Source organism: Anser anser, assembly GCF_964211835.1.
Source record: "Anser anser genome assembly, chromosome: 3".
Classification (NCBI taxonomy): Eukaryota; Metazoa; Chordata; class Aves; order Anseriformes; family Anatidae; genus Anser; species Anser anser.
Window position 1 is genome coordinate 33102046 of NC_139722.1, and position 144179 is coordinate 33246224.

The 144179-nt window shown below is 37.5% G+C and overlaps 2 long non-coding RNA genes across 4 annotated transcripts; one reads left to right on the top strand and one right to left on the bottom strand.

Annotated features, from left to right (window-relative positions):
• Positions 1-13156: 13156 nt before the first annotated feature.
• LOC310897635 lies at positions 13157-111721 on the top strand. Of its 2 annotated transcripts, none has more exons than XR_014582423.1 (6): positions 13157-13403; positions 14333-14730; positions 49415-49523; positions 58775-58948; positions 68382-68441; positions 111014-111721. It is a non-coding gene; the product is annotated as an uncharacterized lncRNA (long non-coding RNA). The 2 variants fall into 2 exon arrangements; XR_014582424.1 differs by having other exon boundaries at positions 14467-14730.
• A 5638-nt stretch (positions 111722-117359) lies between these two features.
• On the bottom strand, positions 117360-125375 carry LOC310898146. Of its 2 annotated transcripts, XR_014582994.1 has the most exons (4): positions 125180-125375; positions 121869-122035; positions 120720-120882; positions 117360-120624 (listed from the first exon to the last, which is right to left on the bottom strand). It is a non-coding gene; the product is annotated as an uncharacterized lncRNA (long non-coding RNA). The 2 variants fall into 2 exon arrangements; XR_014582993.1 differs by lacking the exon at positions 121869-122035.
• Positions 125376-144179: the final 18804 nt, after the last annotated feature.

A 144179-nucleotide genomic window follows, 5' to 3' on the forward strand; every position in this document is an offset into this window, starting at 1 on the left:
GAGGTTGGACTCGATGATCTTGAGGTCTCTTCCAACCTAGAAATCTGTGATACTGTGATACTGTGAGATCTCAGAAGTGCATTCTCATTTGAATTCGTCAGAAAATGCCACAGTTACAGAATGAATGTAATGGCCATGGTGCTTATTTGTGCTCATATTCTGCAGCTGCTGTGAAGAGCTTTCTCAGGCTTTGCCTCTGGTTGACAGTTTGGACAGTCCTTCTGAGCTTCCTTTAGCCATGCCTGTCAGATAGCCCTTCTGAGCCTCTTTTGATATCTACTGTTCAAAATACAAATAATCTCCAGCCAAGTCACTGAAGCCACCCCAAACTACTGACATCTCTTCATAACTCTCATTGGAGTACTTTGTGACTTTCTGTCTCTCTCTCTTTTTTTTTTTTTTTAATACAAGGTTGATAATTTGTCTTTGTCTTGTTTGATTTGCCACCTGCAACAGTCCAGGCAGTCATTGCAATAAGTGACATTGCAAGCATGCCCACAGATTGAGGGTCACTGACTAGAGCCACCTGAAGGAAGAGAATTCAAGTATCCCTTCTCCAAAACAACCTCTGAAGGCAGACTGTATGTGGATAGCAACAGCAGGCAGACTTGGTAGTGTATGCAGTGTGTCCATGGAGTTTAGGGAGCTTACTAGTGCCTAAAACTTCTTCCTTTATTTCTTGGGAGGGAATGGCTGGTTGCTTCAAACATCAAGATCCCCCGAGCACTCTTCAGAGAAGGACTGTTTTCAGAGCTGTGCATTGACTAGAGGCACTTGCTTCTACTGAGACAATGAGTTTCTGCCAGACAGCAGGCAACTGTGAATAATACCAGGGAATATCACATCCTTGGGATGAGTTGGCACAGATGTAATGTCAACATGGTTGTCAAAAAAAGAATTTGGGACTAGGAGGAGACTGTTTGCAGGAATGATCTGGGAAGAAGGGTGGAATTGGATGGATAGAATCAGTGTCCCCAGGCAAACGGGGAGAACAGTGGACTTGAGATGTCTGGCAATTCAAATGGCTAGTGTCAGAGAGAGATGGGAACATGAAATGCAAAAAAATACAATTTCATTCTGTGACTTGCATTTGTAATTATTGATGTATACAGTGGTGAAAGGAACAAGTGGTGAAGTGTGATCTCTATAAAGGCAATGATGAAGAAAAATAATCTCTCTCCCAAACTATTGTATTTGTAGGTTAAAACTTAATTATTTGTAATATATACCTTATATTACTAACTTTCAGATAAATATACTTAGTTAATGGCCAAATTCATATCTCAGTGAAGTCAATGGCAAAATTGTAGGTCAAATCAGTCCAAAGACACTACAAATAGAGTATAAAACACTGCTAAAGGAAAAAAATTCTCATTTTGGCTTTATATAAATAGCCAAAAATAAGTAGATTAACTATAGGAAAAGTATTTTTCCCACCTTCATCCCTGCACTTTCCACCATTATTCAAATGCCCACATCCCTTAAAGACTTCAGAATTGGCTGCCCGTTTGTGAATGCCTCATTAGCTATTCATCACAGTCACAAGTGTTGGCCAAATGTTTTTCTTGGACTACCAATGTGCAACAGTCTTTTTTAATGCAGTTGTTGCTTCCATTATGTTATTTCCTCACTGTTGGCTGCTGTTCCCTGATTCAGACTTTTAACTTTTGATAATTTGTTTCGGGTCACAGTGTTCATTGGCTTTGCTTTTCCAGAAGACCAAGTATTAGGGAGGTAAATAGATATGATCACTGGCATGGAAAATGGAAGAGACATTTTCATATGTGGAAGAATGCAACTGCAGAGGAAAACATCCTACAGATTCATAGCACAGGAAGTCAGGAGATACCAGTATGAGCAGTTTGTTTCAGCTGACACAGCCTATATATAGGTTTCTGGTATGTTTTATAAAGAAGCATCAGAACTCAACATTGTCCATGAAAATGAAGACAGTACTTGATGTTTCAATACTTATTTTAATAACAGAAGTATCTTGGAAACTTCTGCCTAAGAGCACACCTATAATGCAGTGGTTGCGGTTCCTCTAGACAAACAAATTTACTAGAGAAATGAAAGAGTGGTTATTAGACCTAAGATCACTCACTAATTAGGTGAGTTTTGACAGGTTTTTGACTTGTTTAGAGGAGGAAGGGGATTGCTAAATTTGTGTATTTTCTATAGCCACTTTCTTGGTTTTTCACAATAATAAAGGAAGAACATCAGCTCCACCACCAAAAAGTTCAGTCATGGTTCACAGCTGATTGTTCCAATCAAAGCAATTGTTTTTACGTGTATATTATGTGTTACAGTGGTGGTAGGATCTCCACTTTTAAGGTAATGGTTGAAATATAAGCCTGTGCGCATATATTATCTGACTTTTGATGCCTTGGCAGACTTGCTATTTTCATCTTTCAGTCCAAGAAAAATCTTTTTCTTGTGTATAATTTCCTGCTAAGGCTGGGAGAAGCTTGTTTCTCTATGAAGCTATGGCAGAACCTGGGAAGTTGTTTTAGGTGGAAGCTGGTGGGCTGCAGAGCTGGAGACACTCACTCCAGCTGCACTCTCATATCTTGCCTCTTTTCTATGAGTTTGGCAGGGACCGTTTTGCTTTCAGGTTGAAGTATTTATCTTCTCTATGTCTGCACTTGCATAATGACAGTGACGGAAAGTCTCTGGAGTCTCCACAGGCTTAGTCTTGGATTTAAAGCTTCCACATCTTCCCTACCTCACTCCATATCCCAAGGATGAAAGTGACCATGCAGATCATTTCATTAGAGGAAAAGTTTGTGTTTTCTCTGTCTGCTGCACTTGGGGTATAGCTGGCAGTAGTGCCAACTGTAACACGGTAATTAAATTTTTAGTCTTTTATACTGTACTATGCCTAGCAGGAAAAGTGTGTTTTCTTACAGTTTCCTCCCAAGCAATTTTTTTTTCTCTCATCTGATAATTTTGCTTTAACTCCTGAGGAAGACAAATGTACGTTGAGTTAAGCGAAAGGTAACTTGCCAATATCCTATAGCCCATAGTGAGATCTTGAGTTGTGATGTATTAGACATTCCCCATGCACTGCAGCAATTTTCAACTGGGATTAGAGGATACTTGTGAAACCAGAAGATGGTACAGGCTAACCTGAGGAAAGCATGTTTAAAAAGAGGCTAAGTATAGTACGCGAATTAGATTTACATCTGATACCACAGGCAGTTAAATGATAAAAAGCCTTAAAGGTCAGATTCTTATATGAAATATATTACATATTCATGTAATATATGCATAACACAGTGCTAGGGGAAAGAGTCCTGTAACTCTAGAGTTCCAAGTATTGCCTGTCTTTTTTCACACATAATGGGCCTACCAGCTTCCAGACTTTCCATGTAGAACACATGATGCCCCTGTGACATAAAATGAATTTGAAACCTTGCCATGCATATGCACCTTGATTGTGTATTCTGTGTATCCTATGGCCAGAGAACTGTCATAAATCAGAGAAAAACCTGTAGCCCCTTAAGACAGCAGTTCTTCTGGCCAACCTGGCTAAACATTGCAACAAGTTGAAATAAAATACTTGGAATGTACTCAGTTAATTCTGGCAGATAAATGAAAATATTTTGGGATTTGACTTGAGATTTATGAGTAGATTTGCAATGATTGCAGCCTTAACAGGCTTCTTAATGTAATTAGCTCTACAACTATATACATTTGCATATCATCAGTCTTGACCTTGTGAATCTGAGGGCATGAAAAGACAAAGAGAGGTGGTGGTAATCAGCTGAGGGGCTTGCTTCCTAACTTGCAAATATAAAATCTTTTAGGTCAGAAAAATGAGGGGCAGAGGAAAGACTAAGCTGTTATCCAGAGAGGACATACAAGGCTCTCTGATATGAAGTAGCTTTTTTTGTAGTTGTTGTTGGATGAACATAATGTTATTCTGAGCTGTTACACCCTAGTAGCTGTGACAGCCATTGACTGGGCTCACTGAAGGCACAAACAACCCATCTGGATATCTTAGTTAAATATTCAATGCAGCTGATATTTCATTCAGATGAAATTAAACTGTCAACTAAACGACTCATTTGGACCAGCGGGTAAAGGTTATACTGGAATTTTACAATTTATGAGACAGCAAGTCAATAAGGTGAAACAGAAAATTCCCTGAGCTTTGATTGGTTATTGGACAAATATCATTGCTGTTAGATAGATGGGCAAATTTATTTGGAAAAAATATTTAAAGCTTCTCTGTTTCTGTGGCAGCCATCTGAAGGTTAACCCACTAAAGTGGAAATGCCTTAAGATGGGCAGACGCAGAGGTCTTGACAAGAAGTATATATGTTATGGCCTCTGATGGGCTTTTATGGAGGAAACTGATTAAATCTGTCTGAGCACAGAGGTCTTGACAAGAAGTATATATGTTGTGACCTCTGATAAGCTTTTATGGAGGAAACTGATTAAATTTGTCTGAGCTCTTTTGAGGAGGGATCCTTGTGAGAAGAACTCTGTCCTAATACAGAGGTTGCTTTCAGAGATGAGCCTTTGTGAGATCTCAGCTGTGGTGTGAATAAAGCTGAACTCACATACTAATTTCATGTTAAAGTACCATGATTTTTTTATATCTGCTTCCAGTAGTAAGAATGACTTCTTTTGCATTTAGCAAAATGCCAAAACCATTCATTTCATTTTATGCATTCTATTGTGCCCTAAACTGTTGCAAATACCATCACGTGAAGTAAAGGAGTAATTACATCAATTACAGCTGAGGAAGAGAAATACATTAGATGAATCTTGGTCTGTGGGATGTGAAAATAGCACTGCTTTTCTCAGTGTAATTTAGGATGCTGATTTAATTAAGGCTTCCTTTACTGGCAACAGACAGAGAGACAGACAACTTTTAAAGTGTGATGCATCCAATTCTAACACCCTAAGACAACTCTTTCCAACTTTTTTTTTTTTTTTTTGGGGGGGGAGGATTTCAAGACTGATAGGAGTTTACCTTCAACTTTTTTTTCTTTAAGCTAAATAACTTAATTTCTTTCAAGTTTTCCTCATAGCATATATTTTCTTAAGTCTGTCCAACTTGTCTATGGTCAGAGATGAAAAATAGACACAATATTTCAGTTGAGGACTTCTGAGTAGAACAGAAGATTTACTTCACATCTCTTACCATTGACTCCTGCTCAAGAATCTCATAACTTTGTTTTCCTTTTTTTTTTTTTGCAGCAGGATGACATTAGGTTATGTTTAGATTGTGCCTGTTTAGACTGCTGTTAAGCCAGTTGTTCCCCACCCAGTTGCTTATTGCCACAGAAATGTTGAAACTCGCACTTGTTTTTATTAAATTGCATCTAACTTTTTACAGAACTTTTTTGCAATGTGTCAGAATTTTGAGTTCTAACACTATCATTCAAAGCTCTTTTAGCTGCTGATGTTCTTATTTACATCTTGACCTGTCATTAAGATGAAGATATTGACCAGTATTGGAACCATACCATAATTCCACTGAATACATGCTCTCACTTTGATACTTCATGTTTCAGATCTTCAGTCTGAATACCATTTTCAAGTAAGTTTTGCAATAGCCTATAATGGTATAACCTAGGCCACACTCCCCTGTTTCGCTTCCAAGACTATTCCCCTATCTCACTTCAGGAAGGCAATGTCAAAAGTCTTATGAAAGCTGAGATATATGTATTGCGTTCTCCTATCCCCAGCGTCACTTAGAGAAATGTATTGGTTGATTGAAACATAACACCCCCATGTTATTCATATAAGTAATATATGAATATAATCTGCTAAAATGACAGACAGTGATTAATGCTACTTAAAATGGCCTCTGCGTGACTTTTTTTGATCATGCTAGCATAGTGCTCTTCATCCGATTCTGCGTAAATATGGCTGTGAATTTTGCTTCTGGAAAGAGCTTTCCTGTCCATACTGTTTTTGGCTACTCATTTCTCATGAATTCTTGTTACTAACAAGAAGTATAGAGAAGTATTCCCTGTATGGAGGAAATGGTTACCTCACAGTCACTCCTCTATTTTTTTTTTTTTGACATTCCCAAATCAATCGGACTTTGTGAGCTACTTAAAAAATTAATCTCTCTCTTTTTCTTTTCCTCCATTCAAAAGAACAATGCAAATCACTAAACAATTAGACCACCGGGTTAGCCCCTGCAGGCCCTTATTTTTAAAGGTCTTGTTTTTATATCAGTGAAATGCAAAGATGTATTGCACTTGGCACATGCAGAGACAATGGAAAAAACATTTCCTTAAGAATAACTTTCCTGTACTTCAGTACAATTGTCCTCTCAGCTGATTGAAGGGCAATGCAATGACAATTTAGGAAAATAAAGAAATAAATGCTCAACAATAATGATTGCAATAATTGCAATGATGATTGCAAAAAACCAAGAGTTCATGCAAATTAACTTGAAAAGGAAAATGCTGATATTCACACTGTTTTTGACATTTATGAATTATACACAATTTGTTGCAAAAACTTGGTTGCCACATGATTTTAGTTTTGTTTGGAAAGTGTTTTGGGATACCTTATATGAACATTTCTGAACAAAATTAAGCTGTTCTGAAGCACAATGGAATTGCACATTTATTTTGAGCTTTTAAAACAGATAACGATCAAACGAACCCTGGTAATAAAACAGAACTCTGAAAAACAATTCTTGTAACATCTGCAATATCTGATTAAAACATTGTGGATGCTTGTGGTACGTCTTCTAGAAGAAGCACAGAATATTTATCCATATATGAAAAACACAATGTTGACCAAATTTATCATGCGAAACTTTTTCATCTGTTTCCCGGGACTATTGTAATAGTGTAGCAAATGGTAGCTCTGTACAGGCTCTGTAGAAAAGGAGCTTTCCCTTAGTGCTGTAAGACATTGAAGGCATGTTGCCACAGTAAGGGGAAAGAGTATATATTTGCAAGTCTGCTGTGAGGTATTAAATGTGCTCTGAATTATTACAAATATATTAGGGATACTGAAATTCCATCAACAGAAAAGAGAATCTCTTTCTGAAACAATCTCTCCAGTGTTAGTTTTTTTTGTATATTATATATATGTACATATTTATCCATATGGAAGGATAAATATTAGAAAAATATATATGAAAAATAATGTGCTTGATGTTAGACAGAGAAAGAAACATTTTCTTTGGTTGTATCTTAGATTAAGGTTGCTTGTCCTCTTTTTTTTTTTTTTTTAAGCACAGTTCTTTAGTTCTTTCCTCTGTGATAATTTGTCTGTCTAAATTCCTTCTCCATCACATCATATATGGACACTTCTTTGTTAGGAAAGTCGCCTGCAAAGGCTAGTGTAGACTAATTGCAATTTCTTTGTTTCCTGACAAAAAGCCAGCACTTCTATTAAAATGGTCTTGCTGTATAGGTTAACTATTCCATGACATTCAAGAAGTATTGGCTAAACCTGTACTAGTAAGCTAGCACTAGCCAAGGACAGTTCTCTGCCACAGGGCTATTTGAAACTGTCTGGTCAAGTCCCTCCTCTTAAACTGTCTTACCCTACAGAACAGGTGGCTGTGCCCAGGTGTTTGCTGAGAAAGAACCCTGGTCCAAGCCAGCTCCCTGGCTGTGCCCAGCACTCATCTGAGCTGCCGGCTGTCTGGCCAAAACCTGCTGGGAGCCATGCAGGAGATTAAGTTCTTGTGTCTGGAAACATTCCCTGGCACTGCTCATTTCACTTGTATAAACGTAGCCACGATGTCTAACTTGAGCATATGCTAAGTAGGGCCACCAGGCCAGCAAAAGTTACATTTTAAAAATCAGATTCTTTTTTAAATTAATATTTAGAGGATAGTGATTTATAAACATGCAAAACTGGGATTCAAACAGTTTATTTGCATACAAAATTAAAAGGTATACGTTACTATAAGTGCTGTACACACGCAGCTGTTGTAACACGGTTGCTGCCTGTAGGATTAAAAATTTTGACTTGCAAAATGCCGTGAATTGTGATACCATAGTGCCTGTTCAAACTTGCACCCCTCCCTGGCCCCCGACAAAGCTCCTGACTGTAGTGGGGGGCAACTCACAGGGTTGGATTGGCTGGTGTGGTTGTAGTTTCTCTTCGTCTTCTCTGTTGCTGGCCCAGGATCCATGTTAGCCCCAGGGTCGTCAGCCACTGCCCCAGTGACGCCAGAGTAGGGCTGGTCCACAACTCCCCACAGCCTGGCCATGCCTGTCCACCCACCCCAGGGGCTTACGTCCTGGCCTGGCTTCAGCCAGTCCCCATCCCCAGAGAGGTGGCTGGTGCCAGGGCGGCCAGTGCTGTCCCTGTTCCTCCAGCTTCCCTGTTCCTTCCTGTTGGACTGTGTCATAGCAGTTCATCTCTATACTCCATATCCTGCTCAAAAACCATATATTCCAGCTAGAATCAGTAAAATATTTCTTTTCACATGGAAGTACCAAAGTAAAGCTATCTGAAACATTTTGTTGAGTATTTTAAATATCTGGAATTCTAGGTAAGGATGCTCCATCCGCATTGCTATAGGAATTAGGGAAAACAACCCCTAGATACAACTTGCTGAGTGCCCCTTCTTGACTTAATGTGAATTTTTCAGCCAGTAAGATTTATTTAAGGTCTTTCCAAAGGTTTCACCCTCTCATCAAAAACACGTACTCCATCTAAATTTTGTTCCACTTACGTCACATGGTGGGACATGTATATGCTTTTACACCGAAGGTGAGGAATGCCATTGTGATGACTTAAGAAATCCTATTTAACAAATACATATAACAAATCTTGGAAGAGAACACCTTGAACAGTTTAGTTTTCAGAAAGAATGGCAATGCCAATTTTATCTGATGTTCCAGCTATATGTAAAATTACAGTTCTTCTATTGTGATTAAGTACATAGGAAAAATGAACAAGCCCCAACTGGAATTTTAAAAACAGGAAGAATTTGCAGAGTTAATGCAGAATATGCATAAAGAGAAAGCATAATAACTCCCCAAATAGTATATGGAATTGTATTTCGAAATGATCATCAGCTGCTGTTTTATTTTTAATTGGCTCAAATACAGTCATAAGACAAGAAAATACAGCATGCAGTTATAAAATAGAGATGTTTTATGGTCATTGATAAGCTCATTAGCATGTTAAGTAGTGCAATACATGTGTAAAATCAAATATAGTTTCTCAATTCCTAGTTCTCATAAAATTTAAACCTATTTAGGTTACTCAAACTAATAACACAATAAACACTTTACATTTCCTAGGTAATTTGGAATTTGGTTTTATTGCACATTCCTGAGTTAATTAGCACAGGGCTCAATGTTATTTTCAACTTATTTTCAAGACATTAATTTACCGTCAACAAATAGTAATTGTTACAGAGAAGTAAGAATTATATTAAGAACATAACATTATTCTTGCTCCTTAAGGATTCTTAATTTTAATGTCCACAGATTAAAAATTGCTCATGGATTTCATACATTTTTATGAATAAGTCTTTATATACAAATATATAAATACTCCTCCATTTATATGGTATGAATTAAAGTGCAACAAACCACAGACAAAGGGAATAGATGATGTGTTTGAAGTCAGAATACTTTAGCCCTGCTTGTGGTGAGTGAAGACAGGAAATATCATGAAAAATATATTTTAGATGTAATAGATATCTATTCGTCTATATGTTACATTTTCAGTAACAGAGTTGGTAATCTTTCATAAATAAAACTAAAATTCAGTGATTTTCATAAGTTTGACTAGACATTCACAGCCATCTTTGGAAAGTTTGAGGATGGTAGAATTAGTTCAGGAGACATCAGACGATTGTATAGTCCAGGACTCTGCAATGAGGGATTCTGAACAGATATACAGCAAACCTGCTAAACTTCGCTGTTTTTTTTTTTTTTTTTTTCTAAAGCAGTCTAGCAGTCTACTTTATATTTTTACCAACTTGCTGGCTGAAGATTTTGTTTCATGCTCAACACCACATCTTTTTCTTTGGAAATTATACCAATTTATTCTGCATAGTTGTTGAATCTGAATAAGAACAGCTGAATTGCTGTGGAAAACAGCTGGTTACAGTCCTATTTATAGCAAGTTTAACGCACTGGAAAAAAGTGATCCTGTTTTCTTTCTGTCTTTTTAGAGTAATCAAACTTAATTTCTTCATTAATCTTGTTCTCTAAATCTCTAAGTGTTCTTGCTACTCTCATCTGGATTGTCCCAAATTGTCCACCTTTTTCTTCAAGGATTACTCTGGACTGGACCTAGCGGAGGCCTTCCTTCTTCTGCATACACTCAAATACTCACGTGTTGTGCCCTGAGTTGGATGCTCTGTTAATACAACCTAGGAAACACATGATTTTCTTTCTTTTATTTGAAAAGCTTCCGTGGGTTTACCTCAGCTCGCTGCCAGCTGCTCTCTCACTCCCCTTCCTCAGCAAGACAGAGGGAGTAAATATGATCATAGAACCATTTAGATTGGAAAAGACCTCTAAGATCATCTGGTCCAACCTTTAACCTAGTACTGACAAGTCCACCATTAAGCCATGTCACTAAGCTCTACATCTACGTGTGTTTTGAAGACCTCCAGGGATGGTGACTCAACCATTTCCATGGGCAGCCTGTTCCAATACTTCACAACCCTTTCAGTGAAGAAATCTTTCCTAATATCTAACCTAAACCTCCTCTGGCATGACTTGAGGCCATTTCCTCTTGTCTAATACCTTGGTGCTTGGGAGAAGAGCTTGATCCCCACATCGCTATAGCCTCCTTTAAGGTAATTGTAGAGTGCAATAAGGTCTACCCTGAGCCTCTTTTTCTCCAAGCTAAACAACCCCAGTCCCTCAGCTACTCCTCATAAGACAACATAAAGATGGGGAGAGCACTCACCAGTTACCATTACAGGCAAAACAGACTTGACTTGGGGAAGATTAATTTATTGCCAATTAATAACAGATTAGGGTAGTGTGAAATAAAGTAAAAAACTCCTTCCCCCCTCTGTTCCCAGGCAGGGTTGCTTCCTTCACATTTTATCATTCCTCTCTCACAGCTGTCTCACAGCATTTTTTACCCTTTCTGAAAAACACTTCCCAGAGGCACTGCCATCTTGGCTGCTAGGCCCAGCCATGCCCTGCAGTGGGGCTGTTGGAGCTCGCTGGAGCTGGCTGTGTCCTGCAAGGGGCAGCCCTGGCCTCTCCTCACAGAAACCGCATTGCAGCACCCTCCCACCAACACCTGGACACATAAACCCAATGCAACTTCATTATTACTTCTGCCTTGTTTCCTTTAGGAACCACTAAAACCTCTGGATCTTGCTCTACCAGTCTCTACCCCCTTTTTTCCCCCTCTTCTTGTGGCTTGCAGTTTATTTTTCCTTCCTGCTTGTCTTGTATTGATCTTTGCAGATCATTGCTCCGTTTCAGCATTATTTTGAATTCTAATGTGGTTGCAAATCTTCCCAGTCTACTGTCACACACTCATTTTATCATTATCATTATCACTCCAAATCTAAGTTAAAAATTAAAATAATCATCGGATTGGGTGCCAACAAATTTTTGTCAAATCTTACGGGAAATGTTCTCCAATTTGATTACTACTTTTGAGAAAAATTTTCCATCATTCTATACCCATTTCTAGGTTATTCTAGCTAGATCATATTTCCTTGGTCTTGTTATGAAAATTATATACTGGGCAGTGTCAAAAGTCTTATTAAAGTTGAAATGTACAGCTTTCCCCTATGCATCTAGTCATCTACGCTGCCAAAGAAGATTACACTAACTTAGGAAGACATCTTCTGGAGTAATTAATTTTGACTACTTTTTATTCCTCCTTTATTTCTGAGGAAGTTGCAATTTTATATTTATTTATATTTATTTATTTTTAATTCCAGATTCTTTCTGAAGGTAGGCTGTAATTACTCTGGCTATTGTTTTTTCATTTCTTCAAACAGTTGGATACTTTAACATTCTCTCACAGTTCTCAGGAATCTTCACTTTCCTTGGTGACTTCATAGCACAATAAAAATATTGATGGTAATATAGGGCAAATTGAAAAGATTGGATACTAAGAATAAATTAGCTTTATGAATCTCTAATGAAAAGTAGTGAAACATTAGCATCTCTACAAATTGGAACTACCAGGTGGATTATCACTTCAAAATAACATTTGCACATCCAGGAAACAACTTGAAAGAAATACTAAAAAATGACAAGAAGAATCCCAACAGAAGTGCAAAGAAATTGGCCCTTCTAGCCTAGGACATCTGTGCAACAAGGCTTGCTTATGCTGTCTCACATACTGAAGAAAAGGGAATAGGAGACAGCATTGTACTCTAATACTCTTTATGTATTAGTATGCGCATTTTCATTGTTTACTGATGGCATCCTATGCTAATATAGATTAAAATCTCTCAGATAAGGCAAAATTTGCTATGAATACCCTCAATGATGATGTCTTTTTGCACAGATTATAATTTCCCAATAATCTGCCCTTTCAGGCCTGCCAGATACAATGACAAATTCAAGACTGCAGTTTAAAGTAAAGACATGTAGTTGTTTTGTTTGCATTTGTAATCTCCAGCTTCATGGCCTTTTTGTGCCTTCTCTAACTGGATGATGGCACACTTGATTTCCCTTTAATGTTGTACAGCTGAAAATGAGGTGGTGGTGAAATATTTGCTTAATTTCTCTCATTTTTGATTAGTTCAGCATTTTTGACCTTTTTTTTTTTTTTTTGTGGACTCTAGTCAGCTGCACTATTAATTCTGTACTGTAATCCTGATTCATACTACATGTTGACTAGAATAGAAGTTCTGAGAAAGTATACAAGAAATCTAAGCAAGTTATATTTGCTCGAGACTTAGTCTATGCTGTTCAACTTTGGCTGAGAATCTGTCCCTGAGCCACTGTACAGCTGTTGAGTTGTATTACAATTCTACTTTAGACCCGTAGGAAATATACAGCATTTTAAGTGTATTATCCATTTGCAAGCTTACTATTTTCCTTGAACTGGCTGTTTGTGTCTGATGTGAAGATTTTTAATCTTACAACATCAGTGAAGATGTGAGAATTATGTTCCCACTTTTCTGTTGTGTACTTTAGAAGTTACCATCTGGAAGAGAAAGAAGCTGAAGTTCACGGACAAGTCCTTTACCAGACATGATGAGGGAGGTGTTGAGAAAAGTGGCTTGAAGTTAGTGTTCTGCTTCCAGAGCTGAAAGCCAAACCTACTCCTGGCATGTCTTAGAACAGCCTGGGGGATGCACTGAACAGTTCTGGCTTTGTGCCTGCTAATGACTCATGTAAGCATTCTTATCACAAAGGGACTTCAGCAGAAGCCAAAGATCAGACCTTATTTGTGTATCTATGTGAGTGATAGCAGAAGGAAACGAAGCAATTCTTCATCTTCTTTTTCTGTAGGTAAATGCTTATCTTGTTCTTCTTTAATGAAATATCTTGTATGGGAAGCAACTAGGCATCAGCTATTCTTAAAATATCTTTGGAGTTGTAAACAACTTACATATGCAAGTCTTCTGCAAATGAATTTGTGAGAGTTGAGCAGAGCATGTCATTTTGGAAAGAATGTGGACTTTTTCTAAATGGGAACTATTAAGCTTTAAGCCACAAACCCTTAAAACTCCTTCATTTTAGCATGTGTTGGATATTGCCATACCCAAAAGAACGAGAGTTGAAAAAAATAAGCAACGTTGCTAGACATATGCAATATTTTGTGTCATCATGTTGAGTATGAAAAACCTGACACATCATCTGGAGCTAAGGAAAACTAGCAGTATATACAGAACAATTTAGCCTGTTCTCAGAACTACATTTCTGAAGCAAGATAGGACAGTATTGCCTAGAACATGGGTTTTAAAGATAGGCTTAAGGTAATATTAGTTGTGTATGGCAAAAAATATAAACATAGCTTGAATGTGGTGACTTTTTGTGATTCTATTACTAATTTGAAGTTCAAAACTGGAGTCTAACAGCTTGTTTCTATATTATTTTGTTAAAGTAACTTGCTATAATCTAGACTATAAAAGAATACCTTTTTTTTTTTTTTGAAACACAGGCCCCATATTTACTTTATTTTTCTTTTCATGTTGTTTTAATCAGAATAAGCTGTAAAGTCAGCTTCTTCCTATTATAATCAAGATTTTAGTTTCCGAGAGAACAATTTTCATTAAATTCTTATTTTCCTTGAAGGAAAAGGGAATGTTGAGAGTAAATATAGGTTAATGCTTCTTAATTTTAGTGGTGAATGAGAACTAAATATGGGGCTGATTGCTGTATAGATTTTTTCCAATCACTTATTTTTATACTGATTTTTTTTCCACTTGGTCTTTCAGAAGGGATGTTATACATCTGGAATTATGTTGCATTTATTTGGAAGATGAACTTCAATTTCTATTTCATATAAAATATAGACTATTTCTTTAGTTGCTTAACAAAAGCAAAGCATTTCTATTTTATTGCTATCCAGCAATGACCTCTGACTGGGATAAGTTGAATGACTCCAAGGAAGACCATGGGTCGTCATTTTCCAAGACCTTGAAGGAAGTTTTTTTTTGAGGCAGAGTTAATGCAAGTCTCAAGCTACAGGAACAGAGGGAAGGCAATGGTGTCTCATCTTTTGAGTCAGATAGTTGCATGAGAAGAGGAGGATATTATGGAAGCCAAGACTTGGGGAGTGAAAGTCATTCCAGTCCTTGACAAGCTTCTGTGAATCTCTGGGAAGTTAACAAAGGTGAATCTGTGTGCCAGCAGACCATTATGTCCTGGCTTAGGGTTGCAGTTCTGTCTCTATTGTCTATCTCTATAGTCTGCCAGTGTGGGTTTTAAAACTTTTTTTTTTTTTTGTAAAAATCTTTATGTGTTTTGTTTTCTATTTTTCTGCTTGCTTTTTAAACAGTCTATGAAAAGGCATCATATGCAAGCCTTATCATTTTTTTGGGGTGTGAAAGTAAGTAAATGGCTGTGAGTATATACATTACGTCAACAGAGAGCTGCCCTCAGTTTTGCACAGTCCTGTAGATTGTACTATTAAGAGAACATGAATTGGTATTAATGCTTAAGAGACCTAGACAGATGAAGATTGCCAAATGTAATTTTCAATAAATAAAAAATTGTCAGTGTGTTGATCAAGAACACTATGTATTTTCTGGAGGTAAAAGATGACCCCAATTCCACATCACATAAGACATACTGAGAAGAAAACTTCAAACTTGGACCTAAGGTCACAGTATAGACATTTGCTTTTAGGCTTTTAACATTTAAACACCTTCAAATGACACTTAAAAAAGATTTAAATCAGTCTTCAGTGCTGATTTGCAGAAACTTCTTCATACACTATGGATTCTTTGAATTGATATATTAAACTTCTGTTCCACTTTTAACCAAATGTTCTTCATGTTGTGATCTAGTTTTAGCCAGATGCCTTACTACATTGGCAGTTTAGTTTTATGTTAGTGATGATAGGTTATAAGGAGTTTGCAATGTGAATGAGAGAAGGAATTGGCAAAACATAGTTTGGAGGTAAAAGAAGGAAAATTCTCCCCTACAGGAGTTATATTACTTTTATTAGGATAACAAAACCAAAAAACTTTACTTGTTTGTGCATGTACAAAAGACAGTAGACTTGTCAGTTGTTGCAATATCACCTGTGGTGGTTACAGTGTTTTATCTGTAACCAGAAATAAATAAGGAGAAAGAAATAAAGAGAATGAAAAGTAAAACTGACTGTGTAAATAGGCCTCATGTAGTGATGTATAGTTATTTGGAAGCTAGCTTTGTTAGTCTTCTAATTGTGCAAGTTAAAGGACACAACATGTATGATACTGATTAATAATAAGATAGACATTTGGAACTTAAATCTCTGATAATCCTAATTTTATTTCCTATGTCCATTATATGAAATCCAAAGGTTCTGTGTAATAAAAAGAGAGAAAAGGCTTTGGCTTATAAATTAGAACATAAATTTGCTGAAGGTACAAGAAGTTCACTGTAGTTCGAATGTCATTTTACTAGATGTTTCAAGTTGGTTTTATTGGTAGTTCTGTGGTAACTTAGCCTGCCTCATACCATTATCATTCATAAGATTTTATAAATATTCTGAAACTCTTGTTTCTGGTAGGACAAAAATTTTAAATGAGAGAGCACTCTCCTTGTCTTATGTATATTATGAATCCTTTTCCTGTTTCTGCTTTTCTGCCTTTATTGTGGTTAATGGTTAAGATTGCTGTCTGAACACAGCAAAGTGATTAATTATGAGGTTTTGCTATCAAGAACAACCCTCACACACACTCAAGAGCAACAATGTAGGACCTGAGAAGTGGTCAAGGTAAGTAATGCATGTTTGATGACTTGTGTTCCTCACGAATCTGAAAATGCGTTAGTTGAATGCTAGCAAATTATATCTCATTATATCAAGTGAGTTTATGGGATTAAATGAATTTTTTTTTTTTGGAAAAGGAAGCAACTCAGACATTGCCAATAATTTTCGGATACAATATAAGAAATGCTATTAGTAACTTGAAATCTGAATCAAGTAAATTTATGATATTCATTGAAAAACTTTTCTGAACCTTCATTTTTTTTTATTATTTTTTTAGCATTTTGTTCATCTTTGTTTTCTGCTGTGCACAGAAACACACTGACTGTAAAAGGGAAGGAATCTCTGAAATTGCCTGCTAAATGGCACAGTGACCAGTAAAGTAATGCACTCAACTGCAGACATAGGTGATCTGTGCTCAGTAAAAATCGTTTTTTAGTAAGAGTTAGTAAGAGGCAAGAGCTCTAAAGGATGGCATTCTCACTGTCTGCTGCAGAGTCACTCCAGTTGGCTGAGAGATGTTCTCAGCATAAGGTCTGTGAACATTCTGTGTATCTGTGTTAAATAGCAAGTTTGTGTCTTGGTAAGTGTTAAAAATGACAGTATATTGACCTGTTAGGATAAGATTACTGTGCATTATACCCAGACACCCAGACAACATATATATATATATTTATTTTAATAATTTTCCCTGAGGGACAAGGATATCTGCCAGTTTTCTGTTACTGGGATAGGGTGTTTGAAAGCAGAGCAGAAATACACTCTCAGCCAGGGGGCAGCTATTGGTGGCAATGTCTGTGATGTGGAGAGGGAGAAAGGGAGCACTGACACTTTCAGACAATTTCAGACAATGCCTTTCTCTGCTGTGGCTGTGCTGCTGCAGAGCTTGGAGGATTGCAAAAGCAGTCCTGGAACAAAGAGGTGGGGTGATGTCATCGCCAGCTGACCAGCATGGCTGCGCTACTGTCTCTCAGGGAGGGAACACTAGTGGGCTATGAACCAGGGACACTAGTACTTCTCTCATCTTTTGATGAGTGAAGCAATACAGAGAAAAGAGAAAAGGCAGCAGAGCCTCCTCTAGGAGAGTGGAATGGTAAAGGAGTCTGGGTGTGGCTAAGCTCAGTGTCTGCAGCCCTGGAGGTTCCTCTTCCAGTAGCTAGTGACTTCCAGATGGCTCTGGTCATAGTTTTCCTGCAACATTTTGACATCGCTGCAAGACTGGGCAAAAGGTGTTTGTAGTATGAATCCATACCAGGCTTCCATTTGAGTTGTTGAGTGAAGACTGAGATGTCAACAGGATAGGAGAAGGAAACAGATTAAAAAGTTATCATAAGAGATGGAGATAATCATCAACATATTCTATAAAAAAATATTTTCCAAATTAGAAAAAAAAATAATCAGAGGAAGTAATGTCTTCAGAAAATTAATTTATTGGGAAAAATGACATTTTAAAATCATTGTTGGCATTTTTTAAAAATTAAATTTAAATGCAAATAAACTTAAATACAAATATTAAAATACGAATATGTACAAAAATTTATTATTTTTGGTATAACAGAGGAAAAAATTTTTGAAGGACTTTGAAAGTGTCTTAAAAGTATATCTCTGAGCTATATTAAACCCAGGTAATGATTGTTCTAATAGGTTATTCATAATTTAAACAGAAAACTGATAAATATTTTATAAATATTTTGGGAGGAAACTTGATGACACCTTGCAAGCTTATATACAAGTTTATATACAATTTCAATAACAGTCAAGAAGCATATTACCATCAGCTGCAGCCATATAGCACTCTTAGAACCAAAACATTTGAGGTAGCATAGTGCTGATTTTTTAAAGTTAGAGCTGTTGAAGAAAAAAAAAGTAACGAAACATTCTTCTAGACATGTTACACTTAGTTACAGCTAAAAACTGCTAGATAAAAATCCTTGTTTGGAGCAAGATTGTTCTGCAAATGTTATGTAAGAAAGCTGTGCAACAATAAATAGAAGAAAACTAACAAAATAAAAGGAACCAAGTTCTCCAAACTGTGAGCAGAAATACAGTTGCTTACAATTGCTTGAAGGAAAATACCTTTAATACATTAGCACGTTCGTAAAGTTTGTTCAAAGCTGTTTGTCAGTAGTAGAATCAGAATCATCTACTTTGGAAAAGACCTTCAAAATGACCAAGCCCAACCATCAATGTAACCTACTGAGTACCATCACTAAACTGTGTCCTATAGTGCCACGTCCACATATCTCTTAAATACCTCTAGGGATGGGGACTCCATCACTTCCTTGGGCAGCCCGTTCCAATGCTTGACAACCCCCTCCATGAAGAAATTTTTCCTAATATCCAGTCTAAACTTCCCCAGTGCAACTTGATACCATTTCCTTGTGTCCTATCACTTGTCACCTGAGAAAAGTGACTGTCATCCTCCTCACTGCAACCTCCTTTCAGTAAGTAAGTAGTAGATACTGATTTTTAGTAAAGGAGGATTAAAATATTATAGTTCATTAACAAGCCTGCTTTGCTTTGATTTACTTCTTTGATTTGGGTTTGCTTCTGGAAGTGAAGTTTTCCATATGTATCTGTTAACTTGGTTCTCAATTTTAGCTATGGATTGTGTAAATGCTCCTTCTGGTATCCTTTGGAAAACAGTTATAAGAGCTAAAAAGCATATCTGTATAACACTCCTATAATTTTGGTGATTAAAGCTGGAAAAAATAATTATTATTCCGTGCTTTATACGTCCTCTTGAGTTATTAAATACAGTGGCTTCAACTGATTTTTATATAGATTATGTGTTTTGCTGTGCATATCACAAGCATGCCATTAATTTGAAGACTGTACTTCAAAACTTCTGCCAGTACTTGGGGAACTCTGCAAGTATCCTTTTTTTATTGCAATGGCTCCCTAAGTGCCAACAAAATCTGCCAGTGAGCATGCCTGGTTGGTCCTGTGGTAATTGCTTCAAGTTGCTTGATTAATGCTGAGATGATGCTCACCAGATAGAGTGAGCTGTCTGTGCCTCATATGATTGGGCATAGATGCACTAGTTGATAGCTCATAGATACTGCCACCTTTTGGGAAACAGTATGTATCTATCCTTGGTTTTAGAGAGGGCTTACATGCCCATGGTTAATGGTTCATTCCCTTACAAGTGGAGCTTCTCGGGATGTCCTTGTCTGGAAGTTTTTCAAGACCTTAGGAGTCAAACCATAAGGTCTGAATTCAGTGCTGACCTTGCTTTGAGCAGGGGTATGGACCCCTTCCCACATCAATGAGTGTGTGATATGTAGGAGGGGACACTGAGCTGTGGGTCCTTAGAGATTGTGACAGCTCAGTTCTGGGGAGACATAGGATGCAAGATACAAGCCATGGTATACAGTCATATTTGCTAGATCCCACTGCTTCCATCTCAGCATTGAGGCTTTTATGGGTCTCATTCTTGGATGCATAAGTCATCTCTTAACATAATGAACTGGAGTAATTTATGACCAAAAACTAACTAAGTCAACATAAAAATTTTCACTTGACTAGTGAGACCCAAGAACGGAGGACTCATTAATGCAGTTTGAAAAACTCCGTGGCTAGTCTGCAAGAATTTTTATGACTGTTTTATGGTAAAGATGATATCACTGAAACTTATTTTGGATGAGTCATTCAGGTGAGGTGGGCCAACATTTGCTTTCCTTTTTTTTTTTTTGTTCATAAATTTTATTTAATGGATATTTTATCTGTCTTATTTACCTCAGGATATTTATGTAGTATTTTGGTATCTCACCATTACTTAAAGATTTTATCTTTCTGTCAAGAGAGAAGAGAACAGACATCATAGTAAAGAAAAGGAACAGAAGAACATGGGTAGATTACATGACCATAGCCTCACGTGATGATCAAATGGGAAAAGTTACCTTAATCTCTGCAAAACCATTCAAACAAAGGAGTCATAATATGAGTGAGAACCTGCCTATCTAACATCCTGTTTCTGACGATCAGTCATATCAGTTGCTTTAAAAGAAAATATGGAAATCTGATTTATAACTGTGGAAGATTGACCCAGAGAAGTTTCACCTTAATCCATAGCAGTTACATCTTTGCTTAGCCTTCTAAAATATTTTTTGGACATTGGTAGTTACAGTAACTCTTAATCTATATAAATATCTGCTCACTGTTTCCTGTTAGAGAATAAGAATGTGAAATAATTATGAGGAAATCCTGAAGCCAAACAGAAGACCTTGACTCCCCCAAGTCTCATGGAAAATGACAGTGGCATTCCTTATAATATATAGATATGCACAACAACTTTCCCAGTACATACTTATTTTAAGATGCCACTAGTACCACTCTAAGCAATTTAAAGAAATACAGCTATTCACAACTTTACGTTTTTCAGTTTATGCATTCTTCTCTTGTGTAAATAGATTCAGGTGAGACCAGAGCATCTATACATACATACCTGTATACATGCACATGCACACCTTTTCCTTAAGACTAAATTTGCTGATTTTCCTGTTGGAACTGACAAGCATCTGCTAAATATTTTCTCCTCAAATAGAAAGGAATGGAGGGTGTTTTAACCTTTGCTTCTTCAGCCATTAAATAATGTTTATTCTGCATATCATTAGAACATCAAATCATGTTCTACTGCATGATTTTTATATTGCTTTAATATGAGATATAAGAAATACTCTACCAATTAATCACTATAGTCAAATTGCTTCCCTTATTGCATTGAGTTGTTGAGCGAAGGACTGAGACAGAATAACTGTAGAGCGAAGTATTTCAAAAACAATTCAAAGACAGACTCATGGGAAAATTTGGGATATTGTTCAGACTTGAGAAACCTGTCTCAAAATACCTCCAGTCTAATGATTTTTCCATTTGTGTCTCCCTTTTCTAAGGAGATTGTGACATCTCTAGCTCTGGGCAACAGCTTCTGAGAAAGGCAAGACTGACGCAGCTATACTTATGATGGGTGCCTGTTAATTCCTGACCTCAAGTTACCAGCATATATTGGTGCTAATAGGCAGAGTTTGGCATGCATGACGCACTATTTTTCTCCCCTCAGGGTTTTCTGTTCTTCCATCATGATGAACAGTTTTGACAAGTGCAGACTGAGATAGCAGGCATCTTGCAAATGATACTTATGAGGAATCTCCCTGAGATGGAAGAAGCAGTGTCAGAACTGGGCAGAATAATGCAAAATTTCACCTTTCCAGATTAGCCTTTCCAGTGCCTTACTGTTATACACAAAATAGTAAAACAAGTGGCAAAATGTTCTTAATACAGGCACAATTATGAAATAAATTACAGCTTTTCTACTGTAAGATTAAGAAACACACTGAAAGCAGAGTCTGTGTGAGCAGCATAACTCATCTATCTAACCTTTGCTCTGGATTTCCTGAGCTGCACTGGAATCTGGCCCTTGGTCCTGACTCATGTAAAGAGGGGGCAGACGAGATTGTGCAGCCACCCCGATCCCTGTCCCATTCTACATAAGGGCTGTATCCACTTACGTCTTCTGAACAATACACGGTTGCTTGTTTAAATACATAGCCAAAGCCTGCCCCTCTGGGATCTTTGAATTCCTTAGAAGTCCTCAATTTTTTGCTCTTTGCCTGAGGTAGAAAGAAACTAAAATGTCTTGCGAAGCTTTCTGTAGTGAGGGAAGCAACTTAACCTTCCCACTTATGACAACAAGTTGCACCAACTCTGCCATTTTGCTGTAGAAAAGACAGAGCTTCTTGTCAGGGGCTGAGCAGCTTTCAGGTCAGTAATGTCTGCTCAAAGGAGGATGAAATTACACAGGTCTCTGGTCAGCACTGATCTTATCATGAATGGCTTTAATGGTGCTCAACTTGAAATTAAAAAATGGAGTCTAAGAGTAAAGCAAGACCAATAATCAGTCTCCATCCTAGGCAAAGCATCCTTCCCTGACAGGGAAGTAAGTAAGTGGGAAGTAAAGAACATAGTGAAAGGATTGTGATTGGAATTTGGGGCAACAGAGGAAGGATGTATGATGTATGAGAAAAGAATGAAATACGTTTATAATGAAAATAAAGGGGGATTAGCATATTGTATAAAATTAACTATAAAATATAGTGTATAAAAGGCTGCTCAGAAAGGGTTCAGAAATCGCAAAAGTTAAATATTTAACAAAGGCCAGCTGTCAAGTTTCAAACTGTTAAAAATATGTTAAAAAAAAAAAGACCCAAAATGGTCTTTAGGCAATTTAATTAAAAAAATCAGGTCTAAGCGGTTCCTCTTGACAAATCTCCATTGTAGTGGTTTTATCCAGCTGGGCTCCACCACAACTGCTCTCTCACTCCCCATCCTCAAAGGGAAAGGGGGAGCAAATATGATGAAAAGAGCTCAAGGGTTGAGATGAGGACAGGGAGATCACTCAACAATTATTGTCATGGGTTAAACAGACTCAGAATAGCGAGAGTAATATAATTTATTACCTATTACTAACAAGCTAGAGCAGTGAGAAACTAAAAGCAAACTAAAACCACCTTCCTCCCATCCACCCTCTTCTACCTCCTGTCCCCCAGCAGCGCAGGGGAACAAGGAATGGGGGCTGCAGTCAGTCCCTAATGCTTCGTCTCTGCTGCTCCTTCACGGTCACTCTCTGCCCCTGCTTCACGTGGGGTCCCTCCCACAGGATGCCATCCTTCCCGAAGCAAGCCTGGGTGCGCTGCCCATAGGCAGCAGCTCTTCAAGAACAGCTCCCACACGGTTTCGTACCACGGGGTCCATCCCCCAGGAGCAAACTGCTCCAGCACGGGTCCCCCACGGGCGGCAGCTCCCCCCAGACCCCCTGCTCCTGCGTGGGCTCCTCTCCACGGGCTGCAGCTCCGGCCCGGGGCCTGCTCCTGCGGGGGCTCTCCATGGGCCGCAGCCTCCTGCAGGCCACATCCACCTGCTCCACCGGGGGCTCCTCCACGGGCTGCAGCGTGGAGATCTGCTCCGTGTGGGACCCATGGGCTGCAGGGGGACAGCCTGCTCCACCAGGGGCCTCTCCACAGGCCACAGGGGAACTGCTGCTGCGTGCCTGGAGCACCTCCTGCACTGGCCTTGGGGTCTGCAGGGCTGGTTCTCACTCCTCACTCTCCCAGCTGCTGTTGGGCAGCAGATTTTTTTTTTTTTCCCCTTTCTTCAATCTGCTTGCCCAGGGGCCCACCCAACATCGCTCCCTGGCTCAGCTCTGGCCAGCAGCAGGTCCCTTTTGGAGCCAGCTGCAGCTGGCTGTGATCTGACATGGGTCAGCTTATGGATTCTTCTCACAGAGGCCACCCCTGCAGCCTCCTGCAAACAAAACCTTGCCACACAAACCCAGTACAGTTGTGTTTCTGTTAAGCTCATCTTTTTTTCTGTCCAGCAATTCTGATCTTCTCTTCCAGGTTTAAAGTTCTCACAGGTTTAATGACCTGTGATATTACATATATATTAAGTTTTAAGCAGAATATGAATCTTTCTGTCAAAAAAAATCACGTATCGATAATATATATTTTTAAAGGGTAATTATTTGGTGCATTCATGAGTTACATAGGCTAGGAAAATGGAACTGCTGACTTTGTTTAAAAACTACAAGGTGAAGGTGAATACAATACTTCTGTATAAAAAGGTGCTCTATTAAACTACATTTGAGATACTAGAAAGAAATTAAAGGCATAATCCTTGAAGTCAACGCGATAATTTATGGCACATGATATGGCATTTTTCTGAACTGGGATGCAAAACTCAGCAGTCAGGACCTTGAACTATCTGCCTAGGAAACTACGCAGTAGACATAATTCAAAAAGTGCTTTTAGCTGCATTTTACCTTACTGAAAAAGTTAGGTTTTGGAGGTCTACTAACTTGTGTGCTGATACCTTCACTGTTTGTTCATCCTTCTTTGTTTCAACTCTTTACCTACAATTAATTGTAAGAAGAGAAGCGGAAGAAAAAAAATATGCTATACTGAGCAGTTTCTCTCAAAATACTGTACTCTACAGTACAGGAAGGTGGTGGTGAATCTGTTTAGTTTATGGACTAAATGCATTTTTTTTGGGTTACTCTGAATACATAGTAGGCAGGTCCTCCCTGCATGATGCCAGCAGCTGGGATGCCTGGTGCTGTGGAGGCATTTAAATACACAGCCAAAGCCTGATCCTCAGGGATCTTTGGATTCCTTAGAAATCCTGAATTTTTGCTCTTTGCCTGAACTCATCATGAGTCATCATAATCACATTAATGGGTCCCAAATGTCTTGCACACCAATGCCTGTGGCTTCCTGGACTCAGCATGCATATATTAAGAGACCCCCATCTACCTTCATTACTCCTTCAGTATTCAGTCAGATGGTGGCTCCAGACCCCACCTATCGAGTTTTTTCATATATTCATAGTGAATGCTTTAAGCATCATCCTCCCAGAGCCTTTTGTGATGTTCAGACCTTGCAAACTGTTTGGCTCAACCAAGTATTAGTGTCCTTGATTTTGTGTCTGCCTCTGCTCCCATTCCCCTGCCACTTCTAAAAGCACTTGTCTACTCCCAGCAAAACAGTACATCCCTCCTGCCAACTTCAGCTTCACCATAACTGAGTTTCCTGCCATATACCTGATAGACGTGACATATGGGCAAGTCACTGCTGAGCTAGCACTGACCACAGAGATTTCACCTTAAATGTGAAACCCAAAGAGCCTTTTGCAATTAAGACTATATTTTTTTTCAATTTCCCTCAGTCTGCTTTCATCTAGTGATAAAAAAGTGAAGTCTGCAAAATATGTCCCCAATACTTCAGCTGCCTCTGGTGCTGATCATGGTGAAGTGTTTCTTTCCTCTTAATTGATTTTTGATCAGGCCTTTAGAGCAAAGGAGTAGTTTCTTAACTTGTGGAATGTTCTAATTTTTAAGCACGATTGATTTTGGTAGGGCTCACATAGAATAGCCACTCTAATGATAAACTCTGTCAACTGTTGTGGTGCTGTGAATCAAATATTCTGCTGAGGAATTGAAACTCTGCCCTTTCAAAAGGTTATCATCTTGCATAGTCCACGGTTTCTCATTTTCAGGAAAATGACTTTGCTTGTATAACTGTCAAAGGTTTAAAATATGGGTTGTAAAAATGAGACATTTTCTACATTAATTAGCCTAAAGTAGAAATAAAATATTTTTGCCATTATAGCAGTTCCCCATCGTTAGCCATATTTCAACATAACTCAAAGCTTGAACAGTGTTCTTTTTTTTTTTTTTTTTTTTTTGGTGCTCAGCAACAGTACAACTATTTTAAAGACTCACGTAAACCACATAGCATTATTTCTCTGGCTCAGTGGTCTGATTTTTACTGTTTTATATTTAGGTGAACAGTACATATGCTCAGAGCTCTTTTGGCAGGAAGAGAGCTAATGTATGTGTGGTACAGTCTTGTATAATTTCAGTGGATTTATTGTTCTTTTTCTTTTCTCTAACATTGTAACTATGATTTCAATTATTATTCTAAATTTTTACTGAGTTTTATAAAGACAGAGAAGGACAAGGTTCTTGACACAAAAAGTCTTACTTTTTTTTTTTTTTAGAACTTGCAGTATATAAATACAGAAAAGACCTGAATCAATGTAAAGTCCTCTGAAATGCTTTTATTTCTGAAATTAAATAATGCATATCAACGCTCTTTATGTCATTCCTGTTCAGTTGTATGAACAACTAAGCTGCACAGCAAAGTTCCAGGTGTTTGTCTTTAGAAAAAAAAACAGCATGCAACATCACATTTTAAAAGAGATGACAATTTAATGTAGATTTTTAAAATGTCAAAATTAGAGATAAAATGCAATTCTTTTCCTTTTGCTTTTCCTTTGCTTTTCCTTTGCCTTTGCTCTTTTCTTTCTACCACACAGATATACGTACTGTAAGAGTAGTTTCAATATAGCATTACTGTTGAAATCAAAACTACAGATCTACCAAAGTTATATCTATATTGGTAACTGGGACAAGTTGTTAGTTTATTCTCTATGTTCTTCCACAGGTGAAAAGATAGCCCTGTTAAGCTGCAGTAATCAGTTCAATGGGGTATCCACAAGGCTACCTTACAGTTTGGAACAGTCTTTCTTGATGAATTTTGTATTTGTTGATTAAACTCTCATGTTTTGCAAAATATTGTATAGCTGAGATGCTCACAAGACAATTACAATGATTCAGGTTTTGGAAAAACTGGGCATACCTGACATAGAATCAGATATGCAGCTACCACAAATCATTCTGAGTGCACTAATATCAGTACTGACCTACACCCTATAAGGGCCTAATAATCACAGGTTGTAAGGAGAAAGTTCTCTAAAGATGTGATTCAAAAACCAATGAAGTAATTGAGGGGTTTTCCATTAATTTCAGTGACTTTTAGATCAGACTGCAAATATTTAATGTTAATCTATTTTTAAAAATAAAATACAGGTAACCTTGGAAGCAAGTACAAACAGACATATATTTAGAAAAGGACGTACCCAAAACATTAAACTTCAAATAAACCTTCAAATGAGAAACAGATTCAGAATCTTTAATAACTTTAAGCAATGGATTCCACAGATTATCACCACTCTAACAGGCTGTGTTTTAATCTCTTGCTATCTCTCTCTTCAGTTTTTATCTTCTCTATGTGCATGTAAACACATGCACTATGCATAGGATAATACAATACAATACAGGGCAATACAATATAAATTACAATTTATAGTATTTGTGTCTGCTTCTTTTGTACAAGGCAAGAATGTAAATACCTTTCATTGTTTAGGCTAGATATTTTGGTAAACATTTTGTCAGGTCTTGGCATTTGTCTAGATGTATGATTTCCTTGCAGCCAGTCATATGGTCAGTTTTGGTACCTACAACTGAGAGTGACAGAGCTGGGGGAGCTAAGACACTTTTTACTGCTCCAGTCCCCTAATCATCTTCATAGCCCTTCTCTGAACTCTCTCCAGGAGCTCCATGTCTCTCTTGTACCGGGGAGCCGAGAACCGGAGACACTATCCCAGATGCGGCCTCACCAGGGCTGAGTAGAGGGGGAGGATCACCTCACTTAACCTGCTGGCCTGATGTCATGTCCTTGTCAAGAAAACTGAGCTGGTGCCAAGAGAAGGAGCACTAAATCATTGTTATTTAACAGGTTAAATCTCCAGTTGAACCCGTTTGTGACACCAAAGATATCGCCATGCTGCAGCAGTGATGACTTACCTGCCTTCTCTTGAGGCTTTTGTGATAGCCATGCTATATAAATACGGCTTCACTCTCCATTTCAGTCTTTCTGAGCAAGGTAATAGAAAAGCTTCAACCTAATCTAACACTGCATGGGGATTATCTACCTCCAGTATGGAGAACCTGGCATAAAAGGCATACAACAGGAATCTTATCACCTAACCTTGGGTTTTAAGAAGCTCATTGCTCAAGTTCAATCTGGTTGTCCTTAGGTGTCTGTGCAGCCATTGGACAGAGATAAGAAGCACCAAAGAAAGGTGATTTTTGTTCTCTAAAGTAGATGTCTATGACAATGAAATAAATTGCTTTCTGACAATGCCAGTTTCTGTCTACTGAAGATAAAAAAGGGTTTACAGCAAGACTTGGACCTGGACAATTAACGAAAGCAATTTTGACCATTGTGACCAGTCCTCCTTCCCCCTCCCTCCTTCCTTCCCCCCCCCCCCCCCCCCCGCCCCCCCATAGTTTATGGCTGACCACTGGAGACCCAAAGTGATGTTTCAAAGGAATACATGTGTTTGTGAGTATTTTGCTTGACTTCATGTACAACTATATGCATTACAGCCTACATAACAGCGGACAAATGGTTATTGGAGGACAGGGGAATATATGAAGAGAAACATCATCCATTTTAGCAAAGAAAAAACACCTTTGCCAGAACAGACTGATGTTGGAACTTTAGCATAAAATAAAACAATGCTATAGACATTGACCTCATGAATAAAAATCCAGGTCACTAAGTCTTTGAGCAGATAACCCTGACAAAGGTATGAGAACTCTTGTCATTAGATTTCAGATATCCACTTTACTGTTTTTGGGGCCTATTAATTCTCCCTTTTTTCCCTCTTCTGAGAGGAGTTACTTGCAGTAACAAAGCTTGGCAGTTAGGGAAAAATAACTTTTTGTATTTGCAATAAAAATGGTCTTATGACCTTTTTGAAAAGTTAGTTTTATTAATTTTGCAAAACTTTTATAAAGAATGTACAAATTCATTAAAATCTTGACCCAGGCATGGACATTTTTCTGGGCAGGAAAAATCACTGCTTCCATTTATGACAAATAGAATCACAACACAGGAAAAAAAAACATTATTTACTTACACATCCAAACATATACGAAGAGAGAAAAAATACTACTAGCAACCAGTTTATAAAATCATTAAAATTATGACTTCATTATAAAAAAATAGTTAACTGAAAACACTTGACAATATTTTCTAGTCTTTGTGCAGCATAGGAGAAGAACCTATATGAGTGAAACTGTTATAATAAATGATTTAAAAACAAAAATGAGGTCTGAATTTTAAAGAGACTCTCTGGGTTTGAATTATTAGAAATCCAGGGTTAATTTCAGACATGAAGAAAGAAAATTCAGCTTTGTTGAGGTTAGCAATTGCAAAAGAGGCATGAACAGTCCACCCTTCCCTCAGATTATTATTTATATTATCACTAAATAATGTCTTCTGGTTTGGAGAAAGAGTTATTTGTTTGTTGTTGTTACTGTTGTTTTTTTAATTCATTTGCACATTTAATTATTTTGAATTAAAGATCTACAGAGTTAGCATAGGAAGATGATGCACTATAAGTTTCTTTAGAAATACTCTTCCTTTACCAAATAACATATCCAGCTCCGCTGAAGTCAGCGTGGACTTTTGGCAACAATTGTATGTTGCTGTGTAAACAAATTCACATTTTCAAAGGACCTTTACCCTCTAGCTGGAGAGCAGTACAGCTGCTGGCACTTTTCCTCCTTTACATTCTTGTTGGATGATATGGAGCAGAAAGGTTACGCTGCTGACTCAGAAAATTATGTGGGAAGCAGTTCCTAAGAAAAGACACATGACAAATGGTAGGAGAAGATACCACTGATACTGCTGTGGCAGGTCAGAGTAGTCTGTCATACCCAGAGGCTACTGCTAGCTCTTATATTGCCATTGGTTGCTGGAAGTTTGCTCATAAGCTTTTTTTCCCCTCTATTTCCCATGATCCATTCCTGGATTTGCCTCTTCCCTACCTGCCACTCCCCCAGCGGGTTTCTTGTTTTTTACTGAAAACAGAGAAACTTCCTACCCCAGTAAACTTACTGAAATGTGGGTCCAAAATCCAGCATGTTCCATGTGAATCTTTCCCTGGAAATCTGTGGCTTTGGAAGATCACAATCAGAAGAAGTAGTCCAGAAAAAACAAAAACAAAAGACTAGTCTTCTGAACTTTCTTTCTTGTTTTTCTGCTGTAACATGAAAATATGCTTTTTTTTTTCTGTTTTGTTTCCTTGAGCTCCCATGTCTATGTACTATGATGATGAATCCTCTGTTGTTAAATTAAGTGGAAGAATTCAATAAAATTTGGGTGTAGGATGTAACCATCATTTTGCAGTGTTTAATTGATGCATATCTCTGCATTTATTCTGAGGAAGTAGGTGGAATGGTATCAAGTGGCAATGGATCTTTGATGTCCTGTTTGGAAAATTAAGATCATCAGCTCGGCCATAATTTTGTTTTGCAATTTTCCAGGTTCCAGATGGCTCTGACTTACCGGTAAAATTATATATAGCTTTTGACAAAATAAGCTATATTCCCAACTGGCTTCTGCTATTGAGCTGTTTTCCTTGATTTAATACCCAGCAGTGTCATAGCAAATTGCTGGAATATTTTTTTTTCTTTGCCAGTGTATGAATGGCATTGATTTCAGTTCTTAACAATGCTTTTGATGTGGTTCTTACTGTATACCTAAGGAACTGTCACAAAAATATGACAGGATAGTGTTTCAACAGGATACTTACTGTAGGAAAGCCTATCATGATCAAACACTTTGATTGTACTATCGTGGAAACATATTCTGAAATATTTGATTTTTTACCTTGAAATTATTTAATATGTTCTCAAAAGTTTAGTGCTTTGTGAAAAGGAAATCTGCATATGGAAGTTTTGGTCTCAAAAACATTCTTCCAAAAGCTGTAAAAATGAAGCTGAATGAGAAATAAATTATTCAAACCCATCTGGGGGTTATACTGTCTGTTTCTTGGCATTAAGTGTCTATTCGTGCTGGAGTGTGTCATAGTTTCTGTAAGAAAGTGTAAAAAACCTGACTGGATGATGTCAGCACAGACAAGGTGGCTCCTGGCAGCAGATATTAAATAATAGCTGGGCCTAAATGCTGTAAAATGCATTTGGCTAACTGATGGAAGGCTGTACTATGTGACCTCTCCATCTAGGTGCATTAGCCTCAGCCAGCAGAGTCCCTGGCACAGGGATGTAAGCACGAGCATGGAAACATGTACTTATTTCAGGCAACGGCACAGAGGCAGCTTCTCGCCCACTGCTGGCTCCTCTTTGTTTTTCTCTGGCAGGAAACACCCCCATGAGTGCTGCTTCCTGAATCAGTGAACTTTTTCGTCTGGAAGGAGCAAAGTGAATTAAAATAGGGGTTCTCGAGGTTTTGTTTCTGGAGGGCTATTTGATAGCTGGGAAGATCGTAATAAAAGTTTACTGCTGTCCAACACCCAGAGGCTTCCCCATTCCCTCTCTCCTTTGCTCCAGACCTCATGAGGCTGTTTATGAAGGCAGATGCCTGGTCCTTTTGTTCTTCCAGCAGCTGAAATAAATGCTAAAGTTAATATTTTGGAATAGTGCCTAGGCCTGCCAATGCACTTGGTGCAGACCTTGCTGAAGCTTTTGGGGGTTAATGTAGAGGTGTAAACTGAGCTGGGGCCTGGAGCAGGCATTGAAGTCTCCCAGGTGGCTCAACACTAGCTTCTGACCACTCAGAGACTCACCAAGGCACTGTCATGAGGACTGCAGATCTCTTTTGGGAATCTTTGTGCTAGAGGCAACCTGCCTTGCATGCTCAGCCAGGACTACTGTGATGTTACACCTTTATTTGCAGAAAAAATACACCTCTGTGCTTATGCCACAAATAAAAGAATGTGTTGTAAAACAAGGAAACAAAAGCCCACCTGTAAACCAACAGACAAAACAAACAAAAAACAACCCAAAATCAAAAAGCAACCCCCAACCCCCCAAACAAAAACAAAACGATCAAAAAAATAAACCAGACCCGAGTGCTGTGCTACCAGGTAGCCAGATCTGCCTTATGAATTTGCAGTTCGTAAGTGCTTCCAGGTATAGTTTGAACTCATTTGACAGGCTTGCTAACTGGCTCAATTTCCCTTCAGCTCTGAGATGGGGATGCCAGTCTCATTTTCTTCTAAGGAGAAAACCAAATACTGATCCATGTTTTGGGTTCTTTGCATTACCAGTTACACTTGCTTCACCTGGAACCAGGCAGCATTTATACTGTAAGATATTTGACCTCTCTCTTTGGAATTGCTCAAAAGCAATGCCTTTCACATGTCTGAAAAAGAACTAGTTAAAATATCTTCTTTCCCTTGTTCTTTGGTATCATACACTACCTCTGACGGTCTGCATGCTTTTCTGAAGAGCTCCTGTTTGTATGGATGGTGTTAACTGACTACCCTGTAACACAAGTTATGTGACCAAATTGGCCACATTACAGAGGTGAACAAATCCTTATGGAACGGGAAATGTTTTTTACCTTTTCCTCTTAAATGAATTTTTATTGCAGAAGGCTACAACTCAAATGAGCTCAGAGACTGCTAATGACGTCTACTTCCTAATGCTCATCCAAACAGCTCCTGTTGCCCTTCCAAATTCATTCATTCCCTCAAATGTCTTCTCTATCCCCTTTCTCTGGTTAGCGTGGGCTATGAGACAGTATGTGTTGTGCAGCCCAGTAGGGATAAGACGGGAGAAGAAGCAGAGGGAAGAGGCCAACCAGGAGATACAAGTACCCTGGCAGGACCAGTATGTGGCAGAACTTTCTACTAGGCCAGCCAGCAGTCAGGAGACATAAATAGGCTGACTGGCACCAGCTGGGAAGTGCATAGTAAAAAGGTGCATGTTGCCTCATCCCTGGTAGGCAGTGGGAACTGTCTTGTGGGCCAGACCTGGCCCACAGGCTGGCTGTAGTGCCTGCTTTACAATCCAACCCAGAGAATATAATTTTCCTTCTTCTAGAATAGTGAAAAAAAAAATCACTGTCTTAATTTACTGAGCTATTTTGGAATATGAGATACTATTGCTAAGTAAGTTGTTTGGATTTGTGTTGCTCCCTTATTTGAATTTTCCAGAGAATGACGTGCATACCATCAGCAAGGCATGCCTTTCCAGCCCTCTATCCTTCTCTTCTTCTTCAGCTCCACAGTGCTTTTTAATCAATTAGCATTTACTATTCCTGCTACCTGGCCTGGAATAACAGCCTCCGTCCCCTTGGGTTTATTCTCCGCTATAATGATTTGACTTAAACCAAGGACTGCATTCTAGAAAAGGGTAGTGGTGAATTTTCCAATTCTAACATATACACTGTCTTCCTGCCTTAAACTTCCTGAGATCAGTTCAGTGCTCCTATGCTGCAACCTCCTGCCACCCCCAGCTCCGTTACTTATTCAAGGTTGTCAGTCATGTGGTAGTGAGCCATTTGCCATTAATATTCTTTAGTGACCTTCACAGGGCACCATTTTCTACAGTCCCCCTCTAGAGGTGAGGATTTTTCCCAGCTGCTCAGGCAATATAAAAATATGTTATTGAAAATTAACTCAGATTTCATCCTACAGCCCTGGTTCTTTCTTGACATACAGGTGCCCTCTGATTTTCTGCTCTTTATTTTGATTGGCTTCCATAGATTACTACTTACTGTTGTTATTTTTCTTATGGTCATATGCAAGCCTGTGGCACAGCTTCATCTACGCTAATGCCATAGACTTTTCCAGCCAGCAGACCAGTTCACCTTTGCTGTCTGGTCTGATTGTATTGCTGAAAGTTACAGGTTTGTTATTCAATATAGTATTACAATAACTCTTTGACCTGTGTTAACAATGAGGTAGTTTTTTGATTTTTTTTCTCTTTTTTTTATTGTTCTAGGCTAGCCTGGGCTGTCATGTCCCACACTCACGTATTTTTGTGGCTGGATGCCTGAGATGATTTTCTAAATCTGTGCAAGCTTTTCCAACTTATCATTCCTATATAGGTATTTTTGTACAAGAGAAAACACAGAGGGAGACTCTAGCTTCTCTCTATTCCCAAATTCTTCTGTCTAGCACTTAATGATCGTTCTTTCTAGGGTTACTTCCTAAACTAAGCATTTTTTCTGGATATTCTGATCAAGGAAATGCCTCCTGGCTAAAGCCACAGCCTTATGAGACTACCTATGGATGCACATAGAACCAAGAAGCACAGTCATTATGCTACAGGATTTACGACATACTGACCTCATTATTTTGGTAGAGCAGAGGAGAAAAGGTTAGAAGAACCAGTCTTCAGCTTCACCAACGTCAACCTCAGAACACAAAAAGAACTTCATGAATTGCTTGGGGAGTTGATAAACTAATAGTAATGGATATATTTGGACAGAAATACAGTTGTTAACACATTTCTGTTTTCTGGCAATAGGAGTGTGGGGCTGGAGTCAATTTCACTGTATCTGTTCAAGAAAAGAACAAAAGAATCTGATTTTTTTTTGTTGTTAATCTGGCAGTACACAGGCTCACAGTTTCTGAGTTCTGGAAATCCAGACATTCTTCTTAACTGAAGAATATTAAAGCAAGACAGCTTGAACTCTACTTTAGACCCAAGAGTGTAAATCTGGAATAAGTTCACTGATTTTGATGAGGATACTTTGGATTTACACCAGTGACTGAGAATAGAACTTGGCTCTGTATCATCCTTCTGGTGGTATTAAAAAATGAGATACTAATACAGATGTGCAAGTGATCACAGGAGTATTCTTATACTAGTTCTACACTTAATTTTTAGGTGCAGGTTTTAAGAATGTGGAATAACATCCAACTTACAGAAGAGTACCTTTGAGCAGCCTGCTAAGGAGAATCTATAAGCAGAGTAGTAATCTAATGCTTGCTTGGCTCAGGTAGATTTCCTGTATGGGTCTCACTTGCCTCATGAGAGAAGAGTCGGAAATTATTTATTTTATTTTATTTTATTTTATTTTATTTTATTTTATTTTATTTTATTTTATTTTATTTTATTTTATTTATTTTATTTTATTTTATTTTATTTTATTTTATTTATTTTATTTTATTTTATTTTGTTTTATTTTGTTTTATTTTGTTTTATTTTGTTTTATTTTATTTTATTTTATTTTTATTCTTGTTGTGGTTGTTCTTTATTGAAGTTTATGGGTATAACATAAAAAAGTAGTTTAGATGGCAATTAATCAGAAAAAGTAAATGTGTAGTTGGAGGAACTGAAGAAGTGTGAATATGCTTTGTTGTAATTCCTTTCCAGAGATGTTGGCTATTAGGTAGATTGTTACAGATACTGACACCATCAGCTTTTGGACTGCAGCATTTTTCTTTCTAGCCCAAACTTGTTTTATTGCAAGTAGCTAGTTTGAGATGAAAACATTGCAAACACATAAAGCTGCATAATCCTCCTGTGCTGTTTTGACAAGGTCTTCTCTTTTAATATGCATTGGAAATCTTACAGTCATAAAGCTAGAATCAGTTCTAGCCTTCAAAGTTTTTTTTTTTTTTTTTCCCCCCCCAGATAATCTACATCCTGCTATGACTTTCATACTATTTACTTGTTATAGGGTAAAGACTTCCTTGGCCACCCTTCTTGGCATGATACATCTACAGATACTGTGCTTTAAAGTGATACACAGATGGGAAGTTTCTAACAGGCATCAAAGCCACTAGATTTGTATTGCTTTTCCTATTGTTTGGTAATCACTGGGAGGGAGTGGATCCCTCTGTGACCTGGCTAATTTACATGAAAGCCACAGAGTATTAAAAACAAATGGGAAGATGGAAAAGAAAGTTGCAGTAGAATGTTCAAAGGAGTTTTCAATCCCATGGACATTCATTGTCACTTGAGTGCCCAATTGCCTCAGGCTGCATTGGAAGTCCCATCATGAGAGTTGGAAAAAACAAAAAACCCCAAATCTCCAAGCTAAAAAAAAAAAAAAAAAAGACTAGAGTCACAGATGAAATAGAGCATGATTTAGGGCCATGCTGTGCTTTTGCCTCTGACTTTGATTGGGGAAGCATGTTTATATGCTTTTATTTTTATTTTTATTTTTCTAGAGACAGAAAAGAATCAATGAAAGGGCATATTTTTGCAAAGAGCATATTTTACTCTTTATTCACTTTGATAATCCCTATCCTTAGCTGGAAACTGCTGCCAGTGTACTTAAAATGTCTTAATATCTTAATCACACAATCCCTTAAATGCTATGAGGTGATGTTCTTTAAAGTTTAAAGAGTTGATATGAGGAAACCCAAACAATTTTGGTGATGGATGTTCGTGAAACACAAAGCATCTCTGGCTTTTCTCCCATTCTGAATGCTTAACAGTTGAAACCAAGTAATTGTGTTCAGATCCATTAAAGCACTTAGTGTTTGCATAATAGTGCATGGACATGAATAGCTTTATGGAATTCATGAAACCACTTATGAAGTTAAAATAAGTAGGTAGTGCCTACAGATACATTCTAACCTAGTTTACTCTGAAACAAAAAATAGATCAAAAATTTTTTGTTTGGTGTTTCTTTCATCCTTCATTTTCCATTGTTCTCCGGATGCACAAGAAATTAGGTTAACCCAAAAGAAAGAGGCTGACTTCGCTAACATGGGCTTCTTTTGAGGCAGAGAACCATGTCAGGATAATGTAGAAGTTTCTCAGTACTACTCATTGGGCAGAATGAACAGGGCTTTTACTGATGTCATTAGAGATGGTATATTTAATGAAGTCTACTTTCTAACGAAGAGTATGTTCAGTCACACAGATGGCACATCTGTTTTATATGATATTTCTTGAAAGTTATTTACATGAAAGTCCATTACTATTCTGGATTGTGTTTATACTTGCGGTGGCTTTCCCACGTGTAGTTGTTGGACAGACTTAATGCCTACAGAGCCACCAGCAAAGCGCAGTTACATTACAATACATACGACTTCCTGCATGATCTAAGTGTGACATGGGTGAAACCATAAACACAAATGAGGTCAACATACCTGTCTGATTTCTTTGTTCTTCATTTGCTCTGTTCATAGCTGGAAAAGATCCACAGAGTAAATCCAAACATTGCCCAGACATTACTACTTTGTTTTTATGTTCTTAGCATTTCTGGGGGAGTATATTCAGAATTTTTGCCAGTGATCACTATTTTGTACTAGTGGTAGAGCAAAAATGTTGCTAAGGTTTGAGAAGGCTCTTATCAAACTTCCTTTACTCTTCTGTAATAACAAGATTGAAGGATTTATTGATCATGTGCTTTTGGTAAAGACATGATTTTATCACTGCTGTACTGATTGACAACTATATGGCTGCACGCTAAGAAATCTGAGATAATCTAGTAGTAAGAGAATCTTAGGTCTACAAGGGAAAACTGTAATTCATTTTTCCTTGGTAACCTTCAAAACGAAATATTGTTCCTTGTGTTCAGACTATAGCTCAAGTAATTCTACTGTTTTCTTGCTTATTGGATATGTTTAGTCAATGCTTTTCTATTGGTGTAGATAATAAACATGGAAAATGCATGGGATAGTAGTTAGTGGGGTAATTAGTAGTGCTGCTTGCAATACAAGTTGCAGTATGCCAATATTCAATTAAGATCTAATGGAATCAGAATATGATCACCAGTAAAAGTCGTCATGATTGTTAACTGATCATTCATCAGTTTGAGAGAGGAAAACATTAGGAAAAAAAGAGCATATATTCTATTTGCACTTAAAGTGCTGCTTCTTAACATATAAGAACTACTGGTCCTCCTCCAAAATTCTTCTTCAGTTAAATTCTTCAGTACCATTAGCCAGACAGAGTTCACGTGAAACTAGAATAGCAGCTTTTACTCCATATTCTGAAAGAATAAAATGGGATACAGTAAGGATAGGATAAATACCTTCTTTCCTTTTCAGAGGTTCCACAGGTACAAAATACTATTGGCAAGCTAATATTAAGGAGAAAAACACAAATCATACCAAATCCTTTTGTGTAGAAAATGACATCCAAGAAGAGAAGACTGAGTTTAGACATGTCAAACTTGCTTCCTTAGAAGACTGTCTTGCTAGCTACTTTTAATTTTAAAAGATTTATAACAATCTTCGTATAAAGCATTTTGGAAAATCAGTAATGAAAAAGCAGCAACATTAAAAAGACTGCAAAGAGCAAGTAATTAGGTATACTTAATTAATTTTGCTGTTGATTTCCCAAGCATTTTTAATTGTCTAGGGAGACAGACAATAAAAACAGAATCTACAGGATTATGCAGATAGTCTGTCAATTAATAAACCTTCAGGTGTGGATCTATTGCTATAGATAAGGTTATGTCAGTTCTGACATACAGTTTCTGTACAGTGTTTGTGGCATCTCAAACACACAACAAAAGTGCTTTTAATATCTTACTGCTGAAAAACATTATTAATGTGAAAATCCAAACTTGTTATCTTTTTAGACTGCACAGCTGACTTCAGTCAGGGTTTTGAAATCCCTGGGTTGTCATGTGATCCTTTGAATGTCCTGGGATTGTGGAAAAAGCAGTGTGACCAAATCTTTGTCCTCTTTCAAATAAGTCTTTCAGGCTCAGTTCTGCCATTACATCAGCAAAGCCTAGGCTGACAGTCATGACCAGGCTAGTAGGAGGCTTTTCTTCTTTCTTCTCGTCTTTACTGGTCCATTTGTAGGCCATTATTTCATCTCTCTCTTCCTCTCTTCTATCTCCCAAACAGTCATGACAAAACAAAGATGAGAAACAAACTTTGTAATGCATGTAACTACGAAGGCTAGTTGGACTTTTAACCTCTCCACCCTAATTTATTTGTGTTTTTACTTGGTAAGTCCTTCACAGCAGGAGCTGTCTCCTTCCCAAGTTTGTACAAGATGCAACCCTGGAGGGAGCCTTTGGGAATGGCTGCCATCAATCCTAAAATAACAAGTGCTGAGTTTGATCCAGAATGGCGTATTTGCAGATCATATGTGCAGTATATTCTAAGTTTCCAAACTTTCTGCAGTTAGCAGAGTGAAAGGGAAAATCTTTCCACCTGTTCCTTATACAACTAAACAAACATTTCTCAATGGCTTTTATTAGAACTAGTAGGCAAATTTCACCAGCTCTCAATACAATGCAACAAAACTAAACTATGTTACAACTTCCAGTCTTTACCTACATTTCTAAATTAATTTGGGAAGCCCCTTAAGCACTGGTGGTCTGAACAGTTTTCTGACATCTAGCTTATTCTTGAAGATTTTCAGATGAGTACACAAAAATCATAACAGTTTTGCAGTTTTATTTGAATATAGCCATATATAAAAACTATTATAAAATTTAGACCAATAAAGATAGTATAACTTTAATCATTGTAGTGGGTTTACATAGAAAGTTTTTGGTAGCAGGGGGCTGCAGGGTCGGCCTCTGTGAGAAGAATCCAGAAGCTGCCCCATGTTAGATAAGGGCCAGTTTCATCCAGCTCAAAAAGGGACCTGCCACTGGCCAGAGCCAAGCCAATAAGAGATGTTGTTTGCACCTCTGTGAGAGCAGGTTGAAGAAAGGGGAAAAAAAAACTGCTGTGTAACAGCAGCTGGGAGAGTGAGGAGTGAGAACCAGCCCTGCAGACCCCAAGGCCAGTGCAGGAGGAGGGCAGGAGGTGCTCCAGGCATGGAGCAGAAGTTCTCCTGCGGCCTGCGGAGAGGCCCCTGGTGGAGCAGGCTGTCCCCCTGCAGCCCATGGGTCCCACACGGAGCAGATCTCCACGCTGCAGCCCGTGGAGGAGCCCCCGGTGGAGCAGGTGGATGTGGCCTGGAGGAGGCTGCGGCCCATGGAGAGCCCCCGCAGGAGCAGGGCCCGGGCCGGAGCTGCAGCCCATGGAGAGGAGCCCACGCAGGAGCAGGGGGTCTGGGGGGAGCTGCCGCCCGTGGGGGACCCGTGCTGGAGCAGTTTGCTCCTGGGGGATGGATGGACCCCGTGGTACGGAGCCGTGTGGGAGCAGTTCTTGAAGAGCTGCTGCCAGTGAGAAGCCCACACAGGATCAGTTTGGGAAGGATGGCATCCTGTGGGAGGGACCCCACGTGGAGCAGGGGCAGAGAGTGACCATGAAGGAGCGGCGGAGACAAAGCGTTAGGGACTGACCGCAGCCCCCATTCCCGGTTCCCCTGTGCTGCTTGGGGGAGGAGGTGGAAGAGGGTGGATGGGAGGAAGGTGGTTTTTGTTTGTTTTCTTTTTTTCTTACTTCTCAAGCTTGTTAGTAATAGGTAATAAATTATATTACTCTTGCTATTCTGAGTCTGTTTAACCCATGACAATAATTGTTGAGTGATCTCCCTGTCCTCATCTCAACCCTTGAGTCCTTTTCATCATATTTTCCCCCCCTTTCCATTTGAGAAGGGGGAGTGAGAGAGTGGTTGTGGTGGAGCTCATGTGCCCACCAGAGTAAAAACACCACAATCATCATCTTTATTTTTTTTCTGTAGCTCACATATTCTTCCCTTTCAAGCTTTCTTATTGCCCCACTGATTTTGCTGTTACTGTACCCACTCATGACAAGCAATTGTAACCAGAAAGCAAAGCTACTTAACACATTACCCAAGATTTACCATGGTAAATGGTGTGGTGTTGTGAGCTACAACCTCTTCCTCACCAAGGAGAAGGTGAACTTTCTCCCATAACTTCCAGGCAGATGCAGGAGGTCTTGCAAAGGTAGCTGCTTACAGGGCATGAGACTCAGTCTGGAATGTCAAAGATAAGTGTTCAAGACTCAATTGCTGCCTATGGTGCAGCCTGGGACCTTCTGGTCTGTGTTCTGCAACTCTGCCTCCTGCTGTGCCTGGTTTTTCCAGCTTGATCTCTTGCCTGTTGTGCTCCCTGTTTCAGTTGCCATTCTGTTATTTGGCTGCAATCGACAGGGTTTATGACTGTCTTATACGAGCCCTGAGAGACAGCCTTGCTGGTGTGAATAATTCTCTCTCTAAGTCTCCTAATTACTGCTAATATTTGTTTTGTTTTCATAACAGCTCATAGCCAGATTTTCCGTGAGGAGACTGCTAATGATGCTACATACCCTGAGGAGTTCATGTGCATGCTCTCCTGCTGTGTCAACTTTTTGCTTCATTCTTGGTAAACAGATCTTGTCTGGGACAAGTGTGGCCTGAAAGACAACACGTAGTGTGCTGATGCTCATCTGGGTTTGAGGAAAATGCACGACCAGTTGAAATCATTCCATATCTGTGACTGCTGGTGGTATCAGATTCCTCTCACACACTGTCTCCACTGTGTGAGCAGCTAAAGCCAAGCTGCTTCAAGGTACAGGCCAGATCATGGCTGTGCTGCTTAATTTCCTATCCAGCATTTAGCTCCCCACATTTTCCTCATGGATTTCTCCAAACTGCCAGTCTGACCACGTGATCCATTTTGCAGCCAGCTGGCTGGAGTACAGTCAGAACCTGGTCAATATTTGGAATGAAGTATAGCACGCTGCCTGATTTCAGCTGAAATAATGGAATATCCTTAAATACATACGAGTTTTGAAGAGGTTGCTCAGCTAGTCATTTGCCAGACTGGTTAACAATACCCCTTGCCTATCTATCAAACAAATTAAAGTGCTTCTATGAAAGCAAATCAGAAAAAAAGGTAATGCTCCAACCCTGGTCCTTTTCTCTGCAAAACTGCCTCAGGCACCTTGCCTGAGGCCCAAATCCTAAGGTTACTGACTCTCTCAAATAATTTTCTCAATAGAAACAGCAAAAGAAGTAAAAAAAAAATAAAACGTTTCCATCTAAACATAAGGAAGCACTGTGTGGGTGATGGAGCACTGGCACAGGTTTCCCAGAGAGGTTGTGGTCTCCCTCCTTGGAAATGTTCAAAAGCCACCTGGACAAGATCCTGGGCAAGTAGCTCTAAATGGCCTTGCTTGAGGAGGGGTTGGACAAGATGACTTCCAGAAGGCCGTTCCAACATCAACCATTCTGTGATTCTGTGAGAACGTAGGGAGAGAGGATACTATTAGGAAGTGACTGCAGGATAGCATGTATTTCCACAAAGAGGTATCTCCAGTGATTTAGCAAGACCTAGGCCCTCAATTTCCCTCTGCATTTCTACTGCAGAGATACCAGAATAGGAAAATGTGCTGACACCTGCCCTCTGTGACTTGAACAGTTTGGGCAACAGCAGCCTTGTGCTACAGGGAAAAACAGAAGCAAGGAAAAAGAAAAAAAAATATATATAAAAACGATGTCTCATTTTTTTTCTGCCTGATTTCTTTTAATTTTTTAAGAATTAGCAGAAGTACACTTTCATTTCCATTCTACTTTTCTGCTCTTGCTAAGCTTTCACTTAGTAGATCTGAGCTTTGTGAGTATGACGTTTTCAGTGTTTGTTTCCCATTCATTTGTACAGGAAGTTATAAAGGAAGCTGCAACCAACAAGATGGTATTACAAAAACACAACAGTATATTAATAAACTTGGAAGAATGCTGAAATAGCATTTCTAACACTAGGTTGGAAAGTTCTACTTAAATCAATACTAATTGCTGTAGAAAAAAATAATATTCTATCTACCTCAACCAATAAATCTAGCAAAAAAGTACTGATTGTGCATGATAGACATGTAATGATCCTAGGGCATAAATAATAACGGAACAGCTCTGAGGACTTTAAGTATCCTGGACAACATGCAATAAAGCACTGCATAATCTGCCAATGAACAGCTATATTTGGCATGAATATACATCTCACCTGCTGTTCCACTCTGGTATTTATGAACATGTGCCTGTGCTTCACTGGGTCCTGGAGAGCAAGGGTTTAGCCCCTTTGTATGTAACAAACCACACTACCTTAACAGTGAGTAGGAGTGGATTTGCAATGTGAAAACACGGGCGATGAGGTCCTGATGTCTATACTATGTGCATTTCATAGGGATTTTACTTTGTAATTTTAGTCTGTGGTTTTGGACTGATGGACCATAGAGATTGGAACATATTAGGAGGTTTTTTTTTTTTTTTTCCCTTCTCATTTTAGTTTTAGTTTAATCTAAAAGGAATCCAGCTTTTGCCCTGATACTACCATACCACCTCACAATGTGAGCCCAAGCATATAACGGGACATGACCAAAGACCAATGCAGCAGTAGGGTGCTGTAAATTCATTCGAAATTTATGAGATCATACAAAAGGTTACACTGCACCACGGGATATGACAGGCTGATTCCAAGGAAGGCTTCACTGCTTGGACATTAGAGAAACCCTGAACACCAGATCCAGATCCAGTAACAAACAAATAAAAGCAGATAGTTTGCATGACTTTACTTTGCAGGGTAGACAACAGGATATGACAAATCTTTTTTATTGCACGTATCCTGGCACAAAAGATACACCTAGGGTAGATTATAGCAGCATTCATTCTATATAATAATTTACTTTTGTAGTTAATAAAATTAATTGCATATTTTTAAGTTCTTCTACTCATGCAAATGCAAAAATCCTAACTCCCTTATCTTTATAGACAGGAGCTTGAAGAAAGATTGGAATAATAATAATTTTATCTTTCAAATCATGAAAAAGTCAGTGACTTAGGTATTACGTGTTTCCTTAATTACAACCAGATTATGCTATTAAATTACCTCATCACTTTTATATTCATAAGTGTGGGATTTATTTGCTTATAAGGATGAATACAAGCAATAATGCTATCACACATCTGAGAAACATAGTGAAAAATAAAAGTGGGATGAATGTCTTTCAGTAAATACACTTTAATTCATGACTCAGGCCTAATTCATGCCAGGATGTTGTTATAATTAATACTAAAGAAAATAAGATTACAGTGATAAAACAACATCTCTTACCAATGAGTACCTAGCACACACATGAAAGAAGTTAGGCTGTCTACTCTGCCAGCTAAAAAACACCTCAGCTTAATCTTTCACTATTATTTCCAAAACTTTCTTTGAAGTTTGATCTGAAGCAGCTTTTCACATGAACAAAGTCTCAGATTTCCCTACTGCCCCCCCCCCCCCAATTCAATTAGTAGAATAACAAACAATTCTATCATTCCCATGGTTAATACTCGATTTTGCCTGAAACCTATGTTCAGAAGATCTCTTCTGTCATAAATCCTTTGTTGATATGCATCTGCATTGCTTGAAGTAACAAGTTTCTCTATTACAGCAACACAGAAGAATTAAAAATGATTTTTTTTTTGGTCAAGAAATATCAATTCATTGAAAATATGTTGCTCATCAGGAATGAACGTGAAAATAAATGAAAGCAGTAAGATTTTACAGTTTTATGTCTTTATTTAGTCAATATTTATTTTGTGGTACTGAACTGTATCTCAGTGGTCTAGTATACCTCTAGCGACCATTGGCTGTGAAATATCTGTATGCACAGATGATGAAAGTGCAGAGATTAAGGGAAAAATCAGAAAAGCAAAAAGAAAAGAAAATGAAACTATTTGCTTTGCTTTTCCCTTGAGGCAGTAGGTAATCATGAGATGATTCCTAAAGTGCCAAAAGAGTTCATAAATGATGTGTATGTGTGCCTCTGTGGGTCTTTTTGCATGTTGTTTTGTCCTAAATCCTTGGTGATCATTTTCCATTCTTCTGAAAAGACATCACTCCAAACTTTCTAATCTAATTTCAGACTTTCTAAATTTCTACTAACCCCTGTCCATTAACAATGAAAACAAAGTTGCAGTCTTTTTTTTTATTTATTTTTTTTTAGTGGTCTGAAAACTAGAGACTTCACAGGCCTATCTTGTGTAATTTTATAGCCATCTTATTCATCAATTAAGCAATAAACCCTAGAGGAGTGGGATCATAAAAAACACAGTTTCTCCAAAATCTGTCATGAAAAGTATACTTGAAGTATATAAGTCAATATGCCCTGTCAAACAGTGCACTTTCAATTTTTTTGTACTCTACCGTCAAATCCTTGAATGTATAAATTGTGACTAGGGGAGTATCTTTAACCAGCTGCAGTTTGCTGCTGGGATGCCATGAGAATTGAGTGCCTTTGGTCTGATTAGGAAATGAGCAGGAACTTGAATATGTAAGTGGCACTCAGTAGAGTTACACACCTTTCTTGATTATATTTTCAAAGTGGGATGTCACCTTTTGTAAAAGGTAATACCATAAATGTTTTAAAGTTTTCTGCTTAGGTGTAGCAGTGGCGGACATCTCATAAATACATATGTCAAACTAGCAGAATAGATCACATTAGAAGATACAGGGAGGCATTACTTTTTATGAATATTTGATAATTTTTTTCCAAAAAACTATAGCTTCTTGCAAAGCAGGTGCACACACATACATATTCCCACCCTTTGATGACTCAATAAACTACTAAACGTAATACATCCCCAGCAAAAATGTTGGTTTTATCTATGGTTTTGGTTATTAATTTAAGCTCACATTGTCATTTGCATGTAAATAAAGGCCAACCAAATGCTAATCATCCTTAGAGTTGGTAAACTGGGGATGAACTTTATGACTGACAAGCTTTTTCCAAAATGTTACTCTTATTTTGCCAAATAAACATGTGTAAAAATAACACTATTGTTCGAACTACTTAGTAAATGTAGTAAGATTTTCAGTTTCTAAAAATGTAGATGGGTGTATGTGTGTTAAATGTAAAACACATTTTGAAATTGTAGCATTGAATGTTCTTGCATTGTTTTTGTCTCTTGTGATTTATAGCCCTGGTGCTGGTATGTATTTGTAGCCTTGTCAGTTAGCCATGCATTCCGATACGGTAGTTTTTTAATTCCATGAACTTGCTAAGGACTTTGTAATCTTTACGTGTGACTTAACATCAACATAAGTGTAAATTGAGAGCAGCATCTTGGCCCACCAGTATGTATTTCAGATGTATTGTATTAAACCCAATAGTAGGCAAAACCAATTCTTAGGTGAAATCCAGAAGAAACTATGTTAAAAATAAGTCACCAGAAAAATAAACTGGTTAAAAAGTAGCAGTGGAAAACTGAATTGTGAGAGGTGCACTTCCTATAATGTTCATGTCTATGACTTCATGCAAACGATTCAGAACAGCATTTCCTCACATATGCTCCTTCTTTTTCTGTTGCCAAAATTTTTGGAAGAAATTATTTAAAACCACTTAAAGACTTGTATTCTCCACCCCACCCCCTCTCACCCCCCCTTAAAATAATCCTTTTTCACATTAATGTTCTATTTAAACATGACATGGTCTGTCATAACTCAAACTGCCATCTAGTCTTCCTATGATTTGTCTTAAGCTGCTGTGACTTTTTTCTTGGAAGCATAGCTTCATGGATGACACTAATTGTAAATAATAAGAAAATCATGGGAGAAAAATGCAATAGCTGGTTTTAAAAAAGGGGAAAAACAACACTCCCCTAAACCTGAACAGAAAATTTTAATTAAGGTATTTGTTCCAAGAACAAGAATAGACCAAACAAATAACCCTGATTACACATGGAAAACATTCAGACTCATATGATCATTGTAAACTAATAATTTTAAATCATTTTAGCAATTTGCACTCTTTTCTGAACTGCATCTGATATCTTACCATTCCAGTAACTCCCAGTTCACAGCTTCTTTGCTACACTTTATTGAACTGCAAAGATCCTCTGCATTCCTGTGCACTGTTTCTTTCATTTCCTTATGTATGGCTGAGTTGGCTCACTTAGCCCTGTATTTCTTTCTAAGTACAGTTGTTCCCCACCTCCCCACCCTTCCCAAACTTTCTAGCACACACTAAGGACCTTGGCATAGAGCCGTTTGCCAGAATATAGTTGCATTTTCAGTTCTTGAGATGTTTGTTCATCACATCCTGAAATTTAGTTGTTCGTGGTCATCCAGACTTCTGGTTTAAGCATGTTGAGGACAGGGTACTCAGGGTGCTCAGGGTGTTTTATATGCAGGTGGAAAGTTTTAAAATTAAAATATATGGGCCTTGAGTGGATACCTATCTGTTTTCAAAAGACTGTGGGCAACCTGAAGGTGCACTCATAGATGTCACATCTCTGGTAGTGTTTAAGATCAAGGAGTTATAATTTATTTCTTTTCCCTGTGTGTGCAGGAAGCCAAGCTCTGGATGGATACCAGGTTATTTGCCTGTTCTTTGAACTCAGGCACAATAACAGTGGCAATAACTAAGACAGGATCTGATAATAGGGTTTCTGAATATGGGTCTTGCACATCACACTATTACTTTTTCTATAAATTCCGTAACAAAAGAGATTAGTTGGAAGTACCCATATCTCAGAAGAATATGAAGTGTTCTCCACCCATACGACTGCAATATTGCTACTGGTGTTGTGGAAGGATTGTATAACTCAAAGCATGTATAATGCAACAACCTTTTTTGAAACTTTTAATTATTTTTTTTTGATAACATTTGTATCCTAGCAGAGTGTAATATGGCTAGCTGGGTTTGAAATAACAGCTGAGAAAGCTAACCCAGCTTTTAAGTTATATTAGCAATAAGAGTTCAGGCATGTAGGAACTGAACTCAGCTTGCTAACTTCACTTGTAAAACCCCGTAATGTTGACTTAGCTGCTGTTTTAGCCGAGATATGTTAAGAAGGTTTGCTTGTTTGTTTTTCTGATTTTGTTAAGCAGAGTGAACATACCCTGCACCTGGAGAAGAAATAGATAAGAAACAGGGAAAGAACTAAGGAAGAAGAGACAGAATTACAAACCCAGAGAGTTCAAGATTTTGTTGCTGTAGAGTAACTATGGAAATAACATCTTACCATTTTTATTGGATTTGTTAAATTGCATCTTATTGCATGCTGTTATCTCATCTCACCCCCCCCCCCCCCGTTAACAATGTTAAAAAATAGTAGATAATAAATAAATAAAAATAAAGAGTATACTGTTTTCTGTAAAAGGAAACTGTCACAGCAGGGATAGATGATGGAGGGAGCAGATGGTAGAAATTAAGAGACAGTTGAAATAAAAGTAGTAGATACGGCTGGATTCCTACGTATGTCTGGTACCAAAGTTGGAAATACATTTACTCTAGAGTCTTTCTATAGTCAGTAAAAAACAGAAGAAATATTTCCAGAGTAATTAAAATATTCAGTAAACAAGAAAAGGCTCACACATCAATATATTAGCTCTACGTACATGAAAACCCCAGCAACCTTGAAAGACAGGAAAGTTGTGGTTTTAATTGTTTTGACTATTTAGTGAAAAAAAAGGGGTGAATGTGGCCTCACTCTCTGGAATATCTGTCATTAGCAGAACTCTAAACAAATTAACCCACTTCTGTAAAAACTGCTTGTATTTAGCTGCAGGAGCAAGAATAAATTAAAGGCAACCTGATAATGTAATAAAGTATCATCAGTTAGAAAACTATTAACAAATGAATGATAGAAAGCTGCAGACACTAAGAAGATGTAAGGTAATGGTCAGTGCTCACAAATGAGTGAGTTCACAGCATATGGATTTTGGATTTCAGATGGCAGGTGTTTGAGCTGCTATGTGTTGCAGTTTTGGCAGAAATATACGCATGTCTTTCTTTCCATGTAGTCCAAATAAAGACTCTGAACAGTAGAATTAATAGTCTAGCATCAGATGTCCTGTGTACTCAGAGAATAGAAAAAGGGTCTTTGAATGCCTAACTCCTCTGAAGTACCACTGTCTCAGAATAAGAATAATATATATATATTTTTCTATTAAACCATAAGGGGTTCAGAAACCATCTTACAGGTAGAGGTGTACATTTAGTAGGATGGATCCCACCCTGAGGGCTGAATCTCCTGCCAGGTTGTGTTTATAACTTTGGAATTGGTAAGAAAAGTAGACTTCAGGAACACTTAGCTGGAATCAGGTACTCTGGAGGGATCTGTAATATCTTGGGTTTCTGTGGGGAGAATGAGGCAGATGATTCCAGGAGGAACATCCATCATAGAGACAAAAGTGGTAATTTCCCTAACTTAGATACCCCACTTGAGTAAGAGGAAGTCAGAACTTTGTCTGCACAGAGTTTGCCGTCATTAAAATCTTAACAACTATTCAGGAGATGCCTCCACCTACTCATAAGGAAGCTTTTTGAGACTAGAATTTTCTGACTGTTTTACCATTGACATCACTGTATGGTAAAACTCCCCCAACACCCTGGAAAGAAAAAGTATTTTATAATTTTGGGGGAAGTGACAATCTCTAGCAGAGGTAAAAAACAAGGCTTTGGAGCCAGTTCCAAGACTTTAAAGGACTAACTGATGATTTTTGAATTTTGGGAGTTGTTAAGGTTGCATGCGTTGCATTCTTTTTTTTTTTCTTTTTTTTTTCTTTTTTTTTTTTTCTGTCTTCTGTGGTAGAATACATATGGAGGTTTGCAAGTATCCTGGATACTGGAGAATTTAATTAGCTGTTTCTTCGTATTTTAAAGGAAACCTGATGCAGAATATTTGATGGTGCCCAGAAGCAGATGAAATAATGCTGCTGTGTTGGTATTCTCCTGTTGATTTTCTGCTTTTTCTTTATGTGCTTCTTTTTGATATAGAGAAATAGACCTATGTGCTCACTGGTACTGATGTCTGTAATGTTACCTTTTTTATATGTCAAAAAAAAAAAGCAACAATACATATACTATGAATTATCCATAGATGTCTCAACAAGGCAGATCAGGAGAGATTAGGCTGTTTTGGGAGTCACCTGTCAGAAATTTGTTCTTTTCTTCCTTATAGGTTGTCAGTATATTTCTATTTGCTTATCAACTGGTTACCTATGTGACATCTACTGGTAGTTTAAACCTTGTTTCTGTTGTGCAGACATGTATCTGTATCTCATACTGCTTCAATTGATTCAGTATAAACTGAAAACTTGAAGAGTTGGGTAAAATGATCTCCTTTCTTCCCCTACAGCTAGTACTTGTCTACCAGAGGTGACTATGATTGAGAGAGCAGCTGTTTGTATCATCCTGAACAGATACTGAAGTGCAAGGCCCAGCAAAGGACATCATCTGCAGTTCTGGTACTAGACATAGAAAAATACTATATGAACATTATTTTGGAAAAACTTTTCCTGAAAGCTTAAAGAGACAAACTTATTGATGCATAACTTGTCCTACAGAAATATTAAGCTAGGTTACCAGTATTGGCACAAATGCCAGTAGAAGTCTTACAGAATGACTGAATACAGTACATAAAGCAGAGAATGATGCTTTGTCGTGAAGACAAAATATTCTTCCTTTTGAGCGTGCTGGCAGAAAACTGTGTTGAGGTAAAGATATCACTAGTAAGGAAGTGACCAAAACAGTAGGCTGATTGAAATAGCAGAATAACTAATTTTTTCCAACTCATAAAGCTTCCAGAGGGTTAATGATAAAGTGCAGACTTTGTGTATGGAAGACTCAAGTCTAGACATGCATGTTAGCATGGAGAAATAATTTATTTTGTTTTCTTTTATTCTGTGAAGAATGAAAACTATTATGTAAAGTGTTTCAAAACTTATCATTGAATGATTGAATGGAATGAAGCTTTCATCCTTCATGTATTAAGTTAATTCCTTTGTGGTATTTCCTGAACAGGAAGAGCAAGTGTTTCAACTTCCATCTGGACTCAGTTCTGAAATACATCAAAGACATTGACTGGGCCTTGATGTAGATGGATTTAATGGAAAAGAAGTTTCATAATCATACAAATATTCTTTGTCACAGCAAAAGATTTGCAGTCTAATATACATTATATACCTTATAGTAAAATTTATATCTGATTTACTAAGACTCATTCTATGCAGATATTAAAACACTGGCTAATAGATGAAGAGTTCCTGATGTATGCATTGGTGGATATACATAAATCCCCTGCATTTTAACTTTCATTAGAAGGTTTTCCTGGGCTAATATTAAAGCTGTATATAAAGATATAAGCTGGACTCTCTCTTTTTATCATTGTGAATGCCTGTATAGGAAAATGATGTGAAGAAAATCAAAAATAATTTGATTTAGACATCTCTGAAATAATCTTGCTATGGGACTTTCTTTCCTCTTTTGGAACTCCTGGCAGCCTTTCCAAGATGAAGTTAAAAGCTGTAATCCCCAAAGATGTACTCTTTTAGTCATTATCAAGGGCTGTTTCCTATACGGTAAACTTACTGCAAAATTTTCATCCACCAAAACATCTGGAAAAAAGAACAAAAATCAAAACAAAACAAACAAATGAAAAAAAAAAGATTGACTTTTAACAAACACCTGTGTGTGTCCTCACAGCATTTATTTACTATGGCCTCATGGTAATTTTGGTACAGGATGATTATTCTTTTTGTTAATCACTGAAAGTAAACAGATGATGTGGAATGCCCCTCTCTCTCCAATCAACATGTTAGAGACATTCTCTAAGAGAATGCATGGCTACAAACAGGTCCAATAAGTCCATGGTACAACAATGGAATAATTAAATTGTCTCATATTGCCATTAAAATATTTTCTTAACTTGCTTTTCCAGCTGGCTTAGATTTTTTGTCTTAGTTCTGTTGAAATCAGATTCATCTTGACCCTGGACACACTGATGAGTTCCTGGCCCTTTTGTTATTACAAATGGTTGTTTTTTAGAGGAAAAACAGTGGCAAGAAGAGACATCACAGAAATATTATCTTAACTGTGGCAGACCATGGGAAATTCACATTTGGGTGAAATTTTAACCTTTTGCTTTCACTGCAAGGTGGGAGCATTTCAATTCTCTTGACTTCTGCTATTTTCACATTTCTTTAAAAAGCCCCTCTGTGGTCTGTAATAAATTCTTTGGGTCTCTAAAAATAACTATATGGACTATGTGTGCTGTTTTTCTTAGTATTTCATCAAGTTCATTATTAACATTGGATATATCAAAGCAAACTGTAACAGCTGTGGAGACATTTTTGTATACTGACAGGTTAATTTGTGAATTATACTTTTTAACTAACCTCATTAAAATTTGACCTTTGGAAATAAAAGCATATCTATGCTTTTTTCAAAGTTTTAAAGGATTTTTTTTCTTCCCCAGCATTCTTTAAGTGATGGAAATGTGGTGTGAAATATCATAGGCCAAAAGAATCTTGAAGGGCAGAAAAAATGTTTAAGAGATTTACAAGCTTGAAAACGACAGCCATAGTGGTTCTCCATGTACAAGAGAGTTCCTGGGAATCTGAAGCAAACACAGAAGGATGCCTAGATGGTGGTCAGGGGCTTGAAAACATGGTTTAGCCCATAGGAGAGAAGACTAATGGATCTGAAATCCTGTACTCCCTAAAGTGGAGAGATGGCAGGGCCAGACTCTCCACAGAGGTGTGCAATGAAGAGACAAGAAGCAGTGGTCACAAACTGCAACAAGGGAATTTCCTTTGAGATAAAGGGAATAAAAAGAGAAAAATATGATGGTCTAGAAGTCATCTGGTCCCACCTGCTTATAGCAGGTCTATATCTAAACTAGAACAGGGTGCCATATCCAGTCACATTTTGAAAATCTCCAAGCAGAGCATCATGATCACAGTTTATTAAATTTTTATGTGTGCAGCTTAAATAATTTTAAAACTTAAGAATTATTTTAGAAAATATACATAAGCAGCACATTGAATAAAACTGGTTCAAATTAGCCCACCTTTGTAAAATTTAACATGTGATATCACAATGTATTTTGAACAGTCAAAATGTTTCTGAACTACAAGGACATTTAAGTTACCTTTGGATTTGCTATGGTTTCTAATTACTTCTTCTTGAAGTAATAACAGAATTGGACATGAGTATTTTCCCAAAGACATGGTATCTTACACCTGTTTGACAAAGGCTGAACATGTTCCTTTATTAGACTGTCAGGCATAAATACTTCACCACCATTATTAAAGAAAAAAACACCACCACCTACAACCAACCTAACAAAAATATTTATTGTAGGATTGGAAGAAATCCTTTAGCTGTGCAAAAGGGACACTTTAAATGACTGTTATAATAGACATTGATTTTGCTTTAGAAATCAATGCATCAAAACCAGAATGTGAATCAAAACTTCAAAGCAAGTTATCTATGTTTGATTAGAAATATAATTTTGGAAACTGCTGAATTTGAATTTTCTTGCCACTGGGCTCTCATAGTATCATAGAATGGCCTGGGTTGGAAGGGACCTCAAGGATCATCAAGTTCCAACCCCCCTGCCTTAGGCAGAGATGCCACCCACTAGATCAGGTTGCTCAGGGCCTCGTCTAACCTGGTCTTGAACACCTCCAGGGATAGGGCATCCACAGCCTCTCTGGCCAACCTGTTCTAGTGCCTCACTACCCTCTGAGTGAAAAACTTCCTTCTAACCTCTAATCTACATCTCCCCTCTTTTAGTTTTAAACCATTCCCCCTTGTCCTAGTGGCTCTGTAAACAAGTGTGTTACTTTAAACACTTCCATGAATGTTCCCCATATTTCTCATCGAGTCTGGGCCTCTGGGTCTGTGGGGAACTCAGAAGAAGAAGACAGTGAACCTCTTCCTATTAGTCAGTTGAACTGAACCAAGCTAACTGATCTGATGAACTGCTTCATACTCTTGGATCTTTTGCTAAGCTCTCACATTGCAGCATTTGTGAGTAATATTTCATATCATCTCCAGTTGGCTCACAGACCGTGTCCCATTTTGGCGGATGATGACCTGGCCTTTATTATTCATGCCTTCATCACTTCTTGGCTAGTGTATAGCAGTGTGATAAAACCGGGCGTGATGCCTACAGCACTTAGGAAACTCCAACTAACAGAGAAGGCTGGAACACATCTCGGCAGGCACACTGGCTACCATGGTTCCATCAAGCCTCCCTACAGAGATTTCCCATGGAATTTCATCTCTAGTTTGAATTCATTTTCTACTATAACACATATATATACATGTGTGATTGTAACCATGGGATGAAAATTGTTCATCCCACAGAAACAAAAGAAAATCACTAGTTTCTCTTCCTTGCCTCCAAAATCCTCTTTCACTTTTCCTTCTCTAATATAAATGCATAATAGCTTTGCTAATTCTAAAGCCTAAGCCCTACCAGAACACCGCTCCTTCTTGAGAAGAGGAGAAAACAGAAATCATGTGAGAGACACAGTCCTGTTTTTTACTGCAAAGTAGGAGGTCAGGGGGTGAGTGAGGACCGCAGCCAGAAGAACCTGTGTGGTGGACCAGAAGGAGCAAATGCAAGGTCAGAGTCAAAATTGTGGCCTTCTTTTGAACAGAGGCTGATAAAAGACACAGTGGCTAAATTCAGTGATGGAAAATATTTTCTGAGTTCACTGAGAAATTCCTCTTGTTTGCTACCACTAGAAACAATTGATAAAATCACATAAATATTTTAAGTCTTTAATTCATCATATTATTTACCCAAACATCTAAGTCCATTCCTATTCAGTGAGGTATGTGAATATTTTAGTGTTTTGTGTCTACTACTTTTCTCCTCATATTGGCTATGTGAGAAGTAGGACCACATGTTAATACAACAAGGAAGCAAGTTTCATAATTTTCTGTGTGCAAGTGTGGAAGCAAATACAAAATTGGACAAACTATCTACGTTTGGCTAGTCCCCCTGGAACAAGTAACTACTCCCGAGAGCAGAACTTAAGATACTTGCAATTTATGTGACTTTGAGTCCTAATAAAGAAGACATTACTGATATATTGATGACCGATACAGCAGTGCAATTCCTAGATTCACTTTAAGTGTAATAATTAAAAAAAATTGTTGTTAGGTAGAACTCCCAAAGCTGTGCCTCCTGAGTATAATCTCTGATAGAAACAAACAAACAAACAGACAAAAAAATGAGTTTTTAGATATTTAGGTGGAATCTCTCTGAGTAACTGTGGCTTGTCCTAAGGAATTCTGTAAACCTCCTCTGTAATGTTTTTTTGTTTTCTTGTTTCTTGTGAAGCAATTCCTTCTTTGTACCTCAGCCGATATACTCTACCAATTCAGTTTGAGAGAAATGCAATAAAATAGCTAAAGAATGTGCTGATGAGAACAGTTATCAAGGGAGGCCGTTAATGAGGTTTATAGCACTTTCTTAGATTGCTTGTGCGTAGTCAGCTGATCTAGAAAAGCAGAAAACTGCAGCTGGGAATCAAAGCCAACTTTCAAAATTAAGTGTTATTGATATTGTAGAGGAATATGTCTGAAGAAGAAAGCAGGATATGCCTTGACAGCACCAGAAACCTGTCCATCATATTATTTTTCCTAGGCCTAAGAACTGTGCTCCAAGTGGGAAAGAACTTAAAGGATTACTGTGGTTAAATAGACAGGTGTAGGTCTCTATGTAGGTATATTTCAAGTTCAGAAGAACTTAAAAAATGTTCTATTGAATTCAACATGAAATAGCTGTACTTCTCTGATTATACGCAATTCAAAGGAGTTCTGTCATGAATTGGTGGCTCTGTATCATATTGGAGCTATGTGCACTCTTATTGTCAGCTTTTAAGGTCTTCCATCTCACTAAAATAAGTCTGTTTCCTCCACAGATTTTTGTATTTTGTTTTTTATTTTTTTGCACATAACTTTCTAGTCAGTGTGTAAACAGGGAACTCCACCTATGGTTGACAGGCATGATTTTGTCACATTCTTTTGTATTACCTGACAAAGCAATTCCGTTACTGTTTCACATGGGTCAACTGAACAGTTCAGTTGTAAATTTGACTTTCTCACATGTCAGTGCAAAAAACACAGTAAATGAAAACAAGCCGCCTGAAGAAGCTTTGCAGATTGTTATCTGGAAGCCTTTCCATTGGCATAAATTAAATATAAGATCCCACCAATTTAGGAGTTCAATAGTTTGGGCACTGATCGCTACGTACACTTAAATGATACAAGGCAAGAAAGAGGAATAATAAGGAGATTAACACAGTAATCACAAAGATTTACCGGGAACTTTCCTAGAAATGCTAGGGACCTTCCTAGTCATTCCACAGCATGTTTGAGGTGTATCTTGAAACAGCTTCTACTACACAAAGAAAATGCAAACAGAAGAAAGAAAAAAAATTGTTTTAATATGTTCTCTTTAGTCAGTTATTCAGCAGATCATGTAGATACCTACACCTACTTTCTTCACCCAGGACAGACCATCTGTATCATCCAGTACTTGGTGAATATCGGTAATAATTAATCAGAGGTTTCATTCTGCTATATCATATTGTTATGTAGCAAGTGCATATTCCTTTTCTATTCAAAAAAGTTCTATGTATACCAAAAGGATGATTTGGATTGATGTATGAAAAGATACATGCAGCTGAAGATGTGAAATTAAATTATTAGTACATATACACATTAAGGTAAATGCAATGTAGACACTGCTTGCACTGAGATGTAGACACTGCTTTCACTGATGTTATACTCTTCAGAACCATTGCACAGAACGCTTTCACTGTTTCCTTTAAAAGAAATTTTATCACTCAGTAACAAATTAAAATACTAGAGGTCAGTCAATTTTTTTCTTTCTTCATTGTGCTTTATTTATAACTTCATGCATAAACTATGCAGGAATTTTCCAAACATAAAGAAATACAAAAGCTATTGCTTCATACCCTTGAGCATCTAAAATAACAAAGATACTTGGAAATGTTCTCTCTATACTAAATCCCAGATGACAGCATTAGATCATTTCTATTGCTATTTCCTTTGTTTGTGTTCCTAAGTATAAATGATGCTAAGTAGTATGACTATAAAAAATATCATGACTGTGCACTAGTCCATTGCTGGCATAAAGAATTGCAGGACTGTCTTACTAAGGTAACATCCACACTTTTCCCACTGGTTAACTTCAATTTAATGAAGATCAATGCCTATACCTGTTCTGACAAGCCCCCAGCACAGCATCCAATTGCTCTAGGAGCTTGCCTTAGGACTGGCAGGGAAGCTCTGTTATGAGCAGATTTGGTAATGCAGCTCCTGCAATGCTCTAACAAAAAATTGTCTGTGACTTTTTCAAATGACTCTAAAAAGGAAATATCAAAAACTGTCTCTAAAACAGGAGGAATGTGCCCAGACAAATGAGTGTAGAGAAAACAAGAATGAGAGAAGGAAAAACACAAGGAAAGTAAGCATGGTGAAGATAAATTGGAGTAACAAAGATAGGTGGAGTGTGTGGATGTACTTAAGAGAGAGAGAAAAAAAAACATGAACTGAGCAAAAAATAAAATAAAATAACAAACAAAGAAATAATAATAATAATAATGATAATAAAACTAACAAACAACCAGCAATGCTAAATAGAAAGAACACCAGAGAAAATAGAGTTGGGGGAGCAATGCTCAAAGGAACAAAAACGTATGAAACATTTGAAGAACAACAGTGGACAAAAAGGCAAATATTTATTATTTCTCTTTCATAGCTACTTGGGTCCATGACATCACCCACCATCAGACTTTGTTGTATGGTGATAAACTTAATAATTTTGAGTGCACTTTTTAAGGGTAATTGTTTCAATATCATAAATCCCAATGAATATACAATTTTTGTGGTGCTAAAAATGATAAAACCTAGAAAGTGAGAAAATGAGAGTGTTCTGAGTATCAGTGTCCCTCTACCAGCACAACAAAAAATTAAAGATCATAAAGGGTCATAATTTTTGAAAGATTCATTTTGTAAGAAATTTTACACTAAAAGCATGAAAAAGCTGTAGTGTGACATGGAAAAAGACTTTTTTTTTTTTTTTTTCCAGATAGCCACTCAGATAGAAATAGATTGTTAATTTGAAACTTAGAGAAGAATGCCAAGGATAATCATTATGCCTAAAGTCATCTGGAACTTCATCTCATACATTTTTCTTGAAATGCCTGACATAATGATTAAGTGGGTTTAAAGACTCCAAGAAACAATATTCTGAGTAAACAACATCCTAATTTATAAATATCAGTCATCCAAGGAGTTCTCTCAGATTATAATTAGGGAGTACATTTCTTAAAGATAATCTGCTGCAGGGAGACAGCCCTGTTTATCATCAAATATTTTTGTCTTTTTCTACCAGTCACAATTGTAATTTCATGGTGGGTAGATTTTTCATATATGTATATGTGTAGAGTTAGGGGCAAGTTAGGGGAATGAGGACAGAAAGAGTAAAGTAAGCTTGACATTCTTTCTGCTGAAAAAAGTCTAATTACTTACCTAGACCTTAGACTATTCTTTTTAATTTTGCTCAACAGCTTTACTGACGTCAATGGAAATTCCAGATGCAGAATGAAGACAGAATATAGCCTATTGTCATTTTGGGGTATAACAAAATATAAAACAGGCATTTCTAAAATATTTCTATTTGCAGTGGTTGCAAAACACATCATACTTGATAAGCTTTCACAAACACGAAGCTAGAAGTCGCCCAAACTAATAAACAGAATCAATGCAAAATAATATGAATGTGTACTTTTAAGGTTTTAAAATCATTGGCTGTATCTCTCCCTCACAAATGGCAGCCAAGAATTGTCAGATGAAAGATGCATGTTATCCTGGCTGATGATGTCACCAGTTTACTTTTTTATGTGTGTGTATTAATCATTTTGTTTATAAGGTGATTTTAAAAAATAAAAGTAAAAAGGGAGGTCAAGCTACCTCATTTAAAACAACCTAAGAAGATTAAACAGCTGTACACAGCAGATAATAAATAATTATTTAAAAAAAGAAAAAAGATGTTATCATTCATTAATTAGTCTAAGTGGTTTTATCTGATTGCTGTGCCAGTTAATACGTCTGTGCCTGGAACGATTTTAAGATTAAAAAAATTGGAATGGGAGAGGGAAATCTTTTATATACGTCTGTTTCCAGCCAAACTTAATCCAAAATCCAGAATGGAGGCAGATTTTGATCTTACTGTGACCCTGACCGTAAATGCACATAAGCTGATTTCTTGGAAGTTCTTTTCAATTGCCTATTTGATATGTAGCAACGGAGTGCTGGAAGAAAAAAAATAGACAATACTGAACTGCAATTTTTGACTCATTTCCTTTACTGCAACTGTGATCTACTGTTCAGTGGCACACCATGTCTCAGGAATTTGGTAACCTCCCAGTGATCTTTTTCTGAAAATGTGATGAACGTAACCAAGGTGGGTTGGCAATTCAGTCAAATGAAATGACTTTAAGATGTGGGATTTCATAGATAATGATGATCTAGGTTGGAATATGGGACAGGAAAGGATTTTATAGATCATGTCCGTTGTTTTGCAAATGCAAGCATCTATGATGTTCATTCTACATGAATCAATGAACTGTTTCTTCAAAAGGCTTTGTCTGTCCCTCCTCCCACACAGCGAAACTGACTGTGGTTGCTATAAAACACCAGAAACCACCAGATGGACAACACAATCTGCTAAGCCACTAAGGGATTTCAAGTGGCACTATCCCACTGTCAAACAGTCCAGACACTTTGGTGGACCTGCCCAGGACCTAGTGAAGAATGGGCCCTATTTACACTAAAGGTAAAGGTAAGAATATTGAATGTTCCCTGTCAAAACAGACCAAGAAAGGATTCCTTCTTGAGCTCTGATGTTTGTTACATCATAAGCAAGAGCCATTGATTTGGCAACCGAGGAGGTTTTTGACCATCCGTAGACAATGCAAGTCCCAGCTAAGCAAAACTTACTGAAAATTAGTACTTTACTAAATTTATACTAGTTCTGTTGAGAGTGGGCTTGCCTACAAACAGATTTGCTGTTGCTGACAGTGTTTACCAGCTGCGTTCTGTGTGGATCACGTGCTTTATTAGGATGAAAGTAGACCATCACTGCATCTTACTCAACATCTAGGCAATGATGATCAGGAGTACAAAGGGAAGAAATTACAAGGAACTCAAAGCTTTAAAAGCATTTACAGTGTGTTTGGATAACAAGAGGCTACTCTTGAGCTGAAGGAAAAAAATCCCAGTGTTGGGATAACATGCCACTTTCGGGGTTGTACAGTTGTTGGCAAATGCTACAGTTAAAAGAAAGAAACAAACACAGCCCCATGATACGCTGGCATAAAGGCTACTGTGGGGCACAGGTGATGAGTACCAGAGAATGTGGGGGAAAAAAACAGTGTTTAAGGAGATGAGTACTGCAGCTCTGTGACAACATATATATATATATAAAATACAAGATGTGTGCAATTAACCCAGCACAGCAACACATTTTCTCTGCAAGCACTCCATACAAATTAGAAGAAATATCTTGTAGTTTCAAGTGAAACTACAATATGTTCTAACTACAATAAGTTCTAAGTATTTGACTACAAGATTTCACAGCAGCATGGGACTGAAGAATTAAATGATGGTAGGCTTTCATCCTTCCCTGATATTTAGAGTTAACACAACAGTACTTACTGATGTCATGGACAGAATACATCCCTCAGGGTGGTACTATGTCTAAGAATAGAAACAATATCTCCTGCATAATTTTTTTTGTGAATCAGGGGTATTTTCCTGTATCCTTTTCCAGTTGCACAATGACACAGAAGGTATGGAGAAACATGATGAAGGATGTACAACTTTAAGAAGCAAAAGGCAAATCTTTCTGCACAGGAAGTTGTAATACTGCTCTGGTCTGAGGGCCAGCATTAGTTCTTATCATCTTCAGATGCTCTTGCAGATATTACTTGGTTCAAAGAAATTAGAGCTAAAAGTCATTTTTGAAGAGCTCATTAGAGTTTTAGTTCCTTGTACTCAGTTATTATTTATTTTATTTTATTTTATTTTATTTTATTTTATTTTATTTTATTTTATTTTATTTTATTTTATTTTATTTTATTTTATTTTATTTTAATTTTATTTTATTTTATTTTATTTTATTTTATTTTATTTTATTTTATTTTATTTTATTATTTTATTTTATTTTATTTTATTTTATTTTAATTTTTATTTTATTTTATCTATTTTAATTTAATTTAATTTTATTTATTTAATTTAATTTTATTTTATTTTTGGACACTATTCTGAATCCACACAGAGCACCTGATTGTGTCAGGAACTTATTTTCCTGTGAACCATGTACTGAGATCCTCACACAGCTCACTATATTTTAACACAACTTCCCTGAAGTGTATCTCATTTTACTTTAACTCAGGCCTTCCAAAAAGATGGAGGTTTCTTATAGGTCTCTTTCCTTTCTGAGAGTGGCAACCCCATGATCACAGAAACCTGAAATTCTTGATGATTTTTTAAAAACACGTTATCTAGTTACAATGATTATCCTTGACTGGACAGTGTCCTGAGCAACCTGCTGTATTTTACCCTGCTTGAACAGGGGCTGGGCTAGGTGAGCTGCAGAGGTCCATCCCAACCTCAACAGTTCTGTGATCTTGTGAATCCATAATTATGAATAATTATGATAAATTATGATTACATATGTTGACTAATTATAGTTAACGAGGCATATGCAAACTTTTAGTGATTGTGGGTGTATATGTTTGTGGGTGTAGATACAGATTTGTTGGGTATGAAGCCCTGAAGAGATACCAGTCCCCGTCATCTCTTGCTAGGCTATCATGGCACTGTCACTCCTGGAAATGCAAACAGTGACATTGCCACAAAAGCGTGGGTTGCCAAAAGAGCTAATGAGGCTGCTGAGACATACCGAGAGGGGGGAACTTCAAAGCTGTAGGGTCCTATGGTCTCTGGAGCTGTGGGTGGAACCTTTCCCTGCAGTTTGTGTTCCAGAGGAGATTGAGTACCTTGGTGCTGAGAGAATCTCCTGTGCATGAGGTTGTAGGCCAGTCTCCCAGTTCTTACTGGGAGTAAATCCCTCCTTCCTTTCCAAAATGTGATGGTAATGGAAATGATGAGGCAATACATAAGTGCCAAAAGAATTTTGTTCACATCCAAATCAAAATTAGCTTAATCTAACAGCCTCCTGTCTGTGTCTCATTAAAAGTAAGCTGTATTGAACATTCAGAAATGTTAAGCAATGTCAAAATTTAATTACTATTTAGTGGGAATGAAACTACATATGTAAGTTGCACAATTTTCAGGGAGAGTCAACTGTGGATGGTGTGCAAATTAGTACTGTGTGACCTTGGCATTTAATATGGAAAGAGAAATGCATTTCAAAGTGGAAAATAAAGCCTATGTTAAGCATGTGCAAAGGTACAGCAAAGAGTAGACAGATGCGCTGGAAGAGATAATTATACTGAAATGATGTTTCTAACCACAAGGGTGAACTTTCTCTAAAACATTGCAATAACTGCAAGATCCCTAAGCCTCAACATTCCTTTGTTGTTTAGTAAATCACTAGTGAAATAATGAAGTCTATCATGTAATGTGCCCTTCATCCTTCTCTAATAATTTGTCCTCACAGAGAAAAACTGCCTCATGGTTCCCTCTGAGCTCAAATAGTATCTGTAACCTGAAATATAAAAAAGCATAAAATACCAACTCTTTGAAAAAATCGGTAGACTTCTCATGTCAACATATAAGGATGCTCTGCATGTTTAAGCGAGGGCACCACAAATTCATAGGCATGTAAGAGTTTTGATCTGACATATATTTTTCTATCAGATTTTTACATCCCAGAACTCTAGTGAGCTCAAAAATATTCAGTCCTCACTTTTGTCTTCAAAGTGTCCATTGTCAAAGAGATGGTGGCTCAACAGTATTTAGGGAGGCCTGCAGCTGGATTCAGATAAGTCACTTTATTAGTTGCCTTCTTCAACCATTTGCCAGATTCTAAAGTACTTTCCTATTTCTCTCTTTTAACTAAGAAAGGAATTCTTCCACTAGCTCTACTGGGGAGATCTCAAAAAAATAGCTGGAAGTAGTCACCAACCTAAGAACCTACATTTAAATAAAAGCTAAAACAGATGTTTTTGGAAAATCTTGAGACAATAATGGACATAGACATTGAATTTGCATTCTAAGAAAATTATATGATTTTAAAATTTAGATTATACAGTAAGATCTTAAAATCTAGAAGCATTCCTTGAATTTGAGAAGACCTTTAATGAGGACTTCCATTTAAACTGAGAAGATAATCTGATAATTTTAAAAATAATCTGAGAAATCCCCCCATCTGGAACACTGTGGCATATTTTTCATTAATTAGAGCAAATTTGCTCTCCAGCATCGCTACATTTTAACCTGCTTTTCCAGAATTATTTCATCTTCTTTTTAAATTTCTTCACTTTTCTGTAGTTCCTAATCACTGTCCAATCAGCACTGAAATGTTCCTTTGCAAATACAGTTCACTATAGGCATGGTTATGACAACTGCTTACACAGGGACAGTGATGCTGTTGTGATCATATGATCTACACTCAGATCTCAGTCTTGAGAATCAGACTCATAGGAGATATTTCAGTTCTACTATCATTCCTTAAACGGCTTGTGCTGTTTTGCTTCTGCTGATGACACACAGAGTGTCACAACGTTATGTCACCTCTCTGGAGGGTATTAATACACCAGTATAATACAGCATAAGTCCATATCAGTCTGGACAGAAATGATCCTGAGCTGTCTTCATACATTTTTCTATAACTGGCTCAGGGTGCTATTTTACATCTGCAGCTTGCATGCAGAAAAGGTGCAAATGCAAATGTTCTAAAGGTAGTACAAATATCAGGACAACAGTGCTTTCAGTTCAAGAATTAAATGAAAAAATAGCATCCCATTAAAGAATTCCTTTTACTGCCTGGTTGCATGAACTTAGTATCTGAACTGGCATAATACTTTCATCATGCTTCATTATGAAAGCATTTTTCAGAATTATTTTCCATAAGCAGTGCGCTATGTAGTGATATAGTGTATATAGTGACTAATCAGTGTATACAGTGACTTTTGCTTTAAATTGTGTATTATGTGCATTTCTATGTAGAAACACACACACAAAATTACTGAACAACATTCACCTATGTCTGCAGGATAGCGTCACACATCAAACAAACATCATCATTGTATTATCAGTGTCTATACCCAAAGAAACTCTTAGCCTTTCCAGAACAGTGATGCCATTCCAGCTCTCAGCTACAAAGACACACTGTGATTACCGTCTGGCTGGAGAATGCCATACAGTAAAAATTATGTTTATCTATTACAGAATAATGAAGAACCAAGTCTCCTCTACTAGAAAATGAATGAATGGATTCAGACTTCCTAGATATTTCCAATGCAGATCTTATGGGGCTTTTCTCACTCTGATTTTATTTGACAAAAACAGCTGTTACAGTCCTGGGAATTAACAAATTAATTTAGAAAGGTATAGATAAGAATTATGCAATACATGCTTACACTAAGCACAATACAATGCTCTTTAACAACAGAAAGCGGCAATAGGAAAATTTTCAAATTTTTTATTGTGTGTCTAAAATGCACCTCTCAGATTTTTCTTAGCTCCCCGAACATACTTTTCTAGAGTTTTAGCCAGCTCACAGTTACATAAATACATATTATCCCGTTCTGCCTCAAAAATAGGCATTATAAAGTGTTCTAAATGTGCTAAACTTCTGTAGCTAAAAATGTTTGAAACCAGAAAGAAATCCATTACAGAGACTCTGAAATGAAAAAAAATATGTCTAATTACACCTTGATCCAAACTATCCTAACACTAATGGAGACTCTCATTGGATCACTGAACTTTACATCCAGTCTTTGTGACTACAGTCAGCAACAAACTGAAGCAAATCTTTACCTCCTAATAGAGTTTCATTAATGTCCCCAAGTTTCTTAAAGTTAAAAAATGTGCTTACTAATTTTCTGGATCAGAGTCTCAAACCACCAGACTTTTATGTTAGGAAATGATACTATATCTTAGTAATACCATACCATATTCTGGCATTGTATAAATCTTAAAAAAATTAATAATACTGATACCTTGCAGAACAAAAGATAAACGTTGGATAACAATCTAATATTGCAAGACAAAAAAATACATTATATCTTTCACAGGTTTCATTTAAACAATTTTGTTACTTTTATTTTATTTTATTATTTTATTTTTTTCTTTTTTTTTTCAGCATTGTGATAAGCTGCTAAAGTGGAAGTGATTTAACAGAAGTCATGTAATGTCATCACAGGTCATGTAGACATCATAACGCCTCTTGTCAAAATGTTCCACAAGACTACCTATACAGCTCTTGTGCCAGTGATCAGTGTGGTTACCTTCACCTATATTTCTTGGACTCTCTGAAGTGAACTCTCAGAAGTAAAAATATTGCAGTCTTTCTGAAGTTCCCCTTCCTACTCCTATTTCCCCCATTTCTATGATGTCTAAGCAAAGAGAATGCAAACTTTAAGTTCTCTTTCAAGATCCCGTCTGTGTTTTAAAGAATGATTTTTTCCTGATAGCATTGTATGTTAAAACACCATACACGTGACAGCAAAAAATAAGCTCATAACTTTCTAGGACTACCCTAGTCCTAGCAATGGCATAAAAATAAAGTAAGAAGGCATCCTTGACAAAGAAACTATGAGTCAATGGTTCCTAGGTTATCCAAAGATAAACAAAGATGAGAATTAAAGAAACCAGATGCAAGAATTTATTTTCCATGTTAGGAAAGTGCTACAGTTTTATAGTTCCTACAGATATTCAAATGCTAATAACCGTATCATAAAGATGCCTAACACAGAGAAAGGGAAATTTTAGTGGTGCCATACATTCAATTTCCCTCTCATTATCTAAGTGGATTTGACTAATCTGATTCTCACCAATTGAATTGGAAACCATACACTACATTTTATTTACTTTGTAAAAAAGAGGCCAAACAAAGTATGAAAAAAGTTTAGATCCAGATGAACTACAATATACTGAACTGCAAGTGGAATACTACTGGGATTTGTCCTGTGATGTGCTACTGATTTTGTATCTAGCTTCTGTTGCTTAATGGTTCTTAAATTTTATTCTTCCAGAAGTCAGATATAGACACGCTACTCTCTCACTCATGGTCCAAGCAGGGCAGAGGCAGTGCTGAGTCAGCTCAAAATATGAAAAAAAGTGAAAACAGGAATAACAAAAGACATGCCTAAGCACGCCTTACTTTTTTTTTTTTTTTTCTAGTTTTTTAATAGAAGGATGGAAGAGGGAGCCTTAGGGAAAAAAAAAAAAAGGAGGAGGGAAATGCAATATGTTTTATACTGGGAACACAGAATTGTTTGCTTTACAGGCTTGTATTTAACATGACTTCCTAGTGGCATTGAACAAACCCTCTTATCTTCATCATTTTTTTTCCCACCTATCTGTTGTTGCCCATAATTCTATTGTTTGTCTTCATGGCATGCTACTTTTAAAGTGCATAATGGCTATATATGAAAACATAATACTCAGTCTAAAGTACATAGCAATTCCAAACAGCTATCTTGCTTTTAAAAGAATAATATTAAATAGGTTACTAACAATACTGTAGAGAACTAAGTTTAGCGTTTGACATCTCTTTTACCTCTCTTATATAACAAAAGGATTTGGGAGTTTTTTCCATGTTTTTTTTCCATAAATGTCAGTTACAAGTTATTTAGATACTGTGTGGTGAATTTAAAGTCAGAATTTCCTTATTTGCCTGAAGCAGAAAAACCCTTACATAGTAAGTTCAATAGAAAATCAGACATCTGATAATGGTTTGGGTGCATGATTTTAAGTAAAACTTTGTGTGATGATGAGAAGGAAACATTTCATTAATTTTGTAAGTGAGATGGTGTCTTGTTTAAGAATGTCATGGAATCCTAAAATCTTCTGAAGAGATGTCTGCACAGCTCCTGGATCCACTGTATTACAGAAAATATTTTAGTTAGAGCTTGTTGCACAAAATATACCTTATCTTGTCAGCAAATTAAATTAAATTAAATTATATATGTCTTCTTTTTTTTGACACTCGCACAAATGCTGATTTATTTTCAGTGTAGCAACTTGTGAACATATGGCCAATTCACCTGGGTAGATCCAGGGATGTTTTTAGAAGTTTAATATTCTAAAAACAAGAATATTCTTTGGAATAGTGGAAAGTTCAACACCGATACTTCACACACTACTAGCAAACAAGGTGATACTCTTGCCAAAGCAACCCCAAAGGTTTATAAGCACCACTGCAGAATTACCATGGACTAATATACAATTTGCATTGTTTATTTGCATTTTGGTGAACTACCTGATTCATTTCCAAAATGGGAAGTATTCACCACCACGTGGACAAAAGAAGCCTAATTCTACAACTCTGGTCTGTTGCACCTTTGCCCCATATTTAAGCTATGGAATAAGCATGTGCCTTTCTTTGGCCATCTTTGCTAGCCCAGCCAGCTCCCTAGTTCTCAAATCCTCATAAAACATTTACTTATGTCGTAGAAATGCTCTATATGAAAGAAACCCACAAAAAAAATCCCTGCAATCCATTGCCAAGATTCCAGAAGGAGTTAAGAGCTGACTGTGAGGGCTTGTCTGCTTCCAGAGCCAGGAGCAAAATCTTTGCCACAGGAAATAAGATAATGCATCAACAGCTTAATTTATCTTCCAATAGTACCTTGCCCTGGGGAGGTGTACTGAATGCCAGATGCTGTCATATGAAAATCTGAAGCAATTTCATTATTGGTCTTTCAAATAAGAAATAACCATTTATTCAACTTATTGTTCAAAGAAGCTGTGCACACTTTACTAGCATTAAGAACATGCACAGGTGAATTAAAGTAAATGGCAGTTCTTAGTCCTCAACTGTTAGTATATGTTTATGTGCTTGTAAAAAGAATGCTGATATATTTCTGAGATTTTACTTTCAATTTACTCTGGGGAAAACTGCATAAATAACCTACCTTTTTTTCAGGATGGCAGCCTTTGGCTGTAATCAGTGGCAAACCATTGTGGTTAAACACAGAAAACCAGCTAAGCTAGTTGGAAATTTAGATAGCATCATGATTTTCATTGGAAATTGCTTGTTCATCACAACCTGGAGATTTCATGTTCAAACAAAGCTCTGCCAGCAGCAGGATATCCAGAAGATCTCTGTATGAGCTATGATGTATTGTCAGTATGACTGCTTTGCCCCTTATTGGAGACCTCAGAGCACAGAAGCCCTGCAGGCCCTCTCTGAAGCATCCAGTGGGGCTCTCAGACCCTGGGTTCATGGTGTTCTGTCTGATTGGCTGACAAGGGTTTGAGAACCAGACACCAAACCCTAACAGTCTCTCAGTAGACGGTCTGGGTGACAATCACTTCCTGGCTGCCTAGCTCCAAGTCTACGTAAACTACCCAGTGACTTCTGTGGGCCCATATGCCCTGCTCTTACCATGGTGTTAGATAGTGGTTTGATTATCTGGTGCGTTGCTGTAGAATATACGTTAAATATATGAATTTCCAGACTTTCTGAAGTGCCCATCCCACTGATAAGCACTCTCCTTCACTGGCATACCAACAAACTTTCGGAGTCTATATGTTGCACTGATTTTTCTCCCTCTGAGATATGTTTCAGGAATCAATTTGAGGAGCCCCTCTTAAGGACTTACAGAAGATATGGGATCCAAAGTAGTAGTTGATAGCAATCAAATGTATCAAAGGCAAGAAGGTAACATAAACCTAGACAGTCTGCCAAGGCCCCGAGAGCGCCATAACATCCCTGTCAAGCCTCCACCAGGGGTATCCTCCACCCATTCTCATTACCCAGGACCCCATTTCAGCCGCAACCAGAGACAACCCCTGCCCAAGTGACTCTGTAGCAGAGTCACTCTCTAGCTCCATCCACATCCCTGTCAGTATTTGGTCTCCTGGATGCCACCCCCCCCCCCCCCCCCCCCAAACTTCTGATCATCTCCATCCCTGTCTCTGACCCCAACTCCTTTTTATCTTAATGGGACCACCTGGATGGACCCTGGTACTGGACTTTTGTTTGTGGCTGTAGATAGACATGGCCAAAGACTGGGCCAGACTACAAACAATAGTCATCTTTCCTCACAATTATTATTTTATCTGGTATGTTTCAGGACTCCCCTTGTGCTTATATGTGAAGTGGAAGCTTGGACAGCATTTTCTGCAGTCATAAGGTGAGGAAATTGTAGTCAAGGTAAGTCGAAGTGAAAAACCCACTAGTTAGTCATCGACTAAACTGCTGATTAACACAAGCATGGAAGAGGTTTTTAAGATGGTGGCAAAAGCTTTAATAAAAGCTGGCTGATAGTTGAATTAATCTACCTGTTAGATAGTCTTTTGACTCGGATCAACTAAGTTGGTAGCCAAACTGGCAAATATGTATTTTTGACTATTTCTCTGTGTAATTACATGGGTAAAAACCTGGCTAGTACAGAGGGAGTTAAATGTCAGTAGTAAACAAAAAAATTGGCCTGTAACTAAGTGATGAGTGGGTGGAGTTGGGACAACCTTTATTAAAAGTTTTTCAAAATTACGTCATAGCAGGAAAAAATGTGCATTAAATGAATTGATGATACGGTGATAATAGAAACTGCAATTATTGTATCACCTAAGAAAAGGGAATTGACCTAGGAAGAGAAATGGGGGCAATGGAGTAATAAATGTATCTAGTGCTACAAATTAAAAAGTAATTGTGAAGAAAATTAAGACAATCATAAGGAATTTGAATGAAATGCAGCTTGAGGGAGCTGAAGGAGACAGAAGTAACAAGCTAAATGATTAACAACATTGCTCAAGAAAAAGCAGTAAGAACAGTACTAAAGAAAGTAACAAACTGGTAGTAATTTTACTCTTAAAGGGACTAAGACAACAGCTTAGTTATTATACGTGGCACACTTCAGGCTTTACTTGAAACAGGAAATGTAGGTGTTGATCCAAAATCCAGTGAAGTCAATGGAAATATGCCTTTTGAGTAATAAAGTGCTTTGGGACAGGATCTCAACTGCTGGGGTGTTTCCAGATGACAGAGAAATGTCTCATTAAGAAAAATGGTTCAAGAACTAAAACAAATGGAAGAAAACTGCAACCTTCTCTAATTATGTATTATAGAGACTTGAGTAGTACTGCAATTATATGACGTTCCAGTGGCAAAGCCATTATATGCATCTGTGTAAGGAGACGATCTGGTTAGAGATCAGATTGCATATTTCCAACCAGAAGCATAGTTTCCATTTAGATGTGGAAAAGGACATTCAGTGACAAAGTAGAGGCCATTATTATTGTGTGTTATTTAAACCAACAGTAGTGGGAATATGAATTTATATATTCATATTTGAATATATGTGTAGAAAATCAGGTTTCCAGGGGATAGATTTTGTTTCTTTCCATCCAATTCTTTAAAATAAAAATAAAAGTGCTTCTCCATTTCCTGATTATATTCCATGTGGACTTTTTAAGTTGTTAGTTAAATTCTGCATTTTTCTCCTTCTATTGGTATACTAATGGTATTTTTGATTTAACATCACTCAGTTGATTATTATTGCTCAGTTCTCTTATTTTTCCCTGTCAAAAGGATTGGAACTCTATATGTTTGCTAAGTAAAATGGCTTCCCAGTGCACACAGAAATTAATGTATTAGTTAAAGCTCTTAAGGACACTTTTGAAGCTCTCGGTATTAAACAGATAGCCTCTAGTGAATATTTTGAATCAAGTAGCTTATTCATATGTCATATTTCCAATGATCACAGTTTTATCACAAGTCTTGAAATATTTGTTCTTTCTGTAAGTCATCTACTGAGAGAAGTGTATGTGGAAACTACATCCTACTACATGGAGAAACTCAGCTTCTGTTTACAAAATATTCCTACCTTTCATGAATGTGGAGGATATCTTGAGCTTATGAGCTGAGATCATGTTGTTTCAGGAACATAAAAATAATTAATCACAAATTTATTATTATTGTTTTGTTGTTACAATGATATTATAAATCAGTCTAATAATTGCTGAAGTCCATTCTGTGTTTGTTTGTTGGTTTGTTGAAAACTTTGTGCATACATTTTAACACCTGGCATGGTATGATTCAGAGTGTCCTTTCTGTCTGAACTCACTTCTGCAGATGAGAATATTAGGAAAACACTAGTGAATGTACTATATTCACTCAGATGCTCTGAATTCATCTTCAAAAGATGATAAGTAAAGTACAGCAAAGCAAAGATTATCCTGGGCTTGCAGACAAGGAGTGAGGTAATAGGGTTATTTGTCAAAGATGTAGTTCACGCTGCCCAGATATTCTGACTTGTGCCTTTAGCACAAGACCTTATTTGAACTTCAAATATTTCAATAAGAAGGTTGAGAGGACTTCAGAGAACAAGGATCAAAGATCAAAGTCGACCTCCACACTCTGGAAAAGTAATCCTACTCCATATTTTAAGGTTGCAACATATCTGATATCTTTAAATGAGATACTATTAACTATCTCAACATTTTCCTGACAGTTTCCTTCCTCTCCTGACACTTGCTGTTAAAGTTTTCTTCATCCTCAGTACTCTCAGTCAGAGAGAAACAAAATATAAATATGTTGGATAAATCAACACATTTTTATTGTTGGACTAGATCCCTGCTAGAAAAAAGGTACCTGATACAAATAACTGCTCTCACACTTTGATGTGCTCACATTAGTTTTCTCACAGTTAAATCAGAATACGAGCACAAAACAACCATAGAGTACATACTGAAAGAGAAGCAAACCAAAAGTAAAATGTCTTGAATTGAAGCATTGACTGTATTTTCCAAACCATTTGTGAATACACTCCAACTCTTCACATCCACATTCTTACAGTGATGGGTACACTGTCAAAAACTACTTGATGGTTGTGATTTGGGATGATAAAGCTGCTTTGCAATGTCGTTTTTCATTTTAAAGCACAGGATGGAAATGTGCTTCCTTCCTGAGCAGTGTCATTTGCTTTAGCCGTACTTACATACCAGGCTCTCAGATTGCTGAGACCAATAAAGCTGCAAAACTGCCTTGACAGTGAGAAGGCATGGTTTTCATAGAATAAGGGGATAATTCAGGTGGGAGGAGACCTCAGGAGGTCTCTAGTCCAATCTCCTGCTCAGACTAGTCAGCTCAGAACTTTATCCAGTTAGATCTTGAAAACTTCCAAAGATAGAGGCTGCCAAACCTCTCTGGTAAATTTTCCACTGCTGGACCATCCTCATGGTGAAAAAGTTTTGTCTAATGCTGAAATCGAGCCTCTTTTGCTCTAGCTTATGCCCTTTGTTGTTTGTCCTCCCACCATGCACCACTTGGAATAGCTTGTTTCTCTCCTCTTGATATGCACCACACGGACACTGAGGGCTGCTCTTAGTTTTCTCCAAAGACATCTGTTCTCCAGGCTAAACAAGTCCAGTTCCCTTAGTGTCTCCTGTAAGGACAAATGAACCAGTCTTGAAAATGCTGGTGGCCTCCACTAAACTCACTCCTGTTTATTGAAGATTTTCCTTTATTGAGGACTGCAAAAGAGGCTCCAGTATACTAGATATAAGGGTGATTATCCCTTCTCCTGATGAACAGGCCATGCCCTCGTAAGATACAGCCCAGAATGGCTTCTTGTTGCCAAGGCCATTGCTGGCTCATACTCAGCCTTCTGCCTGCCAGAACCGCAGGGCTTTTCCTGCAGACCTGCTCCCCATGCAGGCAATCTCATCCTGGGGCAGGGCTTGGCACTTCTTTTTGCTGATTTTTTTTTTTTTTTTAATGTTGGCCCATTCCTCCATCTTGTCCATGGCCCTGCCCTACACCACCCAATTTCTTGCTATCTGCAAGCTTGCTGTCACCTCATCAAGTCATTAGTAAAGATGTTGAATGACACCCCACAATACTCCCCTAACCTCCAGAATACAATCCTTTAACCATTACTCTCTGAGCCTGATTGTCAGACCAGCTCTTTTACCCATCTAGTTGCCTAAAGTACTAATTGTTCATGTGTTATTCATACATTTCATTTATGATCACCTATCTCAAATGGAGAGGCGAGCAAAGATGCACCAAAATCAGAAAGTTAACTTGTTATATTTTCCACTTTTCATCTTTGTGAATTCCAGAACTGTCTCTTAGGAAGTCTTTTTCAATGCCACAGGCATTACTTTGGCTAATTTTGTGAATGATGAAGGCAAAAGTTTAAAATAATCTTCTCTTACAGTCTTCAAGTCCCACACCTCTGAGAGAAAAAAAACAACTTAGGTTGCTAAAAGGGGCAACATATTTCCTATGGGGTATGTTAACACCATGCTGAATATTAACTCAAGGCATTAATGTAGTTATTAAGATTTTTATTCAACTAGTTACTGAGTAATTGAAGTTTTCTGAAATTCACTGTGACTTCTGTTTCTCCTTTGTGTTCTTTTCCATACAACCTCCTTAAACCACATAAACCATATGCATTTCTCAGTTTTATCCCAAGAATTTCCTGCCAGAGAAAATAAACCATACAAATGTTTTACAACACTTAGGTATCTTGTTGGCATTTAGAATTGTTTGCTGTGTGTTTATCTTAATATTTACATACATTTTCACAGTATGAGAGTGTTGCAGTTATGGTTCAGTCTACAGTCAGCCATTTTATTATGCTTTATGTGATCAAAAAAAAAATATATATATAACCTTTCTCGGAACATAAGTGAGCCGGGAATGTTAAGATACGGCTTCCTCACAGAAAGCTATCTGTGGTGCACAAAGTGAAAATTCAAGGTTTTTTTTTTTTTTTAACGTATTTTTGTCTTTGTATGAAAATAGACTGCTTTGTTTTGGAGAAAAAAATACTCTTTTGTTAGGATGTGTATTTTGGTTGCTTGTTGGAACAAGTTCTGGCAAGCGACAATAGAGCCTGTTAATTGCACTGATTCCTTTAACTAGAATTTATTCTTGAGGCAGTTACTTCCTGACAACCATTGTCTATGTGCTGTTTGTGACCAAATATGTTCCATGACTGATTTATTTGTATAAACAAAATTTATTGTGTTAAAATCTGTCAGAAGCCACAATCCAGGGAACTTGGATACAGAAGACATAGAGCTTTGCTCTTCAGAAACCTAAGGACTTCTTAAAGTAGGGGTAGCTGTTCTAGACTTGTGAGATTCAATGCCACATAGGAAGTTATGTCTGCTTCTTAATTCAAATTCTTTCAATGCCATGACTTCGTGACAATAATTTCATCTTCATTCAAAAAAAATGTCATCAGGTACAACTAGAGAGACTCTTCTGCATTGTGACAGTGCATATTCTGGTAACTACCTGTGTGGAAATAGTACATAAACACCCACTTTGGAGAGTACAAACTTAATGATTTTCTAAAAAAATAATGTTAGCATCTTTCATTGGTAATATAAATTAGACATGATCAGTCAAATGCACTACTCTTTCTTTGTGTACTTCTGGCCTTTTGATGCTTTTGCCCTTAAATATTTTTTTTTTTTTTTTTTTTTTTTTTGCTGCCAGGGTCTCTAATATCACTTTTACCAGCTCCTTATGAGCATTAGTAGATGAACATTGTCAGCATTGTCAGTCTTCCTTTTCTCTGATGCCATGTGGAATGATTAATTAAGGATTTTTCTTAAAGACATATAAACAGGTTGCTACTAAGGAAAAGCAGCTGTGGTGACTGAGTTGTCCACATACTTTTTTATTACTTGTGGTCTTTTGCACTCATATCCCTAACTTGCTCTCTGCCTTAATAACACTTGCAGTGATGATCCTTCCAGGAGTCTAGGGAACTGATGGTCTCCCCTATCATGGTATTAATTGGACTTCTCTTCTTACTCCTTAGTTTTTCTTTTCCACAGACTGTGCTTTCAAAATGAAAACTGTAGCTAATAGTATCTTTGTGCAGAAGCATGTGAAGACATGCACTGAGGGCAATTTTGCTTTCTCTTCTGTTTACTCTTAGTCCAGTAACACTCCTTCCGGACTCATGAAAAGTTCACTTTCCTACAGATATTCCCAGTAACTTGCATCCCATCAAAATATTGCTCTTGAGCATTGCTGTAACCATTCATTTCCTCTGACTTGTCACAATGGAGAATTAAACAATTCTCAGCTTTTATATCTGGCAACAGTTTAAGAATTGTATGTAGAAAGCTGCTCATGGGAAACAACTTGACATGTAAAACCACCAGGAATTCAGAGCCCTAGAAACAATCTAAAAATCTAATAAGTAGTGCTTTCTATTGTAGAGTGTTACTGGAATATATTCTATGTACTGTGCATATATACTGTGCATATATTTACTGTGAATATATCTATATATTCTATTTACTCTAGCTTTATTCAGAATCATGCTTTTTGAAGAGCACTTTAGCAATAAAAATTACAAACAAAATTTGCTAGCATGTTCTTTACAAACTTAGAAGTACTTCCAAGCAAATAATAAGTGATCTATCACTGGGCAGACATAGGCAAAACTAAGACACTATATTCATCTCCATTCTCTATTATGGGATGGCTGGTCATTTTCTAAGCTGCCTTAGGTAACCTAAAGCATCTAAGGCTCCTACAGTAATTCAGAAACTGTATTTGGGTTTCTGCATTGGTGGACTTCCTTGTTATATTACACCTACCTTCATCTACCAATGATCCTTTGCTAGGAAATTGCTTGTTTCCTGTACCTGTAAGTTTAATTTGCAGCACAAATCCTTACATACTAACCTCCCCAGTGGGGTAGAAGGTGTAATTGGAAAGTTAAAACTGGAAAGTAGAAAGGTAGAATTGGAAAGTTGTCTGACCACTGAAGTAACAAAGTTACTCATCTCCCCATAAGGGAGAAGACTTTATGCAGTGGATGAAGAGGAAAAAAGGTGTGTGGGTAGGCTTTAATGGCATGGAGAGTTGCAATGAGGATAATCATAGAATCACGGAATCATTAAGGTTGGAAAAGACTTCCAAGATCATCTGGTCCAACCATCACCCTACCACCAACATTACCCACTAAACTGTGTCCCTAAATGACACATCCAACCTTTCCTTAAATGGCCCCAGAGACAGTGACTTCACCACCTCCCTGGGCAACCCTTTCCAGTGCCTAACTGTTCTTTCTGAGAACAAATGTCTCCTAATTTTCAACTTGAACCTCCCCAGGTGCAACTTGAGGCCATTTCCTCTTGTCCAATTGCTAGCTATCTGTGAGAAGAGGCCAACTCCCAGCTCCCCACAACTTCCTTTCAGGCAGTTGTAGAGAGTAATAAGATCTCTCCTGAGCCTCCTCTTCTCCAGACTAAACAAGCCCAGTTCCCTCAGCTGCTCCTCATAAGATTTGTGTTCCATAACACATGATAGGAAAGTCTGGAGGTGGCTGGAGAGTTGCATACAAGTTTGGAGGATATGCAGAAAGTAGGAAGCTCTGAGAACTATGAATGGCAAAATCCACAGACTACTAGGATTTGAATTGACCAAAATGGGCACCCGAACATACTCCGCCCAAAGCAAGTTTGGTTTCCTAAACATGTTGTGAACTGAGCTGTGCTGAACACTCAGAAAAGGGGCAAGTGGCCTTGAGTGGTGGGCAGGAAACAAAGTTCAGTGCAGTTGGTGGGCTTTGCCTCTGAGGTGCATCCAAATCCCTATAAGGGCATAGGCTCTAGTGTTTTAGGGGATGACCACTTTCAGCCCTGCACGCCTCATGCTTCCACTGAGAAGGTGAATGTTATTACACAGCTTTTTGTCACATTCACACAACTCACAGCCCCCCTTTTCCAACTTCCATACTTATCACACAGCTGTCCCATTCTCTCACTCAATTCTTTCTTCCTCACTCAACTCATTGGTCCTACTTCATCCCAGGGAGGATGGACAAGATGGGAACACTGGTCTTTCAGTGCCAGGTACACTCAGAAACTCTCTTGGTTCAGAGGCAGAGTCCTTAGGAGTAAATTGTAGATTTAGAGTTGGTGCTGGCTGGTCAGTGTTCATCAAGCACCAAGAAATATCAGACATACAGAAGATATTTAGCCACTGCAGCCCAGAAAAGCAGATTGAATTTCATCCTCAGAGTTTGCATGAATTGTTAATATTTGGAAACAATTTAAAACCTAGAGAAATAAGCTGTCCCAGAACAAGCTGAGACCAAGAAAACATATTTCTTATACAACGTGAGAAAATAGTTTGTGGGTCAATCCTCATTAAAAAAGGAGTTGTTATGATTTGTTGAGTGTCTTCCCTGGAGAGAAGCATATAACATCATTCATTCTATAATTAGCTAAAATTCAGATTTATATTTTGGCTTGTTCATACAATTTCCAGTCTTCCAGATTACTGCCTGTGAAACTTCGTTTCAACACAACTCCATGGAGATTGAAAACTGAATTGCTACATGTTACTTGTCACATACTAATTAGCCTTTTCAGATCATTTATCCTAGTGTCTGTGCATCCTGTATCTGTGAATCAAACACATGTAAGTGAGTTCAGTGTTTAGCTGCTGCAAACTACCTTTGGAGGAGCTATGTTGAAATAAAGCAACTGATGATTTGTTTTATCATGTAGAAAAGGGATCTAGAGACAGATGAAGTAAGCTGATGATTGCTTTATGTCGGTAAATACCAGTATGGTATTTACTTGGTAAAGACATGCTAAAAGGGAAAAGTGTAAAGCTCACAACAAACTTTGATTGCTTGACTGAGGATATTTGGTAGAACTTGGTGGAGCATAAAGTCTAGAATAAAGGATCCAGAAATACTATATGAAAATTGTATTAGCCTGTAAAAATATAAAAAAAACTGAAAAAAGGAACACTGTCATTAATAATTTCATATCCTACTAATGAGTTTGTTAGAAAAATAGAGAATTAGCTGGGTCAAGCATTTAGAATAACTGCTGTTAGCTTCAAGCCAAGTTGATATATACTGTTTTCACAAATAATTGACACATGCTCCCACTTTTTTTTTTTTTTTTTTAAAGTGGCATTTTTTTTGAGTCAAGTTGGGCTGTACCGAATTATGCCAGGTGGCAGAATTTAGGATGTAACCTCATCTAATATTTAAGAAACAAACTTTATATTTCATATGAAATGCAATATTAAGAAACAAGTTTTTAGGAATAGAGCTAATTTCTTCCTACCAGTGACAAGAGGTAATACTTGGATAAGGCGTAGTAAAAACTAGGCCTACGCAATTAGACAAATTGAAACATGAGAAGTCCTGCCTGCGCGTAGTTAGTTGGCTGGATTGTCATCTCCAGGGGTTGCCAAAATACCTATGCAGGCAGCTGGAGAGGACTGGTTAGTATTGAGGATGAAATCCCAGGGTAGCTGAGGTTATTAGAACTTTGGTGTGATCCACAGGTGGTGTAGGCAAGTGATCATTTCAAGTAACCCCCAAAGGAGAAATAATAAAACCTACAGCTGAAAAATCAATCTTCTTTCATTATCTCATCTCTACCCAACTCATAACACAAAGGCTACAGAACTACCTTGTCAAATATAATAGCTACTCAGTCAGAACTCATAACACAGGGCAGGCATTAGGGAAAATTTTCTGACTACTTTGCAAGTGTCTTTAGAGCTTGTAATAGATCACTGAGGCAGCTGGTAACATCTCCATCACAGGAAATATCCAAGGACAAGGAGGATGAATATTTCTCAGGGAATCTATGGATGAAATTAATCCTGACTTAGTGTGGATAAAGGGAAGTTAAATTTCCATTTTGCTCTGCTTATTATTATTATTATATTTTAATTCTGTTTTGGCTGGCAAGAAAAGCTGTTCTTTGTTGGTAAAGATGTGGGTGTCTTTCACTTAGGTGGTGAAGCAGGACCAAATTTCCACTACTAAATGTTACCAAACATTTCCATAGGTTCATTATACACTATATCCATCGCACTCTAATATGTGAATGTGGTATCTGAGATCTCCTTGGACCTTAAAGGTATTCACAAAAGGAATGTGATCACTGACTCTTTATATTCACCTGTCATTTAGCTACCATCTTTCATATTTTTACTTACTGTTCCACTTTTGTTTCCATCTACCTCGCTCTCTTCTGCTCACCCATCCTTCAGTATGTGGATGTACACACATACTTACTATGGTGTTGCTCTGACTGATGCATATGACTGACGGCATTTCAGATACTTCTCTTGCAGAAAACAATTACTGTGTTTGACAGATCTAGCCACATATAGTGGGGTTCACATATGTTATAAAAGCACAGTACAAAGGCAGAGGTGATGCAGCCCAAATGTTTGTCACCACAGGGCCATTATTAGACAAGAACTATCAGCACTCATAACTAGGGACAAGACTTGTACTTTTAATGTTAGAAGTAAAACAGTTGCTCCTAGGAGATAGAAGGTATTATAAAAACTACAGCCTGCTTTATTTATTTATTTTTATTTTTTTTATTTTTTTGTGGGTTTATTTATTTATTTATGTATTTATTTTGAATATGTGTCCTACTCCTGAGGATTAGAAACACAAATGCTTGCATCAGGGATCAGATAACACTTCTCAAAACTTTTCAGAAGACTTCTGAGTTTTCTGAATGTGAACTCTAAAAACAATCACCTCCTTAGACCTGCTGGCCACACTGCTTCTTATACAAGCCAGGATGCTGTTGGCCTTCTTGGCCACCTGAGCACACTGTTGGCTCATATTCAGCTGCCTACCAACCAGTACTCCCAGGTCCTTCTCCGTCAGGCAGCTTTCCAGCCACTCATCTCCCAGCCTGTAGCGCTGCTTGGGGTTGTTACGCCCCAGGTGCAGGACCCGGCACTTGGCCTTGTTGAACTTCATGCAGTTGACCTCAGCCCATCGGTCCAGCCTATCCAGATCCTCCTGCAGAGCCTTCCTTCCCTCGAGCAGATCGACACACGCACCTAACTTGGTGTCATCTGCAAACTTACTGAGGGTGCACTCGATCCCCTCATCCAGGTCATCGATAAAGATATTAAAGAGGACCAGCCCCAGCACTGAGCCCTGGGGGACTCCACTAGTAAACGGCCTCCAACTGGATTTGGCTCCATTCACCACAGCTCTTTGGGCCCGGCCATCCAGCCAGTTTTTAACCCAACAAAGCGTATGCCAGTCCAAGCCACGAGCAGCCAGTTTCTTGAGGAGAATGTTGTGGGAAACGGTGTCAAAAGCCTTACTGAAGTCAAGGTAGACCACATCCACAGCCTTCCCCTCATCCACCAAGCGCGTCACTTGGTCATAGAAGGAGATCAGGTTCGTCAAGCAGGACCTGCCTTTCATAAACCCATGCTGACTGGGCCTGATCGCCTGGTTGCCCTGCAAGTGCCGCGTGATGACACTCAAGATAATCTGCTCCATGAGCTTCCCTGGCACTGAGGTCAAACTAACAGGCCTATAGTTCCCCGGGTCTACCCTCCGGCCCTTCTTGTAGATGGGCGTCACGTTTGCTAGCCGCCAGCCGACTGGAACCTCCCCTGATAGCCAGGACTGCCGATAAATAATGGAAAGCGGCTTGGCCAGCTCCTCCGCCAGTTCGCTCAGTACCCTCAGGTGGATCCCATCCGGCCCCATCAACTTGCGTACATCCAAGTGTCGTAGCAGGTCGCCAATCATTTCCTCATGGATAGCGAGGGCCACATCCTGCTCTCCATCCCCTTCCACCAGCTCAGGGTACCAGGTATCCAGAGAACAACCGGTCTTGCCGCTAAAGACTGAGGCAAAGAAAGCATTGAGCACCTCAGCCTTTTCCTCATCTTTTGTAACTAAGTTTCCGCCCGCATCCAGTAAAGGATGGAGATTCTCCTTAGTCCTCCTTTTTGCGTTGATATATTTGTAAAAACGTTTTTTGTTATCTTTAACGGCAGTAGCCAGATTGAGCTCCAGATGAGCTTTGACCTTTCTAATTTTGTCCCTGCACAACCTCGCAACATCCTTATAGTCCTCCTGTGTAGCCCGCCCTCTTTTCCAAAGATTATAAACCCTCCTTTTTCTCCTAAGCTCGAGCCACAACTCTCTGCTCAGCCAGGCCGGTCTAGTTCCGCATCGGCTCGTCTTTGGGCACGTGGGGACAGACCGCTCCTGAGCCGTTAAGATTTCCTTCTTGAGGAGTGCCCAACCTTCCTGGACTCCTTTGCCCTTCAGAACCTCCTCCCAAGGGACTCTGCCAACCAGTGTCCTGAACAGCTCAAAGTCAGCCCTCCGGAAGTCCAAGACAGCGGTTTTACTGGTCCCCTTCCTGACTTCGCCAAGAATAGAGAACTCTAACATTTCGTGGTCACTCTGCCCAAGACAGTTTCTGACCACCACATCTCCCACCAGTCCTTCTCTGTTTGTGAACAGAAGGTCTAGCAGGGCACCTCCCCTGGTAGGCTCTCTAACCAGCTGCATCAGGAAGCTATCTTCCACGCTCTCCAGAAACCTCCTAGACTGCTTTCTCTGTGCCGTGTTGTGCTTCCAGGATATGTCTGGGAAGTTGAAGTCCCCCACGAGAACAAGCGCTGACGATTTCGCGGCTTCTGCCAGCTGCCTGTAGAACTCCTCATCCGTCTCCTCATCCTGGTTCGGCGGTCTATAACAAACCCCCATCAGGATGCTTGCCTTGTTGGCCTTCCCACTTACCCTAACCCACAGAGACTCAACCTTATCATTCCCAGCCTCAAGTTCCTCAACATCTAAACACTCTAATATAGAGAGCCACACCACCACCCCTTCTGTGCTGCTTGTCCCTTCTGAGGAGCCTATAGCTAGACATTGCAGCACTCCAGTCATGAGAGTGGTCCCACCACGTTTCCGTGATGGCAACCAAGTCATAGCCTTCCTGCTGCACGATGGCTTCCAGCTCCTCCTGTTTGTTACCCATGCTGCGTGCATTAGTGTAGATGCACTTCAGCCGGGCCATTGCCGTCTTCCCCGGCTCTGCCATTGTTCCCCCCGGCACAGCTCCAACAGGCCTTCTTTCAGCCCCATCCCCCTTCTTTCCTAGTTTAAAGCCCTCTCAACGAGCCCTGCCAGCTCCTGGGCTAGGATCTGTTTTCCCCTTAGAGATAGGGACCCGTCTGCGGCCATCAGGCCGGGTGCCGAGTAAAGCGCCCCATGGTCAAAAAACCCAAAATTTCTGTGTTGGCACCAGCCTCTGAGCCACGTGTTAATCAGGCGGGCTTTCCGTGTCCTCTCGGTACCCCTCCCTGCTACTGCACGGATGGATGAAAACACCACCTGTACTCCCGCTCCATCCACTAACCGTCCCAGTCCCCTAAAGTCCCGTTTGATAGCCTTCAGGCTTCTCTCATCAATATCATCACTGCCATCCTGGACTATCAAAAGAGGGTAGTAGTCAGAGGGGCGGACCCTGTAGGTGGGCATCACGTTTGCTAGCCAAGGTACTCTTGACTATATCTGATATGTCTTGACTATATCTGTCTTGACTATATCTGATATGTCTTGACTATATCTGATATGCCACACAATTTTTTTAAAGGGAAATGAGGTGACTTATGGAATCTTATAAGATTGGAGATTACAGTAATATTCATCTTAGAGATCAATAAATTAAGTCAAAATTAAATGACTCATCACAGACTGAACTAGAAATGATTTGCAGACTGAGTTAATAGAGTGTTAATGGTATCTCCATCTACAGTTTCTATTGAAATAAATGTGAATGGATGAAAGTTGTGTAATATTTAATTTAATTCCACGTGTTCAAAGTTTTATATTCATAGTTATTTTCAGTAATATTTCCAAGCAAACTTAAGTTACTTCTTTAGCAAGGCCCCCAAGGAATACCATGTCAGCTGTCTGCAGATTTTTCCTTTGAAAGAAAAAGGTGATGTGGGCAATGCTTTATCAAGGATGCATGCACCTGAGTCTCTAAATGTCATTTTCTGCTCACCATAATTTAAGCTATACTGAAAGATTTTTTTTTTTTAAACTGACAACAGAAAGAGATGAAATCATTGATGATAAAAAATCGGTTGTCTTCACTGAAATTACATGAGAAATTATTTAGGTTTAGAAATTACTTAGTTTTTGTTGTTTCTGAGCAGTTGCTATATGCTATCAAAAGTTATTTCATAGCACTGAACCACATTACTTATCAGTTCTGGGCCTTGTGCTATGCAACTGTAAGGCCCAACTCATGAAGGCTTGAGGCAGCCTTCTTGAAAGTTCCCAGGTGGGAAACCTGATACCCACATCTCATGTTAATTCTTTGTGAACACATCTAAAAGCAGACTCTAACTAAAAAATGAGATACCATTTTTTTGATAAACAAATGTGTTCTAACAAGTTAGGTTTCTCGTTTGTTTTTCTCTACATTTGCTCTGGCAACATGGACAAGTAATCTCTCTCACTCTTTCTCTCTCTCTCTCTCTTAAGAAGTGGATAAAGTGCCATTTAGCAATTTTCCTTACATTAGATTTTTTTCCATATATCAAGCCTAAAACATCTTTTTGAATGATAAGCACATTAGCATTTTGTTATAATGTCTCTTTTTGTTGTATAATGTCTCTTTTTTGTTGTAATGTCTCTGGTAGAAGCTTTTCATGACAGTACTCTTGTTCTCAGTCTTTTGATACTTCACATTTGATGTTTTAAATCTGTCTGAATAAGTTATATTTCCTGTAACTCAGTGTATTCCTGTGGCTCTCCTCTGTGTTGTTCTCTCATGACTGTAGTGTGCTGCTCACGGAATTGGTTTCATGTTCTCTACAGAGAACTGTAGCCATGGTACCACAAATGGTGGGTATAACACAGCATCATGTCCTTCACATGCCCTGCAGCCTTCACCCTTTTAATCAGATCCAGATAATGATTATTTTTCTCCATCTTGGTGTTGTGAGTCATTGCCAATTTGGAATCTATAATAATCCATCTGTCACCCCTTGGCCAGATGGGAAGTACCTTAATTTGTCACCTGTTTGTCTTGGTCCTGGTCTAAAGCCATTCTCAAAAGCCACCAATTCATTTTACAGCATTCTTAGAATTGTCAGTGAAGGAGTAGAGCTGTGATCACACTGAAGGAAGCATTCACTTAGGGAGCAATACAGACTGTATTATTAGCAGTTAGAATGGTGCAAGTTTGTAGGCCTTCAGCTGTCTAAAAACACCAGTGTTTGAAACCAATGTAAATAAATAGCAGGCAATTTGGATTTTACTAGCCGATTGTTTTACTGCTCAAATCCTTGTCAGATGTTAATTGAACTATTAAAGAACAGCCCTTGGATGTTTTGTAAATAGTATACTAATCTAACTAGGATTTCCTGCTTATCACTGTTACAGCAAATAAATGTTTCAAACTTAAAACACTGTAATTCAGGATGTTTTAAAATCTAGGCTTAGAAAAAGCTTAATAGCCTTAAGAGGAGGGTTTATCTCCCTGTTTGGTTTCAATTATGAGGTGGTGTGGGCTGAAGTCTAAGAGTTGCAGAACTTTCATATGTTTTTCAGGTAGAGGTTGAATGTTTTTGCCATCAGTAAGATCTTCTTATGTTCTTTACATTAAATTGCTGCCCTATTCTTCTTGAAAGGGCTAGTTTGCTGCTAGGACACAGGGATGCCAAACTTGATTACTTCAAAGAGGATTATTTTTCACTTTACAAAGATTAATTGGGACTCCCTAAAGCCTAAATTGCTTGGGGAAAAAAGGAAACAATTCTTCATCAATAATCATAATGTCTTCCAGGCACATGGAAAAATGTGGTTCTGGGCAGATCTTAAACGCAAATTACTGAGCTTAAGTAGCATGTAGACTGGAAAAAGAAAGAAGCTGGGTGCAGTGTCACTCACATATTTTTTGTATATGAATTTTCTCCAGTAACCAGTCCCAGTAACATCATAGAGCATCACTCTGGGAAGCTGATTATAAACTAAAATTTCTCTGGTGTGTGTTATAGTTCAGCTCTAATAACTTTCTACCTTTAAAATAACCTTTGAATAGCTTGTTTCTTAACTCCTGAAACAGTTACATGCTGCAGAAAGGCTGTCATCTTCCCTGTCCAGCCAGATTCTGCAAATGAGCGCACAGAAATTTTTTTAGCCCTTTTGCTAGTATTGCTTACAGAAAAATGTGTTTACTTGAAAGAAAGCAAATTCATAAGAGAAAATCCCAGCTGTGCATACTGACATATACTGTTGTTTCCAAGTAAAACATAGAGTGGTGGGATATTTATTCATTGCAGAACATAACATAAAATTGAACTTGTCTGAGGTAAGTGTAAGATCTTTTTCCATAGGAAACAATGACTATAGGAAGTGTTTAGTTATATTATTAAAAATAAGATTATATTACTTTTTCTCAGCTGCAGATCCTACAGCAAAATAAAATGTTTTCCAGATAGATAGATGAAGATCCAACGTCAGTCATCTTCAACTGTTTCTTTTTTTTTTATAGGAACCTGCTCCAGTTTCCCATTATTTGCCAAATTTCTATCATTTGTATTTCTTTGTTGCCAAGAACAAGATAATAGATAACTTTAAAAATCCATAAAAGAGTGATACATTCCTCTTTGATGAGTTTTTTCCTTTAGAAAAAAATATATCCCTTAGTTACAGGGAAGATGGAATTTTCAGGAGAAGGAAATGTTTTGGTTTATATGTAACATTTCTTATTTGAAACGTGATTATTAGAGATATGTGTGCATGTTTTCCTGTCACATAGTGACAGACCTATTTCTCTGAAATTCAGTGGAAGTGTTATTTTTGATATCTGTGTTAGCAGGTCTGTTTCTGCTACAAGCAAAGAAGTTAGTGCTGCCAAGTTCTTCCTTTATTAGACCCTATGATATTTTGTTCATGCTGTCTTTGAAAACCTGAAGTGAGTGGGATTGAAATTGTCCCAGGTTGAATACTAAAGGGAAAAAAAAATACATGTGAGACCTGTGCAAGATTTGAACTAACTTGTCAAAGAGGCTGAGACTGTGATCTAGGATAAAAGACAGGGACAGAGACTGGGGGTAAAAATAGGAAAGCTCACTGGGTTTGGTGGGTGGGAGAAGCTTAAACAGTTTGGACAAGATGAGGAGGACCTGAAGAGAGGTACTAGAAAAATGGAAGTCAACAAGCATTCAGGGGGAGACATGGGCCGGAAGGATGTGGACACTGAGACTGTCTGGGAAAGAACAAACCAAGAATCATGAAGCCATCTGATAAATAAATTTGAAGAGGCGCTGCAGGAATGGCAGGGGAATCAAATATGGCTTGGGAAAGGAAACCAAGTGGAGCCAAGGACACGTAGTCAGTGTTGACAGAGCAAGAGAGAGAAAATGGAAATGGAAGAGAGTGGGTAGGAAGTGGGTACAAATAGAGTCTAAAGATTGAAATACAGCAAGGTGCTGAGGAGGAGTATGTGTATTTACTAAGTGAAGGCATGCAAAGTAATTTCTGGATTTCTCTTTCACAACTCTCTGCTTTGTCAGTACTTCCAAAAAAGACTTTCTCTTCCTACGACCTTTTGGTTGCTGACCTGGGGTGTCTGTTGTTCACCGCAAACTCTAGTTGTAGTGTTTCCATTTCAAAAAATTTGTCATTTTTCTTTTTTCAGAGAAATTGCTCCATTCAGTTCTTATTGGGCCATTCCATACTATCCAGACATGTACAGAAACCTAGTATTGCATTCTCTTTGGTTTGTTGCTGAGATAATTTAAAGTTTGAGTCTGTGGTCTCTTAGTAATCTCCTGGCAGTTGCTGTCCATTTCTCATCCCCCAACCATTTGTTACCATTTTTTCCTGACTTTTCTATGCACACACTAAGCTCCTGTACAGAGAAGTTTGTTTATGAACATGGTGCACAATCTGCATGTGTTTTTCCACTGCTGAGGAACAGCTGGTGACTCCAGTTCTTTTAATTTAATCTGAAATTATGAAGGTTGGAATTATTTTACTTGAAGTAATGGGTAACTAATCAATTCCATCAGCTGACAGCAATTATATTTCACTTAGGCACTTTACTTAGTTACAAGAAGCTGAACTGAGCTGAACTCTTGTTCTTTTAAATATGATGACTTGTTAGTTAAAGGAAAGATTTGTTTTTATCTTTATGTTGCATTATTCATTTATTTAAGTAGAATTTTTAAGTAGCTCATAATAGAATATATCATCTAAATTTTGAATTCACTGTCCCCTGTATTTATGGGGTTAGTGAAAAAAAATATATATATATAAACAAAATAAGAATGCCTAACAAAGAGTGCTGCCAGGGATTTGAAAGAAGCATTGTTTTTTTCCTTCTACTTACCATTTTTGAGGATGTATCATTCATTTCTGTGTTTCACAATTTGAGAAAGAGACTGGTAGAGATAGTTAGGAGTCTGGAGTAGATAATATATAAGGGTTTGCTTTGCATGGACCAGGGTACCCAGAGAGGTGGTAGATTTTCCATACATGAAGGTTTTGAGACCTTGACAGGACATTGCCCTGCTCAACCTGGTCTAAATTTGAAGCCGTCCTTGATTTGAACAGTGGGTTGAACTTCTGGGGATCCTTTCCAAACTTAACTATTCTATCACAATATAATCATAGAATCACAGAATCGTACAATATTACGAGCTGGAAGGGACCCACAAAGATCACTGAATCCAACTGATGGCTCTACACAGGACTACACAAAAATTAAACCTGGGGAGCCTGTCCCAGTGCCCAACCACCCTCTCAGCGAAGAATATTTTCCTAACACCCATCCTGATCCTCCCCTCTCGCAGCTCCATGCTGTTCCCATGGAGCTGTTTCCATGTTGCTGTCACCAGAGAGGAGATCTCAGCGCCTCCCGTCCTGGTTCTCCCTCGTGAGGAAGCTGTAGGCTGCCATGAGTTGCCCCTCAGTGTTTTCTTCTTTAGGCTGGACCAAGTGACTTCAGCTGCTTCTCATATGTCTTACCCCTTAAAACTTTCACCATCTTTGTTGCCCTCCTTTGGACACTCTCTAATATAGTTTTATATTTTTCTTATGTTGTGCTCCCCAAACCTGCAACAATGTTGTAAAGTATAGTTACATCAGCAGTAATATGATATAAATCAGACTTATTATCACACATTTCTTGTCTGAAAAAATATCTTTCTATCTTGCCTAGAGAGAAAAGAAAAAAAAAAAATCTATTTGTCTTTAACAGAGATCACATTGCCACTTAAATGAATTGAGATGCATGGTGCATATGTTCTTGACTGCATAGTTAACTTACTGCTTCCTGAAGCTTTCTTTTTATAGTCTCAGCTTTCTAGACATAACCGAAGAAATTTTAAAGACAGAAGAGACTATCTGATTATAATATTTCACTTCTATACTCTTCTACCTACTTATTTTAACTTATTACCCTATGTGCAGTCAGTAGTAACTTGAGCTTGAATAAAGCGTGTATTTCAAAAAATATCCAGTTTTCATTTCAAGTCTTCAATAGACAGAAAATCCATCAGTCTTATTTTTCATATGTTTTCATGATTAATTATCCTTTCTGCTTAAATTGTGAGCATCACTTTTAATTGGAAGCTTTTGTCTTGTTTTGGGTGAAAACAACAGGGTTTTGGTGCCAGGGCTGCAGGATGCCCTGTGTGGAAAGTGGTGTGAGCTGCCCTGGGCTGGTCACAGATAGATATGAAATGCATGTAGATGACCCATCACACTCCAAGACTGTAGCCAGGTATGGCAGTGCAAAGAGCCATGGCTCAGAAATATTTAAGAAGGAGCAGCAGCCCCCAGAGGAGGAAACCTATGAAGAAAACTTGTTTGGAGAAATGTGGGGTGATGGTCTTGGCAGGACGCATGGAGGAGATGCATTTGGAGATGCACAGAGAGACAAGCTTCTGAGGAGATATGCAGCTGGAGGCATTCCCTTGGAGATAATACTCCATGCCAAAGCGGGAATCACCTGAGGTACTGCAGCTGTGGGTAACCTATGCTGGGGTGGAGACATCCTTGAGGGGGATGCAGCCCTGGGTGACCCACGGCAGGTCAGGATCATCCATGAGGGACTGTGGCCTGTGGAGGAATCCAGACTGGCAGAAGCAGGGAGAATTGGAGGAACATACAAAGAAAAACTTAATTGTAGAAATAAACCTTTGTGTTTATGATCCAAGCCTATTGCATAACATTTTGCTTCACCAAAATGCTGGCACTGAGTGAAACCAACAGCCAAAAGAAAGGGAGTTGAGAATAGGAAGAGGGTGAGGACAAATGTTTGACCTGAGTCTGGGAAAATGGTGGATAGGTGTTTACTTAAGCGTTTGCTTAGCTCTTTGTGTTTATGCTTCACCATTCACAGGTATAACTCCTGTCTGCCTCTGTCCCCCATGAATAGATGTGTTCTACATTCAGTTTCTCAGAACTTTACACTTACTTACCTACATTTTTAAAAAATAAACAAATGTTCCAAAATAATCCAAACCACTTGGTATGACTGCCTTACTCTCATTCAGAAACAGAAACTTGTCTCGTCTCGTCTCGTCTTGTCTCGTCTCGTCTCCTCTCCTCTTCTCTCCTCTTCTCTTTTCCTCTCCTCTTTTATTCAACTTGCTCTTCTCTACCTTCTTCCCCTGAATATGTTTCCACCTGACTTATGGCTATCAGTTTCCATAAAGAATTGATTATGATAGGAAAAGTGACTGGAGTGCAACAGGACAAGCATAATCCTAAATTTGAAAAAAAAAAAAAAAGTCCATCAAGAACTACACACATTTAATTTAATTTGGCGTCAGAAACAATGACTTAAGAAGTTATATATCTATCTCTACAAAAGATAAAGCAGTAAGAATGCAAATAGCCAAAAGGCAAGGCAAAAACTAGCCAGTATTCTTTATCTAGGACAGGTCATATCAAATAAATCTAATTTTCTTCTGAATAAATCTAATTTTCTTCTTTGACAGGTTAAGTGGCTAAATTGATAATGGGAAGGTACGTGCATGATGTGATATATTCTGAGCTTAATAAGGTTTCTCATACTTTATTGCATGATATTCTCTTAAGCTACCTAAAGAAATATGATGCAGTTATAGTGACCATAAGGCAAGTGCAGATTTGGTAGAAAAATTTGTCTCAGAAAGCAGCTATCATTGTCAAATTGAGAAAGATGAAGTCATATTTACAGATGACGGCATGTAAGAAGAAAATAGATTTTAAGGCTTGCAATGGAACATGAAAAAGTTACCTTTTAACCATAGTATTGTAAAGTTTTATCCTTATCATTGTAAAGTTCTTTTTTTTTTCTTTTATTTTCTTTTAAATGTAAGAGAGTAGAAATATGTCACAGGAAAAAGCATTGCTTAGGACCAGAACACGTGAATGTCTGTCATTTCAATTTTCTCTTATTTATCAGATTTTATCAAAGTATTTTTTGAACTTTCATCTAGCATACAGAAGTGTCTGGAAATGAAAGAAAGGAAATCTTAAGGTATAAAACTGTCGATAAAATGTCAGTGAAGAAAAAGAAGATGCATGATTTAGATTTTTAGTTTTGGTTGAATTAAATAAAATCAAGAACTCCAAGAAAAATATGTTGTAATCTTTAGTAATCATTATCCATGTAATCATTCTTAATACAGTAAAAATTGCATTTCTTGTCTCTTATGGGGACTCAAGTACACTTCTCACAAGAAAGGGATGAAAAAGATTATTGTTCTTCCCTAGAAAAAGAAGGGATATACTTACTGTGGTAAGCAAAATCTTTCATTCCTAATGGCATGGTAGACATCTGCATTTCATTAGGGGTGAAAGCCTTTAGGAGTTTTTAGGATGGGGAAAAGAACCTTCTTTCCAAACAAATATTGCAACAAGTTTTGTTTATACACTGACCCTTTTCTGACAGGGCAACAAATGAAGGTATATGACGAGCCTGTTCTGCAGTCAGAGTACTGTTTTCATATAGTATGTTATGAATTGGAGGACCATGAAGACATTGGTATCAGGAGAGCATCTGGAATGAAATCCTATTTGCTGCTTATAACTGTATAATAGTCTGCAACATTATGCCCTTAAAGCTGACCCCTCCTTAGCAGCCTGTTCCAATGCTTAAGCACCCTATCTGTGAAGAAATTCTTCATGTTATCAAGTCTAAGCCTCCCCTGGTGCAACTTGAAGCTATTGCCTCGTGTCCCATCACTTGTCACTTGAGAAGAGATCCTGAAAATTTCTTCATTGCAACCTCCTTTCAGATAGTTGTAGAGAGCGTTGAGGTCTCTCCTCAGCCTCCTCTTCTCCAGACTAACCAGGCCCAGTTCCTTCTGCTGTCGCTAATGTCTTTTTTTTTTTTTTTTTTTCCTAGTCCTTTCACCATCTTTGTTGTTTTTATCTGGACATGCTTGAGCACCTCAATATCTTTCTTGTAGCGAGGGGCCAAAACTGAACACAGTGCTCAAGGTGTGGTCTCAAAAGTGCCAAGTACAGAGGGACAATCACTTCCCTAGTCCTGCTGGCCACACTGTTTCTGATACAAGCCAGGATGTTATTGGCCTTCTTGGCCATCTTAACTAGCTGTTGGCTCGTGTTCAGATGGCTGTTGACCAGTACCCCCAGGTCCTTTTCTGCTGGGCAACTTTCCAGTTACTCTTCCCCAGGCCTGTATATTACTTCATGGGGTTGTTATCACTCAAGTGCAGGACCCAGCACTTGCTAAATGTCATGTGATTGGACATGGCCCATTGATCCAGCCTATTCAGATCTCTCTGCAGAACCTATCCAAAGTTCCCACCCAACTTGGTGACATCTGCACACTTACTGAGGGTGTACTAAATCCCTTCATCAACATAATTGATAAAGTTATGAAATAACACTAGCCCCGATAATGAGCCCTAGGAAACACCACTTGTAACTGTCCACCAAACAGATATAACTGCTTTCACAATGACCTTTTGTGCCTGGCCATCTAGCTAGCTTTTACACATATTTAACAGCCCATCTGTACAAGCCATAAGCAGCCAGTTTTTCCAGGAGAAAGCTGAGGGAAACAGTGTCAAATACCTTGCTAAAGTCCAAGTAAACAACATCCGCAGCCTTTCACTTGTCCACCAGACAGGTCATCTTGTCATGTAAGGAAATCACATTAGTCAGGCATGATCTGCCTTTCATAAACCCACGATGACTGTGTCTGATCATCTGTTTGTCTCGTATGTGTTATGTGATGGCACCCAAGATGAGTTGCTCCATGACCTTCCCTGGCACCGAGTTCAGACTAATAATAGGCCTGTAAGTCCATGGATCCTCCTTCCTGCCCTTCTTATAGATGGGCCTCACATTCACCAACCCCCAGTCAACTGGGACCTCCCTGGTTTGCCAGAACTGCTGGTAAATTATTGAAAATTGCTTGGCAAACACATCCACCAGCTCCTTCAGCACTCTTGGGTGGATCCCATCTGGCCCCATAGATTTATGGGTGTCCAAGTGGTATAGTAGGCTCCTAACCATTTTGTGTTGGATCATAAGGGTTTCATATATATATTTATATAGTATAGTAATACACAAGAAGATAAAATTATTTTTCAGGAAAGCAGTTGCCCAAAGTATAGGAAGTATTGCTATAGATGTTTATAAATGTTAACAAAGGGAAAATTTGGAAAGTGTCTCAAGGTCAGTGGATACTGATTCTATTTCCAAGGCTCTTTTCCATTACCAGTTAATATCCACTCCTGGAGAGAGTCGTGAAACCAGATGAAACACAGAATAAATCAGGCATGGGTATTCATATTCTTTTCTCTAAATTTATAACAATTTTCTAAGCTGAGCTGTGTGACACAGACAGACAGATTCACACACACACACACACACACACACACCATTATTTCATGCTACCAGTGTGGGAAAAGTATTTTCCTGCCTTTAAATATTTTATTCCATCTACATACTTAATATGGATTAGCCTACTCTGTGATGATGGTCACTGCTTCAGCATATGTCTCTTGTTCCAGACCTGTTCTGAGCACCTCTGACACAGTCACTGTTGATGTCTTTAAATATCTGTGGTGTAGACTACTGACCTTTCTTCATCTCTCTGTGGGTTCCCCTCCAGGTTTTAATGTTTCCCTCCAATTGCTTACTTGTTTACCTCTATGTCAATGGGCCCCAGATACTTTTTTGTCCCAACATATGATCAATCACTTTGCAGTTTCCACAGGATAATCTGCTCTAAATCAGCCTTTTTGGTGCTAATTATACAACTACTCACTGTCTTTAGCTAGAGCCTGTCCCATGCAGTATGATGGTCCCAGGATTATGGGGTGAAGCTCTAGCAGTCTGCTGTGCTAGCCCCACTCTCCTTATGAGCCAATTACTCTCTTGCCATGGACAGTAACATAAAAAGTTTTTAATTTGTCTGCAGTCCCCCTTCAAGGGTCTATTTTAAAGTGATGGATATAGGTTACTGATATACTTGCATTCACTCCTTAAAGGGAAAAAAGGGTAAAGCATTGTTCCATTTTATGACTGTAAACATTTAGATACTTTATCAGCGTTCATGAGTGTGCAGAGACTGCAGCAAGAATTCTGTCACAATTCAGATCATGGAAGCCAAGTCCCTGGAAAAGGAAGACAAAAGAATGGAAACAAAATCAAATCCAGAAGCTGCAGTTTTGGATCCCAATTAGTATCCAAGGTCAGACCAGCATGCTTGTATGCAGGAGTTCCAACCTCTAAAAGCATAACTGGCCTGTTCTTTTAAAAGACACTTTTAGTGTACAGGCAGTCAGGATAGTTAGGAATCAGCCCTAACTGAAATTTCTTATCAGAAAGGATGTGAAATTCATAGCAATCAATTGGAAGAACATTTCTCTTTGAGCAGATGTCATATCACTGCAAACCAGCAACAAAGCACTTAATCCCAGGAAGAAAACCAAATTTATAACTGACTGACATGAAAACCAAATTCATAGCTGACTGACACATAAATTGAAAAATGGTGAAATGCAGTATATGCTATAGGAAAAAAATAAAAGAAAAAAAGAAAAAAGAAAAAAAATAGAAGCTTTCTCCTACCTGTGTACACAAGGTTAGTGTTAGTACTAGTAACATGCGGTTTATAAACCAGAGAGGCCCAGACCCTGGCCTGTAAAACAAGGGCAACAGGGGCTGATGAAGGCAATGGCCTGGACAGAAAGGCCTGTTTTATGTCATGTACCAGGAGTTACGTCAGCCACCAATGAGAGCTGTTTGAATAGTGGTCTGTATCTTTCTGAATTCGCGGTTATTAATAAGAACGTAGTACTGAGTGTCCAGAAGTGGGCCTCACAACAATCTCATGGTCTTTTCATAGCCCTCCAGGCTGTCTGCTTCACAGAGTTCCTGTCAATGTCTGTGGAAACCCCCCTGTCATTAACTGTGATATTACATTCTGGGTGCTTTCTCTTATCACTGTGCATACATGAGCCTTCTTCTCCAGTCCACTGTAAAAAGCCACATTTCCCCTGTTTTGGTCTCAGGAGCAGCACAGCGGAGCATTTTGCGTGATATATGAGAACAACAGTTGAATGAAAAGCATTTAGCAGCTTAAGGAAACAAAGCAAAACAAGCTTACAAGTTAAAATCACAGAGCACACCTGCCTTTTTTTTTTTTAAGATTTTGTTGTGAAAAAAAAAAGGGGGGGGGGGGGGGGGGAGGGAGTCATCTGAGACTTTTCCATATAAACCAGCATGGGGCAGTATTATCCAAGCAAACTCAGACTACAACTTCTGGCAGATACATCAGCACCAATGTTTGCAAAGTTTAGAGATAAACACCTGAACAGATTTGGAGCCTCTTGTAAGTAACAGGCTTGATCAAATAAAGCTACATAAAATGGAAAAACATACTGTCAGTATTAAACCTTATGTTTTGAGTTATATATTTTAGGAATTTCATAGTGCACCATAACGGCTAGACACAAGTATCTCTGATGATGGTGAAGATGGTAATTACCATTGTGTCCAGTAATTGAAGATCAGGATACAGTAAAGCTAATTCTGTGAAAAATCATTAAAACTGGTAAGGTGCAGGCAGATGGAGGAGCCAGAAAAGACAAAAGACATTATACTCCAGAGTAAGAATAAGTCACAGATTCAGTAGATTAAAAATCAAATTTTATCAGATTAGTTTGTATGTATCTTCACGAAAGAGAGATTTGTGGATAAATGACAAGATTTTTAAAGGTAGCAAAGGGGATGTATAAGGATAGCATTAAAAAACACCAGTGTGCTCAACTCCTGTTGCTTCTTACTGATATTAGGGATCTGTCTAATATAGCTAAATTCTATCCCTGACTTCAGAAAAATCTATTTATTTCATTATTAACAGGTAAAAGGTAAGGGCTGGATTTAACCCATTACTACTTCTGTATTGGTAAGGCTACCTTTCACAATAATACATTTTCTTGAAAAACAGACACAAAAATCCTATTTTAAAGCTCTTTGGACATTCATGCACTAATTTACATGCTTGCCATAATACTTGTTTGACAATCAGGATCACATCAACAGTGCTAGAAAATGCTTTCACTAAGCCTTTTTGGTCTTTTTGGTGTGGTAAGTAGGCAGTGGTTCATCCGTAGCATACAATCAATCAAACATGGACTATTTTAAGAAGGAGTGTGACACACAAAGACAAATCTTTCAGCAGCTCCAAGAACATGCTAAAATACACAGCCACAAATTGTTACTTGGATGGAGTAAGAGTTACCACTTCACAATCACTGCTGATCAGCAGGATACAACAAAAGAGGACGCCTTCTGTGTTGATGATGAGGAGCTCCTGAACCCTCCTGCAATCCTGTTAGAGGACACTGGTAGAACAGAGGAGATTACCCAAAGGAATAGTATAACCTATGTGAATAATGGTAAAACACTTGAAAAATAAGTTGCTTTATTTGACTGCTGTCTGCAAAGAGATATGTGGCCTATAAAAATAACCATGTAGATCTTTGAAGCCCTAGATAAAGATTCAAAGACTAGGAAATGAACTCTGTTGCTACAGAATTTACCAGGGATGACAGGGTCTTAATATAGTAGCAATTGCACTGATGTTCATCAAGTAATTTGCAGAGGGACACATTCAATGCATTGGTGTTGTTCTGGGTGTCAAGAACAATTTTTTTTATTTTTCCACTGGTGAAGTTTTGGCAGTTTACTGCACTGTACCAGGTCTGCTTTACATCCTTGGTAAGCTCAGAATCTGTTGAGTCTGCATTTATACTTGTACAGGCACAATGGAGACTGTGTCTTGGTAGGGTCTCTAGAGGTTTGTTATAAAGCATCATTATAATGATGAACTGAGTAAGTGGGCCTGAACTTGTTATTGTTCAGGAGTGGAATATACAAACTTGTATTCTGTTTTTGACCTCCTCTCCACCTGTGGCAGATTTTCCATTCTCACACATTACTTTTTTTTTTCTTTTTTTTTCTCCTGAAGTAATTTTTTCTGAATCATGGACAACATATATGCTTCTACAGTACAGATGAATTTTTGGCCTTAAAAACTTCAGTGTAGTATCCCTGAAGTACAGATTTGCGATGTGCTTAGTTATTAACCATTGTGTTTTGTTTTAATTTCTTACTGAAATTTCCTTAGTATTTGTTGCAGCTGACACTAAATATATTTTAAATCCAATTCCCACTAAATGTACGTCTGAATTTTTCTGTCTCTGTGTGGAAATACAAAGTATTGCAGATGCAGAACTGTCTGATACAACAGTAGTTATACTTTTATACTTGCTACTGATAGAGCTTTCCCTAATGCTTATACAGTGTATTGTCTCAGACTGGAAGCCTTCAAGATGAAAAAACAAAATGTGATAGATTAAATTATGTACAGCTGTTACATTCCAAGTCATATCACATAGAAGTGTGAAAGAATCTTTATTTAGTTGCATGTATTAAAAATTGGTTTAAAATTAGGAGGAAGTATAAACAGATTTTTTTTTCTGTCACAAAAAGAAGCAATCTAGATGGAGTCAAGGACTTCCATTTCTTCTATTCCTATCGTTCTTTTTGTTCCCTTTTAAGACTGGATTCCACTCTTGCCAATGACTTCAGTTAATGTGTCATGTGTTTTCTTGTTTGCTCCTAACAGCTCAAAAAAAAAAAAAAAAAAGGTTTCTTTTGTAGAAATTGAATGCTAAATGGGGACCATCAGGTATATCATCACATTTCATTTATCACACATGAAGAAGGTCGTGTTTGCCTGGAAGATCTGATAGTAGATTTAGAACACTGCTATTTTGTGGACTGCTGACAAGTTGGCAAAACAATACAATTATAAAAAAAAAAATAAAAATCTAAGCAAGTTTTTCTTCAAATAAACTGTGGATATTACTGCTGGGTCTGTTTTATATTCTTAAAAATTAAACAGGAATGAAAAGTCAGGAAAAAGAGAATTATTAAAATTGATACCAAAACATGTTTAGCATGACTTTCCTGTATAAAAATAAATAACAAGATGGCTCTATGATTCATCCTATAATTTTCAAAGACATTTACAAATAGAACTAGAAACCAAATACTTTTTAATAATAGCCAGATTTCTGCGATATAATATCCCTGAGATGGAGTTATGTGACTCTGGGAGCAAGTACACTGTGGGGAGAAACAATTCAATTTAAATATTTTGAGAAGAAACTAAGAAATGATATTTGAGAATAGGAAAAAACGACTTCAGAGTTAACAGTACATTTTCTGTAATGTGATACAGAACACAGTAAAACAGACACTTTCTGTCTTGTTCTATCCCCAAATCAAATGGCAGTGTTAACATTTATTTCCAAGTAACAAAGCTGTGAAAAGGCACTTGTAGTTCTTGAGACAGTTAAGTTTTGTACATTTTCAACACATCATTTTTTAATAGAAAATTAGTCCACTTTGTGAAACTTTTTTATTTATTTATCTGGAACCAGTGTTGTAGTGCTGGGAAAATAAGAAATAATTGAACGCCAATATTAAATGTCTTGAAAATGCCTCAGACAGAATTGTTTATAAAAATTAAAGGGAGGTAAACTTTTGAGAAAGAATTTCCTATCTTAAAAACCAGGGCATGGTTGGAACCAGGGCATATGAGAGGAACATGGGTCAGAGCAACAAAGAGATGCAGCAAAACCCATTCTGCCCTGAAACCCCTGAGGAACGAGACCCTGGCAAATTTGCACTTGTGGTTTGAACACAACAAAGATTATGGAACAAAAAGAATACAGTACCATAAGATTCCAACCTAATCGACCCAGACAGTGAAAAAAAAGAGTGTGTGTGTGGGGGGGGGGATGGACGGACAGGGGGATGAGAGAGAGAGAGAGAGAGAGAAAGAGAGAGGGGAGAGAGAGAAACTCTGCATTGTCAGGGAGGAAAAATTTGTAGCTCAGTCTCCCAGGTTGGATCGTTTGTGCCATGTCTGTGGTACATATTTTCAGCTCAGCCTGAATTACTTTTGCAGAATTGCCCTGGACAATCCATTTGTTTAAACGTACGAAGTCTTAAGTGTTCTTTAGAAGAATGAACAGAGAGTGCAGTTTGGAGGAATGTTATTTAAAAATGCTCTTGGCTGGGCCTGGTGCTGCAGTCTTTAGTCACAGTGAGTTATTCTTGTGTTGCACTGACATTATGCTCAGAAAATTCTGGTGAGGAGGCGGCTGCCTTACTTGGGGAGAAACACTGGGTAAAACTGGATATGTGACCACCATTTTGCCTTCAGTCTTTCTTGCCCTTGGAAATGAATGATTTGGTACTGCTCTTTATTAAAATCCAAGGCAGACATGAGAGGGTCGGAAGGTGGGATGTTTCAATAACCTCCTATTGCTCCCCACCTTCTCTCTGCCCTGTGGCCCTGGCAGAAGCTGTGTGTGTTTTGCCTGGCAGAAGTTGTGTGTGTTTTGCTATCCTCTTCTTTAGGTAACAGAGGTCCATGTCTTGCAAGAACTGCTTCATGTTGGCACAGGGCACTGGAAGGGCCCAACACTGGGGGCACACTGACAATATCTACTGGTTGACTAAACAGGGCCAGGAAAAAGGTCTTAGCACAGTTGTATGCTCATCTGTGATTTTTAATTGTTCAAATTTGTTCAAATTTTCTTTAATTTTTTCAAGTAGGGTGTATTAGAGAAGATAATTCATAAATAATGAATTACATAAATAATGAATTACATAAAATAAATGAGTACAGAAAAATTAAAGGGACACAAGTAGATGCCATTTATATATTAATCAGTACCATTTTTTTTGGTAATAATCCAGTTTCTGGATGTCTAAATTTCATGCCTAAATGTACAGCTTTTCATTCTCAAGATAGAATGAGATCAACTATCATATCCATAATATCTGAGAAATTGTGACAGTCTGGTGAAGTTCCCACTGACTGGAAGAGGGGAAAAATAACCCCCATTTTTAAAAAAGGGAAAAAAGAAAGATCAGGGGAACTCCAGGACAGTCAGTCTTACCTCTGTGCCCAACAAGATCATGGAAAAGATCTTCCTGGAAATTAAGCTAAGTCACATGGAAAATAAGGAGGTGTTTGGTGACAGCCAACATGGCTTCACTAAGAGTAGATTGTACCTGACAAATCTGGTGGCCTTCTACCATGGGGTTACAGCACTTGTGGATAGGGAAAGAGCAACTGACATCATCTACCTGGACTTGCGCAAAGCATTTGACGCTGTCCCCTATGACATCCTTGTCTCTAAATTGGAGAGATCATGGATCTGATGAATGGACCACTCAGTGGGTGAGGAGTTCACACTCTTTAAAAGAGTTGTGGTCAACAGTTCTATGTCCAGATGGAGATCAGTAGCAAGTATAATATTTCAGGTAATAACTTAGTACATGAGGAAGGAAAGAATGATGGAGACAGCAGAGGTGGCTAAACAAGAGTTTAGGATTTTTCCACCAAATTTGTCACACCAGGATTTTGATGATACGGATAGTAAATTTCATAACATTCCAAAATAATGCTTTTCATCTTTGAAACATATGAAATATGGTGTGAAATCCTCCTAGATGGCCAAAACTTCAGGATAGAACTCCGTTAATGATATATAATAAGTATTATCAAACCATGAACACATAACTTTTTATAACAGGGAAAACTCAGAATTAGAAAGGACATAAATTAGAGGGAATTTTAAAAATATTCCCTCTCTGGTTTTGTGCTCTATATTCTCGTTCCACAACAGTTACCAGCTTCCTGAATTGCAGTGAACTGTTCTCAGTCGCTGTGGGCCCGTTGGACAGGTCTTGCAGGACTGAAACCTCACTACATATCAGCTCCCTACCCAGGCTCTGCTTGTGTTGATAGTTTCACCTTGCTGACTGTCTTCCCTCCATTGGCTCACCTTGCTTGCTGGCGAGGCCTCCCTCGACATGCTCGCTGTCTCCCAGGGAAGGACTAATCCCAATTTTCTCATAGAAGGGTCTGCCTCACCCAACGAGCAGCACCATTTTAAAGGGATATAAACAACAAAGAAAGAAAAAGCACATGCATGTAACAAGTAGCATTACTCATAATCTCCCACGACTTTCCCAAGTCTCATTTCAGATCACCTGATGTGAAATAAGAGTATATTAAGCAAAATCAGTGATAGATAACTGCAGTATGAGGTTCTAACAATGTTATCACTGACCAGAAAATGATTTTATTAGATCAGTGGAAAAGGTATTTTAGTCAAAATCAAACTGAGAGAAATACAATTAATATTTCTCAGCTCTTCAGAAACTTGTAATTTTCTGACCTGTTCAGCTACAGCTGCCACCCTAAGATAGACAAATCACTTAGCCAACAACATGTAGATGATTAATAGAATGGAAAATTCTATTTTATATATATATCTATTTTATAAAGTTTTATACTCAGCAAGCTTCTTATAATGTAATGCCGATTCTTTTCTGTCCTGTCCATTGAGGGGGACAGATCATTCATTACCTTTCTCTGCACCATGTTACATGATTAGAAGTAGATTTGTATTACAGGAAGCAACCTCAGTTAATTCAGTCTCTTTTTGTATATTGTGTTTACTAGCTTGCTAATCATTTATCATTTATAAATTCTGTTCTCTGGACTCTTCACAGGCTGTCCAGATTCTTCTTAAAGTGAAGTGCCTTAAGCACAACAAAAGATATATATATATATATATGTATAATTTCTATAATATATTTTTTTCGTATTCGGTACCGGGAAAGCAGATTATCTTGAGTGTCTTCACGTGGCACCTACAGGGCAACCAGGCAATCAGACTGAGTCAGCATCAGTTTATCAAAGGCAGGTCCTGCTTGATGCACCTGATCTCTTTCTACAACAGGGTGATGCATTCAGTGGATGACAGAAAGACTGTGAATGTGGTCTACCTAGACTTCAGAAAGGCTTTTGACACCAAGTACAGGTTTGTAAGAAGCTGTTGAAGTAAAGCCAGTGCAGTGAAAGGCATGAGGCCGAGAGACCTTTGTGGGTGGTGGTCCACTCAAGTTGAATCAACCAACAATGGAACCAAAAAGAGTAGTCTTTGAGTTTTACTCAGAGTTGTAAGACTTGCATGTATCTTTCTTTCAATACTTAGACCTTTATTACTCTGTGACCAACAGACAAATAACTTTCCTAAACATTGTTAACACATCTCCTATTCTTTTAAGAGGTAAATATCTTTTATCTGTGTAATATTTTGTTGTCTGTCAGGTAAACTATGGCATATTGATTTAATCTATTTTTTTGCATAGAAGTAACAAGTCGGGAATGGACAGCTAGACAAGCATGTCCAGCTGGTGCACTTCATTCCAGATGGAGGAGTTGGAGGTTAACAAGCCCAGATGAACTCTTTTCCTTTAATTCTATTTACGTAAAGGAAAAACATTTTATTTTCCGATTTTATCTTTATTAAAAAAGAAAAAAAAAGAAAAAGAAGATGTAGACTTTATAATAGATTTGTTCTTCATTTAAAACCAGGCTAAAACAGTGCTAAAAGTGTACTTTAATAATTTTAGATTTGGTCTCCAGAACTCTAAAACCTTGTTTTATCTGATAGTAATCTAAAACAGACATTAAGAGAAACAGATGTTGGCTTTTTTTCTCTCTGCATGGAAGGAGTAGAATTTCGTCAGAATTAAAGATATAGAAGCCAAGAGGAAACATATTTTCTTGGCGCATATTTTCTATACCTGGCCTACTGAGCTGGGATTTTATGATCCTGGTATATATGGAATCAAATACCCATGGTAGGAAAACGTTTGAAGGTGACATCAAATACAACCTGATTTTTTGAAAATCCACAGAAATCTGAATGACATAGACAACTCTTTTGCTTTGTGGTATAAATAGGCTGTGTTTTAAAGGTATCCATTTGGAAATTTGTAAATAAGTACTTATTGTAAAAAATATGTAACTGTGTAAATTAAAAAAAAAATGGAATAAGAGAAAAAAGATCAAGAAATAGGCTAATTGGGAAAATAATGCTTCACAAGTATTTTCATTTCCACTCAAGATTAATAAGAAAAAAGGAAAAAGGGCCTACTGGCACAGAGCTTGCAAAAGAGAAAAGGAGTACAGTAACAGGTACTGTACTTTAAGACTTAGGTCTTCTTCATAGTTGTAAAGGATTCCCTTTGGCTGTATTTAAATTTAGTAGACAGCTATAAACCAAAAGGATACCAATAGTGTTGGACTGTGTGTTATGACCAAAAGGCTAAAAATATGAGCAGAAGATGGTTCATTCCATTGGAAACATACAAACAAAATATTTGTTGTAACTGAGGCAAAAGATGCATAGTCAGTGACTTGTAACACAGAGATGCCAAAAAGAAATGTCAGTATGAATGGCTAGCTCTAAGGATTAGCTCTCAATGGAATGTGGCAGCAAACAAGGCCAGCAATATTTTGGCCTAACACATTAAAAAAAACATGTCATAGTCCGGGGAGATGTAACTGCAACAGCAGTCAGTTAATGTTAACCTGTTAACACCTAGGTCACATCTGGAATGTTCCACTTAAACCTCAACATCTCACTACTGGAAATACATTAGCAAACTGGATGCATTTCAGGGATGGGTCAAAAATAAAAATAAAAAATTGGATTAATGAGAAAATTTTAAAATAGTGAGATAAAACATAACTTTGCTAACACACAGGCAATTGAGACAGACATGCTAACTGAAAAGAGCCTAAGGATGTTTTCTTCAATTATAAGTGACTATGAACAACAACAGGAAAGACAAATTTAGTCTGTTTGGAGAAAAATTGTTTCAAGAATATGTAATTGGTACATGGAAACCATATGGGAGTAGTCTAGCACACTTAAAATAATAAAACAATTACCAAATATAGAAAACAAATTGATAATCGAGGAAGGATTAATTGGATTATTATTATTAATTATAATATTATTATTATTTTTACTTCTAGCTTTATGACACTCTTGCTTGTCTCTGGAAAGGACGCTTTAGCATTATTCAGGAAAATAAAATGTCTTATCTATTGTTCCTTTTGTTTTAAGCTAGGGCTAGCTACATAAAATTCTTATTAGCTCTCCAGAAAGAGAGATCCAGTATTCTTTTCTAGGTTTTTGTATAAACACTCATCTGGATGAGGCCTATGTTAGGAGTGCAGAATAGTCAATAGGAAAACAAAATCTGTCTTCATTAGAATAGGTTGGTCAATGTTCCCAGAAAACATACGTGGCAAACATGTACAGATGACCTAAAAGCAAAAATATAAGGATGATCAAAAGAGGGAAATGTTTTTTCAAGGTTTACATGACAAACGTTCTGTATGTGTAAGTCCATAATCAATACGTCCATACTATAGGCCTTTTCCTTCTGGGAATCCTACAGTTCCTGGGGGATCAAAATCATTCAGAAATATCCTTCAGGTATGTCAGTGACTCTTCTGAAACCGTGGTTCCATGGACCATGTGCTCCATGGAACATTTTTGTGATGTTCTTGTGTGGGACGTTCTTGTGTGGTGTCTGACTTGGAGGCATAAAATGAGCTCTCCAGAAGTGTGAGGGGGACCAAAATATATGATATTCATGCTGTGATCTCCAGTGTCACTCTGGACTAACATTAGTCTCCTAATTTGCTCATTGCTTTCTCTATGTTTTGTGTGTATGTTCTGGCCTACAACGTAATTATGATGTGGCTTGAGATAAAAAGGATATAGTACTGCAAAGGCACCTGATCCTTTATCTTAGTAAAACAACAGAAAAGATAAATTAGTATTTACACATCCTTGCTACACATCCTTGCTGCAGCTGCTGTGGAAGATGAGTTATAGTTAACATGATCTGACTGTATCTGTATTATGAGTGATTTTCAGGAGGTTTATCAGACTTGTTTCCTAGACACTAGCAGGTAGATAAACTTATGTAAAAACATCTAAATCCAGGCCACCCAACTGTTCTAATTTGCCATTGAAATCGATTGTTAAGTTTGCATTTGTGCAACTGTTTGCAAGGAGTTCTTTACGGAATACAGAATATTTAATCTTTTTGTCCTTTCTCACTCTCTTTTTTTCTCCACACGCTTGCTCTCACACATGATACCTGAAAAATGCAGTGGCTGTGTGCTGTAGTGCTCCTCCGACTATTGATTCCCTAATTGTCCAAGGCAGGTGCCTTACATGTTTGTTTTTTTTGCAGCTCCCTGTGGCCCACAGCCTTGGGTTATATGCAGTGGCAGGGCAGGTGTAATGCAGGATACAAGGTTTGCCTGTGGTCACAGGGAGAACTGGTCATGGAGCCTGGGAAACCATCCTTGGTCCTTCAGTTCAAACAGGACAACAGACTACGACATTTACTTGGAAGGAAAGAGTTCAGGCTTGCCTTTGGGCCTTTATTTATTCCTGTTCATCTCAGTCAATAGTTTGATTGAGAGGAATGGTGAAGATGTTTCGCTGATCATTACTTTGCATATTTGCAAGGCGCAGCGTGTCAGCTCTGCAGTATTTACAGCACATTTACAGCTGCTGCTAGACTGGTGTTCTCATTCAGGTTGTTTCTGAATTCAAAAGGACAGAGTTAAAAGACTGTCTCTTCTCTTCTCCCCCCCCCCCCCATCTTTATGAAGCTTCTTTATGCATATTTTTATGCATATATTTAGGATAAAAATTCACTTTTTTTCAAAGGTAATCTTGACACTGTATCTAATTTCAAATCCAATATAAAATTATAAGTGAACTATATACAACCTGTTTTTACACATCAACCTTATTCTAATTAAATTTTTAAAGTGCTAGTATCTGAAAACAGCTATTAATATTTTATCTAAAAGTAAATTCATATTTTAAATAAAAAATCTGCTCACTCTAAAGCATTAGGCTATTTTATCTTGAATTTATGCTTTGTTTAAATAATATAAAGAGAAACTATGAATTTCTTCTCCCACAGGCAGAAGTCAAATAGATCTACACTTATTATAATCCCTAGATTTGTTTCCAAAAATGCATGAAGGATCTGTGATCAGAAATCAAAAAGATTAGGCCTCACACAACGAATGAACTTTGATTTTGAAATGGACTGCAAGTTCAATTGAGATAAGATTGTTTGTACTAGTGCATTTTATATTTTGTTGAATGCTGAGGACTTATGAAGAAATATTTAAAGAAAGTATTATTGCTATGTCTCACTAGTGCAGTGCATTTCCTCCTAAATTCCCAGGTCAAAGCATTTTTTTTCTAATCTCATACAGAAAAACAAAACCAAAAACAATCAAAAAACCCAACACCCAGTACATTTAATCTTTGTAGATTTGCAGCGTAATTGTTAGCTGAAGTTTGCCTTCTTCAATTTACATTTATACATTTATACATTTATAATTGTCTCATTTAAAACTATCTGTGGAAATTCTCTGGCACTGACTATACCAAAATGGAGGTAAACAGTAGGTGAGGTAAAGCAAGTGAGAGTAGTTCGAAGAGGAGATATCACCTCTCAAAGCATGATAGTAATTCAACTGAAGATTCCATGTTTCACAGTATTGCTAATAAACATTTGGTAAGAGTATTCATAATGAATTAGTAAAATTAAGGCATAACTTTAACCTCTATCTAAAATAAAATTCACAGATGATGACTGTTGCTATAAACCACATAAACTAGACCCAAACACTCAGAGTATTTTCTCTGCTATTTGAGGTTTTGGTGCAGGAGCCATAAATTGATCTCAGCAATAGCAGCAATAGGCTCTAACTTGTGGCCTTTATGGTCTGACAAATTCATCAAAATTATGCTAAGGAAGTCTGATCTTTTAATTATATATATATATACACATATATATGAAATTAATATATATATCTATATATGTGGTGGTAGGAGGGATGGTTGGCCAGATGATCTTGGAGGTCTTTCCCAACCTTAATGATTCTGTGATTCTGTACATTCTATGATTCTATACATGGTCCTTTGTTATCTGCTTCATTTTTATATGGAGAAATCACCTTTTTTTTTGGATTAATTTATAAGACATTTATTGCAACAACTTTATTTCACTTAGGCTGAAAATATCCAAATTATAGTGATATCTTCCTGAAATATTTGAGAGAAATTTATTGAACATAAAACTCCATCCCAAAACCAAAGAAATAAATTCTCATCCCTAAAGTCAGTTGCAATCCTTGCATTTATTTCAAAAAAGAAAAGTCCCTCATGGGAATCCTTGAGTACCTGCAACTGGCCTGAGAAAGAAACTGAGTATCACTTGGATAGAACTAAAAGCCATGAATAAAGCTTTGGGAGAGCTCAGCATTTCTGAGGAGGTACATTTCAAAACAAAATCAAAAAGAGCCTTGAACTCCAGCACCTACCTATTAAGTTCTGTGACGTGCAGTGTTAGACCTTGAATGTATGAGAATCTGTATGAAATTGTTCTTATTGATTTTATAGCTGTTCGAATGTTATTGGAATAGAATTATTCTGAATTTTACTAAATTTGGAAAAAGGATGACATAACTTTTAAAAGAGTGAAGGTGCATAGGAGATGTGCTTTGATATATATGAACTACACTATCTGATTTTTTTCTCTCAGTTATTTACACATTCTCTGAATTAATCAGTGTAATTTTTGCCCTGAATAAAAGCCAGAAGAAAGACATTTTAAGGCATTTCTTTTATTTTGGGAACATTATTACTTTAGTAAAGAGGAAGTTCTAGAGAACATAACAATTGTTCTAAGTATGGGCAAAAATCAATATTGGAAGTTCCCTTGTACTGTAGTTTAAAATAAAGGCAATATTTGCATCTTATTTTCAACACCTGTCATATCATGTCTCAGAGAAATTATTTCAGTGTTATATAATTTCATTTTATGTATAAGATAAATCTCACAACTGAAAATGTCAATTCAGTGCTTGTAATTTTAAGTTTCCAGAAGATGATGCTAAAGCTGGTTACAATCATCACTGCAGATATTCAACAGTTCTGCTTGGGGTGCTTTTATTTATAAGCCAAGCTATCTAATTGGTTGACCAGTTTAGGCACCTAAATCAGAATATATGGCTTTGAGTCTGAAGTTTTTCTTCAGTGATTGGTAGGTTTCTTTTAAAAATGATATATACTGGTATTAATCATACAATACTTCTCATAGAACCATTACTCAGACTGTGGAGGTAATGACAGTGAGCATTTCTAATGAATGTGGTTGGTGTCAAGGCATTTGACACAGTTGGTTTGCCAATGTTAGCTTATTCTGCCAGCCATGGTGCAGATGCTTAATAAGGGAGTTGAAAAGCTCCTCCAGTGGCTGGACTTGTTAGACTTCATTCTCTGTATGAACATATCAAGAGGCAAAAGAAGAGGCAAGCAAGGTTCAGGAGGTATATTTTAGACATCTATTCTGGGATGTGCCTAGTTGAAGGAGTCCATCACTCCCTATTGACTATATGGAAAATACTTAGGGTAAATACCTTCCTCCTCTGGAATCAGGAAAGATTCAAGCCAGCCATAAATTTCTATATGTACATCCATTAAAAACCTCTGAATGAGATACCTGAACTTCAGATAAACACAAACCATTCTTAGAAACAATTTTTTTTTCTTCTGGATTTATAATGTTAAGTACATGTTTCAGAGTTTAAAATCTCCCTTCCTAAATAATTTGTACTAAAACAAGGTTTTAAATCAGGAGGAATTTTACAAATCTAGATATTTATAATATCTTTAATTAAGAAGCAACAACAACATGATCTGAAGGAAATTTTTGCTTGAGAATTGTTAAATGTTTGTAATTTTTTATTTTTATCTTGATTTAAGAAATAGTCTTAAAAAATCTTTGAGATATCTATGAAGTAATAAAACAGCTTTCCACCTAGTTCTAAAATCAATATATTGTTAAAGATGTATGTACAAAACTTATAGTATTTAACATCTCAATTTGCTTAGAACTGAAAACTATGCACTATGCCAAGCTGTGATATGGCTTTGTTAAAGAAATAAATCTACAGTAGGAATTTTTCACTAAAATGAAACCCAAAAAGAAAAACTGGAATTAAAAAATAAAATAGACTAAATATTAAAAATCAAAAAATTCCCAGCAATTTAAAAAAAATATATTATCACTTTGATACTTCGATCCTTTTTCTTACAAATGCTCTCCTGCTTGATGATATCATGCTACTAGTTACTACTGTCTATATTCTTGCTGGATTTGTCATAACAGTATGTCACAAGATGAATGTGTTTTGATGAGAGAAAATGCACTTTTCCTCTTGGTGCACATCAGACCCATGTGAGACAAAGAACTATCACTGCAGTGTGTTCAGTGGACTGGAAGAAGGGACCACATGTGGAAGACCTGTATTACCAGCTTGTACACCACAACATCTGTCTTTAGTGGCAAATATTTGGATAGTTTATAGGGGAACAGATCTGGTCGTTGGTTCCATAATGAGACAGTATAATATACCCGATCTTCTCAGATACCCCATTATTGGCTCATTTCCCAGTTCTTGGTGTTCACCATCTGCCTTCTTATCTGATCATTGTGGAAGTCCAATCCCTCTGTCGTTTCCTTTTGGTGTGGCAAGGCTCAGCTTTGACCTCCTTGTGGCCTCAAACCCCAGTTTGCAGAGCTAATAATGGATAATGAATGACAGTTAGATATGAGGTAAGTACCAAAATCTCAGTTAGTCCATAAATTATATGCTAGAAGTTATAGTTTCAATTCAAGCATCTATTTGTATTGTTGAGGAACTTCCTGAGGACTGCCAAAGTACTGATTCATCCTCTGACTATGTAACACAATATATCTACTCATTCTTTCCACGTCCTTTGGAGACACTAAGTCATAAAGCATTCCAGTAACCAAGTATCCAAGGCAGTAAGGCCTCTTTGTGCTGCTACAGTTTGTAAGAGTGTAGGGTGAAAAAGAGTCAGGGCGTGTTGGAGACAGGACCATATGTGCAAATCTGTGATGCTTGCTCACACCCCAGGGCACAGATGCCAGGCTTCCTGGCCTCCAGGGCAAATTCCTCAAAGGCAGTATGGATATAATGGCAAGAAATAGTTACAGTTGTTTTGAGAACCACGGAGTAGTTTTCTGCTTACCAGGGGGCCTGCTATTCCTGGTGTTGGTACAGCAAGTCCTCTGGCTATAACAACAGCTATGCTAGGAAACTTCACAAGAAAGATAACCTGCGGTCTACTGTGGCTGCAGGTTTTGCTGCTAGGCACAACTAACTGGCTCTCTAGTGCACATGCTCGTCTGAACAAAATCTGTTTTGGATTGTAGCTGGCCTGTATGTTTGAGGAAGTTTCTTCTTCAGCAGATGGTAATAATATTTTTTTTTTAACCAAACATTGCAAAAAGTCAGACGTTTTCTGAAAGACACATGCTCACTGCATGGTAACCATGTGCATCTCTCTTGCTTGCATAGTGCTGCCAAAATCTTCCACTGGCCTGGTTTGCATTTGCATAACTAAGTTAACCTTGGGTCCAGAGTGCAACACAGAACGGGACTTGCACAGATTCCTCCCAGCACATCCTAGTAAACTTGACATTGCACAGATTTAAAAGCCTGGATACTCAAGTGTTAGCAGTAAGTGCTGTAAAATCTTTCCTCAGATCTGCTCACTACCTAGTGGTCTGTCAGCCAAATTGCTGGTTCTGCAACTGGGAGATGTCACTGTGCTTAATGCAGAAAGCCCTATGAACCTCTGAAATTTCAGTGATTTCTGTCGCTGTAGGATTTTTGAATCCTTTCCAAGTTCTGATATCAAGTGAAGTGTTGATGTCAGACACACACAAGGAAACAATCTATATGCATTCTGCACACTACATACATAATTAATATGTAAAGCATTTTGCATGCCTCAAAAACAGCCTAGGAATTCAAGCTATAGTCAAATAGAAATTACAAGAACAAAATAGCATGGTCTTTAAGGAGCAAATATTTGCTGATGTGGAAAACTGTTATATCTTATGTCAGAGGAAAAAAATGAAAGAAAGCACTAAATAAAAAATCCTGTTTTGAGTTCTATAACATTGATAGTAAAAAAAAAGAATAAGCAAACCTCATGGCTTTAAATGTTCTGCTTCTTCTCCTCTAAATTATTTTTCATATTAGAAAAATGAAGGAAATTTAAGAAATGAAGTAGAAAGCTGCCAGATGAAGAAAATAAAAAGAAACATCAGCAGATGAGCTCAGATTTTCAGCTGAAACTTTCCTTCCCTTATACCTAGAAATGAATGGAATGTTTCTTTTGCAGAAAGATCTATACAGTATTTAGGTCATATTAAATGATAACAATTGTGCTCTGTACACTTTGTACTTCTTTAGCAGAAAAATGTTAATTCCCATTGTCAGCAATAAGGTGATGAATGAGACTGAATCTTAAAATATAAAAATCAAAATCTGGAGATGAAAACCATGATATAAAAATGATAGCCATGCAAATACTTATATGCTAACAGCATAGATTTACATAGATTTACACAGAACTTTGGCATCTGCTTATTGAAGAAATGGACAGGAGTGTCATTCCTTTCCACTTTAGGGTCCATGTGGAGTCAGAACTTAGACTGGGGGGGGGGGGGGGGGGGGGGAGGAGGCGAAGGGAAGGGGGTGGCACAAAAAAGAGCATTCTAGAGAGGAGCCAACTATGGAGATCAAAGAAATATGTGCTGGGAAGATCATAGAATCATAGAATCACAGAATGGTTTGGGTTGGAAGGGACCTCAAAGATCACCTAGTTCCAATCCCCCTGCCATGGGCAGGGACACCTCCCACCAGACCAGGTTGCCCAAAGCCCCATCCAACCTGGCCTTGAACACCTCCAGGGATGGGGCATCCACAGCTTCTCTGGGCAACTTGTGCCAGTGCCTCACCACCCTCTGAGTAAAGAATTTCTTCCAAATATCTAAACTACCTTCTTTTAGTTAAAAGCCATTACCCCTTGTCCTATCATTGTACTCCCTGACAGAGTCCCTCCTCAGCCTTCCTGTAGGCCCCCTTTAGGTACTGGAAGGCCACTATAAGGTCTCCTTGGAACCTTCTCTTCTCCAGGCTGAACAAACTCAGTTCTCTCAGCCTGTCTTCATAGGAGAGGTGTTCTAGCCCCTTGATCATCTTTGTGGCCGTCTTTTGGATTCGTTCCAATACTTCCATGAAGTATCACAAGATCCAAGAGAGCAGCATCAGCAGGTCTAAAAGCAGAGATTGATACTGATGAAGTTAGTAGAGGCTTTTCCACAGATTACTGCCTCACTCTGTGGTGTATGAGGCATGTTTGTTCATTATTTCCCATGGCTATATTAAGAAGGAACAAAGGGAGTCGCCAGGTGGCTGTAAGGAACTTGAGGCTCCCTGCCTGTTGCTGTCTCGGGCGGATAGTTGAGAGAACTTTGTGTAAATACTATAACTGCAAAATTTGATAACCCACCTGTCCTATCTGAAGACAAAACAGCATGACCGGCTACGGAGGGAAAACATCACGTACCAAGCGGAGGAAGACTACAGCCTTCATCTGTGCGACCACCAGAGGGACCAGAGACAACCCCCTAGCAACAGTCGACGCAGCCGCAGTAGCAGGAAGGGGGGCTACGTAACCCCGGAAGAACTCGGTGATATAAGGACTGTGAAAAGGGGGGGGGGTGCGGGCCGTTTGGAGGAGCATGTACTCCCAGGCCGCCCAGCGCTGTTTTGCTTGCTGATCGCTTACTCAATAAAGTAATTCTTTCTGGCTAAAAGAGTAATTTATAACAACTCCACTCAATGTGTACATTCAGAGTTTGTTTCTGCCTCTTGCCTTACAGACCAAATAATGTGTGTGAGCTTCCAAAAGAAAATGCAACATGAAGATGGATCTGTTAAGCCTTGCAGATGTGGACTTACATAAACAAAAGTTTCTGCAGGATATTAATGCAAGATTAGCACCTTTGTATTCTCATAAAGGTTTTGTACTTTGAGATAAATAAATTGATTATGAACTAAGCCACTAATGTATTCAGGGGAATGGTCAAACACTACAATTATGGACATCTTATTAACAACAACACACACAAAATTGGAGCAGTGCATGAGAAAAGGACCCTACATCTAAGCAAATAAACCACAAGTGTGAGAGTGTATTTGAAAGGGCGGAAATAGGCTCCTTAGCCTTTGAAAGGAGGTATCCTGCTTCAATGAGTGAGTCTGGTGCATCTCCCTCAGGGTGGGAATTCCTCACATGGAGACCCAGAAGCAAGAACACCCTGATCCAGATGGAAAGCTGGGACAGAGAACAAAGGTAACCTTGCCAATCCGAACTGCCTTTGAGGGAACATTGGTTGCTCAAACAGTGCGGGCTTAAGGCTGAATGCTGAATGAATAGGAAAAAATAATAATCATTCAGTCATGTTTTACCTTACTTTTTAATAAAAACAAAGTTCTCATTTATTTGAATGGATTTTCTTTATTTGAAGGAATAAGTAAATAAAACTCAGGAAAAATATTCAAATCTGTTGGGGGAAACAGACTTTAACATTTCCACATGTTTCTTAAGTTATTGCTAAAAGATGCTGAATCTGCTCAAATATGGTATAACATTTTTGTGTTGTGTTGCTCAACACTTCAGCTAATTCAGCGTATTCTGGCATTCTAATGACAAACAGACTTTATTAAATGAGAAAAGGATGGAAATGCCACTGTCAGCTACTTATAATCTCTTAAAATACACAAACCAACACAACAAAAGTAAAATCTTCTTATTTTGTTCTGTTTTAAACTGATATCCTATACTGATTTATGTGAGCAGGCATCTTGGGAACAATATACAGCATCAATATTTATATCACTAGTTTGGCTAAAAATTATCAGAATGATAGATGTTTAGTGTATTTGAAAACCAAACACTTTTTTGTCCCTAACTTCAGAAAGTGATGTTTGGGCATTTTAGTTGTTATTTCATTTAACTGTAAGTTAAAGGAATAAAAAGTCCGCATTACAATTACAAAAATTCAATATATGATATGCCTCCTTGAGCCTTCATTCCTGCAAATATTTCTCTTACACTCATCTGATCTTTCCTGTGGATTTCAGTACTTAACATCTTAATACCTAACCATTTTGTTATAACCCAGCAATCACTGGAAAGAGTGTACTATTTTCTTGGCTCTAATAAACCAATACAATTAAAAAATATAGATATGCATATATAAATTGCTACACTAAACTAGAACACATTTTTTCCTACCTAGGTCCATCACTTTTCTCAGTCATGTGATTTCTCATTGAATTCTGCATAGTTCCATTCACAAGCCTAGAGAGAAATGTACTTACAAATAATCATTCCAACATAGAAAGTAATAATTTGGATCTGCTAAGGGAAAAGAAAGAAAGAAAAAGAAAGAAAGAAAGAAAGAAAGAAAGAAAGAAAGAAAGAAAGAAAGAAAGAAAGAGAAAGAAAGAAGAAAAAAGAAAAAAGAAAAAAGAAAGAAAGAAAAAGAAAGAAAGAAAAAGAAAGAAAGAAAGAAAGAGCTTTTGACACTGTGTAGTGCAAATGGTAAAAAATTATGACTGATGAAGCTTGTTGCATCGTGAAATGTGTAATGAAGAGACTCAACTTGCAACAGCTAACTGGCACAATTTGGACTTAGCCTGATCTGTAGTTAATTGACCTCTTGAATGCATGACCCTTCACAGAGGATTCTCTGTCCTAATTAAAAGGTTTTCAACAGTCTCTAGCACTGCATCCAAAGACTACGATGGCCACACAGTCAGCAGAAATGCTTATTTAGGCCACCTCAAATCTTACTATTCACAACAACAATAAGAAATTTGTAAATGCAAAGTTTTCAAAATTTTCAAAGCAGCTTTCTAGACAGCAAGCTATTTACAAAACACTTTAGCTCTGGAAAAGGCAGTAAGTATATTACTCTGTAACAGGTTTAATATATTTATAAAGTTTGTCTTCATGAACAAAACTGAAACCTGTGAAAATTACAGGATTGGTCACCTTTAAAAGATGCACTGGATTCTCAGCTGACCATTCAGGGGGACATATGGGTCAAATAAAATATTTAAAAAATCTTTTTAAATGAGTTTCTCCCAAGTTCATGATCCTTTTATACTGAGATAAGCACTAAAAACAATGGTAGATCAGATGGGGAATTTCTAGTGAGACAGTGTTAATGGATTGTGATATCCATTGGAGAACATCTGGTCTTCTTGTGTTCGTGGAACAGTGTGTGGAAAGCTAACTGCCTGTTTATTTGCAGAACTTTATTCACCTTCTCCTCTAACCATGATTTTGGACGGAGTTAATATAAATATATAAGCATAGAAGTCCTATCCAATAGTTCTTACCCTGCTGAATGCTCAAGTATACCCCAAAGTAGATATGTCTACTCAATAAGTATAGCAGAATTGCAACCAGCAAAAGCTGAGGTAGAATCTCTTAGTTATGTTTTTTCCTTCTTTGATATTATAAAAATGTGTTTTCACCCACTCACATTCTGTGTGACAGTGCACCATGCTGAGCATAGGAGTTATCCTTAGATTCATACTGTCAAAGGAAAACAACATTTAGAGCATTTTGCACATTCTAATGATGACTGATAGTTTCTTTAATATTCTTAAGTGATTCTGCATATTGACAGAGGGATTATTCATCTGAACAGTAAGTAGGTGATATTGGCAATATATCTGTTGAGGAAGTTATGTGCTGAAAAGCATTGGGAGTATAGACCATGTGTCTACATCTGCAAATCAGAGATATGGGATAAATGAAGGCAATTAGCATCGCACAAAGGAAAGCAGAATGTAGTAGGCAAACAGCATGCACAAAGAGTAAATAAGTAGCAGAATAGAGGAAGAAGGCTTTAAATCCTACTGCACACCTAGGGTCTGTTTGAACACTCTCCTGAAACCCTTTGGAAAGACTCCTGTTGACTTTTGGATGCTCTTTTTTATGATTGCTTTTGAAAACAATTGGGAACTGTGGCTTTCATAGTAGGAGGACTCTTAAATCCAGCTGTAGAGGCTCCATATGCCTTACTGCAAGAGTTTGAATCATCTGGGCATTTCATGTGGTTTATTTCTCAGGACAGTGGGGAGCTCCAGGTTACCAGGCTAGAGCTAGCTGCCAGGTTAATGTTTGTGGGGTACTTCTGTGCTTACCATTCTTCCTTTTGACTGCAAAATATATCAGATGGAAGGTTAATGTTTGATCTGGGGCTTTCCCCACTTGCATAATGGAAAAAAAAAAAAAAAAGGTGAATACTTTTAACTACTATCTAGAAAATGGGATAAAAGTGTGGTGTTCAGTCATTCGTTGAAGTGTGACTTCAACTTGGGAGAGCTTTTTTCAGTCAGTGGGAGCAGACTGTCACACAGCACAGATGGCTTCAGGAGGCATTCTCTTCCTCATTAAAGACAGACAGCACTTAACTTGAAAAGCCTGTGCCAATGGGCTTAAAAATACACACATGTTTAAGTGATTTAAAATGAGAATTGTAATACAATATTTGCATGGAAATTGCTCTAAAGACATTAAAAGACCTAATTGTCATTAATTCCCAGGATCTGGAAATTAAACCAGACTTTCTCTGATGCAAAAGTATTCTGAGCAATTTGGCTTCTGTTGGCCTTGTAAAGCCCCTAAAATATGTGGCTATAGACTGTTTTTGTTTCAGTGAACCTATGCTACCTAGCTGTGCTGTGTTTAGCTGTTCCTAAAAAAACACTGAAGGAAAAGCTTCAAACAGTTTATTAGAAAAACTATACCTTTTTTTTTTTCTTGGAACTATCCATTACAATTTTATCCTTGCCACAACAGTTTAATGTTGTTAATTAAATATTATTTGCATTTTTTTTTCCGCTGAAGAAGTAACCTTGTTCATTCTGTTTGTAACTTCTACTGGATTTTGTTTCAAGGTATCTTGTCTGTAGTTAGTCCAGTGATAAGGCAGGAGGCAGTAAATGTACAAGGAAAAAGAAATATGTTGGAAGTATAAAAAAAAAAAAAAAAAAGTACTGCTAAGTGGGGATCTGCTGGAGAGCTCTAATATGACCAGGAAAAACACTGCTGTAAAAAATCCAGGGACGGAGAAGTAGGGACTGGTTCCAGGTACTGTAAGTGCAAAGGCTTGGGATAGGTGTTCAGCCAGCGAAGTGTCAGTGCCATTGGTGTGGAAAGCAGCCACTTAAAGCTGTGATGTGGCAGGGGATCAGAGGCTACTGCTGCTGCGGCTCTGCATGGGGAAGAAGCAACATCACATAACAGTTGGACTTTGTCACACAGGCTTGAAGACTTGCCCAGGCTGTCAATCAATCTTTTAAAAAAAGTACTGTGGTGCGTGGTGACTCGGCTCTGCTATCTTTAAAATCCACAGGCATTATTGAGAGAGAACTCTGTCTCCTTTCCTTTCTCCCCTGAAATGAAAAGCAGGAATTTGTATATTGTTTTTCACAACAATTTAAATGTATTTTGATTGGGTAATAAAAGAAGAGATATTGTTTATGCCTGCTTTACAAAGTGTGTAATTTCACGTGGATTAGTAGAAACCAGATGACTTAAATATTCATTTGCATAGGCTTCCAAAATCAGGACATTTGGCCAGATTTGTTTATGGTAATCATTTCCGCTGACCTGTGGATTTGTGTGCTTGTGCTTTGGTTTTAAAAGCCAAAGGCAGAAGGTGACCTTGTTGTCTTGGAGAGCTGACTGAAATGACTGAAATCTTGAAATCTGTTTTCATAGTCAAACATAGTCAAAAAGAGAAGTGCCTTCTCTTATCATCATTTGCGACTCAGTTTTTTTCTTCTTTCATTAAATGTCATGGAGAGGACTGGAGGGGGTGGTGGTGGTGGTGGTGGTTGTACATGACTACACCCAGCATTTTATTGCTTTGTTTATGAAATTGTTCAAGACTGATTCAGATTATTAATGTTTTAAGGGCCTGAACATACAAGATCATTAGTTCTTATTTTCCACTGAGGTCTATGGAAGTTACAAAACTTGCCAGATTTCAGCTTTTACCCTTACCAAGGATGACTACACAATTTTAAACTCACTCATCAGTATAAAATAAAATAAAAGAAGTATGCTAAATATATCTCTTATTAGTATTGTAGAGAAATAAATATTTAAGTGCATAGATAAGACTGAGAGACTGCAAAACTTGTGTGTAAATTCAGGGACATTGGGAAGCAGCACAATTTTGGAAACACTGGAAATAAGTGAGAAAACTACTTTGATGCTATAATCACTTTTGTGAAAAAGTTCATTAAAATTGACAGGACTTAGAGAAGACCTGCAGCTTTTGGAAAGCCTGACTGAAAAAAATAACTGACCAGAAATTTCACTATTTAGTTTATCCAGAGCATGGTTGAAAAGTTCAGAAGGAATGTCTTGGAAAAAAAAAAACAACAAAAAAACCCAAAAAAAAGATACGTGACTCATGAATCTAAGTGAAAAAGGAAAACCAAGCCCTAAGGGGCCTATTCACCAATGTGGAAGCAAATATTAATAAATGCCTAAATATATTCTTAATTGTTAATATAAATTTAAACTAACTCTCACACACAGAAGAAGCTCTCACATGCAGATAAACTCTTACACATATGCCACTTTTAAAATTTAACAGTCCACTATCACATTTTGTTGGTCAAATGTTTAAACTGGGTGCTATTTAGACATTAAAGAAGATAAGAATTTTTACATAGTCAGGAAAAGGAATAATGGAATATATATATATAAAATATATAACTTATGTACATTAGTGTACGTATGTATATATAGAGAGACTTTTATTGATCATACCATGAAATTGTGGTGTTTAGGTGACATTATATCTGGAAAACATATAGCTCTACATTGTCTTCAAAGTTTGTTCTATTGAAGAAGTAGGGATACACATATAGGTGGGTTACAATTAAGTTTAGGACAATAAATACAAATGTTAATGAGAAAAAACTTTTACAACTTAGGACTGCAGAAGTTATCTACATATAATGACAGCTGAGAAGTTTCCACTATTAATGCCAGTTATTCTATTTATACTTTGCTTTATAAGATCAAAAACTGTCTGTGGAACACACAATGTTTTTACATTATATACTGTTTTTTAATTTTTATTTTTTGAATCTTAATTATTGATTGCCATCTTATTTTACCCCATATTTACCAAGTTTCACCCCAATGACAAAGGGAAGCATCGATCACCTGGTGCATATGGCAAAAGTCAGTTAATTTTCAGTTCAGTATAAACCTATGGAGACCTTACTGAAGGAAACTATTGATTTCTGAAGGTTTTCCCTATATTTTCAGTGCCAGACAATTGTAAGGGGACTCCATACACTTTTCTTGATATTTTGACTTTAGAGTTCAGAGCTGGTTGCATACTTGAACACCAAGAGCCAATAAAAACAGCTAAATCTGGGGTACATTAAGTCTCTAAAGGCACAGGAACTGGAAAAGTTACAATCATTGTGCATGACCATGATTTAGCATAGCTTCAGGTTTTGTTGTAAAATATTATGCTTATCATGCAGGGTATTATGTTATTCAGTATAATCCTGATAATTTATCAGAAGAATTGAATGAATTGAGAAGTTATTCATTACCTCTTCTGAAGAAAAGGGCCTTTGTAAAGTGTTTTTATTTTTATTTTTTTCATTAGGTCTGAACCAGTTCAGTTCATTTTTTTGGATATTGATGTACCTGCTGGTAGATGACATACTATTTCACGCTTCAGAAGAATTTTTTTTTATTCTACTTTCCATAGAATTTCAGAAATATTTTATTAATTTCGTTAATATCCATCACTGGCAGATGGATTTCTATCAAAGAGAGTTTTTCATTAAGGTTTTATTTGTTTTTACTGCAATACCACAGAAAGTGGAGAAAAGGTTAAGCACTTCTATGTAACATGACTACATTAACAGAGCTTGGGATACAGGTTTAATAGCATTCTCCAAATACCTCTTTTACTTATTGGAATATATAGAAATGCATTTGTGTACTGTGTACATATGACTTCAATATGCAATTAGCCCAATTTTCAAACCTAAATAATTATTGTATTCCAAATAAATAAATTACTAAATAATTACTGTATTTGCAAATTAACTTTAAAATGTTGTGTTTACAGCATCAGAAAATAGATGTCTGATACAGAAATACATACCACATTCTGAGTAACTAATTTGATTACAATATCTATTAACACCTTCATCTAGTTAAATTTGAAAAAAATGCACTATGTTCTCAATATCTGCTATGTATTGGATTTCATATTTTATTGGAAGATCAAAAGTTTCAGTAAATGAAATATTATTACATATAAGTATAAATTCAAATACTGAAAGATACGTACTTTCACTTAGATAGATATGCACTCTACCTCAGATACTATAAAATACTGAGACCTAGACCTCTTCTATTGTATGTAGCTACTTTAGGCTGTGTTCAACCTGCTTTATTTTTATTAGATTTAGGAAGTAATGAGAAATTATCTCTGCCTTATTTCTTGCAAAAACAAGGAAAAATAAATCCAGTAATAGAAATCTCATATTACAGGCTATTACTCAGTTGTGCAGTCCACTGAAGTCTGAAAGTGTTTTTTTAAAGCAATCAATGAATCATAGACTTATTTTCAAATGTCTAATAAAAAGTTAAATTAAGAAATTGACAGCTTATTATGCAAATTAGATTAGGTGTATTGCAAAAGTGTTTTCATTTTTTAGAGTGCTTATTTGTTCTGTATGGCCTCCTTATGCCAAATATGTTGTGTTGGATATTCCAGCAGACTGAACAAATAGCAGTTCTTCAATATTCCAAGTATAAAAAATAAGACACAGAGTTACGTAATAAAAAGTAAATTCTATGTGTTTTGTTACTGAGGATTTGAGCTTTGTATCTTCCTTCCAAATCTGTATTTCCAAATGAATTTAAAAATGTTGTGTTTACAGCATCAGAAAATAGATGTCTGATACAGAAATACATACCACAAGTTTTATGAACCATCAAATTCTTAATATTTCACTTTCAAATAGCTGTCTTCAGTTGTAGGATAGCAGTGCCACTTCAACGGGTCATTTACATTTTGCTAAACCCTGTACAATAGTACTCACCAGTCCAATTCATTTTCCACTTAGCAAGTTCCAGTTCTGAAGATATGAGTAAGAAAACATTTCTGACTGTCTGTGGGCAAGGACATGTTGTCTTTGACAATGGAACAAATCAAACGATCAACACCAAAATAATAATAATAAAAAAGCTAGCATTCTGTTCTCAAACCAAAGAACACAAATTTTTAGTTCTAGCCTTACTTTTTTTTTTTCCAGTAAAAATTAGTATTATAAAATATTTAGATGTTTCTACTGATTTCTTTAAAACACTTGAATAATTTATCCTAAACACATTAAGGACTTGTAGATAAATATATACGTAAATTGTCATTCTTCAGATATCTTTTAAAATAAATATGTACATGGTAGCAGATCTGTCAATATTTCAGCTCTTCCTCCACTATGCTTGCATCAGAACTCCTCTCTTTGATCCACAGTGCACATCATACATTGGCCTTTGCTGCATGTGTGTACCTCTGATTTAATTTATCCTTAAGAATATAAAACGACTAGTGTGAAACATAGAATTTATCTTCTATAAAATCTATTTAAAATAGAGTTAATTAGTAGTAAAATATTCTGCTAAGCATGAGAATAAAACAAATGCATGTAAAACAATAACACTGTAAAAAAGGATGCTAATTTATATAAAATGTGAGAAAAAACAACAAGCCGATGATTAGTTTCCGCAGAGGTAGGTAGAACCAGTCTCATTTTCTTGTGCCTGTTGTTGGCCTGGTTCTGAACTCACACTGAAGACAGCATTCCTACCATGTTTGCTGGTGCTGCTTGGGTTACTGCAACGACCCATCTCAGGAGAGTAGATTGCTGAGGTTGGAAATGGTTCAAAAGAGAAAACTTCTGTCATGTTGTATAGTCACAAGTGACCAGCAAAGTGCAACCTCAGCTTAGGCATGGTAAAAGAGAAAATGCCCAACATACAGGACTTGGATTTTTCTGTTTGGAAAAAATAAAAATAAAAATGAATGTTCCTCTTTCTTTCCAAGATCTGCCCAGACACTTTTCCCAAGCACAACTGTATCTGTACTTACTAAAAACATCTATTTCCATGTTGGGCAACAAGGTGTCTTCAGATCAAACAAGCATGTAATGAACTGAAGGATTTGCTTCTTAAATTTTCATACAGAAATGGAAGACATTTAGTTCTGCTTCAGGAACTGATCTTCCTCCCTTGTCTCGGTGTATGTGACCTAACTGAAAGAAGGAAGGGCAGGCTGACCTTGACTTTGTGCTTTATTTGAGTTTTATTTATATTTCCTCATAACAGAAGAAATGCTCTTTAAGCAATTTAGTTATGTCTTTTATGGGATATAAAGCAGGAAAGTGTTGCAATATTGAAGAAGGAAACAAAATTTTCATATGAACTATTGCACCAGTATTAGATACGTGCTATTATATCTGCAAATCTTTTAGAACCGCAGATGATATAAACATCCACCACACCACATTTCATAATATTTTATTAGTATGCTTGGTGCCTTAAGAGCACTTAAGGTTACCAGAGAAGACCTACAGTCCATTAACTGGGTCTGAAAATAATTTAAGCCCATTTCCATTGGCCTGCCTCATGCAAGATGTTACAGATTCTGTCTGGGCCTTTCACTAACTCCTTTCTGAAATTGTATGGCCCAAGGTGTCTGCAGATTGAAAGGTGTTTTAAGATATAAACCATGTTAATGATTTCTGACCATGATAACAGTAATATTTAAAAAAATAAAATTACTGGTACACCTCTGATCAGACAATGAATTACTTTATTGGTTGGTAGGTCCTTTAAAGCATTAAAGAGCAAATTCAAATTAAAGAAGTGAACAACAAAGAAAAGGGAACTCCCACTCTCCTTCCTGGACTCCTTGACAAAAATAACTACTCTCTGCAACAGTGTCTCAGGTTCATTACTAGCATGAAGGCTAAGCATTCAAAAACAACAAAAGAGGAATTCATTTTTAGAATTGTATGTGTTGTACTCTGTGCAAAACCATAAGGCACATAGTTTATAGGTCACAACTTCCTTGTACATATCCTGTGCTGAAAAAATTAAGTGAGAAAGAAAAAGTGAACTATCCCCCAGGATCAGGAGGGTCAAGTCACTGAGGCTAGCAGCTGTCTGACACAGCCTCTCATAAGGAATTCATGGAACAACTTTCACCTCTTATCACCGAGTGACCTCTGAAACTCACCCGGTCCAAACCTCCTGCTCAAGCAGTGCCACCTCAAGACGGCTGCCCAGGACCATGTCCAGACAGCTTTTGAACTTCTGCAAGGAGGGAGGCTCCACCTCAACAAGATCCTTACAGCAGCTGAAGTATGGTCCAGATCAGCAGACAGCGTGATGGGTCGAAAAGCACTTGAAAGGCAATGCATTTACTGGTCACAGACAACACAGGTCCACAAGGTGAAAGTCCTGCTTAAGTAACTTAATTTCCTTTTAGGGCACGGTTACCCACCTAACTGATTAAGGGAAGCCAGCGGATGTGATAGTTTTTGAATTTCAGCAAAGCTTACAATAATGTTTCTCTTAGTATCCATGTTGACAAAATGCCCAGCGTACATCCTGACAAATAGACTATACTATGGGTGAAGAGTGGGCTGATGAGTCAAGCTCAAAGGATTTTAGGAAATGGAGTTACATCAGGTTGGCAGCCGGTCCCTAATGGGGTTCTCCAGGGCTCCATTTTAGGGGCATTGCTCTTCAAGGTTTTTGTAAATGATCTGGATGCAGGACTCAAGCACATACTAGGTAAGTTTGCAGGTGATACTAAGTTAGGAGGAACTGTTGACTTTGTCAAGGGTAGAGAGGTCTTGCCGAAAGACCTTAACAAATTAGAGGGCTGAGCAATCACCAACCACATAAAATACAATTAGAGCCGGATTGTGCTCCTGAGATGGGGCAGTTCTGGATATATGTACTGAGTGGAGAGCAGCCCCAAGGGAAAGGATCTGGGGTTTATGGTCAATGGCAAGTTGAATATGAGTCAACAGTGTGCTCTGGCACCAAAATGGCCAACTGTACCCTGGGGTGCTTTAAGCACAGCGTGGCTAGGCCATCATGAGAGGTCAGTAACTAGAAGCAGAATTTACATCATTGATCACCATCCTCAGGGCCTGTTCAGGGTCATCATTCAGCCGGTTTTCAACCCACCTCACTGTCTTTCCATCTAGCCTCTGTATTAACATCTCATCCATGAGGATCTTATGGGATACAGTGTTGAAAGGCTTTACTGAATTCCAGGAATACAATATCCACTGCTCTCCACCCATCCATTATGCTGGTCATTTCATCATAGAAGCTTATTTGACTACTCCTTATGACTTTCCTGTGTTCACATGCCTGGAAATTGTTTACAGGATTAACTGTTCTATCACCTTCCCAGGGATTAAGGCAAGAATTTCTGGCCTGTAGTTCCTTGTGTCCTCCTGGCCTTTTTCAAAGATAAGAGTGACATTTACTTTTCATCTCTCAGAAAAATAATAAAACTGAATTGCTTTCCACTACCACTTCTGATTATTAAAAGACGACATATTTTTCACAACATGAAGATGATCTGATAATTTCATCCAAAATTCTGATCAAACTGGTAAACTCAATCTATCAAAAAACAGTTGTGCAGTTCATTTGGTTTACTATGCTATTTCTACATCATAATTTCAGTGAATTAAATTAAATTTAGTGATCAGGGATACAACTTTGAAGGAAATCTTCCAAATATCTTCAAAGAGTGCAGAGTGGTCTCAGAACAAGCAAACTTGATTCTTTTTGGCTGAAACTAAACTGGAAAACACACTCCAGGAGAGCAGTTAATGAACTTCCACTCTTGAAGGACATCTCATCCACTAGACTGAACTAGGACTAGTCTGAAATAATATCTCCTGAAACATGTATAGTGTGGACATCAGTCTTAAGTACCAGCTATTTCCACCTGAATTTCCATGCTTAATGCCTGTATTAATGGTCATGCAAATGTTTGCAGTAACTGCTACATCTCTCCAGAAATATGCAGATATTTCAATAATGAGCTACAATTACAAACTGTAATAGGAAGTTGCTAAATTAGTGTAAAGTCTATGTTCACGTAGGACAGAATATACATAACAAAATATTATTTATAATGGCCCCATTTTGAGATACTGAAAAATTACATGTAAATTTCTCAAAACATATTAATAATTTTAATTCTTGTTTCTTGCTCAGTAAAAGCATTATTTATCCTGATACAAAGTATGAACTATATCCAAGTTGCAAAAATTTGTATCAAATTTTACTACCACTTCACAATAAGTTCTTCTTCTAGAAAAGAAATTCTATACTAAATCCATCAGAAACTTGACTGTGTTTTTGTTTCAACTAAATTTATTTTTCTTTAAATATCATGTGTTAAAAATTATCTTCTTTTTGCACTTACATGGATTTTTCTACCCCATTCTGAAATTAACTATGCTTTGGGTTTCCTTTAGCACTTATTCCCATTAATTTACATTCCTGTAGGATTTGAGTTTTGGTTTATTTAAAGATGTGGAATTCTGTAGATTATTCTCTTTTCATTTAATAAATAAATAAACTTTTCATTAAGGCAATAAAGTCCTCCATATTTGTAGATAAATGTAATGATAAAACTGTGCCATATAACAAAAATAAAGATAAAAAAGAGCTTGATACACTATATTCTTTATAGTTTAGTTATGCACTTTATTCTAAATGTGAGCCATTATATTCAGCAGAAAGTTCTCACTAAGTAACAGGTGTATGAGAAATCTTCTTTCTGTTTATAAAGTTGGCTTCATCAAAAATAACAAACCAAAATACATACTTGCCCAAGGTCTAATCCTGCTGGAAGTTTGTTTAGATATTATATATAAAGTAATAGCTGATATCTTTTATGTTGTACTTACTAAGAATTTATATCATGCAAATTATGTAAGCTTATTCTTCTGTCCATATTGTTCATGAGTTTAACTTCCTTAAGGTGCTTACCTAAAGGAAGTAGACCACTACTGTTCCAATTCTTTAGTAAGTATAATTTTATCTGCTCAAATTCCACTATATCACAGAGATTTCAGTTCATTGTTACGTTGCTCTATTGCTCAGAATATATATATATATATATACACATTATATTTATATATAAATCTGTCATCATGGTTTTGGCTGAGACAAAGTTAATTTTCTTCATAGACACTACCACAATGCTGTGTTTTGGAATTGTGATGAAAATAGTGGTGATAACATACTGATGTTTTAGTTGTTGCAGAGCAGTGCTTGCACAGAGCCAAGGTCTTTCCTGCTTATTGTGCTACCCTGCCAGTGAGAGGGCTGGAGGTGCACCAGGATCTGGAAGGGGACACAACCAGGGCAGCTGGCCCAGGCTGGCCAAAGGGACATCCTTTACCATATAGCATTATGCTCAGCAATAAAAGTTGGGAGAAAAGGGGGGGGGGGGGGGCATGTCACAACTGATCAAAGTGGTGTCATGTCTTCCCAAGAAACCATTACCTGTGATGAGCCCTGCTGTCCTGGAAGTGGCTGAATTCCTGCTTGCTGATGGGGAGTAGTGAATTCCTTGCTTTGCTTTTTTTGTGCACACAGCTTTTATTTTACCTAGTAAACTGTCTGTACCTCAACCCATGAGTTTTCAAACATTTACTTCTCTGATTCTCTCCCCTATCTCACCTGGAGAGAGTGAGCGAGCAGCTGTGTGGCACTTAGCTGCCTGCTGGGGCTAAACCACAACAAAACCACTGTTTGTAGAATTAAATTTATTTTAAAACACATTTACACATTAGTAAGAAGACACACTTGCATTTTCTACCCAGTAAACCTGGTGTTGCTTTTGATATGGGTTTTGCAAAGCTTATGATGGCAAGACCTGTCTCATATGTGAATCTACTCCATGACTTATGAAAGAACTAATATATTTAAATAATTTTTTTCTGAATTTATCAAAATTAAAATAAACACCAATATTCACATCTTATCATGCAGTCTTCCACTTAAAAATAGGTAAATATTTGCATATATATATATATATGTTATCAAGATATTATATATTATGGATCCTCAGCTTGCTTGAGTGGGCCTTCATAAAATCACATATATATACCTACATAGAATTATAACAGTTGAGGAGCTAGACTTTTTTTAAAACTTTTTCCATTGCTTATTAGGGGTTTAATTTTCATATAATTTAGAACCCCTTGGCAGCGCTCGGGCCACATGAAAACATCTTGATCTTCACCATTTATCTCATTTAAAATAGAATCATAGAATGGCCTGGGTTGGAAGGGACCTCAAGGATCATCTAGTTCCAACCCCCCTGACATTGGTAGGGACACCACCCACTAGATCAGGTTGCTCAGGGCCTCATCTAACCTGGTCTTGAACACTTCCAGGGTTGGGGCATCCACAACTTCTCTGGCCAACCTGTTCCAGTCCCTCATCACTCTCAGAGTAAAGAATTTCTTCCTAATATCTAATCTAAATCTACCCAATTTGAGTTTAAAACAATCCCCCCTTGTTCTGTCATTATCTGACTGACCAAAGAGTCACTCTCCATCTTTTTTATAAGTCCGTTTTTAGTACTGAAAAGCCGCAATGTGGTCACTCCGAAGCTTTCTCTTCTGTAGACTGAACAGCCCCAGCTCTCTCAGCCTTTCTTCATAGGAGAGATGCTCCAGCCCCTTGATCATCTTCATTCCCCTCTTCTGGACCTGTTCTAACAGATCTACATCCTTCTTGTGCTGGGGGCTCCAGACCTGGACACAGTACTCCAGTCAGGGGCCACACAAGGACAGAACAGAGGGGGACAGTCTCCTCCCTTGACCCGCTAGCCACCCCTCTTTTGATGAAGCCTAGGATGCAGTTGGTCTTCTGGGCTGCAGGCATGCACTCCTGTCTCATGTCAAGCTTTTCATCCACCAGAACCACTAGGTACTTCTCTGCAGGGCTGCTCTCAATGAGTTCTTTTCCCTGTCTGTACTCATATCCTGATTGCCCCCGCCCAGGTGCAGCACTTTGCACTTGGCCTTGTTGAACCTCATTAGGTTCACGTGGGCCCAGTTCTAAAGTTTGTCCAAGTCCCTTTGGATGGCTTTACAGAATCACAGAATCACAGAATTGTAGGGGTTGGAAGGGACCATGAAAAATCACCGGGTCCAACCCCTCTGCCAAAGCAGGTTCCTTAGAGCAGGCTGCCCAGGTAGGCCTTCAGATGGGCCTTGAATATCTCCAGAGAAGGAGACTCCACAACCTCCCTGGGTAGCGTGTTCCAGTGCTCCGTCACCGCCACCATGAAGAATTTCTTTCACATGTTGGTGCAGAACTTCCTGTGCTCAATTTTGTGGCCATTACCTCTTGTCCTGTCCCCACAAACCACTGAAAAGAGGTTAGTCAAATCCCTCTGTCTCCCACACCTCAGGTATTTATAAACTTTGATAAGATCCCCTTTCAGTCTTCTTTTCTCCAGGCTGAACAGACCAAGGTCTCTCAGCCTTTCTCCATAGGGAAGATTCTTTCCTTCTATTGTATTCCTTCCTTCTATTGTATCTACCATATCAACTGCACCATTCAGCTTGGTGTCATCTGCAAACTTGCTGAGGGTGTACTTGATCCCACTGTCTATGTCACTGATAAAGATATTAAACAGTCCCAGTCCCAGGAGAGACTCCTGAGAGATACCACTTGTCACTGGCCTCCACTTGGACATAGAACCATTGACCACCACTCTCTGGGTGCTACCTTCAAGCCAACTCCTTATCCACTGAATGGTCCATCCATCAAATCCATAGCTCTCCAATATGGAGACCAGGATGTCATGTGGGACCGTGTCAAAGGCCTTACAGAAGTCCAGGTAGATGACTTCAATTGGTCTTCCCTTGTCAACTGATGCACTCTATTGTAGGTCACCAGATTGGTCAAGCACGATTTACCATTGGTGAAGCCCTGCTGGCTGTCTCAGATCTCGGATTTTTGTCTTGCATGTGCCTTGGCATTGCTTCCAGAAGGATCTTTTCCATGATCTTGCCAGGCACAGAGCTGAGGCTCATCAGTTTGTAATATCAGAGGAATTTGTAGGGGCCTTCCTCACAGGCAAAAGTCTGGTGCAGGGGGTGGAATCTTGGCTCCATAAAAGTCAGTCCTATTGAATTTACTGGACTTATGATTTTCCCTGGAGTAGTAGAACAAAACTCTATGAACAAAATATGATTATATATTGCTATATATAGTTAATAAATGATGACAGTGCAGTGAGGCATCTTTTTCTGGTTAGTTGTGGAGGAGAAAATAGCAAAGTATTCTCTCTTTGAAAGTCTGGGTAAATCTGCTGATTATGTCTGTTTCCTGACATCTTGAAACACAGCCTTCAGTGACAGCTATAGGACTTAGTAAGTAACCTCCAAGAGAACTGTGCTTTCCAGCAATGCTTTTTGCATTACTATTCCTAGCGTAAGTACAAAAACAAGTTTTGTTGACAGAGTACATATATTTACATTGGATTATTTTTTTTGGCCATGTGATTACACAGCTTTCTTTATGTTCCCCAGGTTTATGAGGAAAAAACACATCTTAGAACAATTATAAGAATAACTACAACACAGTTGAGACCAAGAAATTATTTATTTTCATTTTTGGCTTTTCCTTAGCTAATGGCAATGGTTAAGCTCCTTCTGGATATAAAACATTTTGAAAGAAATAGACAGCATGGCTGAGCAAAGAAAAACGAAGAAAGTAGATTTGCCATGTGCCATGGCTGTGTAACATACAGTCAGGTCATAAACTTACACTGGAAAAAAATAGATGGAGAGTAAGCAGCTCTGAGTGCATTCAGGCTGGCAGTCCAGCCTCTTATTAATTTGCACTTAAAAAATATTATTATTATTATTATTATTATTTAACTGCAAAGTGAATTAATAGTGAAATCATGCAGCTCTTTCACTAGTCTTCTTTACCTTTTCCAGCAGCTAGGGGATTTATGTGGTATTTCCTATACACAGCTCAGTAATACTGAAATACTGGGGAAGAAAGAAAGAAGAAAAAAAAAAAGAGAGAGAGAGAAATCAATTAGGGAAAAGAGATTTTTTTGTACTTTCATGTCCTTGAGACCTGGTCTAAACTCCTCCAAAGGCAATCAATATTGATGTAACTTAAGGATGTAGTCAAGGATACTTCTGAAAATATAATGACTTTATGTAAACTGTTTTCTTGGTCATTCTGACTCAGTTTTGATTCCTGATCTCAGAAAGATGTAAAAAATGTAGAAGAGGTTCATAGGTGTGTGTTAAAGAAAAAAGCATGAAGTTGAATATTTAAAACAGTAAATTACTCTTTTTGGTAGAAAGACAAATATAAGGGACATAAACATAAAGACATAAATCAAATTTTCATTTTCAAAAACTAGGAAGAAATCACCTATATACTAAGAAAAAAGATTTACAAATAATTAAAAGAAATACTTTGAGCCATAACCAACTACAGAATTCACTACCAAAGGCAAGAATTTAATGAGATACAAATAAATAAATAAATAAATACACATATGTAACAGTGTCTCTTTTTAGGACATAGCAGGATCACAGAATCACAGAACCGTCTAGGTTGGAAGAGACCTCCAAGATCACCCAGTCCAACCTCTGACCTAACACTAACAAGTCCTACACTAAACCATATCACTAAGCTCAACATCTAAACGTCTCTTAAAGACCTCCAGGGATGGTGACTCAACCACTTCCCTGGGCAGCCTATTCCAATACCTAACAACCCTTTCAGTAAAGAAGTTCTTCCTAATATCGAACCTAAACCTCCCCTGGCACAACTTTAGCCCATTCCCCCTCGTCCTGTCACCAGGCACGTGGGAGAACAGACCAACCCCCACCTCGCTACAGCTTCCTTTAAGGTACCTGTAGAGTGCGATAAGGTCGCCCCTGAGCCTCCTCTTCTCCAGGCTGAACAATCCCAGCTCCCTCAGCCGCTCCTCGTAAGACTTGTTAAAAAAGCAGAAAGACAAAGTTGCTGGATCTTCAGGAGGCACAGACCCTCCCCCCAAAATATGGAACGCTTCATGAATTTGCGTGTTATCCTTGCGCAGGGGCCATGCTAATCTTCTCTGTATTGTTCCAATTTTAGTATATGTGTAACGAAAGACTTCTTTAGAGAATCTATAGCTGGAACAAGGAGATTCAATCACAGACATTGGCAGATTTAGACTCTTCATCCGCTTTGTCATGACAAAATAATAGAAGGCTGAACATAAACTCTGAATGTTGCCTGTGGGAAGAAGTGCCTTGAGTTCTGGGGTATCACTTAAGTTCATGTGTCATCACAGATCACTGTTTAATCTTCTACAGAGACTGAACCAAGGCATTTTAATCAGAATTTTTATTTCATTAAAGTAGAAGATCTTGAGTGAGAAATATTTTTCACTCCTAAGAGAGTATTCATGGAAGCATCATTCTCTGTTTGCACCATTCTTGTCTCTTCTAGGCAGGAAGACTAGATACTGATGCTGGAGACCAGATAATGGGCTAAATGGATACTTCTTCTTATCCAGTAAGGGCTTATTTATGTTTTTAAGTGCCAGATACCCTAATGTAGGAGATCATTCCCAAAGCCTAATTATTGTGTAGTGGTTACTCCCAGAAGGTAATCCAGAACAAAGTCCCAGCTTTAAATTCTCTTCTTTCAAAGAGTTTAATTCTCTCTATTGACTGCAAAGGGAAACAAATGTTTACTTTTGTGAACACCTTGTCAATATTGTATCAAAGTAGGTATTTTGACTATATTCCAGCATAATAAAAGCACTAATTGAGGGGAATTTGAGATTCAACATCCTATTTGGGAAAGTTATTGCACAAATAACTCTGCTGCCTTCTCTGTTTTCTTGGATACCTCTAGACTGATGAATAAATACTCTTTTAAACAGGACAGAGATGGATATTAGGTATGATAGTCACATCGGTTTGATTGCTGTTAGTCTAGTGACTGAATTTGAATGTGAAACAAGTAAATGTGCAGCTCTTTTCAGTTACAACAATCTTCATTCTGAAATGTTTACTTACCCCTCAAGAACGGAACTTCCCTGTAAGGAGTGAAGAAATTACATCAACTTTTCTCAATACTTCATACTTTTAATTGTCTATATAAATCCAGAGCAACAGCATGCATTTTATTGCAGCTGGTTCAAATACTTCTTTCCTGTTGAGAACAATAAAATGACAGGATTGTTAATCAAAATCACCTGAATGTTGAAATTGTTGCTGTAGAGAAGAGCATAGGATCAGGTGAAATACGTCACACAGAACTTCAGGTGAGGAGATTCAATGATGAAGAATGGACTGCTGTGGTCACTGAAAATCAGTTAGTTAAAACAAATATCAGTCTGTGTGGAAATGCAACATTTTCTCTTTGCTAGGATATTCCTGAGACTGCCATAGACACAGCCAAAAAGGTGGCTTCTTGGGCCTGTTGAATGAACATTTGGACAGACAAAGACAAATCTGTTAATTGCCATCTCCAAGGTTTATCTGAATTTAGAAGAGATTCCCATTGCAATACAGCAGAAAATACAATATAATTATGGGGTTTTGGAATCACTAAGCAATAAATTAGTATAAGAAAGACAAAAACAAAACAAAACATGGCTCTTTTGTGGATAAGATATTCTTCTCATGATAATGCAGAATAATTAAACTCATCATTAAACTAAGAACAGGGAGAAAAGAATGATTTTCATTAGTTTTCTGTTATCAACGGCATAAGGACAACAGCCTTCTTTCCAGAACAACCACATAGTATACATGACAATATAATACTTAATGGTATAGGGGAAACTACTTTATAAAGTTCTTTTCAAGAGGAAGCAATCATGTCCTTTTTAACAAATCACATACTTCACATTCTAGTAAATATGGGAATCATCTGCAATGATTCTTAAAACAGCATATAATGTGTGCTTCTCTATTCCTTTGGCTGTGTTAGCACCACACCCATGGAAAATATTACATTCTAATGATTCCAGAATTTGGTTTTACACTGATGGAACTCTGAAAGCCACATTAAACTAGCCAACAGTGATTTATAGCTAGTTTGTCTTCTGTCTGGAAAATGTACAAGTGAACTATTTAAAACAGTAGCTGTTTTCCTCATTCATCTGTTTTGGATCACACTAATCCTAGGTTTGGATGAATGATAACAAGTTGATGTTCATGGTGTTCCCAAGTATTTGCTAAGTATTACACAACTGCAGTGCCGCAATGACATGAAACATTTCTGCTCATTAACAGGAATTGTCTTTAGTGCATTCTGGATAATAAATCACAAGAACACATTTTAAAGTTTCTATGTAGTGAGAGCCACTTCTTTAGAGACCTTTGATTCATTAGAAACATGATTAATTAATATTCAGAAAGGAATAGCTACAATACTTTCCAAATTACCATTTCCAAAGCAATTTGAAGCATGTTTGTCTGTCTGTTTGTCTTTCTACGAGATCTCCATAGAACAGACAATGAGAAAAAACCTTTTTGTTGTTTCCATGCTTGTCATTTTACTGTAATCTGAGTAGAACTCAGGAAAGCATTATCGACAAGTAATACTTTATTAGATCGTGAAACCACAAAAGATTTAAAAGCCTAGATCTGGTGTGAGTGTATAGGTAGAGCAGCTTTCATCCAACTCTCCTGTAAAGCTCATTTGTTCTAGTTGTAATGTATCAGAGTTTTTTTGTTTGTTTGTTTTTGTTGTTTTTTTTTCTCTTGTACATGTACACCAGGAGGAAAACTCCTATATTACCAAGAGAATATCATGAAACTTCCTGGATTCTCCTTCATGTTAACTTACTTGCATCCAGTAAACATTCTGAGTGGAAATACAGTCATTATGACCAAGGATCTGTATTCACTTCTCTGAGACCCACAACACAGGGCAACAGTCTCAGGGCGACTCTGCATAAGCAGGGAGGCTGGATAAGATGACCTCCAGAGGTCCCTTTCAACCTCAACCATTCTGTGATTCTTCCCCTAACTGTGTGGAAGGATTTCTTTTCCAGGAGCAAGACTTCAAAAAACAGCAGTTTATTTTGCTAAATTCATTTAATTAATTTAAATGGTACATATTCTCTGTGTATGTTAGCTTTAGAATACACCTACTTTTCCACATTACTTGAACTCTCTGTACCTTTTTTTTGTGCTTCAGGAGTCATGAAACAAGTTTTTTTTTTGTTTTGTTTTAATTATTATTATTTATTTTTACTATTAATGTTGTTGTTATTATTATTGTTATTGGGCTGTTAGAGAAGCATGGTGCTCATTAGCTCCAGAAGGTTGTGAAGGCCATGGAAATAATATAGTTCCAGCAAATATTAAATACCACATAACATTACAAAATGAATGTTCAAAAGTGTAACAAACCACAATTCGTGGAAGAGTTTTGTCCTGCAGGATCTCCTCCCCCATGTGCCTGATATTTGACGGTAATTACAAGGTAGAAATTATGTGAGTTGGATACGTTGGCCTTGCCCACCACAAAGAGAATTCATACTTCAGAATCAACTGTATGTCTCTGTATAAAATTACAGCTGTGAATGACCTTTTCCTAGGTATAGACTGAGTTTAGTATATAACTAAGTAAGCTAGTGCTTACAGCTGGGACAGCTAAATCCCTGGTGCATGGGCAGAGAAAGAGGCGATATCAAACAAAACATTTTCTGTACTTCACTCTCTGAACATTACTCACATGTGGATAACTATGTTTTCTAATACAACATTCCTCTATTGTTTCACTGTGATAAACCATGCATACAATTCACAGCACAGGTACTCTATACTTCTTTAAAAGCACTCTACTTTGTCATAAAATACTCAATGAGCTTGCAGTCTCAGATAACTGGATCCTTTACATATACTGCTTAACAATAGACAAAGAAGCAAGAGGGGTCACAGGTGGTGAAATTCCGTATCCACTCAGATAAAGATATAACCAGAACTGTTATAGAACCAGCAGTGTTTCAACAAATATTACACTGATCTATATAAAATGACATTTCCATTAGACATGTAATTCATTAGATGATGCAGCATGAGATAGACTTTAGACACACAAAATTATATTTCTCTTATGTTTTCCTTCAAAATTTAGAACCAAGGAAGCTTTTGGTCCAAATCCAATACTGCAAAATTCAATTGGACTTGAATTAATATTTCTCATTGAGAACTATCTTTAGAAAAGCCTACTGCACCCAGTAATTCTTCAATGCTATATTTTTAAACATTTCTTAAAATTGCTTCTACATATATATGTATTTCTAAAGATCTCTTTAAACACTGGTGATACATCCAAAGAAGTTTTACATGAAGATATCACGTGACATCTTCACGGTGAGGGTGACAGAGCGCTGGAACAGGCTGTCCAGGGAGGTTGTGGAGTCTCCTTCTCTGGAGATATTCAAGGCCCATCTGGACGCCTACCTGGGCAGCCTGCTCTAAGGAACCTGTTTTGGCAGGGGGGTTGGACCCAATGATCTTTCAAGGTCCCTTCCAACCCCTACAATTCTGTGTTTCTGTGATATGTAATTACCCAGGTAGACATGACAGATTGTCTTTGTGATTTTGAACACACTGAACAACGTGCAATAAAAATCTCCTGGTGAAGTGACTCACTTTAGTCACTTTCATATTCTTTTAGAAGTCTTTGTAAAGAAGTGAAATACCATTGAAAGGTTTTCTTTTCATTCTATATCTCAAGTAATCTGTATTGATCAATATTACTTTTACTTCAGTATTTTTGTAGTGAGTAGAATTGAAAAATATTTAGTCTCAACAGAGACTAATGTTTTACTACTAATTAATGACACAGCTCCGTCTTTTCATATGTCTTCTAACCTTTCTTTCTCTGTGGGAAACTGAGTTACTAAAAGAGACCTAATAGTGAGCAGAGCAAAACTCATCTTACATGTGAATGTGTATTTTGTGATATCTTTAGGTAAAGCTGAAATGGCAAATGGGTATCAGGGTCCTATATAACTAAGACTCAATAGGAGCCAAATCTTTTTAGTACTTGATAAGCAAAAGCCTGTGCTTGTGAAATAGGAGTTACATGCCTAAATATCTTTCAGGATCTTGGCCTCACTGTAGAAAAATATTCTGGCATAGTTTTCCTAAGGAAAAAAAAAAAAAAAAAAAAAGAAGAAGAAGTATGTATCCTTTTAGTATGTTCTTGGTATGAAATGTAAATTGCAATAGATGACTCATTTAATTAAAACAATCTTTAGACAATATAAAACTTGTATGTATTTTTCTTACGATTTAACTAGCTGGAACTTTACTAATTAAAAAGAGAAATAAATCTTTTTTTTAAGTTCTTCAGAGTACTTAAATGGAGAAAAAAAGGCATTAGAACAACTGAAATAATTTAACACATTAAAATGTATATTTTCATGCAGTATATCTAGACTACAGCATGCACACTATGATGTAAACAGATGTCATATATTGGAAGGTTTGTGACATGACCACATATATCCTGGGAAATGTTAAGAAATACATTTCTAAAAACAGCGGTGAGTTTCAGAAAGTTGAAGCATCTAAGTTTTCTTTTGTAAGAGAGACAGATTCTAGTTAAAAACTCAATACTTCTTTCTCTTTTGAAGGATTGTCTGACATTAATTTCATTCATCACTGTCTTAAGAACATGTAATATATGAAATTAGAGGAATCTGTTTCAGGTGTTCGCAAATGATAACATTCATCTGCACAAAGGGAGAGGTTCGATGTTTAAAAAGGTATTTATTTATTAGATTTTTTTCAATTATTATTTTGATGGGAGGATTAGGTGTTGCAAAGTCATGGACATTGTCTTCCTTTTCACAAATCTCTGTAAAAATTCCGTCAAGGAAAATCCCTAAAGAAACCCACATATGACAAGTTTTGTAACTAGACTTTCTTATATGACCACATTCAGATTGATCTTTCTTATCTGTTACTTTCCACTTCTCGCGCTTATGGAAACCTCTAGTTTTGTGATGTCACAGTCCCATGATATCATTAGCTGCAGCAGAGACTTTCCATTCTGTTTCATTCTGGATGCTAGTGTGATGATCGAGTGTTGTACAATTTTCTTAACACTTCAGCAGTGTATAGACACAACTGTAGTTTCCTATATGTAATTTGTTTTCTGATGATAGACTCTGAGAGAACGTGTTCCGTTTTCACCCCTTTTTATAAATCACATGATAGTAAGTGACATTCCCTGATTGTGTCACTCTTCATTTCACTGGCCTAATTCCCAGCTCCTTACCACATTTCAGTTAGCTATTTGAAATGGCTTTCTGCAGCGATAGAATCATAGAATCAAGGAATATCCCCAGTTGGAAGGGCCTCACATGAATCAAACATCTAAAAATAAATACATATTTCTAATCATATTTTATTATGATATTTTAATATGATATTTTATTTTTTAACTTTTAATCATATTTTGTCCAAAAACATCTCAAACTCCAACAGGCTCGATGCCACGGTCATTTCCTTTGGTATCCTGCTCCAATACCCAAAAACCCTCCCAATGAAGAACCTCCTTCTAATATTCAATTTGAACCTCCCCTGAAGCAGCTTCATGCCATTCCCTCAGGTCCTAACAATGGTCATCAAAGAGAAGGGATCAGCGCCTGCCTTTCCACTCTCCATTGTGAGGAAGCTGTAGACTGTGATGAGGTTTTCTATCCTCATATTGTGGTCCCCAAAGCTTGACACAGTACTAAGGTGAGGCCACACCTGCAAAGAGTAGAGTGGGACAATCACATCCCTTGATGGCCTCTAAGCTGTGCTTAAAACACCCCAGGGTACAGTTGGCCATTTTGGTGCCAGAGCACACTGTTGACTCATATTCAACTTGCCATTGACCAAAAACCCCAGATCCTTTCCCTTGGGGCTGCTCTCCACTCAGTACATATATCCAGAACTGCCCCATCTCAGGAGCACAATCCGGCTCTAATTGTATTTTATGTGGTTGGTGATTGCTCAGCCCTCTAATTTGTTAAGGTCTTTCGGCAAGACCTCTCTACCCTTGACAAAGTCAACAGTTCCTCCTAACTTAGTATCACCTGCAAACTTACCTAGTATGTGCTTGAGTCCTGCATCCAGATCATTTACAAAAACCTTGAAGAGCAATGCCCCTAAAATGGAGCCCTGGAGAACCCCATTAGGGACCGGCTGCCAACCTGATGTAACTCCATTTCCTAAAATCCTTTGAGCTTGACTCATCAGCCCACTCTTCACCCATAGTATAGTCTATTTGTCAGGATGTACGCTGGGCATTTTGTCAACATGGATACTAAGAGAAACATTATTGTAAGCTTTGCTGAAATTCAAAAACTATCACATCCGCTGGCTTCCCTTAATCAGTTAGGTGGGTAACCGTGCCCTAAAAGGAAATTAAGTTACTTAAGCAGGACTTTCACCTTGTGGACCTGTGTTGTCTGTGACCAGTAAATGCATTGCCTTTCAAGTGCTTTTCGACCCATCACGCTGTCTGCTGATCTGGACCATACTTCAGCTGCTGTAAGGATCTTGTTGAGGTGGAGCCTCCCTCCTTGCAGAAGTTCAAAAGCTGTCTGGACATGGTCCTGGGCAGCCGTCTTGAGGTGGCACTGCTTGAGCAGGAGGTTTGGACCGGGTGAGTTTCAGAGGTCACTCGGTGATAAGAGGTGAAAGTTGTTCCATGAATTCCTTATGAAAGGCTGTGTCAGACAGCTGGCAGCCTCAGTGGCTTGACCTTTCTGATCCTGGAGGATAGCTTTCTCGCTTAATTGTTTTGTAATTCACTTGTTCTGGTTAGAAAATAAAGGTAGTCTATCTACACCACTGCAAATGCAGACTTTTAGAAATATCAGGAGTCAAATGTATTATTTTAAAAGAATGTTATAATATGTGGAGTATTACAGGGAAGTTTATTTTGCCACTGTGTTTCTGTGATCTTGCCAGTGCTTTCACAACATTGTTTTTTCTTTTGCTTCTTTCAATCATGAAGTCATAAACGAATATTTATGATGACATTAGATTTTTGCTGCAGAATGATTGGTATGTTGGAGATTCAGCATTGTGGGCTTGACATGAACAACTAAGAAAAAAATACCTGAAAGATCTGATCCTTTCTAAAAGAAAAAATATTTTTAACAATAAGTAAACACACACAAAAAATCATAACAAGTAAAAATTAATTCTGGGATGTTTGAAAATACTGTTTATCTAAAAATATCTGGTTTGATAAGGTTTTACAAAAATCTGGTTTGATAAGAAATATTATGTATTATTATTAACTTTTCAATGTGTTGTTTCTGAAGACTCAAGTATCTAAGTTATTAAGAGTATAGAAAACCCATGACTGTTCTAAGTTTATACAAAGGATAACAATGATACGTTGCTCACATTATCTGTACTGAAATTCATGTATCTTTATGTTCAGTAGTCATGTTGTTTGCACATCCACTAAGATTTAGATATGCCCACAATGGTCCTGAGTAAAAATTATTTAAAAGTGGAATGTTTGAAAATTTGAGTAATGATGATCATTAGGTAACAACATTTTCAAATTCAGAGTCTGTGAAATGACAGAGTTCCATAAAATTTTCCAGGTAATTTAGTCAGAACAGAAAATCATGTTTCTGAATTAAGTCACAGGAATTATGCTGAATCATAGTATAGGAAGCCCTGCCTTCTTTGAGTAGAGACGACAACATATATACAGAAGATTTCCTAAGAAGTCTGTCTGAAAAAACACCCGTAAACTGGTGCATTCCAGAGTAAAGCCATTACTACCACGTCTATCTAGTCTCAGCAAAGACTTTTGAGCCAATGAACTTATAGACTCCTTGTATTGTCTTGTATGCCTAGAATCAACTACATATTCTGAGATACTGTGGTAATTGTTATGGAGCGAATTCCTGAGTCAGTCTTTATATATATAAAAAAAAGGGGTGGAATTTTTCTTTCAGATAGAAATCATTGTGATCACTGTGTATTACTAATGTTTCTAACAAGCAACAGTGACAGAAGTTTACATTCTTTTTTTAAATCCAAATAATTTGTTGATGAAAAGGATCATTGACAGAAAAGTGTATATATATATATATTTTTTTTTTTTTGAACATGAAAGGTTTGACGAAATTGTTGAAGATGAAAAAAATTCACATGGAAATAAAAATGTGTTATTCTGCCAGCTTAACTGGCAGGTTGCTGGGGATCCTGAGCTATTGCCATGTCTGACTTCATAGCCATCTTTTCATGGAGGTTGTACTCTTTTTGGCAGTTCAAGAACTTTCAGGGTCAGAGCTTCTCTGGCCTCTCTATTGCAAACTGTCTCCAGCTTGGGAAGCCCACAAGGGTTTAGTCAGCATGTACAAAGGCCTCTCTGGCTTAGAGCCTCTCAAAGCAAGAATTTTCATCATTGTTGAGGCTTCCATTTCAAGGTTGAGAAGTTATCAGAGTGAAGAAAGTTGTGAAGTTTTGCTGAGAGCTTGTGCCTAGGGTACCTCTACATGAAGTCCACTAGACCGAGGTGATCTGAAGTGGAGTAACGTACTTTAATAAGATCTGCTTATGGCAGGAGAGGAAAGGGACTCAGATTACAAAACTGTGACAGTTGTGATTTCAGGCTATGTTTTTTTAATAGCAGAGTTGTATTTTGATGGACTTGCCTTATTGGTCATCTGTACTGCCTTTGTAAGCAGCTTTCACACCTATGAGCTTAGTTTGCCTGCACTTCCAACCTGGCCTTGTAGCAAACGTGAGCAGCTCTGTAAGGTGAAATGTTATCACTTGAGGACCCATTCAGATGGATCATCAGAGTTGAATTTTTCCACTTTTTCCTTAATGTGAGAATGTCAGGGTTCTTTTGATTATTTATTTATTTCGTGAAGTTCCATTTTGCTGGAAAAGAATATTTATCTGGAACAAGATAAGTTAAATAGATAAAACAGAAAGCTCTGCTGATGGAGTCTAAGGAAGGAATAACTCTCTTATCTTGCCTAGAACCCTTGCCTAGAAAATGGCCTTACTCTCAGAGCTGAAATGTTAGTTGAGAAGTCCTCCAGAAATCTGTGTCCAGCTTTCCAGCAATGATCTTGTGCCTTTCAGTGGCAAGGAAGACAGTTAATAATGATTCCTGCAGTGAACTTGACATTACATTTACATTTACACTTACATTTATTTATGTTTTAAATATTATAATTGCTATTTCAAAATATGTTTTTCCTGGGATAACCACAAAACCTGTAGATTGAACTCTGACTGAAAAGAACGTTTATTTTTAAAATTCTTTAGAATTTGTTGTAGAACAGATGTTGCAAATTCAACTGACTCTATAACAATGTTCTGCCCACCTCTTAGCTATGTTTTACTTTTAGCTTTGCTAAATCCCTTCCAGTACTAATGAAAATAAAGAGAATTTGGATTTTATTTAATTATTTATTTGATGAATTGTTTTATTTTATGATTTATTTATTTTGAATTCTAAACAGTTATTTACACATCTATAAAAAGGCTGAAGATTGCTGTGAAATCAGGGACAAGATTTATAGCACTTTATATCACTTCAAAAATCATTTGGCAATCAGAACACTCCAAAACCTTTGCTCCGCTAAAGGACAGGACTAGAGCAGGAATTAAGTAATTTTGTAGGAAATGTCTTTTAAGAGAAAATAAATGGCTTTCACACCCACTTTGGACTTACTGTGCAAAGTGAAAACATTGAATGCATCCACTTGTTTGAGAGATGATAAATCCATTACTAGCAATCTGGTAAATCAATCTCTGCTCTTGGACACTTACCTTTCTACAATTCAACAGGAGTCCAAATCTGTAGCTCTCTCTAAGGGGTTCTCACCTGATGTCTGCTGTGAAGATAGCTCATAAATGCAGCTGCTCAGGTCTCAGAATTTCCATTCAGTAAGAAATGCCAAGATTAACCAGAAAATCTGATTTGGAAAAAAAAAGAAAAAAGGAAAAAAAAAAAAGGCAAGCATAACAGTAAACTTAAAATAATTATGAGAAATATATCATTCCAAGAAGGTAAGAAGGTGGCATGACATTTTTGCCAAGATTTTTTTTAAGTTTTTTCTAAATGATATGATCTTTTCCTTGCAATATAGTTTCAATAGGCCAATATTTTCCTATGGCAAAATATTGAATGAGCTCCACTGATGAAAAGTAATTTCTGAGAAATGCAAGTCTCACATCTCTCTCACTTTTTTAAATGTATATTGACAGTTTAAATGTCAGTCAAGAAAAAATGAATGAACTGCAATCCCGAAGTTGCAGTACAATAACATCCATGTGAGCATGACTGCTGAATAAACAACTGTATAGCTTCCAAGGAATATCAAGTAAAAAATGTGTAAGACACAGGGACAGGTGAAGTATGTATTCTACCAGATAATTGTGACAAGGTTTTGAACCTAAGATAAAAATCTGACTATTACAGAGAATAACAAATATCCCTAATATTAGTATTCTAAAGAAAGACAATAAGAGGTTAGTATCAGCCCAGACAATCAGTTATAGTTAAAAGCAGATCAATAATATTAAGAAAAGTGGAAAGAAGAGTAGAATTTTTAAAAAGATTAGAAATGCCAGATAATTTCACCTAGATTCTGAATTTAAGGAAATTTAACCTTAATGGAAATTAATGTTTGACTTACAGAATGTGGAAAGACACACAGAAACATGCACAGAGGAACAAGATTGTTATAGACCATTTAATTAACAAATAATCCAGAAGATGTTTGTAGATTGTTGGTTTCTTTTCTGGCAGTTAGAAGGGAAAAGCAACAACCAAACAACCATAACAACCATTATTAGACTGATATTTATTTATTTTTTTACTGGAACCAGTTATTTTTGGTGGAAAGTCTTTGAAACCCAGCTAATAAAATAAGTTAAAATAGCCCTTGCATACCTTACTTATGTTGCAGATTTTAAGTCGAGCTAATATTTAAACTGAGTAAGACAAACTGAAAAAAGTGCCTAGCCATATGGTCCTTTGTCAATGTCAGTTGCAAGTGATTATAAATGAAATAAAGAGAAATAGTTGCATACAAATGCAAAACAATACAGTTTGGTTCTCTGCTAAAAAGTTTTTACAAGAGACATTTAAATTCTATGTTAGTAGTTACTTTCAAACAAGGCTGGATTTCAACATCTGCAGGACAATCTGATTTCATCCAGATGGATTTATTTGTTAAAATATTAGACAATACAATATATATATATAGTCAATTCCACAGCAGGAAAATATCCTCAGATGATAGGATAGAAAGTAAAGTACAATAAAGAATCTTCAACTGATGTGACAAACTAGCAATTTTTTTTTTTAAATTACCTTCTTTAACTATAATTTACTTCTAAAACTGACCTTAAAAAAAAAAAAAGGATTTTATATATATTTTTTATTTTATTTCATTTTATTTTATGTTATTTTATTTTATTTATAGACCAAAGCACTTACATATACTTATGACTACTTAGGACTTCAGGAAATTCTAGCCAGCTGCATGCATTTAATTAATGATTTAACTTAAATCAAGCATCAGAAATGCCCAAAGTTCACATTTGTCCCATTGGAGTGTTCACTTTAAAGTCAGCAATGCTTGACTAGAGCCAAGGCATTTCCTCTTTCATTAACATTTTCCTTTCTGTAGTGTTCAGTGTAGAATTTCTAACTACTGTTCCTTCAATTTTCTTGGCCTACTTCTTGTATTTCATTTTCACTTTCTGCTAAACCATTCAGCATTTTACTACTGCTGTATAAATATGTGTTCAACCTTTCTTTTTGCAGTTGGTGGAAATGTATATTACTGTAATGTTATCCTCCCAACACATCATGGTTTCCCCATATGTGCCCTTGCATCCTGCAAGTTTTAGACCTCCGTAAAGTTGAATTTTTGTTCAAAGTCTGATTTTTGGTTTGGTTTTATTTTTATGTGTAAGAATGATTTAGGCAAACACACTGGCTGTTTTTGACACATCTGCAAGTGTCGTCTGTGGATTTTCTTTGTGTCAGGCACAGTGGCCTGAAGAATATCAAAAAACATTTCCAAAAGATTAGTATGTGGTAGTGGTGTATGATTAACTTAGGCCTTCTGTGAAAATTTGGGATTATGTTAAATTGTCTCATGACTAATTCATCCTTGCCAGCAGGGCACTGGGGTTTGTCCAATAAGTGGAGAACTTCTCCCTGAATCTTGTCACCTACCAGTGCTCTAACTGAGCCTAGAGACTTGGTGGAAAGGACAGATAACCTGCAAAACTTACAATTACGCCATGTTTCAGACACTTAAATGACTTGCATGTATACAATACCTTCTTTCAGCATGTTATTTCTAGAGAAACCTGTAAAGCTCTGCAAATTTGGTCTTAGACAAAATTAGAGAGCTAACAAGCAAAGACATAGCTTTCTATTTCAGGACTGGTGAGAAAGTAACAGAAAAAAAAAAACAGGAGCAAAATCATTAACAGTAGGTAAGAATATACTTGCAACACTTTACCTTTTTCTTACTTATGATTTTTCTTAGACATAGCTTGGTCATCACATAGCAAGGATTGCTCGCAATGTTTTCTTGAGAGAGATTTTTCAACATCAGCTGCCCTTCCTCTGAACTTTTATGTCCTTTTCATATCTAATAATTATCTCCTTACTGTTGAAAGCATATGAATTTTCAGTGCTAAGAGCTATGTTATGATTTAGTGAAATGTATGGTAACTGTGATTGTTGCTTTGTACTTATGAGAAAGCATATAAAAGTTGTTTTTTATTAGATTAGTTGATTTCCTTTGGTAGGGAAAAAACTTTTAGGAAAATAAATTTCTCATCTATTTTACATTCTTGCTTAGAAAGTCAATTGCAATAGAAAGCTAGCTGATTTCTCCCTTCCCAAATGGTATGATATCCTCAGTGAAGACTTATTCCCCTTTCTTTGTAAGATCTTGTAAAATGTACAGGAGGAAATATATTAATTGTACAATTTCTTGATTATGCCACAGATTGTGACACACTGTTGGCTTCTCATTGAAATCCCTTAAAACATACAAATAATAGAGATCAATTATTTAACATATGAATTACTCTGCCCAAATCACTCCCTTCCATCCTCCTTGTTAGTGACTATATTATGGACTATACTTTACAAAGCTGGGAAACAGAAGTTCAGTATAAACACCATGTTTTATTTGATGGAGTTCATTTAATCTGACTGCTCATTAGTGCAGGCTAGTCACTGAGCCAGAAGTACAAGGTATAACTGCTACATTCTACTGATCAATAGACTGGAAGTTGCAGAAGACTTTGGGGAAATGAAGAAGCAAAAAAGAATGATTTAGTACCAGATGAATGTGTCTTTCTAATAATTTCCAGTGTGCTGGTGGAAAGAGGGGAGCATTTCATAACTTCTGAAGACTGAGATATTATTAGCTAATTGTGGCTAGAAAGTCCTATTAATGCCGGCTAGTGACAAT